The sequence below is a fragment of the Salarias fasciatus genome, chromosome 18 (assembly GCF_902148845.1).
Source record: "Salarias fasciatus chromosome 18, fSalaFa1.1, whole genome shotgun sequence".
NCBI lineage: Eukaryota > Metazoa > Chordata > Actinopteri > Blenniiformes > Blenniidae > Salarias > Salarias fasciatus.
This window is the reverse complement of record NC_043762.1, coordinates 20679329-20792138: the sequence shown is the minus strand read 5'-3', so window position 1 is coordinate 20792138 and position 112810 is coordinate 20679329. Positions and strand designations below refer to the sequence as shown.

General features: G+C 44.6%; 7 protein-coding genes across 16 annotated transcripts; 3 read left to right on the top strand and 4 right to left on the bottom strand.

Moving 5' to 3' along the window:
• The first annotated feature begins 1684 nt into the window (after positions 1–1684).
• dmbx1a (diencephalon/mesencephalon homeobox 1a) lies at positions 1685–3899 on the top strand. Its single transcript, XM_030115216.1, has 4 exons — positions 1685–1850; positions 2111–2289; positions 2931–3330; positions 3456–3899. The coding sequence occupies exons 1-4, from the start codon at positions 1697–1699 to the stop codon at positions 3890–3892; spliced, it is 1170 nt and encodes a 389-aa protein (XP_029971076.1). The 5' UTR covers positions 1685–1696; the 3' UTR covers positions 3893–3899.
• Positions 3900–9651: 5752 nt separating this feature from the next.
• Positions 9652–14955, bottom strand: nsun4 (NOP2/Sun RNA methyltransferase 4). Of its 2 annotated transcripts, XR_003933456.1 has the most exons (9): positions 14860–14955; positions 13119–13338; positions 12825–12984; positions 12585–12739; positions 12306–12466; positions 12082–12206; positions 11838–11970; positions 10692–11143; positions 9652–10582 (listed from the first exon to the last, which is right to left on the bottom strand). XR_003933456.1 is itself a non-coding variant. In XM_030115402.1 (8 exons), exons 1-8 carry the CDS (start codon positions 14950–14952, stop codon positions 11000–11002), a joined length of 1191 nt encoding a protein of 396 aa, XP_029971262.1. In that variant the 5' UTR covers positions 14953–14955; the 3' UTR covers positions 10520–10999. The 2 variants fall into 2 exon arrangements, 1 of the variants encoding a protein (XP_029971262.1); XM_030115402.1 differs by having other exon boundaries at positions 10520–11143.
• Positions 14956–15129: 174 nt separating this feature from the next.
• Positions 15130–17263, top strand: LOC115405722 (cytochrome b-c1 complex subunit 6, mitochondrial-like). The gene is made up of 4 exons (XM_030115403.1): positions 15130–15294; positions 16271–16339; positions 16644–16805; positions 16932–17263. Exons 1-4 carry the CDS (start codon positions 15247–15249, stop codon positions 16962–16964), a joined length of 312 nt encoding a protein of 103 aa, XP_029971263.1. The 5' UTR covers positions 15130–15246; the 3' UTR covers positions 16965–17263.
• A 1295-nt stretch (positions 17264–18558) lies between these two features.
• pif1 (PIF1 5'-to-3' DNA helicase homolog (S. cerevisiae)) lies at positions 18559–24751 on the bottom strand. The gene is made up of 13 exons (XM_030115401.1): positions 24680–24751; positions 23898–24459; positions 23589–23712; positions 23374–23499; positions 22820–22973; positions 21792–21906; positions 21258–21364; positions 20802–20941; positions 20383–20489; positions 20211–20298; positions 19932–20077; positions 18898–19089; positions 18559–18742 (listed from the first exon to the last, which is right to left on the bottom strand). Exons 2-13 carry the CDS (start codon positions 24447–24449, stop codon positions 18692–18694), a joined length of 1902 nt encoding a protein of 633 aa, XP_029971261.1. The 5' UTR covers positions 24450–24459; positions 24680–24751; the 3' UTR covers positions 18559–18691.
• A 17379-nt stretch (positions 24752–42130) lies between these two features.
• On the top strand, positions 42131–43764 carry ptger4c (prostaglandin E receptor 4 (subtype EP4) c). The gene is made up of 2 exons (XM_030114885.1): positions 42131–42982; positions 43110–43764. The coding sequence occupies exons 1-2, from the start codon at positions 42131–42133 to the stop codon at positions 43722–43724; spliced, it is 1467 nt and encodes a 488-aa protein (XP_029970745.1). The 3' UTR covers positions 43725–43764.
• Positions 43765–45179: 1415 nt separating this feature from the next.
• Positions 45180–63518, bottom strand: LOC115405499 (artemin-like). Of its 3 annotated transcripts, XM_030115092.1 has the most exons (5): positions 62959–63518; positions 62100–62410; positions 48782–48852; positions 47157–47370; positions 45180–46940 (listed from the first exon to the last, which is right to left on the bottom strand). In XM_030115092.1, the coding sequence occupies exons 2-5, from the start codon at positions 62212–62214 to the stop codon at positions 46429–46431; spliced, it is 912 nt and encodes a 303-aa protein (XP_029970952.1). In that variant the 5' UTR covers positions 62215–62410; positions 62959–63518; the 3' UTR covers positions 45180–46428. The 3 variants fall into 3 exon arrangements, with proteins under 3 accessions (XP_029970952.1, XP_029970953.1, XP_029970954.1); XM_030115093.1 differs by lacking the exon at positions 62100–62410; XM_030115094.1 differs by lacking the exons at positions 62100–62410; positions 62959–63518 and adding an exon at positions 55641–55773.
• A 3834-nt stretch (positions 63519–67352) lies between these two features.
• On the bottom strand, positions 67353–112008 carry st3gal3b (ST3 beta-galactoside alpha-2,3-sialyltransferase 3b). Of its 7 annotated transcripts, none has more exons than XM_030114523.1 (13): positions 111894–112008; positions 102602–102749; positions 96821–96883; positions 96282–96323; positions 95049–95091; positions 93101–93193; positions 89533–89627; positions 85078–85141; positions 84891–84986; positions 83447–83633; positions 73449–73595; positions 71374–71520; positions 67353–70168 (listed from the first exon to the last, which is right to left on the bottom strand). In XM_030114523.1, exons 2-13 carry the CDS (start codon positions 102708–102710, stop codon positions 70079–70081), a joined length of 1176 nt encoding a protein of 391 aa, XP_029970383.1. In that variant the 5' UTR covers positions 102711–102749; positions 111894–112008; the 3' UTR covers positions 67353–70078. The 7 variants fall into 7 exon arrangements, with proteins under 7 accessions (XP_029970383.1, XP_029970382.1, XP_029970380.1 ...); XM_030114522.1 differs by lacking the exon at positions 111894–112008 and adding an exon at positions 110570–110591; XM_030114520.1 differs by lacking the exon at positions 111894–112008 and adding an exon at positions 105226–105539.
• Positions 112009–112810: the final 802 nt, after the last annotated feature.

Below are 112810 nucleotides of genomic sequence, written 5' to 3'. Positions count from 1 at the left end.
AGGGCTGGCCACCCGGTTTCACTGTACGTCCGTCCGTCCGTGTCAGCGGTGATGATAAATGGAGGGCCTCGCAGTCGAAACCTATTTGCACTTCCATTAGACGGGGAGCCAAATGGGGATCAACATGCATATTTTTACCCGCGGAGAAGCCATACATCTCAGCCAAAACGTTGCCCCGGGGCGATGGGATAAGAGGCCGCCAGAGAGAGGGGAAGGGGAGGAGGAGGAGGAGGGGGGAGGGAGGAGGGAGGAGGGGGGGGAGGGGGGCCCATTCAACTCAAATACTTGGGGGAGTAAAGTAAATGTTTAGCGAAGCACCTTCTGTCCCGGAGAATTAAACTATTCCCCACTGCCCTCTGATCACATTCATCAGCCGCCGCAGCCACTTAATAGGCTGGGAATGGGCACTGCGGGCACACACACACACACACACACACACACACACACACACACACACACACACACACACACACACAAAAATAAACAACAACCGACCACCCAGTGTATTCTGCTTTATAAAACAGGTTTAGTATATAATAGTTAATTATTATTATTATTATCGATAATAATAATAATATTAATAATAATAATAAATCAATTATATTCAGTAACCGTTTCCATTTGTAAATTTAAGCATATAAAATTTCACTATCGTTCAACATCATGACATGATTTTTAGGTGAAGAAGTGTAGTTTATCTTTATTTGAGCCATTTTTTTTTTTCTTACACTAAACGTCGCCAATTCATTTAAACAAACCCAGAAGAAAGAAGTAAAAGGACGACGTTTTGGCTCTTTCCAAAGTAGCTACTGTGTGAATTTTCTCTTCAAGTCCACGAACTTGCCCTTCTCCCAGGACACCTCCCTGTCACGCAGCAGGAAGATTTATATCTTTCCCCCGTGGTCCCGCTGTAATAGTTCTAATAACAGTTTGGGCCTCGGAGATATCCCTTCCTGTCAGCCTCCTTGCTACTAATACATATCTAATCGTGTCCTCCAGCGTTTCCTCTATGAAAATCTCGGTCGTGAAGGAGAAGTACTGAATCGACTTTTGGAAATTGGCACTTTGTGACAGACTGCCAAGAAATTAATGTATCCGTGTCTTAAAATATAAACGTGTTCACGCACATAGATTAATAGTAAATTATGCGAAATTACAATAAATGCATGATAAGTTTTGTTGTTATATGTTGCCAGAAGATCGGCGTCTAAAAATGCCTTGACGCATTTCCGCAATCAGGAATCTTCCATCCGGTTGCAGGTTTTCCCACCGAGACCCGGAACAAATCAGCTTATATTATATACTTTCCAACACGTTTCATCAGAGCCTTGATCTGTCAAAGCGACGTTTTCATCGGGGATTTGGTTTCTCCGGGAGCGCACACATTCATGAATAAGGCATCCGTCACGGTTCATTATAGGAACGAGTGATAATTACCCCAATTAAAAGTCTTTTGTATAATTAATGGATTGAGCAGAGCGATAATTGGATGTTAATGGATAACACTTTAGTCTGAGTGCCCACATTTAAATCTATTGGCCCTTGAGCGCGCGAGGACGCTGTCATTCACGAAAAATATATTAAAAAAAAAAAAAAAAAAGCGCGCGTGTCGCGGGATGTTTGAGATCACGTGCTTACCGTCTGTCTGTCTGTCTTTCTGTCTGTCGTCCCGGTCCGCAGGTAGCGGCCTCCCGCCATGCAGCACTACGGGGTGAACGGCTACTCCCTGCACGCCATGAACTCCCTGAGCGCCATGTACAACCTGCACCAGCAGGCCGCGCAGCAGGCGCAGCACGCGCCCGACTACCGGCCCTCCGTGCACGCGCTCACGCTGGCTGAAAGACTGGCTGGTAATTGAGTGCACGCTCACAAACACGCACACATTTTCTAGAACTTGTCTCAAATTAAAAAAAGGGAAAAAAAAAGGCGATTTCTTGCTGGAATTACTTTACATTTACACCATATTCTGTTGTATTATCGAATTTTTTGCGTATTAAAAATTCCTCATCATCGCATTACACTGCGGTGTGTGTGTGTGTGTGTGTGCGTGTGTGCTCAGTAAAATAAAACTTGCCGCTCGCCTTCTCTTCCAACGGCTGCGCATTTCAAGACATCATCCTGGAGGCTCGCTACGGCTCCCAGCACCGCAAGCAGCGCCGCAGCCGCACGGCCTTCACGGCGCAGCAGCTGGAGGCGCTGGAGAAGACCTTCCAGAAGACCCACTACCCGGACGTGGTGATGCGCGAGCGGCTGGCCATGTGCACCAACCTGCCCGAGGCCAGGGTGCAGGTAGGCCCGTCGTCCTCGTCACGTGACGCTGAAATATGACGCTCCAACACTGCAAAAATGGCCCAAGCTCAAAATCTTATCAAGTTCATCCATCTTGTCTCATCCTACTTGATTTAAATTTAAGATAGAGAGATTTATTTCTTGATTTTAAGTTCTCAACCTCTTTTTTTTTTTTTAAGAAACATTTACTTGCTGCATGGACAGATAATTTCACTAGTTTTAAGAGTAATTGTGTTACATTTAGTGTTGATATCTCATATTTGGGCTACCTTTTTTGCAGTGTAACGTGATTTTTAAGTAGAAGTCATCTTAATTCTATTTTTGCTAAATATGTTGGAATTTTTATGTGTGTGTTGAAATAGTTTAATTTCAAAATTCAATAAAACACATATTTTAAAGGAGAATATTGGCTGCTTAAAAACAGCTCAGGCAATATTGAAAATACTTCTTTGTCCTGCACTGAAATATATATTACACTGTATATCCAAATCAAATGAAAAGGTATAAATTCACATGCACATTTGCATGTTATACTTTTAATTCACTCTATGTATTTTTTAAAACACAGCTGAAATTCATTTGAAGAATTTATCACCGGTGTCGCTGCTGTTATTAAGTCAGTTCTTCTGTTTTTCTCTCAGGTTTGGTTCAAAAATCGCCGAGCAAAGTTCCGTAAGAAGCAGCGCAGCCTGCAGAAGGAGCAGCTCCAGAAGCAGAAGGAGGTGTCGGGAGAAGGAGGAGGAGAAAAGGAGGACACACCTCCCTCTGCCACTGTCCTCCCTGAGGCCCAGCTGCCCCCCCTGTCCGCCTCGTCCTCGTCCTCCTCCCTGGAGGCCGAGGGTCCGCTGGTCCGCCCCGTGCCGCTGGACATGGAGCTGAACGTCACGTCAGCGGAACATTCGGGCAGCGAGTCGGCGACGGAGGATAATGCCACGGATAAGGAGGACGAGGGCAAATCTCAGAGAGAGGAGCTGACGTGTGAGAGGGCAGTGACCCCGGGGGACGTGTCTCCTGGGTGCAAAAGACTCAGTCCTAAGCCCGGTAAGACCACAGAATACTCTGAACATTGAGCTAAATTCCTTTTTTTGCCTCTTAATTCACTGAGCAGCTGACTAATGAGAAATTTCCATGCTAACGACGACTCTCCTAATCCTCCTGCTGTCCAGATTCCCCTGCTGTGTCTCCGTCGGTGACGCCGTCCTCCTCCAGCAGCAGCCTGGCCGGCGCCCCGCTCTCCCAGAGCCACTCCTACTCCTCGTCCCCTCTCAGCCTCTTCCGCCTGCAGGAGCAGTTCCGGCAGCACATGGCCGCCACCAACAACCTGGTGCACTACCCCGCGTTCGACCTCGCCGCCCCGTCCACTCTCCCGTACCTGGGGATGAATGTTAACATGCCCCCGGCGCCGCTGGGCTCGCTGCCCTGCCAGTCCTACTACCAGTCCCTGTCCCACCACGCCCAGCAGGTGTGGAACAGCCCGCTGCTGCAGGCGTCCGCCGCCGGCGGCCTCGCCAGCCACAACAGCAAAACCACCAGCATCGAGAACCTGCGTCTGAGGGCCAAGCAGCACGCCGCCTCGCTGGGGCTGGACTCCATGTCTAACTGAGAGCCTCGGCCGGCGCGCCGCCCCACCCCACTGCATGTCCGTGTGACTGTGATAGCTCTTTAGGGATCAATATGCGCGCCTCTTCTGGGACAAACCGAGACGTCCCACAAGTAAAACAAGCCGCCGTGCGCCGGGACCGACGACACTTCACAGCTGTCCGTCTCGTCACGGCCTCTTCTGCAGCTCCACATCCAAAAGTGTATCAGCGGAAAAACAAAAAAACAAAATCCTCTCAAGACTCTGAACAGCGTGACGTTAAGATGCGACGATTCCAGTGAATGTTCAAAGGACAATGATGGTATTACTGAGACCTTGAATTAAGGTCGACGTATTCAGCCGACCTCGCCGGACCTTCTGAACGCCCTACATGTTCAAAAAATAGAAACAAAAAACAAATCACTGATAAAATGTGAACAGCTGATGATGGATGCACTCAGTTTAAAAGACAATGCAAATGATGTTTACAAGAATAATGTGAATAAATGAGGCACTTTGGAACGAATTAGGCTCGCTGGCCAGGAGGGAAAAAAAGGTATCACTCATGCAGTGAAGCAGTGTGGTGTTGTACATAGCATGTACTACATAACAGCGCATTAAAAAAAAAAAAAACAAGCCATGTTGTCCTCAACAGCATAATTAAAAGTGACTAATTTACCAGTTAAATGGCCAGTGATGTGCCACTTTGTACAGAGGCTGGCTCCATAATGAGAAAATGATTTCAGTGACTAAATTCTCGGAGCTTTTAATTACATTTTGCCCTGGGCTGAGGGAGCTGGGGCAAATGCAATTAAAAAACATGCATTACATATAAAATCAGAAGATCTGGACGGCGAAACAGCCAAGCAGCAAGATTCACACCACTTTGCATTGAATTGATTCCATTTCTGTCAGTACAAAGTGATGGGAAACGCACTGAGTCATCTGGTTAAGTATGGTCGACACATTTTCTGAATAATTACTCGAGCCTTAATTTTTTTTCTTGAGGAAACATGCTGCTTTTCATTGAAAGTCGCCGACTGTTAGCACTTGACAAGGAAAATCACACACATCTCTGAGGTTTTCTGTTAATGTGTTCTGGAAGATGATGTCTTCAAATGAAAAAAGCACATTATTTTAATATGTAAAATACAAAAAGACTATCTATTAATGTTTACTGGTAAGGTAATTGTAAAGTTCCTATTCTGTTGTATAGCTGATAATGGACTCGGAAGTTTCTCTGGCTGTCAGATTGTACCTGCTGAGCTCCTCGACAGCCCCGTCTGCCCCGTCCTCTCTCGCTCGATTGTCTGTTGCTCTCAGTTTCAATTACTATTTAAAATGTGCTTTTTATTTTATGGAATTAAAATGAAGAAGAAAAAAAAATCAATTACACAAATTTGGATTTGTAAAAAAACTAAACACTTCCATTTTTTTGCAACAATCCAGAGAGAAAAGAGGAAGAAAGTGAAGATATTACAGTGAATTATTGACCCGAGTCCTCTGTGTCCTGCTGTCTTGACTCTATTTGAGTTCTAGTGTTGTTTCCCATGCTGTTCCTGTCAGACGACCTGGTCCACTGGTAGATAGATTTATATCGGTGGTGGGAGGAGTGATTGGACCATTTTCAGTGTCTTTTCGTTTGCTCTTCCCAGTAATGTAGAGTTGAACTAGTGTTGTTGTAAAATAATTGCCAATAAAAAGAATTGCTTGAAGATGTTTATAATGAACACCTCTCTATCTGTGCTCACTGTTTACTAGAAAACATCTACGGCAAACAGTCCGAAATGGGTAAACGCAAGTTTTATTCTACACACAGGAGAAGTATTTAAGGTTTTCTCCATTTTAAATGAGGAAATATGGATATTGAGAAGAAAAGGAAATGGCAAAGTAAAGAGAAAGCATCCAAACACAGGATAAAGAAGGTTAAACGGAATGAGCAATTACAAATAAAATGTGTGAGAATTTGCCTCTTGACAGAGAGCACGAGACAAAAGAGAGAGAAAAAACACAACGTACACTAAAATATCTAAAAAAAAAAAAAAAAAAAAAAAAGAGACAAAAAACAAAAAGCGGCGTGGAGACATAAGGCATCCCCAATGAATAAGCAGGCCATTATCCTGAAGAATGGCAGCCCGGGGCCGTGATTATGCTGCTATTATATCTTTAACAGCATGGTTTGTCAAAACGCACAGACCCCCACCCAGCTCCCCTCACACACACTCACACACACAGACACACACACACACTCTCATGCAGGGCAGCGGGGCATCTCAGTTACATCCTCTGGAAATGTGCCCTTGCTCTTCCACACTAAACTTTACTTGCATTACAAGTACATCGCTCTGACTGTGTGACATTGTTCTGCTGTTAATTCAGTCGGCCTTGAATATATATTCCCACCTGTGTGTGTGTGTGTGTGTGTGTAAATAACTAACACTCCCTGGTTGCTCCATGGAGCGATTTCTCCACACGTTTATGAATGAACTGTCTCCAATAAGCAGATAGAGGATAATGATCCCAGCAGATCAGCAGAGTTAATGTGGGCCGAACGCCTCACCCTCACCTTGTTGTTTTTTATTACACCACATAAGAGTGTGTCCTCGACCAAGGGCGACTTGATCGTGTGACTGATAAGCCCGTGGTGTGGATATGCATCCAGACCGAATGTCCTTGTTATCCAGAGGAGGAATCTGTCCGGCGACATGGCAGGATTTCCTCCCGTGGGGCGCCGGTTGCGCAGAACATAACGACACTCTTGTTCCAAATGTTCTCTCTTTTCCTAACACCCATCCCCCGAACACACGCGCACACTCACCCTGGGGGGGTGAACGGGGAATGCTAGATTGTACCGCTGCAGGGTCAAGTGTGCTGAGCCCTCGATGCTGGATCAGGTGCTTCCGTCTCTTAACACTCAGGGCTGCACGTTCACCACCAGCAGCATCACCATCTGTTTGTAGGCACACACTGATCTCCATCGACTTCCCCTTAAGCAGGTGATCGTGTGTGTGTGTGTGTGTGTGTGTGTCAGTCTTGAAAATCCATCACCTGACTGGTAGTGGACACAGTCTGAAGCTATAAATCTAATATTCAGTCATTTTCACCCTGGAAGAAAAGATGCAGTCGATGCTGCTGAATGTTCTTATACATATTTCTAAAAACTATCAGAATGAGGAAATGGATGTGAGCTGAATTGAAGAAAACAGATAACTGAGAAAGTGGATTTTGGTATTACGTTTTTTTTACGGTTTGCAGCGAGTTTGTCATTTTATACATATTATAACTGCAATTTCTGATACATTTGAGTGTGAAGGTTTTACTTCAGCTCCATGAAACTAGCAAGGAATACATAAGTGCAGAAGAAGAGATAGTTAACATGCAGCAGGCCTAATATCCTGTGTTTATAATAGTAAAAAAAGATTAAGTGGCTCCATCTTAAATGTTCAATTTGCTGCTCCCATTAACATTTTTATCAGTTTCTCTTTGCCTCGATGGTTTCTGGCAAGTAGGTCTTACTTTAATTTCTCTCATAAAATGCATTTAAAAAGCTAATGATCACAATCAAACTGCACTAAAGAGGAGCCCTAAACATTTTCTACAAGAGTTGTTTTGTACCTGATCCACACAGGCCCACCAGCTTGCTCCTAGTGCTTTGACTCTCTTTCTCTGTTATGCACGCATGTGTGTGTGTGTGTGCACGCACACGCACTCGCACACACAGCCTTGGAGCAGGACCCCCACACAAAAATCACAGTGTACCATTCAATCAGTGCTTTTTCCCCCTCCTCTCCATGGTTCTCTTAAAGGTTTTAACCATGGCGAGAATGAAAAGTGCCAGCATTAGAAACCTTGGCCCATTGAGTAGGTGACAGGGTCTGCCAGAATATGATCCTAATCCTGTTTCCAGCATTCTTTTAGCCCAGTGGCATTGCCATTTCGCAGCATATTCTCTGAGCTGTCAGGCCCAGGGAAATCCCTCTAATAGTGCATTGCCCAGATACACATCAAAGCCCTCCTAGAAACCACCAGCATCAACTTGAAAGAGCAGGGATCACAAGTACAATCAGGCTCACACACATGCAAACAGCAGAACCCGGCCTCAAAGTCAGTGAGGTGGAAAAAAAAAAGAGAGAAAAGCAACTTGAACGTGTCCCAAAAACTTTACAGAAATAATTTAAATAGCTGCTATAACTGCAGATAACTTTCAGAATATGCATCTGAAGGAAATAAGTTACAGATCCAGAGAAACAAAGAAAAGAGTGATATGAAGAGGCAGACAACAGGTGGCTAAACTGTGTATCCAGGGCCACCCTCCTTTAGTTCCACTTCATCTTCCATTTTCTTCTTGTCCTTTTTCTCTTAAACACTCTGACTGCCATCTCGCCCCTCCCCGGGTAATCTTCTTAGAGAGAAGAAAACCCCCATTCTCTCTCTTCTTAATCTGGCTGCAGCCTAAACCTACGGCTGCATTTCCAATGTGGAGCGGCGGCGCTCTCAGCCGCTTCACGGAGCATCGGGGCTGTCTGAATGCTCAGATCACACACCCAAAACATGTCTGGTTTATGAAGCAATATGGAGGAGTGTGTGTGGACCGGGGGGGGGGGGTTAACACTTCCTGCTGTGAACCGCAACAGAAAAGTGCACGACTACATTACGTAACACCGTCAAAAGATATGAAAAAGGAAGTGAATGACAATATGAGATCAATAGTGTTATTTTCAGACCTGATAAAAAAAAAAAAGTCTAGACACACACACACACACACACACACAGGTACTCAAATGTTTAAATTACTTTTGAGACATTTTCTATTTAAGCTACCATCTTGAAAATTACTTTAAAAGCAAAGATATTGTCCCGGGGAAAAATCTGTCATATATTAAAGATTCAATGTGCTTTGTTAAGACTCATCCTAGTTTTCAAACAGTTCATTTGGTATATCCACCAGGTTTTTTTTTTTTCGTGTGTGTGTGTTACTCTCAATAATAAATCTCCCAAACTCTACGAGGAGTATTAGAGCTACTTGAAAAAAAGCTGAAAGACCCAACAGAAAAGTTCTTTAATACATGACTTGAACACAACATTCTGAGATCAGTGTATTTAACTTGAGGACCTGCTCGTATTTATTTGACCACTAATAAGTAAACTACAAAATCTTTACCTCCTGTGATTTTGATCAGTCTAGTTTGAAGCAGGTCGAACAGTGAAGCAGAGATTTCTCAAACCGATCACAACCCTCAAGAAATAAAGTGAAATGAAACAAACTTTTTACAACGAATTGTAAAAAAGTGTCACTGACTTTCATCTTGACATTGCAGTCCGTTGTAATAGAAATAAGTTTCAGAGCTGAACAGTGAAGACAGGAACAGCCTGTAATCTGAAGGAAGGCAGAAATCCTCCGGAGTGTTTCTCTGCTCGGCCTGTGGCTGCAGCATCCTGCTGGGCTCCGTCTGCACGGAGCATCGCTAACAAAGACCCCCACTGCTGAAATCTGCTCTCCCACCGCTTCTGGGGATCAGGTCTGATCTTCACCTCTGGGCTGGAAGCACCACAGCAGGAACGCCGGCGTCCGCTTTAAACACACAAAACCTCGGCGCTGCCCTCCACGTGAGGCTTGACAAAACACACAGACATCACCGTTCACCTCGAACAGCTGAAAACACACATTTCATACTGTGTTTTGATGTATGGAGCATAATACTGATGTGTACAGGGAGATTAATTCTCATGCTGCTGTGATTTGAGGTGAAAGAACCAGACTATTACAGTTTTTTGCATTTTTATTAACAAAAAAAATGTAACACAACAGAAGCTAGGTTGTGTTGTTAAATCCATAATATTCATCTTTCTAATACACAGCATGTCTCCCTAACACAGGCTTACACACAGGGACACAAATGCACAGCGCTTCATTGGATAATTCAATAATAAAGCAGGCAGCCATTCGCGTCTATAGACAGGAGGAATAGAGAGTAACTCATCTCTAACAGTCTGCCGTCTCCTGAGTGTTAAAACATGTAAATTTATGGAGGAGCCCATAGGAAACACATATTTACAATACGTTTAGGTAATCACAAGATATGCGGAGAGGCATTCAGGGCCCTGGGGACGAGCGCAGTCAATACAAAAATAGTTTTTATGTGTCATTAATTCCCTCTGCATTCCCCGATACATCCCCCTTTTACCGCAGTAATACAGTAATCACTCACAATCGCACAGGAAATTATCTGCACTCATCTGTGGAATAAAAAAGCGGAGGGGCAAAACGGGGCGAGCCATCCCATTTTAGTTCTCTGCTGCCTCTTTAATGTTCATCTGGGAGCCGCATGGCTGCCGTCCGTCCCCGTACGGGGATGGGAGTCGGCTCCAGCACTTGGAGCAGCTTAATGACAGTGGGATGTGGATGGAGGATTCGTTAGACACACACACACACACCTTTTTCACGCTACATTTCCTGGCCAGGACAACATAAAGGGTCATCGGCGGTGTGATGGAAAAAGAGGCACCTCTCGCTACATATTAGGCTGCGATAAGAGGAAACATTTGGACTCTGAGCGATGCCAATGCAAAACAGAGTCGATCCAGCTCCAGTAATGAAAGGTGCGCATATTCAGATGTGAGAAGCCAAATGGTCAAATCAGTCATTACCTGTCTGTTCATTATGTCATCCTTCCACAGAGACGCACGCCGCTTTATTAGGCAAAGCCATCAAACCTGATGAATACCCAAGGAAACAAGTCAAAGCCCATTTCCAGAGCTGAGTTAAAGAGAGCTGGTAATTCTGATGGAAATCTGTGTTTCACTCTGCAACATGAAATATCACCTCTATGCATGATTCACAGTGCAGGAGGACAGACATGCTGGAGCTCCCGCCATCTTCACCCACACAGGTTTAGTGTCCTCTAGTGGGCACAGAGGTTACAGGATAAATTCACTCTTTATCTGCTGTTGACACCTACGGGGCGAACGGGAAAGTGCAGCTCAGTGCTTTCCTGAAGCAACGCCCTCAAGGTCCCGTTACATCAACTGGACAGGTGATTCAAACTCTGTGCAGAACAGTTTAATGTCTCAGCAGAGACAATCCCAGCTCCAGAGTCTTTGTTTTCCCCCCGCAGCTCAGCAGTGCCCAGTCTAAGTCAGCCTCCTCAGCTTGCACATGTAAATAGGCCCAAAGTTTGAGGTTAAATGTGGGAGAACCATCTCACCCAGGCGCAGGTCGGGAGCGAAGTAAAAAGTGTTTTGGAACATTTGTGTGAGCGGTCGGAGACTGACAACCTGGAGGCGGACAGGATCGGGACAAAAACATCATTAATAATTTACTCTGATGTAAGTTTCTATAAAAGAACCTCTTCATGGTGAACAGCAAAAAGTTGTTTGTGTTTTTAAAGCTTAGGGGTCTTAAATAACTTCACATGACCAGTCACGTGATGCCCTCCATGTAAGACACAGCCACTGCTGGAGCTTCCAGGAGAACCTTGTCTGGTTGATGGACAGTCATGCTCCACTAAACCACCTGACGCAAAGGCTGTGAAATTTATTTTATATATGCTGATCTGGTTCTTTCAATGAAGTTTTCATTTCTTTAAACAGGTAATGTGTGTGGCCTGTGTTCTAGAGCCATAGACATTGCACTGTTTTTTTTCCTGTTTCATTTTTCTGTTATTGCCTACGTTTAACAGCACTGATATTTTGAGACAAAGCTCCCCGATGGAACGATGACTTGTGTTGTATTTTATCTTTTCTGATCAATCAGCTGTGTGGACTTCAAATTGCTCAAAAATGTCGAGCCATCGTTCTTCACAACTAATTTTGTTCTGACAAAATATTAAAAGTCAGAAAATGTAATTAAAATACACCAGGACAGAGAAACCTGTGGATTTGACCACCAAACAGAATCAGAAAGCCTGAATTCATTACCAGTACTACAATGAGTTTACATAGCGTGGGGCTCACTGGGCGTTTGACTCACCTGAAGTTGGATGTCGTGGTTCTCTCGAGCGACAAAAACAGCCTGTTCAACCACACTTTGGTTCTGGCTTTGAGAGAGTGTGCAGGTGGAGTAAAGGATCTCTCCACCTGGACACGCTGCTTGTATTCCGGCTCTGCAGGAAAAAAAAAAAAAAAAAAAAGAAAGAACCATTTTCATCATATTGTTTAGCTTTGAAGTGAAACTGCTCATAGCATAATGTTATCTTGGATTTATCGGCACTCACAGCAGCAGCTCCGCCTGCAGCTGAGGGAGCCTCCGTCTTTCACCGATCCGGTTCTTACTGAATATATTGTTGTCGTCCTCCATGAGCGAGTGTCTGTCTGTGGTGCAAGGGACGTCAACGAGTACCTGAGCCCAGATAAAAAGGCGGAGGAGGACACGGAGTCAGTGGACACACCTTTTCAACTAGCGCCAATCAGGAAATCTCAACAGGAGAGAGCAGCTTACTCTGTCAAAGGTGTTCCTTTCAATGTCACCCCATTGTGTGCCATCAAACGAGGTGATGCGCAGCTTCTCATTTGTTAAAAACTCCTTTGGAACATAGCTGTTGAGAACCTTCCGGAGTCGCATGGTCCGAGAAACAGATGCATCGTTTACACACAAAAAACCTTGAACACAAACAGTGGACGATTTACGGATGACGAAGATTTATCAACAGAGGAAGAAAGAAAGAATGGCTTTGCATGAAGTGAATGTGGACAGAAAGAGAGAAGAGCGTCCACTCACTGATGGACTGGGTCTGAAGCAAAGCCAGGGTCTTTCCTCCTGGAGCAGCGCAGAGGTCGAGCACGTTGTGGCCTTCCTGAACATCCAGTGCCAGACAGGGCAGCACAGACGCAGCGTCCATCAAGTAGTGACTCAACAGGCCGCACAGGTCTGGCCTAAAGAGTGAAACGCACACGACGATCAGATGACACCTTAGTGAGCGATCCCGTCATCAGGCAGGGAGGATGAGTTCTTCCTCACCGAGCAGGCTGGAATCGTGTCACGTCTCCTCGTGGAAACACGAAACACTGGATGTTGGGGCTCAGCTGAAGGCCAGATGGCTGCTGACCATCGGAGTCAGCAGTGGATTCCTCCACACACCCGACCTCAGGTTTTTCATTTGTGCACCGCAGCTCACCCGCTGAGGAAGATCAAACTGCAGTGAGTCCCTAACAAATGTTCTGAGCAACATTTAACACAGTTTCTCATTTTCCTGTTAAGTCATTTAGCTTATAGTGTCCTTACAAAAGAAACATGTTACACAGAAACATCTACCTTCTTCATCTCTGTAACTGATGAAGTCTGAGCATCCTTGGCTCTGGAGGTCTTCCAAAACATTGTGGTTTGAGAAATGGTTGAGCAGAGCTCCGTATTTTCTCTCTGACAGGAGAGCAACTCTGACCGACGGCCAGATCTTCCCCAGCTGGCCACTGTAGGTGGCATCAAAGTGCTGCAGCGCCAGGCGGGTCGGTGGGTGTTTGACTCGCGTGGCAGCCTGGAAGGAAAAGAAATATAAATGTATTTATATAGCATCATTCAGACACAAGGCTGACACAGTGCTTTACAATAAAAAATAAAGGAAATACATTAAACCAAGGTGAATGAAATTATGAAAAGGCATAAACAATAAATAAATAACTTTAAGATAAAGGTGGTAAAATATGTAAAAACCTATTTTATAATGGAGGGCCTGAGCAAATTGTTTTCAGGCCTAATTTAAAGGGATACTTCAACATTTTGGCAAATTGGCCCATTTAGCGCAATTCCTTAGTCATTTCGAACAGCATACTTACTTTTTTTGTGAGGGTGAGCTATTGTTTATTCAGAGGTGAGTTGGGGAAGGTTTTCGGGACGGACACAATGGAAGTGGATGGTATTTTTGGTTCCCCTCATCAAACTCATCAAATACACAATCCGACAACCCCAAAACACTTTGGTGGACACGTTATAATCCGCACATTCATCACTACACTGTGGAACACCAACAAATAATATTGTAGCGTTACGACACTGAAGCAAATACTGGGAACTACTTTTTCTTTTGAAATCACTACGCCCAGATGCCATGTTTAGTAAGTAGTTCCGTCTTAGCAATCTTCGCATAAACAACTCAATCTCATAATTTCGCATTAATATTTCACAGCGTAGTGAATGTGCAGATTATAACGTGTCCACCAAAGTGTTTTGGCGTTGTTGGATTGTGTATTTGATGAGTTTGACGAGGGGGAACAAAAATACCGTTCACCTCCATTGTGTCCGTCCCGAAAACCTTCCCCGACTCGCCTCTAAATAAACGCCTCACTCGCCCGCACGAAAAAAGTAAGTATGCTGTTCGAAATGACAAAGGAATTGCGCTAAATGGGCCAATTTGCCAAAATGTTGAAGTATCCCTCTAAAAGACACAGTGTAAGCAGTCCTCAGAGTTTGTTTGACTAAAAGCTGTTTCACTTGTCTGCATCAGAATCTGACAATACTAAACCTCTTCCTAAACATCTTAAGAGTCTCAGTGTTTCAAATTCTACAGGTAAATCTGATAAACATTAAAGCTCAAACCACTTTTAACTGTTTTAGACAAAAAGTAAGATTCTGAAGACAATCATTTGACACAAGTAGCTTGGGTGTGATGTGCTTCAGTCTCTTTGTGTCGCAAGGATAAACAATACAATGACTACCTTAAATTATTGTAATATTTATAATTTTAAGTGTCCTTTTGTAATTAAGAAGATTCTAAAATGGTGAAACATCATACATGTGTCATAACATTTTTAGCTAAGAATCTCTCATCTTAAACGCTGGAATTTAACAGTTACGAAATGCCAATTTATAGAGTCAACACTGAGTAAATTTAGCAAAATCCTGATCATTTATTTTCATGTCAGACACTTTTCCAAAAGGCACGTGCACATTTATTGTAGAGAAATTCAAGGGCTTTTAGACGATGCGTTCCCTATAATCTGTAAAATAACCTAAAATAATCTTTTCAAAAGCTTGGTTGGTTCGCGTCTCCGGTACGTACCCATTTCTCCTTCACCCGGTTTCTTCTGGGCGTTAAACTTCTTAAATCTTTGACTTTTCTCAGCAGCAGCCTGCAGTCCACCATCAGCGCCATCTCTACGTGTAACCTCTACTTCCCTCCGACTTCGCCTCGATGTCCAAAACAACAGTTCCGTACGTTGAACTCTAACAGCGGGTGGGCCTGCACGTGACATATTCGATGCTGATTGGCTAAAAGAGACTTCAGTCATATATTTAGCCAATAGAAAGCCACTTCCGGCGAGTTCTTGTCGTAGTTTCCGACGGATGACCGACCTCGAGTCCTCAGCCAACCTCTCCTATCGCAGCGCCGCCGCGGAGCCGTAGACACATTCTTCGGTGTTTTTGTGTCATTTCAAAGACATTAATCATGGTTTTCGAGAGGAAGATGCTCACGTACGGAGACCCCGATGACGAGGTACGGAAACGTGAGGATTATGTGGCTTTAAGCCGCTTTGCAGGGGCATGTGTGCGGTTACCTAACTGTGCGGCGAATCCTTACTAGTTCATTTTAAATTAGATTTATTTATAGCTAATATGACTGACAGATACATGTTTTACGAAGTGTTAGAAATCTGAGGTTTAAGAGTCTGTAGAATTGTTGTTCTGTCACTGACCTCCGATGTCACTCTCATCTCACCGGTAAGTTGCGCTGGCTGCCCTCCGACACAGAGACCCGGCTAATGTTTAGCTATCCTTGACACACCGAGGTAAAATCACCGCATCGCATTTTCATGTTAAACTTTACACCCTGGTCAACGCTTTGAGCTATCAGTGATCAAAGTTTATGATGATTAAAAAAAAATATTTTAAATTGACCCTAGTTCAGAAAAAAACAAACCCATGTTTTGGCTATGTGTATTAACTTTCATCGGTCTCTTGTTAGAGCTCGTTATGCCGAGTAATCCGTATGTGGATGGATGGAAAAGTATATTTCCCCCCGAATATATATGCATGAATCGAAAGTATTTGAGTTTGATCGTCACATAACGGAAGTGATAATTCAGATGCAGACTTCAAGATCTCCTCATTTTTAGGGGAAGTTACTTTCAACACTGATTTCCTTCTCATAAACTTCTTTTTTTGAGTCAAAGTTAAATTAGCTTTTTCAGACATGTCACTCTTGGAAGCCTTGGAAACCTTGTTATCAATGCTTCATTTCCAATATCAATCAAGCCTTTACTTCTCCTGAAGCAGTTCAGATATATCAGAAATGAAACATACGCATTAATAGCATAATTGTTCAGAAACTGCAAGTCTTTATTTTTGCATATATGGATACCGTTTTGTATCTGATTTCTTTATAAATGTATATTTTAAACTCGCTGATCTTCATATGGACTAGATTTAATGAGCGAAATCATCTTAATGTCACATATGTTGCTAATAACCAGGAGGAAGATGCACCTGGTGAGGAAGAAGAAGAGGAGGAGGAAGAGGAAGAAGAAGAAGAAGAGATGGTGGTAAGTTTCTCTATAGTAATTATGAATGAATATTCACTGCAGACAAAAATCACCTTGTACATCCATCCGAAGACATGTGCACTGGTTCCATGAAGCCCTGTCAGGACTCCAGGTGCTTTTTAATAAACCTGATGGCTTTCATAGTGTTACAGTGTCTTTTTTTTCCCCCCCAGTTTTGCATCCTAGATAAATGGAAAAAATACCTGCAATCATGTATACCTGCTCATGTATATGTATGCATGCTGATGCAAAAATTCATAGTCAAAAAATTTAATCCAACCAACTTCATTGTTTTGTCCTCCAGGACCCTTTAGAAACGATACGGGCGAAGTGTGAGCAGACCGAACACTGCGTGCACTACAAGGAGCGCCTGGAGGCCTGTGAAGCTCGGGTCGGCTCCAGATCCAGCACAGAAGAGGAATGCACAGAAGAACTCTTTGACTTCCTGCATGCACGAGACCATTGTGTAAGGAGGATTTATGAAATGCGTGGCATCATTCCCCTGTTGTATTTTCTCGCACAAGCCCACTACAGAAAATGGGCTGCCTTTTATGTGATGGTGTTAATTTTTTTTTGTCTTCTCTCTTTGCAGGTTTCACACAAGCTGTTCCACAATGTGAAATGATGTGCATGCCCTCACCTCCCCAGATTAGAGTCTATTTAACTGTTAAACAATGTAAAATACTCGGTTCCACCCTGAAATCCAGGAAAACCTTCAGTGTGTATTTGTCAAGGTTGTTGCTACGATGTGTTGTTGGCACTTAATTTCAACAGTTAATGCAAAGAAAGACTCAGACTGTCATGTTTTAATGTGGTTCTGATGTAACGGCAAGATCACTGCTCCAACAGGGCTTTACCTCAGGCTCCGTCGTGGATTTTTTTTTCTGGATGAGAAAATAAAGGTTTTCTTTGGTTTCCACTTGAGTTGTCTTCGTGTTAGATTTATTTAATGAAGAAAAGTTTCTAAAAAAACTTAAGTGCTCTTAGTTATGAGAACTCATATCGTGTATTCGTCATGTTTACTGGACACAATGATGAGCAGCTTCTGGGAATGTGTAGTAAAAGTAACTCAAGTCATTTTGTCTGCAACAGGTGAAATGGATTGAACCGTCTGCCGCAAAGTGTAATTTTTCAACTAAGATCTTCTGTAAAGTTCTTGGAGTCACTAGTTGCCTCCAGGTTGTATCATATATATTATTCTGCATATTTGCAGGCCAGTATGTGAACAACCATTATAATTCTGTTTTTATTATTGCATTGGAGCTTTAATGAAAAATGTTCAAACATTGTGACTTTCTCAAAAATCAGAGTAAGCCTGATTTTTAGTGTTTTAAGATGAAAATTTGGAGAGAATTATGAGCAAGTGACCCGACAGATTTGACAGCTGAATACTCGGTGTTAATGACACCTAAAGGGGTTCCTTGCTTCTCAATAACTGCCGAAGTGAAGAGTTTAATTGATATCGATTACCTTCAAAGAATAAAATGTGATATTTTACTGGACATCTTTCTACATCCACCTCTTGTGGTGTCCAAGCGTTTACATGGCCTCCTGATAAGAGCGTTAGGGTTAACACAGCAGGTTTAACTGTACACTTGTAGCGCTGCCAGTTCCTACATTCCCTTCTCAATTTGTCCGGTTGTCCTTTTACAGTTATCGCCACTCCTGCCTCATTAGGACGATTCCCCCAGTTTGAGTTTGGACCCTGGTGTGTGTGTGTGTGTGTCTGTGTGTCTGTCTGTATCTGTGTGTGTGTGTGTGTGTGTGTTCATCCTGCAGCTGCATGAGTTTTCTCCAGGTGCTCTGATCTCCTTCCACAGTCCAGTCATGGTGAGGTCATGTTGACTTCTTGTGGTTGTCTGCGCCTCTGTATTTGTCTTGTGAAGAACAGGTGACCTATCCAGGATACCCAGCCAATAGTCCAGTAGGACACCTCCCCCCCAAGATCCTGAATTTGATTGAGTGTTATAAAGATAACATCACATCAACAGAGGGCCACAGTAACGTGCACAGACAGAAAACTCCAGTGGTAATCCCATGTTGCACTAAGATGTGAAGCTTGGACCTTCATCTCCCATAACATTTAAATCAGCAGATGACAACATATTAGAGTTGTTTATGGACTCAAATTTTATTTGAATTCATGTGCATTCATGATTATAAATAAGCCTTTAAAAATAACTGAAAACAAAAGTTACAGTATTGACCAGATGGTGGCAGTGTGACTCCAGACACAACCAGTGTTAAAAAAAAAAAAAAAAAACAGATCTGTGAAGTAGATCATCACTGCACAGACAGCATTCCTCATGCACACAGTGCACACCTTCCCATCATTAACACACACTCTCATCCTCACCACACATTTTCTTTGTTGCGGTTGTCTAGAAAGTCGTCCATGGAGGCCTGCAGAGAGCCGCAGACAGGACAGTTTGTCAAGAAGTCTTTTCTAAAGCACCCTCGTGTAATTACTCGCCGTATATAATGAAGCTGAAAGCTGTAATTTAGTGCACTCAGCAGTAGTATGATGCATTTCAGGATATATTCATGGAGGCACTCACCTGCGTGAGCAGCCGCTCCTTTCTTAGTTTCTTGTAGAAGATCAGAACATCTGGATCTGCGCGGACAACATGGGGGTCGAAATCCATGACCCTCAGACCCTCTAGACTCCGAGCCCGGGACAGGGCTACGTACGCCTGGCCGCTCTCAAACACTCGAGCCAAAGAGATTTCCACACAGTCCAGTGTCATCCCCTGGCAGCAAAAAAAAAAAAAATACAGTCAGTACACCTGATCTTACAAAGGGGGGAAAGGCAGCTGAGTCAATTCACACATCTGAGCAGAAATAAAAGTCCGATTGTTGTGCATCTTCTGTGTATTTTTCCATACTTTTTATCCAAACACTGAAAACTGTATCAGACTGGAGAGAACGTACTGGCAGAGCTCTAATTTTACAGCTTTAAAGCCACCGGAGAAAGCCCCATTCACCTCCAACTTAGTTTTAACAATCACCGATTTCCTCCAGTGAGAGGGAGAATGATTTTTCTGCCGCTGCACTTCTGGAGATCAAACCCTGGCCTCATCCTGTCAATGAAATCCCCACCTATGACCCTCATTTCCCTTACCGAGCCAATTTCTGAGTCTAAGACCAGGAGTCTATTGTGACAACAGGAGAGAAGCTGCTGGCTATACAGAGTATAATAATGTATAATGTGTCATTATTCCTCTGAAGGATCCTAATTTTCCCACATTGGGTTATTTCTCAGATCTGCTCAACTTATGCAACAGTGACATTGAGCTCTCTTTCTGCTTGTGAAATCCCACAGCGAGGATGAGTTAGTGACAACATACAGAAGTCACACATGAAGAGGAGCTATAGACCCTTTAAAACAGACAGACTGCAGCACGAGGCATCAGACTTCTTTCAGTGTGTTTGTATTTGCAGTGGCTGACAAAAACTCTAAATCAAGTCATTCGTTACAATTTTGATGTATTTCACAAGAAAAGAGGTCAAAGCTATTTCTACCGATCCGTTCCACTCCAGATCAGACCGTCGCCCTTCGTCTGGCAGGACGGCTGTGAGTCTGCGCTCCTACCTGGCTCTTGTGGATGGAGATGGCCCAGGCCAGTTTGAGGGGCAGCTGCTGCCGGCTCAGGACGACCCCCCCGGCGGACTTGAACACCCAGCGCTCCAGCTTCAGCACCTCGGTGACGCCGCACAGGAACCGCACCCGTGGGAGTCCTGAGAAAACAAGTCATGAGTCACTATCTTTACATGTCAGAAAATAGCCTCACTGTTCGAACATGTAGGACATTTTGTAGAATTATTGGTGATTTTAGACAAAGACATGATGTGATAAAGTGAAAAAACCGACCCTGTTTTCCAGAGTCAAAAGCCACCACGACCCCTCGCGCTCCGTTGACCAAACCGCGGGCGACGTCCAGGTTCTTTGTTAGCATGACCTTTAAAACACGAGCATGACCCAAAGAATGAGATTGAAACTGCTCGAAACGCAGCAGGAATTACCTGTCAAAGTGCGGACGTACCTGAGCTCCCACTTTGAGCTGGATGAGCCGACTGACAGGACTGTGAGCGTCGATGGTCCGCACTAGTGCTGGATCGCTGTCCACTGCTTCAAAGACACGCACCGACCCTGCAGGACAAAGAGATGATCATTCCAGAGGCTAAACTGAACGATAAATGTCTGGAATATAAATTATATTCTCCGAGTCATGCGTGAGAACATGGAAGCTGACTACAGGTTTATTCTCGCTACTGCTGGGCTTCAAAAGCACATATCAGAGGAGGGAAAAACACAGATCACAACACAATCAGCCCCCTGCTGAGGCGGACTGGAGGAGAGGAAACAGGGCGCCATGACTGAGTGAAACTGCAGGTACTAAATTTGCCCGTTTTCACAGCAATTCACAGCAATTCACAGCCAGGCAAAAGACAGAAATGCGACCTGGCAGCTGCTGGAGCTTGTTCTGGTTGGTGAGCTCCACGTCGTCCTTGTGCGTGCACAGCCTGGTCGCCAGAATCCCGTCCCTCTCGATCTGATGGTAGGCGCTGTTGATCAGCCTGGCCGTGACTTCCTCCGTCACCCTGGATCGCGTTGATTGATAAAGAACATTTCCCTCAGAAAAACACTTCCTGAACGAAAACCTCGATAGACCTGGCATCCAAAAAACATCCAAAAGCAAAAGAACGTGTGTCTGAGTCAGGAAACCACACACACACACACAGGAAGAACATGCAAAGCCCACACTTCAAGGTTCCCAACAGACTGAATAAACAAAGACTTGCTGTGAGGCGAGAATACCGACACCCACGCTACTGGCTGACTGGAGGACAGCAGAACCAGTACACCTACTGTTGTGGGCATTAAACACAGATCCAAACGACATGCTGGTTATTTTACCTGCCCACTCTCACCGCCTGCAGGAGGGAGATGAAGGTCTGATCCGTCTGTCTTCGCACTTCCGTTAACTCCATGTTGACCTGGATGACCTTACGCCAACTCCTGGCCTGAAGGTTCCCAGAGCAGAGAAGGTGTGTGTTCGTTTTTAATTTTCCCAACAACAGCCGTAAACGCTCTCCAGGAAATGAGCCTGGGCTCTGCGCGCAGATTCTGACGCGTGAACGGCGGAAACCATTACAAGTGAATCCAAGCATCCGTGTGCAGTAATGACTCACATGCACTTTGAGCAACCTCTTCATATTGTGTTTTAACACGGCACAAAAAGAGACGCACTCACCACCTCAACGCACCTTTTACACCCAGTATGGCAAAAACTATGTTCATTCACAGATAAATAAAATGTCTTTTTGGTTTTGATCAAAGCACTAGCACCTTTTGCAGAGCAGCTGGATTCACCGAGGAGCTTCAAATGTCCTTCTTTTCCATTATTCAGGGACACAAACACACAGGGTGTGTGGAGACTGTTGTTCTGACCTGGAAGCAGAAACTGGCCTTTTCCTTTCCCCTGGAAACCGGAGGCAGCTGAAGGAAGTCGCCACACACGATGAGCTGGATGCCTCCAAACGGCTGGGTGGATCGCCTCACCGACCTGCGGGCGTGAAGCACAGTCTGTGAAAACGCCGAGGCTCCAACAGGCTTTTAATTCATTTCAAAATCATACTGCAGGAGTCGTCTTCCAAATGGTGAACTTTCTCAATAACAGTCAAGAGAAAAGTCTTTTGGAGGTCATGAGGTAGTTTGGAGCACTCACAATGCAGAGCATGAAGTGTCTTCAAACAGTAATGATTTCCTGGAGTTACTTTGAATTTGAGGTCAAATGCATATGAAAACATGTCCATAAAGCTCCACGCATCTTTATTAAAACAGATTAATCTTAAGTTTTTTTTTCCTAACCAGACTAATGAAAGACAGTTTTTCTCCATGAGTCACTCTCTGAATTATGCATCAGCTTCTTCCCTGCGGTGTCTGTGTGATTTTACCCAGTGTCGTCACACACACACAAAACCCTTTTTGAGCTCGGCCATATTGAAAACAGCAATCAAATCTGAGCCATCAAGCAAATAAGAGAAACCACCTTTGTTTGTTCAGCCAGAATTAAATTGGAGTGAACTGTTTTGTTATTGCTCAAGTACATGAAGAGTCCATTTAATCTGGTATCCCTGAAACAGCAGATCTGTGCAAGAAATTAAAATATTTAAATTAAATGTGTAAAACTCCAAATCTCAACACAAGGTGCCAGTTCTGAATGAGCTCAGGGTTCAGTTAAAAAAAAAAAATCATCCTTTTAGATAAACGCACATTAAAAATAAATAAATAAATAAATAAATCAGAGGAATTTTTATTTTTCCACACCTCGCTATGCCAATATGTCAAATGAGCAGAATCGTTATAACACAGGAAAATAATAAAGCAAAAATCCTAACTGTAGAAGATAGTTCTGAAGTAAGAAGCGTTTTGATTTCTGCTGATTTACACTGCCAAGCTGTGAATCATCTCCTCACCTGGCCACTGATTCCAGCTTGTCAAAAAACTGGGCCTCCACCATGGAAACCTCATCGATGATCAGGTGTCGGCAGCTGGTCCAGTGCTGCAGCACCCCGGGCCTCTGAGCCAGCTCAATACACTGCTCCAGAGGGGCAGAGCCGGAACCGATGCCTGGAAATGGCAAGGATACCATGATGGAGAGGCAGATGGCCGGAGGACACGGAAATGAATAAACACAGCCATTAAGTTTCTGCAGAATATTCAGATTTAATTAAAAACGTCACTTAATCTTTTTTTTTTTTTTTTAAGAAAAAGTTGGAATTAAGGACTCAAAATAAAAACTATCCAGACATACTGCCATTTAAATGCTGCAACTTCATGTTTTCTTGACATTTTCATTTCTGCTCATTTTACAAATATTTGATTCAAAATGAGAAATTGACATTAAATTCAGTAAACAATAGTGATGCTGGAGAGATCTTTCACACTATGATATTTTACATTAAAGACAAAGAAAAACAACAACTGTGATTTAGATTTGCCCTTTTCTGACACACAATGAATGATTTACCAGCAAAGCTGTGCAGCGTTGTTCCTCCAATGTGACAGGCAGCGACTCCTGTACTGGCTGTGGCAAAGGTGCTTTTTGGTGGGAGAGAACCAATAATTCTTTTGAGCAGGAAGGACTTGCCTGTACCTGAAAAACACAGAAGGTAAGAACAATTATGCCACAATACTGCTATAAAAAACAAGGTAAGCATTAAAGAAAGCATGTAAGTCTTTTACCTGCACTTCCAGTAAAGAAGACATTCCTGCCACTCAGCACAGCACTGAGAACAGCAGCCTGCTCTTTATTCAGCTTACGGATTGGCAGAGATAAGATGGGCTTTTTACTGGGGTTGCCCTTCACCTGAAATAATGAAGAAAAAAGCTGTGATATAATAAATGAAAGATCCTTACAGTGTGCATCATTGATCCATGAAGAAGCAGTATTAGGGCTATCATATTCATTATTGCATATAATACAGTTTCAAACTATAAACCCTAAAATGATGCATTGTAATGAGGAGAGCTCAGGTGCTGTGCAGAACTCACTGGGCTGAAGTTACAGTCACTCCTGGATCGTTTGACCTGCTGTCCAGGGCCTGCAGCGGGCTTCCTGTTAGAGCAGTCAGTCAGTACATTAGAGGCCGCTTTGCTCCGCAGCTCGTTGACCTTCTGGATGTCCTTCTGCTGCAGGGGGCTGATGGACTCGAAGCTGCGGGGCAGCCCCGCTTTGAGCTTCTCTCGGTCAGTCAGGGGCTTGACGCTCCTCCAGGCCTGGTGTTTGATGCTCAGGGTCTTCAGGAAGAGGCTCAGCCGGTCCGGTGGGCAGTTGGAGATGAGCACCTGCAGGTTTTCAGGCAGCAGTTTGATGGTGCATTTCCCATCTCTGGCGAATTTGTGGAAAAGCTTGAACTCCTTCAGATGGTAGCTTTGCGGGACTTTGCCGTCGTGCACGCGCAGGATGATCTCCTGGAACTCGTTTCGGCCCAGGATGACCGAGGCTTTGCGGATGACCTGCCTCCGGGTGGCCTGGCCGCAGCCGTCCAGCTGCTCCACCGCCACGCAGCACTGCAGCTCGGCCCCGTCAGCTCCAGACGACATCGCGTCAGCTCTGAGCCAAACACAAACACAAACACATCCAGAAACAGACTGGCTTCACTTGTGTGAATATTTATTAAATTCAGCAGGTTGACAAGAGAAACAACGAAAATCCACCGCTGCTGCTGCTGTTTCACTGATTGAACGCAAACTTTCAGATCGCGCTACTTTTAAACTTGACAACGCGATTATCAAACATAATTAATGTTGACATCGCTAAACTCAACACGTACCTTAATCTTCAATCGGTTGAAATCGTGATCTTTATCTTTTTGACCGGCTGAGCCGCTTCCTGCCTCCGCTGCTCAACACAAAACACACATTTTCAAATTCTCCGAGCTTGAAACCAGCCAATGGGAGAGCGGCTTTTCTGACCAATCAGAGCGCGGAGGTTTAAAATTTCAGCCAATCGACGGCGACAAAGTGACGCCTCTCGCGTGCAACAACCAATCGGTGAGCACATTGAAGATTGCGTCATATTTACGTGAAATACACATGGCTATCCGGAAATGACAAACAGTCAGGCTGTTTTTTGTAAGTAAAGGTACACAATTTAGTGTTTAGAGTGAGTTATAAAGGGTTTTCTTAATGTTCACACATTTCAATAAATTAGTACTAAAAGCAGAAATTTCACAAGCACTCATTTTGTACTCCTTTAATGAAAATTAAATGAACATAAAAAAAGGCAGCATTATGGTAATATTAATGAAATAATATGCAAAATATATTTGATTCTGTGCTATCTAAGATTTACCAGGTATTATAAATAAATCATTTTGAATATCGTCCTAATTTAATCGTCAATTGGAAAGTCCATCCATCCTCCTTCTGCGCCACTTCATCTAGTGCAGGAAGAACTGAATGCTATGATTTAAGAAACTGAACCAAGCACCCATGTGACTTTGATACTCTATAAAGCCGGCATGTATCCCACATGGGAGCAAAGCACATGTAAACAGACCATCACCGCCTCTAATGAGAAGAAGTAATGTCAAACATTCATTAGAAGAGGCTCACTAAACCCAGCTCCGAGTGACTCACACATTGATCCCTCTGCCTTGGAGCAATGTCCTCTGACAGGCAATTATGATAATTATAGTTAATGTGTCATCAAGAATTGTTGTGCTTACGGCAGCACAGGGCATTATGTTTTTATTCAAGTGAGTGTCAATATGAGAAAATGTGTCTTTTTATAGGTCACGAGCCACTATGGCATCCCATGATCTATATTTAACATCATTAAAGGTGATATTTCATTTATTGTGGTTCAGAATCTTTGATGCCTTCATCCAAACTCTGCTGGAATCTCATGAATGTGATGTGGATAGTGGTTATAGACAGTGGACAGATAGACGGATGGTGTGATTTGTTGTTGAAAATATGAAATTGTTGGCTCTGTCTTAAAAAAAAAAAATGTCTTTCCATTTTTGACACTGCAGAGGGGGGTTTGCTCTCAAGTGAAATTATAATCATCGGAGTGGAGCTGTGGTGACCTTCCCACAGGCAAAATGTTAAGTGGTGCTCTTAGGAGGCAGATGTGCTCGGCTGAAGGAAAGCTCGTTTTTAAAGCTCTGAAAACTTTCCATCTTGAAGGTTTGTTTTGAAAGGCAACATATACTGTGTCAAGTCGTTTTCACTATCTGTTCAGTTTATGTTTCATACGTAATCTTTTGGGTTCTTGCGGGCCGTGCACACCTGCATGAGGGTTTACAGCTGGCCACGCGTGTGTAATCCGCTCTGAGAGTACATTTATAGTAAACACAAGCTTCTGACTTGACAGCAGATGCAGTGGCTCTGGTGGTGACTATAATCTGCTTTCTGCAAACCAAACCAACTTCTAATGCTGCCTTTTCCAGATAAACAAACAAAAGGAGAAAAACGGCACCAACACTGATTTTCAAACATTATGCAAAAAACATACATGTAAGCTACACCACAGGACAGGACGGCTAAAAGCTCTGAGTAATGAGCAGAAAGTCACATTTTAAATTGTTTTCAGCCTGCAAATACAATTTCCCACTGTGGTATGCATTAGAATTCATTTTCATTAAACAGAGCTCGGTCTCTCATGGGTCCCTTTTGAGGCGGCACAGGAAGACATTATCTGCAATTTTCATCTGACCTTTAGCTCTCATTATTAGGTGGACAAACGGAGGATTTTTGTGCCTCTTATCTCCCAGTCCTGCAGTGACTTTAATGGGGATCTGTGGGAAATGCATTGATATCACATTACAAGCCAAATACAGTGAGTCACAAGACAAATGCAAGTTTTTATGCTTGTGGATGCAGATGTGCTCTTGACATTATTTTCACATGATGTTGTGATGAAACAAATTCTCTTTCCTATATTGTGTATTCAATCACCCTGCTGGCTCCCCTGGCCCAAGTCATTGCAGGTTTCAATCGAGTGTTCGTAAAAGCACTGAACAGATGCACTGAAACAGTGTTATTCAAAGATATCTGCCTATTTTCTTTTCTTTACTTCTATTCTTGAGTTTTCTTCGCACACAGTCTTGTCATAATGTCATTATGCATGTTAATTGCAGTAGAAAGTAAAAGGAAACCGTACTTGTAAGCTGTCGAAACAAAGGGCACATCTACTCAAACCTCCCAATCACCCACACACACATGCACACACACACACACACACACACACACACACACACACACACACACACACACACACACACACACACACACACACACACGCACGCACACACACACACACGTCTGCTGAGAAGTGAAGCAACTTCACACCAGAAGAGCTGATTGTGTGTCGTACCTTAACCTGCATGTATGTTTGGGAAGCAGTGGCTTGTTTTGAGTCCCACAGCTGACAGGTCACCTCTCCGGGTCCCTGGATGAGCTTCACTGCCATCAGGTGAGCCACTGCAGGTAGAGACAAAGGGCCCACCTACTAAATGTTTGCAAATAGGAACAACTGGGCAATTGTGCAGATACTGTGGACACATGTGTCTGACATACACACAAAATATCACACCAGTTTACCTTCACGGGTATGTAATACAGGTGTCTGTTTATTTTCCAAATTCATATTTATTCATTACTTCCATAGTGCTCAGCACTCTATCCGGTCAGTCAAACACGGACACTGCTGTTCCAGCAAATCACAGGCTCTGAAGTGTACAAAACCTGCAATTTTGTTTGCCCTTGTTCTTTAACATGGTTATTCTTAGTTGATCACACCCAAAACAAACACAAACCAAAAGCACAATCTATTTGAATGAGGGTGTGACTCAGCACTCCTAATAAATCAGGCCCTCCGTTGGGGAGGAGCTCTTGAAAACTGAACCGATGCTTTAACAGATGAAGAACTTGAAGCTGCCAAACAGCTGTTGCACATGTTTCAGGTTTCAGTGTCGTCTGTCTGACTGATTCTCTCCTCATGAAAACTGTGTTCCTCACTAATTTGTGTACAAGAAATGTATTTTTTTGGTCATCGCTTTACTGCTAGAAATGTGCACACATTCAAGAACTCCTCTACTGTAGATAGATGTGGACTTTCCAAGTAAAGATACAAGACCAACTGTTTGCTGACTCATTCAGCCAAACTAAAAAAAAAAACAAACACACACACACGTGCCATTCAGTACGAGTTGAATGTTTTGTTTAGCTATTTATTTACCGGTTTTGTTTACCTTCTTTTACATAATATGCTAACGAAAAAAAAAACATTCAGTTGTGAGAAGGCAGTTATCTCTTACCGCTTCATCACAGCTCTGGTCTGAATGTTGCGCTCTGGCAGCTCCTCTTACTGAAACAATACAAATCCACAGAACATTTTTAGCACTTATGCATTGGAAGAACCTCTGTAGCTTCTTTTAACTCCTCTCCTTTTGTTAAGTCACACAGCAAATCGGCTTTGCTCCTGAAATAATGAACACGACAGCATCAGCAGATATTACTGCAGAGTGATTTGTGCAGTGGTCCGGTCCACCGTCACCTTTGACACTTCGCTGGCTAAGAGGTCAGACAAACAAAATCCTCCCTTCTGACCCCTTTGGCTTTTAAATGAATGATGCAACAATTTCTCCAACACACACACACACACACACACACACACACACACACACACACACACACACAAGATGAATGACAATTGTAAAGAGGCTCTGCTGTAAAGGTGCTGTAAAGATTTATCTTTTGGAGTTTGGGCACAAACTTACTCACACTTGATGGACGTGCACAGAAATACAGAGACCTTTGGAAAAGAAAAGGCCTGATGAGTTGCCTTCAGTCAATTCCATCCACCTGTCTTCTTTCCCTCTTCTTGATGCCTCGGTGGCTGTAGAGAGGGCAGCGAACGTCAGACATCTCTGCTCCTGTAACTTCCTCAAGCTCTTTCAAAGGAAGTGAAGATCTTTAAAGCAGCTGCACCTTTTTTTATTGTAATGCTTGTGGAAGTCCACTGGTTTTTAGCCAAAACTCATTACTTCATAAATGGATAACGCTGCCTGATGGCTCGCCTGGTAGACGTGTGCAGGCTGTGGCTCGGAGTTCAGGGTAATTCTGCTTTCACCCTTTCCCCTCGTCTCAGACTGTCTCTTGCAATTACAGTCTTCTGTGGAAAGAATGTTTCAGGATGGGAGCCAGCGCAGATCATGTCGGCAATAAATTTTAGAATTTTCATTTTAATTAGAAGTTCAGCAGAGAGGGGACTGTCCAAAAGTAGCCGAAAGCACAAATGCTCATTGTATTTAGCGCACAGTTATAAACTTTTTGGAGATGTCTCAATTCACAGGTAAAGATAATTGAGGTAAACACAGAAAAAGAAAGAGAATTCTGTTGCCCCCGAGCAGGATCAGGAGGCTGGACAGTTAAGCTGAAATTCTTTTGTACTATTTCGTAAGTGCTAAGCCCGCCTACGGGCTTCGCTATTGGTACTCCTCTTGGCGCACAGCCAATCACTGAGACAGCAGAAAACTCGACGCACCAATCATATCCACGCGATGGAGCAGCACCACGCCCCTCGCCGAGGGTATATCCCGAGCCGACGGCCGTCGCTCTTACTTCTTCTTCCTCAGCCCTTGAGACATCAAGAAGCCTCAAAGACTCTCCGGATCAAGATTTTTCTCCGGATCAAGAAAAGAATGGATTCGCCGGCCGAGAAGCTTCGCCAACGGGCGCCGGGCCCCTCTCCTGCCGCTCCTGCGGCACCTTGCTCACCGAGTTTCCATGTTCTCCCTGTGCTTGAGTTGTTTCCTCCCTTGAGTCTGTGACGGGCTTGTTTGGTTTTATTGGTGAATCTAATTGTCTCTACATGTTTGTATCAATGCAGAAAGTGAAAACAACCACTGTATTTATTAAAGATGTGTTAATATAATCATTATTGTGAAGGGAAAATGTTACCCTTTGGAACACTGATAGCTGATCTTGTCAGCATGATGTTGAAGAAATGTAGTGTTGAGCACTCCTGCCTCTGGTTCACGGAGTTCAGCAGGGTCTTAGTATGTGCACGAGGTGTGCACAAATACAACTTGTTTATCTCACCTGATGATGTACATTACTAAAGAAACCTTCGTCAAACAGGGAGAACTCTGTGGACATTATCAGTAGTTAATATCACTGAGGTCAAGTGACGAGCTCGCCCTTTAAATTCTGACTATGTGACGAATAATTTCATTTATATATTCTGGTCCTCAAGGTCCGAGATGCGATCTCTTCCACTAAAGGCTTCCGACACAGCGACAGCTGAATACTGTGATAACCCTATTTCCTGGTGTCAGTATTGACTGCAGGTCTGGATCAACTTATTGACTTTTTTCACAGTTTTTTCGTAATAATTCCTGGACTGTCTTCTCTCCTGTCTTACTGGCACCAGGCTGTCCCTGAGAGAAACACCTGCAGGTCGTCATGCCTGACCTTTAGATGCACCTCAGTCTTGAGAGTCAGACGGAGCCGTTTAACATTCAGGAAGGCCCCTCATTAAAGCAAACACTGCTCTGAAATTATACGAGTCTCAGCTGGAAAGAAGATGGAAGGGAGAGAGAGAGAGAGAGAGAGAGAGAGAGCACTAAATGTACTCCATAAACTCGAAAAATGAATGAATGCCGTCAGTTGTTTCACTGCGTTTCTATAATTCAATAAATGATCAATATTCAGCCTCAAATGTTCCCCTGCTTTTATTCTAACAGCTCTTTTTGCTAAAATGAATCTTTGCTTCACAGCAATACACACCATGTTGACAGTTCTGGTTTTTCCGAGCTCACAGAGCAGTTGTTTGTTGTTGTGAAACCGTTGCTTAGATGGGAATAAATTAATTTTTGCAGCACGCCTGCAGCTGAACTCAGCGTATGACGATAACCGCCATTGTAATTTCAATACAACAGATTTTTTTCATTTCAGTTTGTTCCTTGGATTAGAAAACAAAACCCAGAATTGTGTTTTCACTGCTCTATTATTTTTCTTTGTTAATTTTGACCTTGTCTATTTTGATAAGGTGTTCTTCCCCTAAATATGCTTTTGTTGAGCTGAATGAGTTTATGAGCAAAATAAAAGCCTTGTAGCCTTTTTTTTTTCCATTTCTGCTTTCTAAACTTTAACAAAGAATCAGCTGTAATGAACAATAAACTTATCAGAGCAACCAGTTACTGCACATCAGAGAAATAGGACCGTTTTTTTGTCCACACATCGCTTGATTCAAGTGTTTTCTTTCATCTTTCCTCCTGATTCACACTGACAGCAGCGACATGACGCGTTCAAGAGTTAGACGTTCCAACAAGCTGTGGAAAGTAATGAGACTTCTGAGACGTCGGCTGTTAGAAATGGAAGCAGGAAACTTTGTGGAGACAAACAGAAGCGACCTGATGATGATGATGATGATGATTTAAGAGAAAGGAAACAAGGCTCCAGACACATCATCTCTCCGCAGACTCACATGTTTTCCACAGTTAAAATGATTTAATTAACAGACTAAATTGGCTCTTGGGTAGCTTTGGTGTGGAGATGATGAGGCGCCACTGGGACGAAGACAGATTAACTGTATTTTTTTCCATCAATTAATTAGTTTTCCCGTGGTAGCATATCTCCGTTTCTCTTTGGATACTCACTCTGCTCAAATAGCATCTCTCAGCTTTTAATTGCCGCTTATAGTCACTGAACTCTCTTTAGTCCTTCTTATTCACAGTGTGGGAGAAGAGCTCATCCTTTCATCGTGTATATGAAGGTATTCATCAGAGAGTTTGGGACAGATGATAAAATCATTTGACTGCTGGGTACAGGAGGTGACAGTTAATCAAATACGATTTGATGAATTTAAACAAAAATTTGTCTAATAACTGAAAGAATGCAAAGTTGCTACAGGTTTCTCCAATGCAAACATGGATAAAATAGTCTAATGAATATTGAGATAAATGGTGACACGATTTATATGAAGAAAAACACATCACACATAAATCAACCTTTCTTTTTTAGTGTCAGCTCTAAAAACAACAAAAGATCCATTCAGGAAACTCTTTCCAGGGAGAGAATAACCGTAATACTCTAAATGTTGCAACTAAACTCTCTGAATTCCTGTCAAGTCATGGAGAAACTCATATTTTCAGGATGAAGCTGTAACGAAACAAAATAGATGTGTTGTGGAGATGAAGATTGCATCAGTATTTTCAGCCATCAGCGAAATGAAAAGTGGTGTGATGCTTTGGGAATAAGATTAGGCAGCAGATCGACACCTTAAATCATCCAGTAATAAATCCAGTGGGGGTTTTTTTCCACTCCGTGAGAGAGGGCGGAACTGTGTATACCTGCTACACAACACCAATATGAAATCCAATACTAATTCCTCCTGAGGCAGATTTTTTTTTATTAAACTTTCATCTCGAACATGTCAAAATGTAGTGGCTGATGTGATTTCCTCCTCTCATTCTCTCAGCGTTAAGCTGATTTATCTAGTGTGAAAGAGACACTTTCCCACACCGTAATGACATTACCATTAAATGGTCCGGCGTCGCAGACTGCAGAGGCAGGGTTCCATATTGTTTGGGGAGTCCTCCGAAGGGAAGACAAGGTGGGATGTCTGCTAATGGCACTAACATTAATTATAGCCGCCTCCACCCTGTGTGCGAGAAAAACCTTCGGAAAAGGGGACGTCTAGTGAAGACAGGACTGCCCTACACTTTGTGAATGGTGAACGACGCCGGCCTGATTTCATCTTCGTGGACGAGAGTGCTTCATCTCACTGAGGGGGCGTGATTTAGAAACAGCTGCTGGAGGTACCTCATATGGAGTGACCTGAACTTTCTCCAGACCTCAGTCCCATAGAACACCTCTGAGACCAGCTGAGGCTCGCAACTGGTTTCAACATATGTCGCTGCAGCATGAACGCTTCACGTTTCCCTTAAATTTCACCCGAAATTAAACTGAAACAAAAACTGAATTTGATGAAAGAAAAATTTGCCTCTGAGGGGGTTACAGTGCGTTGTGTGTGGAGGCTAGTGGCATGAGGTGTTTCCCCCCCCCTTCATGTCCTGTGCCACCAGCCTGACAGCGGCAGGGAAGAAGCTGTTGTGGAAGCGGGCCCTGTGAGCGCCGATGCCCTCGGGCCTGTGGTGTCTCAGGTTGTAGCCCGAGTCTCTCCACTGGAACCGAGCGTCGGCTGGATGGTGTCCGTCCCCGAGGATGCTCTGTGCTTTGCCTTGGGAGGTGAGAGCCGATGATCCTCTCTGCTGTCTTTACGACCCGCTGCAGCTTCTTCCTCTCAGCCAGGGGGGGTGTTCCCATACCACACTGTGATGTCCAAGTGTTGCAGGGTGGAGTGAAGAGCCAGAGCCACCGCATCCTCCGCTGATCTGTTGGAGCGGTAGGCCAACTGATGGGGGTCCACTGAATCAGGAACCGTAGAGTCGATGTGGGTGAGGACCAGCTTCTCCAGACAATTCATGGCAGCCGCAGTGAGTGCCATGGGTCGCAGGTCGTTCATGGTGGTGGCGTTGGTTTTCTCGGGGACCGGCACAGTAACTGACGACTTAAAGGTGCGAGGGACAATTTCCAGCGAGAGGGAGGTGTTGAAGATGTCTGTATGCCACACGGTCAGGTCCGGCCGCCTTGCGTGGGTTCACCACACACACACACACACACACACACACACACACACACACACACACACACACACACACACACACACAGGAGTGACGAGACTCAGAGATTTTGTGGTGATTCTCTGATCTTCTGTTCTGCAGAGACTTTCTGTACAGGAAAGAAGAGAATGTTGTGACTGTGGATAGTGGACCGATAGTGAGTTAGATTATTGTTAAAATTCGAATGTATTTTGGCTCTGATTCACCAAAAACTCCACATCAAGGTGTAGGTTTGTGCACCACACAATCAGACACACAATCTTACGCAGACTTACATTCACACTTCAAAACATTTCAGAATCACCAGAGACCCTGAAATGAAAGTGTCTGCACTGTGGGGGAACACAAAGCTCAGAGAAAACCCTGAGAAAACATGGAAACACAGATAGGAGCCAGCCTGGCCGAGCCTTAATGCTGTTAGATAAGAACACAGACCTGGTAGAAATTTCCCCATTGTGGGACAAATAGAGGATTATTTGATGTTACCTTATTACTGCAGCACATTTCCAAGAAGCAATACAAAGCATCTGTTACGTCTGATAAAGCTGTCAGTCTGCTCAACTCATTCCAGAAACAAAAGGTTTCAGCCTGTATATCAAATCAACGCTACTCTAGAAGTCTACTTTTTTTTCCCATAACATACTGATACTTACTGGCCTTTTTTTCCCCAAAATACCAGTGAAACATCACAGTACTCAGCTGCACTGACATTTCTTAGCCGTCGTCCTTGTTTCCACCATTTAACGCGTCATTTAACATTTTCATGTGCAGCAGCAGACAGGATGGAGATTTAGTCCAACATCTCAGCTGTTAATGTCACCCTGCTTCCAGGTAATAGCTGCTCTTTCTGTCTGCCTGATTAAAACAATCTGCTGCTAGATGAACATGATTATTCATTCCCAGCATTAAGAAAGCTCACAGATACCAAACAATCAAACACAGTCACAATCTATAATTGAAGTCATAATTTAAATATTTAACATTCCAAAAAGCAGTTTTTAGTGTTGTGGTGCTTTATTCCAACCAGTACTGACAACTGCAACACCAAGCAATTTGTCGCATTCCCAAACCAGAAATAAAGAGAATCATTAGACTTGTAATTGCACCAACATGATCAACACTGCATCTGCTGCTTGGGAGTTTGGCACGTTTGTGTTAGAAGTGAGCAGTTTGTTCATCTGGGGGGTTTTTTTGTTAGTAATGGCTCGCATGATGAAAATGTGCAATATCCTGCAGCCACCTGACGCTTGACGTGAAGCTGCAGCGTTAGGTCAGGCTCACACACTCATCTCCTCCACTGGGGAGGAAATGAGCGGAGCCGGCTTGTGGACGATTCTTCTTGATATCGATGTGTGAGCGCCGAGAGACAGAAGCATTCCAGTTCTTACAGAAATGTCTGCTTCAGCGTCAACAGATTCTCCAAATATTCCCCAAAATATTAGCACTGCTGTGCACATAAACAGTTTTGCAATTGTTTATATTTTTCAGGCTGTGTTTCTCGAGGCATCGGAACAATTTGCACAGATGTGACTGAAGCTCGTCTGAGACGAGGCGGCTGATGCAGGAAACCACATGGGAGGAATCAGGAGCTGCAGGCTTCCCCAGCATGAGAAAACCTTCCAGATGAAGATGTGTGGGAACGTTCAGCCGCCTCAGACGTTTAATGAGACCTGTGTGGGATGTCAGTGTACTAATAAACAATAAACGTGTGAATTTTGGATGAACGTGTGCTTTATTATTATTTACTATCCACTGGTAAAGACTGAATATATTTTGTTTTACTATCTTATGATGCTTTAGGAGAACAAACACTGACTGTATGAACAAAGTCCACATATATTCCCGAAATGCTTGCTTAGCAGACGTATTAAGACAAAGGAGAGGAAAGGAGAGGCCTGAAGCCAGAGACTTCATTAGTGTATCAAAATGCAGGGGAGGAGAGTAGGCTGGAGAGAAGAAATGAGCCTGCGCCTCCCCAGTGTAATGAGCCTGCAGGCAGCAGCCTGAGCATCAGTGCGATTGGACGTCTGTGAGTGGAAGCAGCAGTCGTGGGAGAGGAAAAAAATCCAATAGAGCGGCCTGAAGTCATCACAGAACCACAGCACAGCTCTGAGCTCTGAAATACCGCCATCACATTACAGCAGACGTCACGAACACAGTGACGCCATCTCAACTCTTCACTTTACTCCATACGCAAAGGGGGCCGTCACCGAAGGGCGACAAGAGCCCTGCCTTTTGTTTCTGGAGCCGTATTTTCCTTTTTGGATTTGCTGCAGGGCTGAAAGACTCTCTGGGGCTGATTTATTGAGTCATTACTTCTCCAGACACTCATGTACGTAACGGGAAAAGCAACAACTGCGCGTTAGTCCTCCCTCCAGCTATTTGTGTTTGTTTTTAAGTGAATATGGCTGCTGCCTGTAAAGGAGGTCAGTCTCAGCTGTGACAAACTGCAGTTGCTTCTTTCAAAATCAACAATAACACAAAACCAAATTTTTTTAATTAAACGATGAGACAATAAAGCAAAGAATAAAAGCAAACCTGATGTTATTTTCCGTCTTATTGTCCCTGTTAAAGCACAGGTGAAGAGTCTTTCTGAGCATGGAGCTTTTTGTTGCGCTGTCAGTCATAGTGATGGCGAATAACCTTGATACAAGCCTCATGACTACAACACTTCAGCGGCTTTGTCATCTGACACACACTTACTCAACATTTTGAAAAACACGGTACCTTCTTGTAGAAAGTAAGAGAAAATTAATGCTGCTTTTTCTTTTTTCTTTTTTTTTTTGCAAAAACAAGACCCTTAAATCTTGATTTAGATAGCTCAATAGATTTTTGACTAAACTATCCATCAGCTGCTCGCTGCTTTTCCCCTGCAGATGATAAATTTTTGGTTTTATTCAATATAGGTCTCATTTCCTTTCCTGCAGTGACGCAGATTTCCCGTTTGTTTGATACGAAGGGAGAACTTGAAAACTACAAAACAATGAACGTAAGAATGGCTGGCTTCACCCATATACTTACAGCGTTGACACAAGTGTGGTATCATGCTTCATATCTAACATGAAGCATGAAATGTATTTAACCTACATCCTCATAATTTATAAAAGCAGACTCGGGTTTGCTGGAAGACTGTGCGCCAGAAACAAAAGCTATATGTGTTTGTGCAAACAGCTTTGTCATTCCGTTTCCTTCAGGTTTTGCCATAAATGTCCCACAGGTAAAGTATTTGCATGAACAGATGATATAACATCATACTGGCTTATGAGTCCAGAAACAGAGCTTTTGGCTTCTTGACAGAAGAATGTTGATCAATACCCACTTTGCCTATTGATTACCCCGTAGACAGACTATTGACTGGAGTTTTTTCTGAGCAATAAGCTGTGGGGATTTCCTAATCACTTTAGTCGTATTGCTCAGTGGGGACGGAGGTCCATTATCAACACCATTACACACCCTACTGTTATTTCCTGTTTGAATGTGTGTCACCTTCACACCGCTGCAACCCTTTAAAGCAATGCAAACTGACGCTGAAAATAAAGTCCTGCAATTAAAAGTGGTCATATGTGTGAAAGAGAGTGTCACACTCATGCTCACTCAAGGGAAGCCCTTGTTAAACCCTGAGTATGTCTGCTCAGTGTGTAAGTTCCTCAGGAAAATAACCCCACACACTCTTCTTTTTTTTTATTTTTGTGTGGGCTTCACCATTATTGACGTCTGACCACTTAAGGCTATTGCAGTGCGGAGGGCCGACTCAAACCCACAATCACATAGACCCAAGAGGCATCACTGCACTGAGGAGGAGAGGAATCCACTTACCCAGACAGAGACGGAGAGCTGCAGCCTACCAGCAGACTCACTCTCTGCTGCAGCCTGTATGATGAATTCTTTCATTTCCACCCATTAGATTACTCTGCTGCTCATGCTGCATGTGTGTGTGTGTGTGTGTGTGTGTGCGTGTGTTTTCTTGGTTTATTGTGTTTGTGGGAACTGACTGAGTGGGCCAAACAGGTGGATGTAAAAATGTTGAGATGCGTACTGGTTCGATTTATGCTTTTAGGGCTCAGAATAAAAACAGATTACAGTCTGGTGTCGGCTCTTTGTTACGGGGTCGAGGCTGAGCTGGAAGAGAGAAAAGAAAAGAAGATTTTGTTCAACATAAAAATTAGATCTGTTTATGCAACTGACTTTGTTCATTTCATAAGTAATCTAGTGGTTGTACTTTAGGGAAAATGGCTGCCTCTGACTTTTTTTTTTTTTTTTGCCAAAGAGTGAAACTTTATATAATGAAAAATCTTCACACAACATTGCATAGATCATAATAATTGTGTGTGTGTGTGTGTGTGTGTGCGCGCGTGTGTTCTACAATAACACTCTGAACCCCGGTACCACTTTTCTTAGTAAATCAGCACAAGTATTAAAACAAATCCGTTTCCCATATATTTTTTATTTTTTTGCACTCCCACCCATATTTACCCATCTGATTAAATAGGAAGCCTCCCATATCACACACTCTATTACCAGTACTGCCCACCAGGTGCTGAAAGCTCACATTGTTAGTTGGATTTGTCTGCACTAAAACTAATTTTCATCTAAATTGAGTCTCAAAATTAATAAATAATTAAGTAAGATCACTTCTGGAGTGAAGAGGCTGCCCACAATCCATGGAAATATTTTTAATGGGAATTTGTGAACTGAGGAAAAATAGATGAGAGGGATTAAACTTACAAAAGTGGGACTATAGAGTTTATAAAATATGTATAGCGGAGAAAAAAAGCAAAAAAAATGAAGCAGTAGGATCTCTTCAGTGCAGGTGGTGATAAGGGTGATCGCAATTTCATAGTTCAGTGACCATCAGCCTCAATTTAATTTGATGAAACAGACGCCCTGCCTTTTCTTTATCTGCTGTCTGTCATCGTCAAACACTCAGTAAAAGAATAGAGAATGACCTGATGCTCCTAAAAAGAGATGAGATTCCACAAAACATGACTGAAGATGCAAAGCATGCTCTGTTTTAGATGACGCAGCTTTTTTGTGAAGTCCTTGATGGATGAAATGGAAGTAGGTGATCCTGTCTATAGATCACATCTTGTATGTCTTCTGAGCTTTAACAGAAAGCGTCAGGGCGAGCACAGACACACAAAACCCCTTTAATATGACCTGTAGGGTCATAAAAATACATGGATTGATGTAGTTTCCATTTATGAACTGGCTTATAACTTGAGACATGCTTATCTACTAAAAACAGTGCAACATAATGTGATCAGCGTATGAGCAGCTACTCGTCAGAACAAACACTCTCACACACGCTAAGTTTATTTTAAATACACAGGCTGAGTTTGTAGAAATTTTCCAAAATCAACATGAGTGTGAACAACTGGATAATTGTAGATAAAAAGGGATTGTTGTCCTGCAAAATGATTGTTGTGACAAGCAGATGTGAAGACTGTCCCTTGGACATTTTGTTATATCTTATGTTTGTGTCTGAGGTTGCCATGGAAACCGCAGTGGACAGGCGACACCAAGTTCACAGACGGAAGAAGTCCAGCAGACATCGTGACTCACCTTTCACAAACTTCAAACAACTCAGTAAAATCCTGCTTCAACTGGTTTGATGGACAAAGAAAAGAAACAGAACAAAAACACGTGAGTTTGGAGAAGTGGAGTTCTGAAGCGAGGGAGACAGTGAGACAATTAAATAAGTAATTCTAACAATCAATCATTGTATCTGGGAATAAAACTATTTTAATTGCACCAATGATATAAATGCTATTGCATGGCAGCCATCTGAGGAAATAAAAGAGATTGAGTGGCTAAATGTTCTGTTATTGTTCAGGAAACACGAGGGATCATGAACATTAACACTGATAATACAATTCTGTCTTTTCCAAAGCCTCTAATGGTTCCAGGTAGATTCAAATCCTCAAGCTTCAGATCAAAATCATGAAGTTGTGTGATGTCCTGGTGCTTTGGGCAGAGAGCATGGCACACTGGAAAGACTTGATCTCATTGCAAATGTGCAGCAGAGGTCAAATCTAAACGATGACAACCAAACATGTTCCCACTGCTATTGCCTCTTCATTTTCATTACTTCTGCCACTCAAATAAATGTTTCCAGAGAAAAGTAACATCACTTCAGTGCTTGCAATTTAAACAACATGACTTTCATCCAGAATCCTTTGACTGCATTTTTGTTTGCAGTTCCCCAGATTTGCTCATCACACAGCAAACATGTCAATATGATAAATTATGAGATTTTAGCTACTTCTGAAAACAAACAACATTCACCTTCTTTCAGAGTCAAAGAGTCACTAAAATGGAAGCTCGCTTTTTCTGTAACTCCAAACCATCATCACGGAGGCTGAAACTAGATACCAATACCAACAAATACTGAAGAGCTTTCTGGAGTGAGACTGGATTAGTCTAATTTTTGACACAAACTGATGTGGAATGGGGAGACAGACTGCTGATCATATGCAGATGTGACGGATGGTCAAGCTTTTATAGTAAAAGTCAGGCACAACATTGCTTTTTTGGAACAAACTGAAGATTTCACATGCTGGATGTGCCAGAGGGGCGTCTTTAACAGTGAGTTAGACATGTTGTCTCAGACTGACGGGCAGATTAGTGGAACTCTTCCTGAAAATCAATCTGCACATTCCGTCATGATTTGTTTGATGTTTTTCATCGCAATTAATTAAACTTCATATAAATATCTTTTTCTACAGGCATTTTTGTCTGAGTATCGGTCCTCTTGGTGATTCTCTGTTCTCTCTTGATGAATGTTCAGCCTTCTCTGCTTCTCTGGTTAAAATACACTGAGCGTCTATCTCAGAAACCTGGGTCTATTTGTTTGATTGTGGAGCCTGAAGTTCTGGCCTTTGGATGAAAGGAAGGATATAAATTGCTCTCCAGTGTGCTGCAGGTGAACGGCATCTGGGAGGCTGAGATCTGTGGAACCTGGAAGGATGATCTGTGTAATGAAAATGGAGTTCTGCAGGTTTTTCTGCTACCAACAGAAAATCTCCAGGGATTCAACATGTGGTTATTTATGAGCTCAACATTTACCGGAGATTAATGTAAAACGACTTCTTTTCCTGAGCACAATACCACTTGTCAATATCCACTACAGTCTGTCAACACAGACACTGGCAGTGTGCATGTGCGTGTGTTTCTGCATGTGTGTATCTATGAGCATAAGATCCCTCCCGACCACACCACCACTAAGAAAGGGTTTGAGATGCCTAGAAATGTCATCCTGCATATCGATGAAATAAAAAAAAAATCTGTTGAATTTAAATTAATTCCAAAACCTGTACCTTTTCCACTTTAACTCAAGTAAAACACTAGAACTCTGACATCTATGCTTAGTTTTAATAGCGTAATTCTTCATGCAAACCGCTGTATTTGCAGAATGTGAACACTCACAACGCTCTGCTCGACTGACACCTTTTTATTGCTCTGGTTTTCATTACTCAGTGTTAACTGTCTGTACTGTCAGAAAGGTTTTGTTTAGAGAATAAATATAAATACCCATAAGACACCGCAATATGAATTGAAAACAATGCCTCATGCCAATTTTCTTTTCAGATTTGTTTGAGAGAACCCAGACATGTGACAACAGCAATTCCCATTTGTTTTCATTTTTGAAAAAATGTGCAATGTCTTGTGCGGGGTGTGGGCGTCTTGAATCTGTCAGTGGAGGGTCGTGACAGATAAAGATGAATGGCTCTAAAGCCATAAACGTCCAGGCATCTAATAAGAACAGTTTTTCGCTCTGTGGTGATTGATGGTGTTCACACTTGACTTGAATTTGCTCAAACAACACTGGAGCGTTTCTCCCCAAAAAAATCAGATGAGAGCAGATGAAAGATAGAGGGAATTCCTTTTGTTTGTTCTGGATGAAAGATTGTCTCTAAATCACCACATCATCGGCTGAAATGAAGGCGTGAACTGCACCTGCAGCCTGGTCGTTGCGTGCAGCCGGTCATCCAGTCGCTGTCCGTGGTGCTGAAGTTTATTATTTATTGCCGTGATCTTCATGCGAACATAAATGAAGCATTTCAGTCCCGTTACCATATGCAATCTCCACACATGGTTAAAATAAAGATATTTTAGATTTCGAACTAAACTTTTATCTAAGATTCTAGCGGTGTAAAGACTTGTTTTCACTGACTTCGTGAAAAGAGCGTCTTCCTGATGAGATTTCGGTGATTGTTGACTCTGTTGACATTTAAAGTCTATTCTTAATCGTGGGAGAAAAACGTCGATTCCCCGGTCCCGGCTCTTGTGTGGCTGCAGAAACGTGGTCCGCGTGAAACGTGGCTCCACGCGCGTCACACCTCTGACATCAGCGCACAGTTTAAATGCCCGCAGCTCGCGGCGGCGGAAAACACAAACAGCCGCACCTCCATGTGGGCACGCGGAACAAAACACCACTTCAAACTGCTGTAACCTGCTTCACGTTCTGTTCAGAGACATGATGCTCGTTTCTGTATCTATTCGCACGTTCTGAGCTGCTCTTTTGTTTCTGTTCTGGGGAAAGTTTCTTTTTTTTTTTTTTTGAGCGTCTGTATGATGATGATGATGGTGATGATGATCAACGACTCTCTGGCATTCGGAGAAATAGACTCCAACGTTTCAGAGCCTCCTCCTCTCGGCCACAACAGCCCGTTCCCCGCTCTCCGCCTGGAGTCCAAGTCTCTGGTCACATCTGCGACCATGTTCGCCGTGGGGGTCCTGGGGAACCTCATCGCTATTGTCGTGCTGTGCATCTCCAAGAAGGAACAGAAGGAAACCACTTTCTACACTCTGGTCTGCGGGATGGCCATCACAGATCTGCTGGGAACGTGCTTTACCAGTCCTGTAGTAATCGCCACGTACGTGGCCAACCGGTGGCCCGGAGGAGCGCTGCTCTGCCACTTCTTCTCTTTCTCCATGCTTTTCTTCGGCTCCGCAGGTATGTCGATCCTGTGCGCAATGGCAGTGGAGCGATACCTGGCCATAAACCAGGCGTATTTCTACTCTCAGTACATAGACAGGACGATGGCGCGCTTTGCGCTCCTGCTCGCCTACCTCGTTAACGTCGTCCTGTGCATTATGCCCAGTTTTGGGTTCGGGCAGCACGTGAGACACTTTCCCGGGACTTGGTGCTTTCTAGACTGGAGGGCGACGGATCCAGTCGGGGCGTGTTATTCCTTTCTGTACGGCGGTGTGATGCTGGTGCTGATCGCAGCTACGGTTCTGTGTAATCTGGCGGTGTGCAGGTCGCTGGTGGGGATGAACCAGAGGACCGGGATTGTCAGGACTGAGCTGTGTGAGCAGGGAGGCTCGCGGAGACGCTTCCCCCGGCTGCCCTCCGTCACCTCTGCAGCGGAGATTCAAATGTTCTGGCTTCTGGTCTTCATGACCATCGTGTTCCTGGTCTGTTCCATCCCTTTAGTGGTAAGAACAACTGTTGATGTTTTACCAGTCCGTGTAGTTTTTGTGCGCCATACTTGCTCATGAAACACATTGCTGCCATCAGCTCTGTTCTTTTAACATGCATCTTTTTCTGTTTTCTACCTGACAGGTGCGAATCTTTGTCAACCAGCTTTACGACCCTGCCTACATCTCTGCCGGGGGGAAACCTGATTACCGGAGCGACTTGTTGGCAATCCGATTTGCCTCTTTCAACCCCATATTAGACCCCTGGGTATACATATTGTGCCGGAAGAACCTGCTGCTGAAGGGCTGTGAGAAGTTAAAGAGGACGGTAGCTCGGGTTAAGGATGGCAGTGGCGATAACCCGGGCTGGGTGGAGGGTCAAAACTCCCCCCAGTCTTCAAACAGCAATGACACCAGCTACGCGTCATTACGCACGGCCAGTTACAGGAACGACGCTGAACACCGGGTTCCAGTCCAAGAGAAATCCTTCACCGACTTTGCCATGAGACACGCGTGGGAGTACGACACGGCCCGGGCCAACTTCCACCCGTTCAGCGTGGAATCGACCGCGATCCTGGGCTGTGAGGAGGAGGAGGAGGAAGAGGAGGAGGCCCCTCGGTCCAAACGGGAGGCGGCGGCGAAGATTTCTCCAGGACGCAGAGGCGCGCCGCCGCTGCGCTCCGTGCACGTCAGGAGAGCAGACATTGTTACGTGCACCTTCAGCACACCGAGCTCCTGTCAGTCAACCAAATGTCTTTGATGAATGTTTTTATGTTCCAACATATTTAACTTTTTTTATGTTTCTGGGAAGTAGTTACTTTATCTTAACAGAAAACAGGAGAGAGCAGGATTACTCTTCTCAAATCACCACAGTGTCCAAAATAACCGAGAATTTAAACCCTCCGAAATTATGGCAATTCACTTGATATCCCAGCATGAACTAAATTAACCATGGAATGTAATTTATTTACGAAGTTTAATGTAATTCCTGCAGACAAACACAAACCAGGTCAAACTGCTTTTGATTACCTGTGCAACAGTTAGAAATACATTAAGGAGTGTTTCAGAGGGGTTCACACCACAATCTCGATTTAAAAAAAAACCTTCATGACGATATATGATTGCATGTAGAATGTAATCCAAACATTTGTTTCAAAAACACTTGACCCTTCTGCCAACATTATTCTTTTATGTTGTGACCCACATTATATATTCATCCATAATGTGCAGCTAAATATGTAAAAATCCTCCAAGTCTTCATCATGCCTGATTGCATGTGCTGAAGGTTGGTTTTAAAGGAGCTGGATGGCAGTGGCGCTGATCATTTTGGGTTTAATATATTCAGTGTGAGTGCTGGAACAAAATAATGACCCCTGTTAAATTGGCCAGTGGATGCAGCTGCCTGTATGATAGGTTTTCAGCATAAAGGGCGTAGACAGGCCATTAGAAGGACTATTATTATTTCCAAATTTGGAAAGTTCAGCAAAATATTGTCATACCCCATGGGTACAAATAAAAATAGTTACAAATAGTTACTATTTGTAGACGCATAGGTACCTGCATTACACGTGTATCTGCTGGGTGTTGTTGTCACACTGTGTGTTGTGTTTTTCATTCTACATGCTGTGATTCTGCTCTGTGCCATTAACTATGTTGCGTGATGCAGGGGAAATTTAATGGAGACATTCTGAATGTTTAAATATTTATATGGCACATTTGCATTTGAAGTGAACAGCAAATCTTGTCAACTTTCAAAAAGTGAAGGAAAAAAAAACAGAGCTGAGGATAGATGTGACGGCTGGGCTTTGCAGAGAAATAAAGTAACAGATGACAGAAAACTGGTGAATTTCGACTGCTGTGTTGATTAAAAGACATGATATGCTGCTTTTACCCACAGTCCAGCACCCTGCAGTCCAGAACCGGATGGATGGATGAAGGGATGAATGGATGGATCAATAGATGGATGGATGGATGGATGGATGGACAGTATCTGGACATGTTCTCCATATATGAGGAGAGCAGTGATTCAGTTCAGTTCATGTGGAAACAATAGGCTGAAACTGCAGTGTCGTTTTTACACCAGCAGATGGCGCCACAATACAAGTCAGGATAAACTGAGGCAGGGGGCAGAGGTGTTAGTGGCAAAAACATTAACATGATGGAGGTAACGCCACAAAGAGTATTTATGTTTAAAAACTTTATTCCCTTACAGGATAATGCCATACAAAAATAAAGGAAATTTTATAATAATAATAACAATAATAACATCATCATTATAATGACTGAGTGACATAATGACAGAGTGTAACGTATTGAATTGCAGAACCACTTTAAAGTGAATAATTGTTGAGGTCTTGTTGTGTAAAGGTGTCCTTTGATCAAACAGTACGTTGTCGACTGGCTTCCCATCTCCGAAACCAAACACTTGACAGCAATGATACAGATTTGCTGTAAAACTCAAGCGTGAGGTGCATTTGAAAAAAAAAAAAAAAAAGACTGTATGAACTTTTCCACATCGTTTAAATGCAGGTCATTTTGTTTATCATATCTGCTTCTCAGTGATAAAATGTAAGCCAGAGTTTGATCTCTTAAATACTGTTTTGTTTCATAGAATTAAGCCACCAATCTCAGAAATCCAGTCTATTTTTACTCTGAACCAGGTGCTCAGTTCAACTTTGAGTTTCTGCACTGGGCAAAGGTTGAAATATATCCGTCAAGAACAAAATGTATGGATACTGTAAGCCAACAGAAGCTGCTGTCCACAGGAAATGTGAATCCTGGCAATAAATAGATATAGATCTTCATTATAGAGTTCATAAAAACAGCTCTCATATGAAGCCATAATAAATAAATAATTTATCTGAAATAAATATATCTTACTTTTGTACAGTAATACATGAAGATGCATGGCATCCATTTGGCTGAGTTCACCTGAACATAGAAAAGCTACAATGCAATGTTTGTGTGGAGAGAAAACATCATGGAGCTTCTGGAAGGACTGGGCTTCACTGTAGGCAGCGAACATTGTGTCCATATGTTTGGTCTTAACCCGAATACGATTGCAGTCCTCTGACTCTGTTTTCTTTGTATCTCTGGAGCTTCAGCTTTCAGGTCTCGCCCATATTAAATCAAAACACGTCCACATAATAGAGGCTTGCCCAGCCTGGAGTATCACGCATTAGTTACCAGCTGCTTGGGCAAAAAAACAATTCACTCTTTGATGAGGCAACAATAAATCCAGACGGAGGCTCCCTGACGGCCTCCCCCTCAGTCTCTGATTGTGACCTTGGCCCTGAATTGTCCAGCTGCACCCGGCCCTCTTCCTCCTCAACAGGAAACCACCTCAGGAGGAAAACAAGTGGCCTCAATCCATGGATGCTCTCTCTGTGTAACAGCGCCCCCTCCTGGTCCGTGCTGCGCCGCCTCTGTTCAGGATGGGTGAAAACTCTGGGCTGAGCATCCCCTCAGCCCATGCACATGCAGCTGGCAGCAGACAGGGACTGGATGGTCCTCCACGTGGTTTGGGCGTCCATGAAGGAGACCGGCTCGTACCGGTCGGGCCGGCAGCAGGGGTGGTTGCTGACCTTGCGCGCGGTGCGGCGAGGCAGCGAGCCGTTCTCCAGCAGGGCCTTCAGCGCCAGGTCGTAGTTCGTCCTGGAGGACTGGCAGGAGCCCACGCAGAACTTAAACAGGACGATCTCGTCGGAATCGAACCCCAGTCCCAGGTCCCGGACCTTCATCTCTCGCTTCTCCACCCTGCAGTCCCTGCTGCTCTGTTTGGGGTGTCTGCCTTTACCTCTACCCTTCCTGTCTCCTCTTCCCGTCTCTTCCTCTTCCTCCTTTTCTTTCTTCTTCCTCTTCTTCTTTTTCTTAGGCGCTCCTTTGGGCTGAGGTTCTGTGGGGTCAGAGGAGCGCGGCGAGCGCCCCGCCCAGCGGTTCCTGGGATGATCATCCATCTCATCCACTACAAAAGGGTCTGCAAGCGAAAGGAAAGACAGGAAGTCAACAGAATATTAAGTTAAGTGCTCTTCAGTTCAGGTTAAAACTTCGCCTCTACGTTTAGATTTAAAACAACTTGGAAAGACATGACGGAGACGGAAAGCAGATGTCTAGACTCAAGTCTCTTTCCACTCCGGCTCTGGCAGGAGGAGCGGCGGTGCTATAAATTCTCCTCTCATAAGAGCCTCAGTACCGTAGAGAGTGTGCCAAGTGGAGTCGGGGTCGCCATCGTCGTCCTGCTCTTTGTCCTCCGCCACCTCTGGCAGCGTCACAGGAAGCTCTCGCTCCTCCTGGCCTCCCAGCAGCCCCACGGCGCGGCCCGAGTCTGATCCCGCACCGGCGGCGCCGGCCTTCATGTGAGCTCCTTCCACGAGAGGCAGCAGAGACACGAGCACCCACAGCAGCACCTGAGGACAGGGAGGACACGAGAGGCGGAATTTAGCAATATGTTTGATATGTGGAGAGGAATTAGCAAATAAAACAATATTAAAATTAAGCTGATCATTATAAAACAATGTTCCTTCAGATGCAGCTGCACAGCTTCATAAATGCAACTAATATAGTTTGTTTAGCAAAACTAAGTTGTCCGTAAATCGTGTCAAGCTACATTATTTGGCTTCAGGCAAATTTTATTTGGTGAAAAATGGAACCAAAACATCCCTTCTGCAGACATCTACTGTAAAGACTGACATTCAACAGATATACTTTTTTACATTACAACTTTGAGTTTACCTGGCAGATATATCCAAAATCCACACTTACTCTTTATTTATTTTATTCTGCTCTAGCAAAAAAGACAACCCTTTACTTTACTACAGCGAAGTGTTTCATCAGCGATCAAAAAGATTCAAAGCAGAAACTGAGAAGAACAAACCATTCCAAATAGGTCTAAGACCAGGCTGAAAGCAGTCCAACAGTGGGCCAAAGCCCCAGCTGAACACAGAACAAAAACAGTCAAAAACGAGGCCACAAACCAACCCATAAATAGTCCAGAAATTAGTCCAAAAATAGTCCAGAAACCTGCCCAAGACGCGCTCAGAACCAGCTGGAACCGGTTCTAAACCCATCCAAAACTAAAACAAACACTAAACCAAAAATACACCAAAAATATGCCAGAAAAATAAATGAATAAATCAATTAAACTAGAGTGAAAACAAGACGAAATCACTCAAACATCAGGCCTAAAGGAATTCCCATCAGATCTCCTGATGTAAAGTCTCAGACAGATGCATCCTATTACCTGCTCGTTCTCTACATTTGCTGTTAAATACAGTGGCCTGCAGCCTATTCTATTCTATTCTATTCTATTCTATTCTATATATGCATAATGAGAAACTGAAGCTGGAAAGATGTTTTTAGAACAGAGAAAACTGATAAAGAAGTCGTGATAACATCAAGAGGAGCTCATGAAGCTCATTACTGTTCGAAACAGCATCGCCGGCTCTTCGTCTTCAGCCCACTTCATCAAACGTGATCTCACTTGCTTTTCAGTAACACATAAGTCAAATCAGCCGCCGCTTTCTTCTGCAGGAAATCAAGCTCTGTCCAGTGGCTCATAATTTAGCAATGAGAGCTCAGCTCAGAGCCTTACAGGGACGGATTTCATTAACGATTTATATCCACACATATCTCATCATCCGCCTCACTGTGGGTTAAACTGAAAACCTATCGGGATAAGTTATTTGCAGAGAAGACGATTTCCTGTGGAGGGAGGGGTGAGACACAGAGACGGAGGACAGAGGATGAAAAGGCCCGAAGATAAACGACAGGAAAGTGTTGAGGGTGCTCCTGTTGCTGTGATGGGTGTTTCTGACAAACCTTGGCCTTTGCTGACATTACTGAAGTAATCTCCTGTCTATCCTTCCTCCGAACCCTCCATCTGGTCCCACCTGGAAAGAAAGAGAAAAGAGAGGAATGTGAGAGCAGGAACAAGGCTCGAGTCTGTCGGCTCTCCTCCTCCCAGAACTCCCTTTGAAAAGGGTAACATAAACTAAAGGCGCAACATGCGGGTGATATGATGTCTATACATTCACAATTGTCCAGATACTGTAAGAGAAAAAAACACCCTGAGGGCCCCCGGGCAACCCCACATCACATAAATCACGTCCTCACGGTGTTTTTGTTTCTGTTTCGGTAAAGGGCCAGTGTTTGCCGGCTAGTGTCGGCTTGTCCCTGCAAACAGCCGCAGTCCGGCAACAAAAGGCCGCCCCGGCGATGTACCTGTCAAAGGCATTCTTCAGGGTTACTGCTGCGGCGGAGGCACAAGCGGGGGGAACCAGGCATGGCGAGAGCACTTCACGGAGGTCCCAGACAAAAAAGCCGCAGAGATGCCGGACAGGTGATAAGAGACGTCACGGTGCAGATGTTTATATACAGTCATGTGTGGTACGTGCAGCGTGGAGGGCCGCGCTCGCTCCGCTGCCGCCCCCCTCAAAACGGCAGGCTCAGCGGAGGTCAGAGCATCACGTAGTCCTGAAGCAGAGGCAGGCCGACGTGACCAGGTTGTGTAAGTGTTCCTGTTTTGTTTTGTTTTTTTTTGTTTTGTTTTTTTGTTTCCCATCTGATGTGGGGATGCGGAGCAGAAAAGTGAAAAGGCAGCTGGTGAAGAACAGGAACAGGAAGAGCAGATTCTCACTGGGACGGGTCCCTGAGTGGCCACTCCAGGGAAAAGGAGAAGCTGATATGATTCATCCACTGGGAAGCATAGGTGTAATATTTATGAAAAAATACGGCGCTCATTCATTTATGTCAGTCTTCAGGAGGAAATGTTGTTATAATAACTGAAAATTATAAATATGCTGAATGTTAAGTTACTTCCTCGGCTTGCATGAGGACAGAAGGCGCTCTTTTAGGATATTGTTATCACATCTGGAGGGAAAAAAACATGGGAGTAATAGGAAAAGTCTGTATTTGAAGGCTGGTTGGAGAAAAGTGGACAAACTCTTAACTTTTTCAATAAAGATTACATTCAAACAGTGACATTATAGTTATATGATGGTGCCTAGAAATATATAGTATAATCTTATATTCTAGAATATTAGGAGATTCACTGGGTTAAGAAATGTAGAATTTAACAACTTCATGAAGAGAAAAACTTGGTAGGAATTATTACTTCATGGCATTTTGAGGGTCACGTTTTTATCGGAAATACTGGACAAAAACCCAGACGAAGAAGTTTAATTGTTGTTCAGGAAGAGAAAAACATGCGAGCATGAAGTCTGTTCAGAAGTGTTCGTGAGCTGTGCTCATTTTACAGGATCTCTTCAGCAGGTGAACTGCAATCTCAGAGTTTATGCTCAGTTCTGAAAAACAGGAAAGTAGCAGCCAGCAAATGATTTGTGTTTATAGGCTATAGGTTAAATCATGGCTGTTGCTAATCCGTTGACAATAAAACGGACTGCAGTGTCCTCTGCACCGTTAATGACGATTGTTCTGGTGTTTGACTGAACTGAAATGACACTTGCTCAACTCTTTGACTACTAAAGTGACTGGATTTCAGGCTTCTGAGCATGTTTCTAAAGTCACTTTCACTTTTTATACCAGGATGTTTTTCAATATTACAGTGTTTGCGTCATGTTTCTGAAGGTTTTCGGTTTTACTGAAGTATTGAAGGATCTTCCAGTTACAGGCATGCGGAGTACACCTGCCAAATCCTGTCAGCAGACTGTTGTTTTCCCTTTTAGGCACGTCACAATATGCTTTTTAAAAATGTTTCTCCACCTAGATGTGAATAAATTCACCGCTAAGTGTGATAATACGCGAGTAATTAGTCGAACAAGACATTTTTCTGGCCGCAGTTGCCTCCAGCATCCTTGAAACCACATCTTTCATCTGTGAGATGCTTTGTATGTATCGCCTCGGCACTGAACTGGAGAAACGCTATACACACTCGCTGTAACACACTCCGGCACGTACCGTTCATGTGTTTTCAGATCACAGCGATATGAAGCGTTCTCTGTTTATTTAACGTTCAAAAACCACCACGGCGGTTCTGCCTGTGCAGCCAGATGAAAGACTGAGTGAAGGTTCTGGATCACAGGCTGTGACGAGGCCCAGCGGCGCAATTTATGCCATTCTGCACTTTCCAGGCACGCTGAGAGGTGAGGCAGGGAGGAGGAGGATGAAAGATGGCGAAGAGGGCACGACTTCGACTGACACGCCAGCTGGAAACCAAACTGCCCTGACTGACTCGGCGGCCCTCCATCTCCTCCTCCGAGCTGGACGGGCGGCTGCAGATCCTGGCTGAGGTCTCAGGAGAGGAGCCGCTTTAACTCCCTGATGCCACAGCTGGGAGCGTTTATCCGCCGCGCCGGGAGCCTACACGGGCCCGTCTGCTGGTTGGTTTCACGGCGGCGCTCTGGAGCTGTTTACAGCCCCGCGCCTGCGGCCTTCTGGGAGATGAGGCGGGGTGGGAGGAGCAGAGGGGCTGAGGAGAGGAAGACGGGAAGGCGCTGAGGAGCTGCAGACTGACACAAGCCCGCCGATGATGTGTGTGTTTGCGCGTGTCCAGTTTCACATTCAACGCCGCATGCTTCCTCCGTGTGTTTAGAAAACCCAACATGTGTTCCTCCCTGTTTGTTTGCTGATTAAAGCGTCGGGTTCGTCCAGTGACCTGCCCGGCTGCAGCGGTGTGAGCGGAGAACTTGTCACCTCACGTTTACGTCGTTGGTCCTCCGCTCGAAAGTGGATGTTCACAGTTAGTTAAGTGGATAAGCTCTGCAGGAGCAGCAGCGGCCCATAAAGCAGAGTCAGATAATATTACAGGAGCTGGTTGTCTATTCCAAATAGTGCTTAAGTGCTTGGCGAGCACGCACATAGATTTTTCTGTCAGGGACTTTTTATGGGGTAAAGGTTCAAGGTACTACTTTAAAGAAGTTCCCAGAATAAAAGCAACGTTGGCGAAGTGAACGTGAGAACAAAACTGAATTCAGGCCTCCAGCCTCCAAAAACACACCCAGTCTCAACTGTGTGAGGACACACAGCACACTGCCCCATAAAAAAAAGGGTGATTTCGGGGTGTAAACAGCACCTACACTTTGCTAGAACCACAAAGCAGAGGTCAGAACCAAACAGCTCATTACAGCTACCTGGAAGTCATCATTCACAGTTTCTATTTTCCTGCAAATGAAAATTGCAAGCATGTGTAGAAAAAAAAAATCTGAATATTGTTAACATACACTGCATACTTGAATACAATTATAATCACAGTTTAAGATGGAGCCGTTAAACCAGGCCATTATTCCAAAGGCACTGGAGCGCAGGAAGATACTCCATGTTTTTGTTGTTTCACCAAACTGAACTTGTTGTGCAGCTGCTGCCATCCTGCCTTGTGCGATTAATAATCACATCTGATGTAAAATTAGTAAAATTAGGGTTTTACAACTTATGCTCTTCATAAATAATAGTCTTTTTTTCCAGAACTACAGTTTGCTGTTAAATGTTTTAATTAAAAAGTATAAATAAAATATTTTCCTTGATATTTCAATCATAAAAATGTATTATCTCAACTATTTTAAAGCAGCAAATTTTTGTAAAAGAAAAAAAAAAGGCATGACCTTTAGCCACACAAGATCCATAAACCTCACACACTGTAAAAAGACAGAAAGAGCAAACTCTGGGGATAATGGCCTCCTATTAGAGACGCGCCGCGCTCGGCCTCGTGCACCGGCCGCCCTGACCCGCAGCTTTAACCTGTCGCTGCCGAGCTGCCTGATTGCAGCAGCGGGGAGAAAAACAAGAGAGCGGTAAATCACTGCCGGCTCAATAAAAGACACCTGCGGTGTAAGAGGAGCTGCAGGAGAGGGAGGCTGAACACCGGGAGAGCCGCCTGATCACTACCAGACACTCAGAAATCTGGGGAGGTCCCGGTGTGATGATATCTGCCCTGCAGCGCTGCATACATGCACTCACCGGCAGAGGAAACTGGTTTGGTAACTCGCATGTATCCCTGAGCCCGATATGTGTTCATGGCGGCGTCACACAGGAGCTTTCTCTTCAGTTTGACTGTAAAAGACTCCAACAGTTTCTGTTTGTGCTTTACTTTCTCCGTCCCTCATTCTTATGCTCCGGCTTTACAACGTCCCCCACTTTAAATGTGAAGCCAATTTCACTCTTCAGCAGTTAACAACATCACGTCCGAGCCTCGCGAGGCAGAGGAAGAAAAGCCAAAGGGAGGAGCAATAAGGGGAATGATATTGAGAGGGAAAAAAAAAAAAAAGGAGTGATAAGAGTCAGGAGAATTAAAAAGAGGAAATAGGTTCGTATTGAAGGGACGGACAAATAAGAAAAAGAATAACTGAAGCATTAAATGGCAGAAGTGTAAAAGCAGAGATAAGGGTGAGCACGGGGAAGTGGGAGAGAGTGCAGAAAGGGAGCGCAGACCGGAGCAGGTCACTCTGTAATCCCATAATCCCTGGCAGGCAGGCAGGATGTAATTGCTCGTTAGTGCCAGTTTCTACTCCGAGGCCTGTCACTGCTGGAAAACCACAGAGCGCCGCTCAAATGAGAACCAGATAGAAGGTCCCATGCCTGGGTTAAGATAGGCAGGGAGGGCCTCAACCCAGGCCAGACACCCCCAAAAACACACACACATGTGCCCACACACACTCCTTTTTTTAAGCCGGAGAAATCCTGCCTCAGCAAGAAAAATACATGAAAATTATTTTACTTCTGATAATTTATTAAACATTTCCCCCACACACACACACACACGCAGTGGAGCCCACACACAAGGGGGCAGAGGTAACAGAGGTAATCAGAGGTGTGGACGCCGCAGCGCCTGGAGGAGGACGGCGAGGAGAGGAGTGAATCCCTGAAGCTCGGCGTTTCTCTCACCAGGTGGTTTCGTTAACTGAGAGTCTTTCAGGACAGTGAAGCTGGACGGAGGGAAGAGGTGGGGGGGGGGCTGGATGGATTCAGCGTAAGGTGCTGCTCAAACGGAGAGATGAAAACATTTCTTCATCCACTCTGTGACTGCCGTTCCTCGGATGCCTTCGTTAAACTCCGTTGACTGTATTCAGATGTGGACTGTTTGGTTCCAGTTAACGTCTCACTGGCATTAATTTTACAGGATGTTTCACTCTATTCTTACATTTTATAGACAAACCTAATCAAAAACACCACAGTAAAGTATTTAGACATGCAATCAAGAAGCGCAGCGTCATAAATCTTTTGCATAATCCCACATTAATGGAGGAGTAAAGCCACAGAGGCAACGACCGCATAAACCCACTGTCCTGCATCCGACTGTGTGGAGAACATTCTGATATATATATATATATATCAGTCCACTGTCAGCTCTTCAGCCTTGTTTTCACACGAGTTTGGTGAAAAATAGAGAACAAACCAACAAGCATGGATATTAAATCAGCGAAGCACCAAACAGTCAGGAGGGAACTGGGGACGAATGAGTCCCAGTGGACAGATACCGCCTCTTCAACAGGCAGAAACCAGTGAGAGGGAGAGATGGCAGCCGATGTCATGACTGCTGGATCAATCGATGGAAGAGACGCCGACACTGCATCAAAACAATGGCTGGCACAGTTCAGAGGAGGGAAGATGCTGGACCACAAACACTCCGTCAGTCCAAGAGAGATGCTTCAGGAAGTGGATTTATTGAGTTCCTGAAGATAACAGAGGTGAGCAGGAATAAGGCTGAGCGCCGTCTGGGTCAGACCGTCAAACTTAACGTCGTCCCAACAACATTTAATAAACGTGTGACTGCTCTGTAGGATCCTTCAGTCATTCTGTGATTGTTTTTTTTTTGTCATTTTTCTTTAAAACTGTCGGTGTTTATGAGATCATTTTAACTCATATAATATTGTTTTGCATTTTTACATGTCTGTATGGACTCTGTAATAATTTAGAGTATGTTCATGTTTGTTTTGAGACTCTTCAGAGTATTTTTGCATCAAGATTCATTTGTATATTTTAGCAAATTTGTCTGTTTGAGTCACAAAGAGCTTAACATCAGTCTCATGGGGTTTTTTGTGTCTCTGACAGGTATTTTTGCATGACAATACATTTTCTAGAGTAATTGCTATTTGTAGATATTAATTCCTGACTTTTTTTTAGTAAACACCGAACAGTGATGTTTTTACAGCTTGTTGCTTCACAGATAGAAAAAATAAGGGGCAAAAATGTAAATAATTTGAAATGACGTCCTCAATAATCAGCATGTGCTGAGCCAACCGGCCACATGTTCAGCGGAACAATACTTCCTTTAAGCCTTACCTGCGAGGTTAAACGCTGCTGCCTGGGCCTCGTTAGAAGCCCCTATTAGAGGTAGACTTATTGGTTGCCCGATGGTAAACCTGGATTTTCTGTGATTTACTCCTCTGACCCTGCAGCTTCCTCTCTGGATACAAAGAGAGGAGCTCTGCAGAAACGTGTCTAATGGTTGGTGGGATAGAACGAAGCACTTACGGTGGGGAATAATGCGTTTGAAGTGTTACAGTACCGGATTGACGGCCTCACACGTTTACGGCGCAGGTTGCCAGAAAAGAGTTACTGCGGGTCGAGGAGGCGCGGGGATCAGCGGGTCGCAACAACCACCGTAAAACCTATTTTTCCATGGGTCATAAAAGCTTCACGCGCGACCAGAGCGTTAACCCGGAGCTGCGACCCTGATGGCATCATTACGCCGGACGGAGGGGAAGAAAGCTGTCATTATACAAACCCAACTGATGGAAGCGTGTTCTCACCGAGGAGCACGGCTCAAGCTGGACGAGACGGAAGTCGGCTCTATTCTGTCACCCAACGGTCTGAAAACACACTCTATACCCGCTGGCTGGCCGCTCCTGCTGCGTCGGGGTGTCAGACGGCGCCGTAACGTTTCCCGCTAGCAGAACCAAACGGCCCCCTGCCTCCTGTTTTCACCTCTCTGTTCTTTTCATGGCGTATAACCGCTGCATGCTCAGTAAACCGTTCATGTAATTGCTGTAACTGTTGCTGGCAGGCTGACGGACAATCTCCCGAACAGATCTGCCGGCCTCCTTCGCATTGTGCGCGCCTGCATCAATCTGCCAGTGCGGCGTTCTGTTAGCGGATATATTTCACCAAATATAAACTCTCAGAAATACACCCTTATATCACCGATGCTCGTAATAGACGCCGCCAGCAAACATGGCCCACATGTTCTGGTCCTGTTCCCACCTTCAAGGCCGCTGGACGGCTATTTTCAAACACCTCTCTGAGGCATTAAACACGGCGTTGACACCGTGTGCAGACGGGGCCATCTGGAATATGTCCAGGCCATCAAATAACCATGAGAACAACCAAACCAGCACCGAGTGGAAATCACTATTCAGCTCCAAAGCATCTCTCTGACCCAGAGATCTCATGCTTCTACTGAACCTGGAGGAGATTAGCTACTTTGAAGGGAACATCTGTAAAATCTGATATTGCCTGGAACGCAGTGATTGACGAGATATTGAAACTGAAGACTTTACGAGACAGAGAACGAGCTGATGCACACTTTGTCAATAGACCTGAACATGTTGTCCGTCCATGTTGCCGCAGATCCAGAGAAGGGACCTTGGTCAATCTAACATAAATTTTAAATATATATTCAAGTTCTTCTGCAACTGTGGGAATTTCAGGCAGAACCAGAACAGTTTGATGGAGAAGATAAGTGGGGAAAATGCTGCCTATGCTCAAAATTTTACTGTACTGTATCTGAAAAACAGTATTTTAGAAAACGGCTTGGAATGACTAAATTATAATCTGCCACAATTTAAAGATTTGGAATGAAAAACCGATGCATGTGGCGATCAGCAGGAGTTTTGTGGGCAATAATTCTCCACCTTTTTATTTGCAACACCTCTAAATGAGTATCTACCAGGTACAGAAAGCTTAGAAATACATTTATTTAATCTCATAAATGAGGAAACCTGCCGCCCTTTGTGATTTGGTTTGACGCTCTGCTCATATTTTCAGTCTGTAACGTGAATGAAGTTTGTTGATTCGCTCACAGGACGACGACTCCCCTCAGCAACGCCGAGGAATTTATTTGCCTTTTCAAGAGTTCACGACTTTGCAGATTTAGCTTCCTCTTCTACTTTCCTGGTGCTTTCAAAACGCAGCTGATTTACCACCAAATCTCTGATGAGCGCGCTGCAGTATCGGTTAGCCGCTCGCTCGTGAACTCACCGGAGCTGAACAGCTCGACTTTTCTGTCAGGAGAGAGCAGGAAAACTAAAACCGAACAAAGTGCAGGTTGAGGACATATTTTCCACTTGGACACACAAAAAAAAAACAAGTGAATAAATGCCTTCGGCCTCATCTGCAGGACTTTCGTGTTTAAAGAAAACCTGAGTGAGTATCTACATGGAGAAAAAAAAGGACTTGAGTTTTCCACCTCGGCTGTAGTTTCACATCCTTCAACAGCTTCAAGACAAGATTAAGCCTGCAGGGTCATTGGAAAGTTTAACTGATGTGTAGTTACAACTAATTACCTGCACAGAACCCACAATGCAACAGGCTGGGAAGCGTCTTGTGACCCGATCAGGTAAATTAGAAGGGACAACGTGGTCGGCGGCGCTGGGCCGGTTTTCCCATGAGCTCCCGGACAGAGACGGCCTCCTGACGCGACACATCTGTGTCCTCACCGTCTCGCTCCCCTTCACTTCGCTCCTCGCCGAGGCCGTTTCGCAGCGTCCCTGACCCTAACAACCCGAATTCCTGCCTGATTAAGTTGGTTTTAAAAGGAAGCCACACAGAGAGCGGTTGGGTGAGCCTCACCTTAAATGGGAACACATTTTAGCCGTGATCAGAGGGTAGGATTTCACTTTCCGGCGTTTGTGAGGACGGCGGCGCTTTAAAGGCCGCCGGGAGGACAAAGGGGAGAATCAAGAGGAACGAAGACGGAGAGACGGAGCACGGCTGATGTGTGAAACTTTCGTTTCTATCAAGAAATGCACACATAACTCTGTTTTGCACAACATTAAGTGCTCCCATCTTGTGCTTTTTGTGTTTTTTTTTCTCCTGCAGATTAAGGCCTGCATGAACCATCAATGACAACACACACACACACACACACAGAAACACACACAGGTCATTACTGCCGTGTCTTGTGTGTGGGTGAGGCAGCGCTCTCCAAAGTGTTTCCGTGTCGCCCGCTCGCGCCCCAGACAGGCTGCGCCTAATGACCCGGCCTGATGGTTCAAAGCGGCCCGCAGACGCCATGATTAATGAACGTGACCTGCTAATTTCACAAGAATACAGCTTATTGTATCAAAACGCTGCTTCACAGGCACAAACACGGCACCGGGCTAGTTAACATTCTTCTGCATTTGGAGGAAAAACCAGTTGTTTTAAGGAGAGAGATCTTCAGATAAAGACAGGAGTTTTGCTTTATGTTTCATCAGCGGCTCTGAAAGTATTAACCGCCGCTTTGTTCTAAATAATTTAAGCTGTTTGAACTTGAAGAAGCCTGAGTGCTCGACAACAACAACAACAAGAGTTCAAGATCAGAGGCAGAAATAATGCCCTCTGCAACGCCGCACGAGAACGTCCGACAGAGAGGGCCCAGAAAACAGAAGGAGCATGGGAAGCATTTGTCTGAAAGAATACATCTAACAAATTGAAATTCCTTTTTGTCAGATCATGCCTCCTTCAATTTGCCCCGGAGGAATCACTGTGGTTCGCTGCGTACTCTAAGCACTTCCAGATTGGAGTTGCCCTGTGGCTCTTCAGGTTGCATAATCAATCTCTCTCTCTGCGCTCTCTCCATTAGAGCCGGGACAAAACAACCAGGGCAGCGTCACACGCCGGTGCCGGGACCCGGGACCAGGACTGGGACACAGCCGAGGACCCGGGACCCGGGATTATTTCATTTTGTAAACAATAATGGGGAAAACATGGGGTTTCATTTGTGACCCCACCCGCAGCAACAGGAGGTAACTGTCGTTGTTCCCAGAGAGCTGAGCAGCGTCACGCCTGCAGTTCAGGCTCAGTCTGTGGTTTTGCCCCATTTATCCAACATCATTGTGTTTTACAGTCAGTGACAGGTAAAGAAAAAGCTGCTCCCACATTGGAAAGGAAGAAGCATTTGCGGGATGAGCAGCAGTTTTCAGATTTCTAAGCCATTCTCTGCCCATTCTAAACCATCTGCTACTTGGTAAAGCTATGTGATATTATATATATACGTTCTTCAGGAATAATGAAGATATCCTGCTTTTTTTCATCCCTGTAAATGCAAAAGCTTTCCTCAGCTGATTCCTCCTCGTTCTGCAGCAGATGACGACTGGACAAAGCCTTCCGCATGTCATAATAGTCACTTTGTTTTGAGCGATCAAAGCTTTTCTTTGAGAGGGAATGATTCTGAAAAACCCATCGCTGTGAAGTTCAGGACTTTGGTGACCGGGGAAAGATACAGCCTGAGTGTCTGATTACTTGTTTCACATCTATTGATCATGGCGGACGACCACGACCTCCAGTGTGAACGACGGGACGAAGGCCGCCACTTTTACTGCGTTTGAGTCCCGTTCAAAGCAAATGCTGAATTTTTCGGGCTTCATAATGAAACAGCACATCATCCACAGCTGCTCTTGTTGTGTGGCAGACGGGACATCTGCTGCAAAGCCAGTGAAACCACTAAACATGTGACTGAAAACACGACACTGGCTTTGAGTTTTAGTAAAAACCAACATCATTTGTAGCATGATTTCATCTTCAGATGTGGCTGATAAAAGTCCGCTGAGGCTCGATGTCTGCATACCAGTGAGACTTAAAGGAATCAGAAACCACCTTGTAGTGGGTCGTTATAGTAGTTTTATAAGTGATTAGTGTAAAATCCATCACTTTTCAGAGCCACTAATACACTGAAAGAACTGTTTATTTCACCTTTTTTTAAAAACAGGAGACACATTTGATCTGAGGAAGCAATTAAACACTTATAAGTGGATCTTTTGTTGATCCCCTGAGGGAATTGATTTATCTGGATTTGACCAACAGGGTCTTGTTCAGGGATCTACTGAGAAATCCTGTTTTCACCGAGGTTCAAAGTTCAAATCCTCAAACACAAGCTCGCTTCTTCTGACATCACACCACCGCCTTGAGGAAAAAGACATTAATCAGGGTAATTTTTATTGCAGCACTAAGAATTCATCCCCACAAGCAGCATTGGGGAGAAACTGAAGAACATTTTTCTAGAGGTCGAGTCTCAAAAAACATTCACTGAACTCATCTGGATAGAGCTGAAGAGTTTTTAGTCTATATATAGACTACTGTGTGATAAAAGAGGCCTGGTTTTAAATATGGTTAAATATGAAATAAAGATAAAATTCAAAGAAGGAAAATGTGTGTTTTCAGCCACACACACTTTCTTTTGACTTTCCGCTGAGTGAATTTATTCTTCAGCTGTACTCCACAAGGTCCTCTTTTATTTGTCAGGCTGTGTAGATGTTATGTTTTATTTGGCAAATCTGATGAGAAAAAAGTAATCCGGCTTCATTAAAATAAGAACCTTTAATCCCTAACATGGCTGAGAGTATTTCATTGAAGACATAAAAATAATAGTATAAATAACAGCTGGAGGCTCAGTGAGTGATGAAGACCACAGGGAGAGGAAAACAGTGTCCTCCACGGAGACGTTCAAGGAATTTATGATGACATTTATATAGAAATTAATGGTGATAAGGATAACTTATTTTGGAGTCTGAGTGCTGGACTTCCTGTGAGTCTGACACAGAGCAAAGAGTTAAACCTGAAACGGCAACAAAACGGCAGGCCGGTCCTTGTAAAGCCGCATGCCAGTTAAAACAAACCAGACCACACATCGGCGGGCCGCCGGACCCGCCGTACCTGACCCTCGACGGGGCCGCTGACCCCGTGACCTTTGACTGGAGGAAGTGAAAGCCGTGGCGGCGTGACGGGGGAGTGCGACATGCCTGGAGCGCGGTCCACACTCCTGAGAGCAAACCGGGGAATTTGAAAAGCCTCCAGGAAAGAAAAACGAGGCCGATTCACGACATGTTTTCGCACATTTTAAAGACATTTGGTGAGGGACGCCTGCTGGGGACGTGCGGCATGTCTCGGACGACGCCAAAGCTCCAAGACACTCGGAGATTCAGCAGATCCTCTGGGAAGAAGCAGGGATGTTGAAAAACACCAGAGCGAGGCCGGCCTGTGTGTGAGTGACATTGTACGGACTCGGCTGTGTGAGTCAGACGGCCATTGAGTCACTGAGCAAGTATGAAAGTCCATCTACAGACGTGTGAGTCAGGGACGCCGCCGACTTTCTTTTCTATCTCTAAGCGGACTTATTCTGACAGCTTCAGTTAGTACAACAGGCTGTTGGTGAGATGAAGGGAACTCAACCGCAGATTCATGCCTGAAAACATCAGAGAAACATCTGCGTCTGCGCCACATGCAGCGAAGGCCATCCGCAGAGTTTCAGCCGAGAGAAGAACTGAGCTCCACTTCCAGCTCCTCAAAACACCTGAAGCTTTCAGAGACTTGATCTGAGCCAGGGAAGGGGAAAACACATGCAGCTGTGTGTGTGTGAGTGTGTGTAATATCTACATTTGCAGCACATGAGAAGAGGGTCACTTTGAAAACTTCCTGACTGTCACATTTCCCTCTGCAGCCACCACAACACACACACATACACACACACCCCAAAATATCACAGTCGTCCTGATTTATATTGTTACTCCAGTCATAGCCCCCCCCCCCCCCCCCCCCTCCCCCCTCCCTCTAGCAACACCTTGTAAACAGTCCAGACCATAAATTAGAAGAAGCTGACTTCACACAGAACAAACACCTCCAGCGTCCTCCCCCCCGGACAGCGTTTCACAAACACCCCCCCACAATAAACAGTAAATCAGGTCCCGCAGCGGGTCCGGGCCGCCCTGACCCGGTGTCGGAGCGGCCTGACGCAGCTGGCAGGTGCGCGCCGGGAGGCTCGGAGCTCCGCAGAAAAGCCACCGAAGTGAAAGGAAACCAAACATCAAACGGCCGTGTCGGTGTTGTCTCAGCAAACACGAGGACAAGAGCGCGGAGCCGCTTTCACGAGATCATCACGCATGAGAACTCCCCGCACCGCTTGGACAGAACCAACACCCCCCCACCCCCCACCCCCCAAAATGGTTTTCACGCACAACTTTGTTTCGGATGTGAGCGGTGCCTTCCTTACCCGCCGGCCCGTGCGCGTCCTGCTCCGGGAGCGCGCCTCGGAGGGAGGGAGAGGCGCTTGTTCCACGCTGGGTGCAGCTCATGTCTGGGACTATCCACACGCCGCGGCGCGTCATGTTTTACAGCGCGCTGTCACGGCTCGCGAGCGTTCAGAGCTGCTGGCTGTCTCCTCTGGCGCTGAGGCGAACTTGAAGGATCCATCTAAAAGCGGCTCGGCTCCAACGCGAAAAGGCGCCTCCTCCTTCGTGCGCGGCCAAAATGCCTTCTCGCTGGCCAGTGTCCTGTCGCGGCTCCTGTCCAAACCCCGGCAGCCTGAACAAGAACAGAGAGAGAACTGAGGACTGACTCACGCCCCGAGGCTCTCATTCATCTTCCAAATCAATTCTAACTTTGATGAAACGTTTGCGTAAAGTCCTTCTGAACTGTAATTTCCATAGTGATTTTTGGAAAGCAGCCCTGTTTATGTCCAGTTCATTTTCATTAGTGATCATACGCATCCTCTAGAAATAAATCATTTCATCTGAAATGTATTTTTATTCAACGAAAAGGGGCAGCACAGAAGAGCAAATGACTTGTTAAGATGAACGTTTCGCAGGCGCTCTCGACTCTCCAGGACGAGGAAAATAAACTTTACAGCGGAGCGGCGCGGCCAAGCTGCAGTCTATATAAAGTCTAATTAGGTAGGAGTTTGTTTGCGGCGACATAAACAATCTACACTGAGAGAGAGCGAGAAAAGGGAAAGACAGTCAAACATTCAGAAGTGTTAAAAATGTTTGCCCTCAATCTGCCGCCGCTCCTGACTCGCAGCCAACCATCGTTTCATGAAATGAAGCCAGTTTTTCAGGCATGACTCTCCTTACCTCCAGTAACCTGTTCGGTCTTGCCTCCAAACAGCTCGTGAGGTTAATGAGTAAATAGCACCACGAGAAAATTTCTCCTCACACGCTTCGCGTGTCTTCTCTCTGAAGTCAAGGTCGACGCAGAACCAAAACGTCCGTGGAAAATCTGCGCGGTCACATAGTTTTTTTTTTTTTTGTAGAAAACCACAGGCAAATCTCGTCTTCTTCTTGTTCTTCTTCTTGCCTTGCGTGTCAACTGGATCAGAAATGATGTGAATTTCACAGCGAGGAAGGAAAAATGTTTCCCTGTCGGCCAAAATATTTGAGCCAAAAATGAAAAGTCCGCACGTCGCGCCTTTACGCAGATCGCATCTCCAAGAAGCGCGTCTCTTCTTCAGTTCTTTGTTTTATTAAAATACAAGTCTCTTACTTTGGACTCCTGTATCCAGTTATCAGGGACGGTGCCGCTCCCGGGTCTTCTTCAGCTCTCTGTCTACTCAGCTACTAAACAATGTCTTCATACCCCGCAGGACTGGAGGCTGTGCGTAAAGACAGCGCGCCGCTCCGCCTGTCAGAGGCTGTGTGAAACCGGAGCGTGGTGGCGGCTGCACAAAGTGCTGCGAGTTTTTTAGACCATCCACATGGCTCATATGTCTTTTTGTTCTTGCCCTGGGAGCATCGAGGGAGGAGGGGGAGCCATTGTCACTAAATGATTTTGAAGAGTTTCCCAATGGAGGAATCCGGCAAGAGAAGTGATCCGTCCTTCAGTATTTACCTCCCAGACTGGTAAATATCACTGGATGCAGTAGATTCCTCTTGAAGACGATCACTGAATGAGCAGACAGACATATGTGTGGACAGATTGTGGGTCTTTGGGTGTATTGGGGGGGAAACCCCTCCTGCAGAGAAACAAGACACTTGGACTGAACAGGATATTTTGCGTCTCCTCTGACCTTTCAGGCCTCCCACTCTGTCCAGTCGGCCAGTATTCTATTTTTTTTGTTGTTGTTGTTGTTGATGATTGAAGGCATTCACCTGTTGGATGTCATTCTACACACACAGGTGTTTGCACTCTTGTTGCGAGTGTGTATCCCCCGGTGGCCTCCACCTGCTGACGTTCGGCCAAAGAGAGCCGGAGAGAAAGCGCCTGGGGCCGCGCACCTCTTCACCTTGGAGGTTCGTCCATTCCTCTCCGCCACTCTCGCTCGACAGCATCCATCCACCCACCTCTCCGGCACGGCGAAGGGCCCTGAAGTGGAGGCACTCCCTGCAGGGCAAACACTGAGGCCGCCGGCACAAAGGGCTGGGTAAACAGCTCCTCAGCTTTCCTCTGCAGGCCGGCTCGCCTCGCCGAGGCAGAGGCGAATGCAGGGAGGATCCCTGCTCGCTGCCACGGCTCTATTAATAGCAGGGACCAACAAGGCAACAATGCACACAGCTGAGGTGCCTGACACGGAGGAATGCTCCTTCAGATGATAAGGATGAGTTCGGCAACAACCACGGGAAGCAAAGGCCTCCGAATGTTTCTGCAATGGTGTTGAAAATGAAACAACATCTCGAAGCAAATGCCTGTCAAGATACTCTAACACGTCAAATTCACACCGTTCCCCTCAAAACTGCTCAAAAATCTCAGCGATGCAAAGCAAACCCATCACCCCCGTTGAAGTTCATGACTTGGTAAACGGAGACGTCAGGCAGGTGGCAGAGTTTCAGCAGAGAGCTCCACAAATATCAGAAGCATGTGTGTTTGTTTTCAAGTGTGTTTACATCATCCATCACTAAGCGCAATGGCGATGAACTTGTTCGCCATTGTCAGAGGGATTTGCAGCATGACACTGTTTGTACACCCACAGTTAAACCTCGTGCAAGCAAAACACACAAGTATCCAGAGTGCGCGCACACACACACACGGATTAGTTCAGACTCTCTTTCTGGCAGGCAGCGCTACATGACAGCTGTGGCGGAATTTTTCATTTCCTCGAAAGAATATAAAACTGAATTTATGAGGAACACAAACATGAAATAGGAGATTTTTGTGTTTTCCTTTGGTAATTTGTCAGGTGAAGGCGAAAATCTCGACGACCCACAAAAGCGAACCGCTCTTCTGGGATGTGCCGAGTGGTTTTCATGAGGCCTGGGCGCAGGTTGTGGCCTCTGGCTCTCAGTCCAGCACCGGATGGGAGAGGGAGGGCGGGTGGGTGGTTTGGATCGAGGGTGGTGATGCTGGAGGGAGACGGGGAGGAGAGCGGCTGTGCTCCTCCAGATGTGATGTGAAGGAGAGCTAAAGGTTATTTCTTTATTTCCTCCAAGGGTTTCTCTGGTTTCTTCTGAAGCCACAGGTCGGCGCTCTCCCGGCCCGCTCTTCCTCTCGTGTCTTCTTTGTGCTCGCTCCATCTAAAGGTGACATTCTTCTCCTGGGCCCCTTCAAACACGCTGAGTTTTTCCCCTTTTGAGTCGGAGCTCAACTCCAACCAGCACACAGCACTGAGCTGCGTAATGACATGTTTCCACATTAGCTGGGCAGCCAAACACGGTGCGGAGGAACGGGAGGTGATTACTGCTTCGTTAGAGTCTGTCGAGGCGGCGACTCCGGAGCCGTCCAGCAGGCCTGTCGGCTCATTGTGCAAACAAACAAATCATAAAGCAGAGCATCAACACGTGACTTCAGGATGGAGGGGGAGCAGAACAAAACCGCCCCGGGGATGTGAGCAGCCACTGAGTTTTTAAGGATTTGCACATTCTTCCTGTGCATGGAAGGAAAAGCATCCTGGTGGAATTTTCCATCACAGAACACGCTCAAAGACCTCGGCTTTGCTTGTGTTTCCAGCTGATGTGATAAAGTCCTGCAGAGAGTAGAACCGGCCATCGGGCCAGTGAAAGAAGCAATATCCATGCAGCGCTGCATTTTAAAGCTCAGCAGCTGAATCATCCATCCTGCTGACCGAACCGAGCACAAACAAGCTGGATTACTGGGGCTCGGAGGAAAAACCCCTCATCTCAGGACGGAGTGACGCGTCTTTGACTTTCTGCTGAACCCTGCGGCGGATATTTCCCCTCAGAAGATCCAGGACAGGAGCTGCTCTTGTATCGGCCTCTTCACCAAAGAAGCATTTACCGGAAAAACTCTTATGATAAAACTTCTGTTTCATTGCATGTTGACTCAGAGGATGAGTGAAGCTGAGGCAGCAGCAGCAGCAGCAGCAGGTCAGGCCTGAAGGTGCGTCACACCCAGAGACAGAGGTGAGCTGACAGACTGGGGGACGCGCTCTCGTCCCAGCTGACCTGATGTCTGAATGGGTGTTTTCTCTCCAGCTTTTTTTTTTTTTTTCTTCTTTACGGGGAGTTTAAATTTCAGGCCCGGAGGTCGTGGCCTCTCCGTTCCAACACTTCAGGGAGGATGTGGGGCGGGGGAACCTGTCGCTGGGAATAAAAGGCCCGTCGGCTGAGGAGGTGCAGGCATGCTCGTACCTCCGTCTGCGGGACGGACAGGGAGCAACCGCCTCCGGCCGGCCGGACGGCCAGCTGCCTCGGGGCGAATCCCAGGTGGCGAATAATCTCCTATTGCCTGGGAGCGAGCAACCGATCCCGCCCCGCAGGTCGGTGGACTCCGGGCCGACGGGGCTCAGCGGTTTTGGTGACCGGTGAGGCGTGACTCCAACATTTCTGGCACCCCATTATTAACAGCAGGACGGGACCCCGGCGCCTCGTCCCCCCCCACGTCCAGCTCGCACCGGCACCGGCTCTCAGCAGCTGGACGGGTCAGCAGCGCCGCGACGCCGCGGGGCGCTGAGTGTTGGGAGACTGTGGAGTCCCGCCGGTCCCCCGAGGCGCCAGGCGAAAGGAGATCCACGTCAGCGCCGAGCAGGCGGACAGAAAGAAACGCCCGGCTGGACGAGGCAGAGGGGAAAGCAGCGACGTTTGGTAGAAAAGTGAGAAATTTAGAGCCGGAAAGACATAAACACACAGAACGAGCGGAGCGCTTCAGCGAGGAAGTCCGGTGGATGGAGGGGTGAAAAATGATTTCCCCCCCGGCTCTGCAGGTCGGAGACACACAGTGCAGAGAGGAAATCCCCTTATCCAAGCTGCTCCGTCCCATCCCTCCTTCATCTCTACAGTTTCCTGCAGTGTGTAACATCTGAAACGCCTGCACACGAACACGCACACACACACACACACACACTGCAGGGCCGCACCGTCTGAACAAACAGTCGCCCGCTGTCACATTAACATAAGCACGGACGAGGCGTAAAGTACGACTGTTAGCATGAAACAACAGGTAGACTAAATACATCAAACATATTTACTGCACACACTGAAAAGTCACACTGCAAAGAATTATGGGTATACAATAAGACAAACACAGGAGGACTAAAAACTCCTAATGTTCCACAGAATCAAACATGCACAGGCGAATATCCATTACAAATGTATTTATTGAGTTGCAGAAAGCCATTTATAACTGGATACAAAAAAGAAAAACATTAACACTTCTGATCACTTTGATTTCCTGCTGATATTGAAATGTTAAAGATAAAGGTTCATGATTACGATGAATGAGAAAAGCGGATACATTCTGCTCCAACATGAACAGGTTAGTAAAAGAGGCGATTTGGGTTCAATCTCAAGTCATCCAGCATTTGAATAATAATAAAAAAAAAATAAACAAAAAAACAAAATCAAAATTAAATTAAAAAAAGTGAAATGGCATCCTGAAAACTGAAGCTGAAGACGGCAGTTTCTCATGCTTTAGTACACAAACTACAAACTGAAACGTTTGCAGTGTTTAACCCTGTGGCTTCTGCTCGACGGCTGAACTCTCTGCAAATCTAGTTCCAATTTGTAGTTCGTGTTCTACAACATAAAAAAAAATCCACCAGTACAACGTTTCAGCGCCGTCCACACTGTACAGGAAGCATACAGTACACGACAGAAACGGACTGGTGACAACTGAAAGGTGTGAGCCGCGAGCCGTCCTGAGCTGGCGCCGAGCCGACACGAAGCATCAGCTGCTGTGTGAACGCCACACTCCTCACCGCCGGGCGCGAGGCACGGGCAGCGCCTCCGCAAAGTGCAACGGTCGGCCGTCCCTGTACCTGTGCTCTCAGCAAAGAAAAGAAGAAAAAAAAACCCAACAGGGTTTCATTTTTTCATATTTAAAAAAAAGAGATTGATTCTTTCCAACCCAGTGGGGGCTGCTCTGACAGATGAAATGACAGAAAAAGAAAAAAAAAAAAAAAATCTAAATGTGTGACAGAAGTAGTGTGGAAGTTTCAATAAGAGCAGCTTACTGAGAACAGAGGTGAATGTGTGAACATGTCTGTGAACAAACAGTGAATAAGCACTTCTCAGGAAGTAAACAAGAACAAAAACAAAGCAACAGGTGAAACCACTGTTCAAAGAAAACAAGGAAACATCCTGCTTTGGTGAAGCAGACCAGAGATGCACCGTCACTAAATAAAGCTGATTGATCATTCATATGATTATGACAGGCGGTGACATTTTGACATTCTCATTTTGATTCGAAGAAGAAGAAGAAGAAAAAAAGAGCAAAAATGATTGTGAACACTTGGTAAGTTGAGAACACTGAGTAGTGTGTGGCAGAGCCTCTGCCCGATCGGCACGTCACATCCGTCTGAGACTGGCGGTCGTCGCCCGCGGACCCTCCAAACCAAAACCAGAATTAAATGAAGTCCTACTCTGAGTTGCACAGAGCGCACGCACGTCTCATCAACAAACGTCACGTAAAGCTGGGAAATAAAAAGCTGCAGACGTTTACTACAACGGTAAGCCAATTTAAAACAGGCCGAGTCACAAAACAAGACGCAGCCTCAGAGGAAGCACATGGCGGCGAACGGCACACTCCCACACTGAGCTGCTATTGGAACAGAGAGAAGGCCCGCCTGCGACCGAAAGGTTGGGACTTTTGTAACAAAATAAATAATTAAAATAACCTTAAGAACAAAAATATATATTTATATCCTACAATCCGAGATTTGACCATTTACTGAAGAAAACAAACAAAAACTCTGCAGCAGCGGGAAACAGGCGGGAGGAGGAGGGTCGGACATGCAGAGCAGAGCGTCGCTGCACCGCGTCTGAAGAGATGGAGGCAAAGTACCGTGACACGAGTGAAACTGAGGAGGGGGAGAGCAGGGCTGGAGGCGGCACAGTCTCTTCTCTCAGGGTGGAGGTGGAAATAAAAACCTACTATAAAAAATAATTCAGCCCGATCAGAAGAATTAACTTAGATTTATCCGATTCCTGCTGCCGGTATTTTTCTTAGTGTACACTCGAACTAAAAATCTAATTTTGGAATCAAACTCGCAGCACTGAGAACATCTGAAAAGGTATTTGGCCGAATCGCCGTGAGCTCTGGGATGTCTGCTCCTGCTCCCGGCTGGGCGGTGGGGGCTCAGGAGTTATCTCTGAACCTCGGACAAACAAACAAACAAAACAGCTATGAATGGCTGGACAGAGACGGGGGCGGTGGGGGTGGGGGGGTGGAGGCTGCTGCAGCTTCTTAAAAAGCACAGTAAAAATCTTTGATATTTACACTGAGGAAAGTGAATACATTCAGGCAGCAAAAAGAGAGCGGGGACGCCCTCTCCCCGGTACGAGGTACGTTTGGCACTGCTTATACACAACCCATCTGCACACACTCCGTCCCGTCCCTCTGTCCTCTGTCCTCTGTCCCTTCAGCGGGGGTCGCCGGTCCAGTCACGGTGAACCGGCTTCTGCAGGTCGACGCGGCGTCTCGGCGCTCGCTATTCATTGGTGTGGCGCTCGGGTCTGAAGTGGTAAACGTTGAAGCCTGGGGGCCGGCGGGGCTTTCTGGCCGCCGTCTGTGTGAAAGGAGACGGGAACCAGGCAGATCCAGTCCTCCTCGTTCCCACCCCCCCCCCCCTCCCTGCTTCCACCAGCAGGAGTCTTTGGTTCAGAAGGCACATTTGTGCATCTCTCCACAGAAACCCTCCTGTGTTATATCTCATTTATTTATAATCTCCTTTGATATCAAAACCCCGGCAGTGTGCGGGCCGCCCGGACTCTGAGGGATTCTTCCTTCTCAAGTCGGTCCATTCCTCAGTTTCCTGTCCTGTAGTCCTTTGGGAATGGCGCAGGGAGACTGTGGATCGCTGTAAACTCAGATACCGTTGGTCAGGTCTGTGATGACGTTGGCCTTCACCAGCTTGCGGAGGAACTCCTTCTCCTTGGATATGTTGTGTGTCCACGACTGCGGGGAGAATCAGAGGAAAGAACACATTTCAGTGACAAACTGTCGGCTGAAACAAGACGGTCACTGTGGGCCCAACTCTGCGGTCCTGTTCTGCACTGACACGGCTCTATATATAGTTCCTGCAGCACTTTCAGATTCCCAGCTTGCAGACATGTGGGTGTTTTCAGATGTACAAATGTGTGTGTTAAGCCACGCTGGGTCGGTTTTCCTCCCTGCTGTGCTATGAAGAGTCCGCCCGGCGGGGCGCGACGTAACCAGAGCCGGCGGTTCCTGTGTGGTGCTGTGGGATGAGGGGATGAAGGAGCGGCCAGGCGGCGCAGAAAGAAGGCAAAGGGGACTGAGAAAAACGCCATGGAAGACGGCGGGAGCGGACGGACTGTAACGCAGCCTGAGCCTACACACTGCTACCAGTATATGGAGCCACAAAATCCTCCATGAAAACTGGAAAGAGTTAGTCTCTCTCAAACAGAGGAAGAAGAGGTGGACGTCTAGCGGCTGTGTGGCTCCAGAAAGCCGAATCGCCCCGGGGACTGGCAGCGCTTCAGGGCTCCAAACAAAAAGGCCCGAGGCACTGCCATTAATCTCATGTGTGTGGCCGACGATGACAAGGCTGATGAAGATGATAATAAATGTCATCGGGTTCACTGGAAGTTTAGACAAAGGTTATCGTCATACTGCGCTCACAGTTTACACACTTCAGCACACGGCACACTTGTCTGATTCCACCGGGTTTCAGTATAAACACTGGAGACCAAGACTTAACCGATACCATTATACCATTTTTCTTTTTAAATTATTCATAAAAAAACATACAACACATGAAAAATAATTCAGTTTCTCTCAACGGAGCTCAAACTTGTTTCAATATGATGCACTGAGCTGAAAACTTCCCCGACTCTGGGTCTCAGAAGGATCTGGCAGTGAAAAATTGAACCTCGGCAAAATTACTGGACTAATATTGCCATAAGCACAAATAGTGAACGCTTTGTAGTAAATGCAGTTTGGCCTGACGCCAGGTTAAACCACCCGTGAGGCTTCACAGGAGCGGTGGTCCCTCCTCATCAAAGACCGCATTTCCCCGTTTCTTCAAGTCTTTTAATTCTTCAGCGAGCAAGAAAAGGAAGCAAAATACCTCTTAGCCAAAGCTACGTCTATGATTTCTTTGAATAATCCGGTGACCTCACGGTGCCTCGGGCGCTCACCTCTTTGATGGCGGACATCTTGACGGTCTCGTAGTAGTGCAGAGGCGCGTGGGGAGTGTTCATATCGTAGCCGAAACCAGCCACCGCCACCTCGTCACAGTTATGCAGAGCCATCGTAATTGCCACTGTTCCCAAAGTTGGAATGTTCTGAAGCAAGAAACAAAGATTTCAGGTGCAAAAAAAAACATATTTGTGAAACCAATGATGACTACAAACATCAAGTATTTGTACTGATGGTGGCCTCTGACTCTGCCCTAGACAGATTTTCTTTGCCACTCATATATCTGCCCCCCCTCGCTGTTTCGTGCCGAGCTCTTTGTTCTGCTGCGCTTGTTTCTAACTGACTTTGAGAACCTGGTGATTAACTATTACCTCTAAGACATGACCTCTGCAGACCCCGTGCAACGACGCGGTGATCTAGAGGGTTGAACTGTGCTTCCTAAACGCCGCGGGCTGCCGCAGATCTGGGGGGGGGGGGGGGGGGGGGGGGGGGGGGGTTTGTGCGTGCGTACGTGCGTGCGTGCATGTGTGGAGAAACGGAGTTGGATAAATGTGGGTGCAGAAAAAAAAAAAAAAAGAGTGGATGGAGGCCCCATTTAAATCATTACCCTGATTTGCAGCCCTGAGGGTAGGTGGAGCTCAACAAGCAGCTGGCTGCCCCCCCCCCCCCCCCCCCACTGCGCTTTCTAATACAGATTATTTTACACAACTGCACTTACACACACACACTCAACATAAACACGGGTATAACTGATAGACCTGCTCATTAATTTCCATGTACATAAACACTCGACCGCGATCAGCAGAGGAGCAGCGGCGTGTTCTGGGGTTGAGAAGGTGCCAAGTCACACAACGCGTTGTGCGAGACAGCACCGCGAACGGCCAGACGCACACACGGGTGCACGCACACGCACGCACACAACACACACACACAGAGCCAGATGCCCACATGTTGAACACATGTTTCGGAGTGGAGTTCATGCAGGGGTGCAGCGGCGGGCCCAGAGGGGAGAGTCGGCCTGATACACTCCCCGCATGTCCCCTCCAATTCCCCAGCTATATCCCTCCTTTACTCACCAGCAGCGCACACACTGTGTCCATGTATGGAACTACATCCACATGCACATTAGGGTTCAATTTCAAACGCCGCAGGACGTTTCATTTGCCATGTTTCTGCCCTGTGCTCTAATTAATGGCCACTAACTGAAAGTCTCGTAGAAAACGGGGAATGTCGTGTTTGAGAAGCGAAGAATCCACACAGCAGATGTGATTCTGAGCTAAAAGTGCAAACACCTTGGTCTAGGAATAGACTGAAACATGATGCAGTGCTGGAGGATTGAGGCCGAGGCCGAGCGCGCCTTACAGAAACTACTCCGCTTTGAGGCAGCGCCAACAATGAGGAATTGTTTGGCGTTTCCCGTCGTGTGGTTTCTCTTTCCCTCTTTCTGTTCGCACTGTAGCGGTGTTACACACGTGTCACGAGGTAAAAGAAACAAAGATGGATGTACATATTGATGTACACATATTTAAGTTAAACACACACACACACACACACACACACACACACACAGTTACAAGAACATAATTAGTACTGGCTTTGAACAACTCTCCTAATCAGATTTTAGAATCATACTTCTAAAATCATCCTGAAAAGACTCCAGGAACAGTAGATTACATAACACCGTTTATCTTTGGTGATTACTGATTTTTTTTTAATCCACTGCGCGAGCCGGATGAGTCTGTTTCTGTTATGTTTCCCATTTAGGAAACAATTAAAATTGGCGGGCGGCTGGGTTGATTAAAACATCTGTTTCTGTGATCTATTATTATACAAATATTTAACTTTCACTCAGATTTTAATTATTGCTCTGTTCAGAGGAAATGGCAGCAAAAAAAAAAAATACCAGGAATCATTATTAGTTTTCTTTTTTAAGTCATCCCTGCATCACTGCAGCAAGTCATTGCATTTTGCACCATTGACTCAGTTGGAAAGTGAGCAAGAGTGTGTGTGTGTGTGTGTGTGTGTGTGTGTGTGTGTGTGTGTGTGTGTGTGTGTGAGAGAGAGAGACTCTTACCCCTTTACCCATGAGGCCGTTGTTGAAGGGCAGGCCTATGAACTGGAAGGCTGCCTCCTGGATGAAGTACGGGTTGAGGATTCTCATCTCTGTTGGATCGCGGGGAACGTGGTGAGCCACCGACTTCCAGAAGCCCTCAGTGCCCCTCTGAGAGGGGAACAGGCAGAGAGAAAAAGAAAAAAAACACATTGGTTTTTTATTCATATATGCTTTTTTTCTTAATAAATCCAAGAGTCCACAGCAAATGACACATGACACATCCGGTGGGGATACCTTAATGAATTTTATCAGGCAGACATGAAAGTGAGATTAGCCTCTGCAACACTGACATTAAACACAGGAGCGTTCTGGAAGCCAGAGCCTCCCTACCTCTGATTAGGTAAATGGCTTTTGGGACCTTTAATGGATGAAGTCAGGGCGAGGGGCTTGCAGGACATCAGTAATTACGACCCACCAGAAGGAAGGTCTGAGGCCGTCTGTGAGGCCTGCAGCTGCCACCAGTGAAGTGCTGCCGAGCTTCTAACGGTTCTTTTCTTTTGAGGCTTTCCGATGAGATGCACCTCGAATCAGCAAGTTGACTTTGAAAGCAAACACGTTTCTCAGCAGTGGTTACTACACCGATGAGCAGTGCACATTTTGGACAGGAAGAATTGCGGTTTCTACATTTATCAGTTGCTGAGATAGACGGGCGGGAAGCAGCATGCAGAGCTTTATCCACAGACAACATCTGTGCTTAAATATGTCATTAGAAAGGAAATGGCTCCAATCACACCTTGACCTGAGGGTGCCAGGTTCCTTTTACACCAGCCAATCATCATCAGTCGCCAGGGCAACCTGTCAGACCAGCCAGCAACACTGTCTGAATGAAATTACATAAGAATAATGAAACACATTTGGCCCGGCTGGATCCCGCCGAAACACTGACTGGATGTAAGGAGGCTCAGACACAAAGATATATTCTCCAAAAAGCTGACACACCATGTGAGTGAGAGTGAAGCGACCTTCATCACAACTTCAAATGAAGAACTGCGGTAAATGAACGAACGGGGCGTGCGAGACCGACACGCCTGACGGTGTGACTTCCTAAAAGGCACCGAGCCAACAGGGTCAGCAGATGGAAATGGGAATCACCTGTTCAAATATTCCAGCAGCCGCCTGGCCGCTTTTCATACAGCAATGCATGACTCTGTGTGTTTTTGTGTGTGTGTGTGTGCTGGCAGAGGCAGTAGCAACAAGTCTGCTGGCTTTGTGGCTCCAACGGTGGCGGCTCTTTTTGAACACGGGCCTGACTCTGCGCCTTCGGCAAGCTGCAACAGGAACCGCGGCTCATCTCTCCTGTCAACACAGCTTGTGTTTGCCAGGAATCTATTTAGCGGCGCTGTTTGGATGTGTGCACGTCTGTGTACGCTGAATAAAGACGCTGGTGCATTTTTTCTTTATTCTGGGAAGAGAGAGAGAGAGAGGCTAATGACACACAACACACACCCCTCGCTTTACACAGCAATGACCCGACGTGCACACACACACACAAATGTCACGGGGTGGGGATCTCTTTGAAGATCTTCTGACAAGCACAGGTGGCTTTGAGAAATGAGCAATTAGCATGTGAGGATTCAACCCGTAGAAAGGAGGGTGCCGTTGTGTGGAAGAATGTGGGAAGCTGCTGAGGTTAAAAGGACTCCTACTCCAACGAGTGCTGGTTTCGTGGAACAGGAACGGGGGAAAGTGAACGCTCCACCCTCCTTTAACAGCATCCACCAGGTGTCGTGAGCCAAGCAGAGCATTCAGCTTCCCAATAATTTCCAGAAGGACAATAAAACAGCAGCCATGAAACGTGTGTTTATAGCCTGCTACTGGGAGTGAATATTAAAATGAGGATCAGCAACATGAGGCAGTTTCTAATAAGATTTCACTAAGTCTCATCCAAAGGGGGGCACTCCTGCTGTGGCAGATAATGCGTACCAGGGAGTTCTCTGGCAAACGGCATTCGGGGGGAACAGGATACGCTCTCCCCTCTGGACCGGCTGCTCACGGCAGTGTGACTGCATGTTAGTTTGTCCAGACTGACCGCTGCAACAGTGGCATATGAACGCCATCAGAACAGGAAGCTGGAGAGTGGCCCAGGACCGCTTACTCACTGAAAACTGACACACACACACACGCGCGCGCTCAAAGGTGAGCAGATTTGGCTGGTCGGGCTGTTGCTGGGCTGTGCTCGGAGAGGAAATGACTGTTTCCCTTCTCCTGCGACAGCTTTATGGGTAAATTGGTCTGTATTATTAGATTTAAGTGTGTGCACAAGGCAGTGGGCTTCAATAAAACACCTGTTAAAACGATCCTGAACTCGGATCGTCAATTATTCCCACTGCAATAACAGAGTGTAGAGCAGTCAACATTACTCAGTCAGAAGGCCTCAAAAGTCAGGGGGGGGTTTACACTTCTCAGTGTTTTTTGGGCTCATGTAAGTAACTGTCACATTAAACATTGACTTTTGTTACTGGGCGAGGTTAAAAGTTCAGAGGGCATACATTTTTTTTAACTGAGACTTTTTGGGCAGAAATGGAAGGAAAGACTTTTTGCATCATCATTTTAAAAAACAACACTTCAGCACATCAGTAACACATCTCTCTTAATGCTCACCGTGTTTCTTCAGCAAACATACTGCATAAACCGAGCGCTGTCTGATGGGAGCATTTCACCCTTTTCTAAAAGTTTTGCAGTCACTGGAAGATGATTCCAATCCATCATCGATACTGCATTTATCCTATTTACGATGCCATACCTGTGCTTCTGCATGTTTTAAACAAGGTAGGAACATCCTAAACACTGGAAAATGTTTTAAAAAGCGGCTTAGAACACACAAATGATCCACTTAATCTCACGTGGTAATGGTCCTGTGAGTGTGAAAGTAGTCTTAACATGTCTGTCGAGGCGAATTCAAGGAAATATGACCAAAGCATCATGGAGCATATAAAAGCAGGCTGTGTTGTGTTGACTGCAGTGAAAGCCCGACAAAGACTAAGTATTTGTCTAACAATTTCAAAGCTGTAGGAAGACGAGTCAAACACAAAACCATCAAAGAAAGCTTAAAGCGGCGGATCAGGTGGGGACAATATCGCGGGGTGAAGGGAAGACCTACTGTAAGCCACAAGGAGCGAGGGATCACTCCGGTGGAAAAAGTGAGGTGGAGGTTTCAGCTATTGACAAAAAACAAGCGTAAAATGGAAAAATGGTGATGAACAAAGATGAAAGTTACCATAGGATACAGTTGGTCAAACGCTTAAATCATACGACATGACAGCATGCATCTTTTTCCACAAAGCTGTGCTTCACTGCTCAAATGGAAAAACCCCAAAAATAAACAGCTTGGGCTACATTTATAGTTTTTAAGAGTGGTTCGGTTTCACTGCGGCCTCAAACACAGGCCAATGAAATTCACCTCACCTTTAAACCAAAACGTCTCTGCTGGTTGAATGAAGCAGATATCTCAGTTTACAACTCCTGCGGGACGGAGCGAGAAGTGTAGACGTGCTGAGTGGGGCTGAAATATGAGGGGTGAGGGAAGCACAACACGTTTCACATATGCTGGCGGACTGCAGGTGGTTTTACAGCTCTGCAGTGCAAAATGCACACAAACAAACTTCAGGTGTCCGACGGTCACAAGCAGCGAGGCCAGACCAGCTTCTCGCCAGATCCAGAATATGTCTGTTTTCCAAGTTCTGACCTACTTTTGACCATTGAATAAAAATACTCTGAATGCGTGGATGAACTTGTACAGTTGTGCAAGCCTTTCTTGATGGATCAAACAACCCGTCTCTGCCCGGATACTTCAGTCGTCTAAACTACTGTGCGAAGGAGTGGGCAACTCAGACTCGGTGGACCGGATTCTGGAGGGCAGACTCAGAGCAATTTAGAAACAAAAAGGCCGCCCCTGAACTGTGAATAATCTCAATTAAAGTGGTCTGGATGTCATTAGCACTGTGTACATGTTGGGTCTGCTGGTTTACAAACTGAAGTGTCTCACCTCGTGACTGCGCCGCTGAAGAGGAACGCTTGAAAAGGTGATTACCGTCCGGAAGATTTGGGAGGCAGCATATTTGCTCTGCTTTGGAAATTTTATTCTCTTTTGTTAGGAAGGAATCTGAAGCATTTGCCAATTTGTCTTTTACTTCTCTTGACACATACCACGACCTTTGCCCCCATTGAGGTCAATGGTTTCTCAGTTACTGGCCTCTCCGAGGTTATCCCGTGTGTGAAACCCTCGTCTCCACAATCCCATGACGGAAAACGGGAAAACAGTGTCAGCGGTCGGCAACAATGTGACCCTAAAGACTTGTACGTGCAGCAAGGTCTCTGGGAAATAACAGGTGACATTTTAGAAGGAAAAACCCCGAAAGGCCAATCGGCTCCAGCTGAAAACAAATTACTCATTACAGCGACAAGTCAAAACTGTACTCGGATAAATAAACTTGTGTGAATATTCCCTTAGCATCCAATGCTTTGCTGAGAGAAACGGCCGAGGGTACAGATCGGAGCGTTCATTAAAGCAGGGTAGGTAGATGAGTCACCTTTGAAACCCAAAACTCCGGGTAATCAGTGACATCCGGACATCACGTTAGTCACTCGGTTCACGCTCAGATCCATGTTTATGAGTATGTAAATGTTTATGGGTGCATGTATGCCTGCAAATCGGGGCTTCTCCACAGATGTTTGGGCTTTAAAAGGGGGGCATACAGCAGCCCGGGGAGCATCCTGGGTGATCGGGTTTCAATAAACTTTTTGGGAAATAAAGACAAACCACTGAGGTGAAACATTTCAGAATTACACCCAACTGTTGTGAACACAGTCGTCTGGCTGGTTTAGTCACTTTTGCTCTCTATATTTCTGGCATCAGCAACGCAATACATAATGTTTGTTAAAAACTGTCTCCGTGACATTTTGATGAATTTGAATAACAAACCTCTGGCTGTATTTCTTCTAAGGGACAAGTGCTCTCTTCCTGAAATTGTCTGCATCCATCATTTATCTCTGCCTTGCGGCGAGCACAGAATGCTCCTGTAAACAAACAGCAGGGACAGAACACCGACACTGCACCTTCAAACCCCCGTGTTTACCACCGGCTGTATATCCTGCGCCGGCTCTGTTTAAAAATACGTCCAACATATACAAACAAGCGCGGCGGCGTAAGCATGGAGCGTGTGCGCTGTGCACGGGGGCAAAATTAAATTGCACACAACAGAGAAAGAAAATTAGCAACGATGGGGGAAATCATGTTTGAGCACATTTGTAAACAGCGCATGAAGCAGCAATCAGGTAGACGGCTGCGTTTGTGGGGTCAGAATTTGAAGCAGAGTGACAAAGTTGGGCGGTAATCATGTAGCCCGGCGGTGATGAGGGATCAGGGGCGATGTTCCGGTGTTGTGATACTGCGGATGAGGAAACCGTTTAAGAGGACGAGCTTGCAAATCTGGATTCCTCCCGTAAGTTTATGAGTGAGCCGTGCTCGCCGGAGTCTACAAAACATTTAATAGCAGATTGGGAAATTAGCCTCGCTAATTTGCATTGTGCTCAGATTTCCACGACAGCAAAAAGCCACAATATCGCAAGATAGTACGCCGACCGCGAGCTTGGAGGAGTCTTTTGTGCGACAGTGGTGAACCACCCTCTGACCTTTAAGAGGAAGGGGGGAAAAAAAAAAAAAAAGAACTCTGCTTGCTTTCATAACCACAGCACGAGAGTGAAAAGGTTTTGCATCCCTCCTGGCTGTAAGTGTGCAGGTTACACAAAGAGGTCGCCGGCCGGGCCGGCAGACGTAAAAGCTCCCAAAGGACAAGTGTCCAGAGTCCTATTAAGGTTCCCTCCGCGATGCACAAGAAGAATAGAGTAACGGAGCACGAGGAACTCCGGCTGCACATCCAGTGCTGGGCATCGCTTTCTAGACTCAACCTGACGGCTTAAATAGCTTCGGTCTGGTAATAAGTGAAAACAGTAGAACATAAAATATTTACGAGTCACTGTTTGGGGAATGTTTTTTTCCCCTGTGGACTTCACAGGAGGCACGTTTACATGCACTCATAAATACCTCTTTATGTTTATGTTTCCACTGCATTTGTCTTTGTTGGGTGTGAGTCAGAAACAATGAAGGCCGGGTAACAGTCTCTTAACAGGGACAACAATGTCTTTCATGTTGTTGCTAAGACACATAATTTACAGGTAAACAGATTTTGTTGCCACAGAACAGTCATTTTTAGTCATCTTCAGTCTACCTGCACATGTGTGGGTTTTCTCCAGGTACTGAAATTTCATTTCAACACTCATAAAACATCCAAGTGAGTTTAATCAGTGGACTCTAAACTGTCTGTAGGTGTAAATGTCTCTCTGTGTTTTTCCTGTGATGGACTGTCATCTAGAATTTGCTCCAGCACTCCTGCAGCCCCACGCTGGATGACACAGTTCAGAAGATGGAATAGATGGATGGAAGGTGGATGCTGTAGGTCAGGGGTGTCAAACTCATTTTACTTGACGGGCCGCATGCAGCACTGTTCTGTCTCAAGGGGACCAGATCAGTAACATGACCGCACAGCAACCTTTAAAAAAATCATTTTTGGTCAAATCCAAATGTTTTCCTTTGGAGCAAAGAGAAAAAAAAGTTCACATTTAATATAACATTGTTACATAAAATCTGAAAAAGTTGGAATTTTTAAGAAAATCACGAAGGAGCATGCGCAGAACAACCAGAATGAAGTCGCCCAATTAGCATATAATTCGGCTTCCAAAGGAGAATAAAGCCACCGGCCTTTTTGGATTCAAACTCAATTCTGAATCAAGTTTTCAGGCGTTTACACGGTCATTTTAGAGCGGAATTTTAGAGCGGAATTAGGCTTTATTCGGATTTATAGAGGAAGAAAAAGTTCCATGTAAACACACGCACTGAAAAATTTAAGCCAACATTTTCTTTGTCAATTGTACACCTAACAAAAGCAGTGAGCAGGATTACACCTTATGGCAGCCCGGTTTTAGCCCCCGAGCCATAGGTTTGACCCCTCCAGTACAGAGGAAGAACTATTCAGTTTTTTTTTTCATAAGTGCTTTATTTCAGTATGTTGAAGCAAATTAAATTACTGCTGCTGACTCGACCTCTCATGTGTAAATGCATGCTAAATGTCCCTGCCTCACAATGGAAGAAAAAACGGTTTTGCACTTAAATGCAATTGGAATTTCCCAAATATTTCAAACAGTGTTTAATAAAGACCGAAAATAGTCACAGGCTTAAATGCTGTGCTCTTGATACCTGGTGCCGGAAGGCTGCAGCCCTGTCTGTTTAATTTGTCTCCTTGATGAAGCACATGTGATAAATCAGGCTTGTGCAACGTTTAATGACGAAACACTCATGTGAATCAGGTGTGTCGGAGCTAAAAGAAATCAGGACACTGAGTCCAAATAAGCACGTCTGGAAAACACTAGTTAAAAGGAACAATAGCAGACACTGATGAGCAAAAGCAGCAGATTAAACATCTGGGCCACACGGGCTACAGCCAACTGAGCAACTGACCAACGTTTCCTTTGTGGTGATGTGAAACTGCAAGGCTAAATGGTTCTGGGGTTTTTCTCTAACATAGTTTCAAAAACCAGCTTTATGACTTAAAATTAACCACTGATGTCAGTTTATGTACCATTTCACAAACACTATAAATCAGGTTCTAATGATGCAAAAGTCGTAAACGCTTCGAAAACGATATTCATATGAGAATAAATCAAATTCTGCAGATGCATTGTACCTATCTGGAGGTCAAGCAGGGGTCTTTACACATCTGTCTATTCTCCTGATCCGCACTATCGTCAAGGCTCAAACCAGAAGACACTGATGATTTTTTTTTTTTTTTTTTGCGTGTGTGTTCACTGATTATTAACCCATGAGAAACATTCTTCCTTCTTCAGCAGATCAAAGCGGGCTGAGTCGGACGCCAGGGGCCAGATCAATTATCCCAGGCAGCCATTTCCACTGTCCTCTCCCTCTGACACAACCAGAAAAATCTGGGCCCTATCAAAGGCTGAAGGGGCCATCAGCCAGCCAAGCAAAGCTATTTTCTCCCATTTTACTTTACTTTTACCTTCCACCGCTGCTCATTTTCTTTTCCCCAGCTATTATCCCTTTACCCTATTTCACTTTATCGATTCCATCTATCCCTTCCTCTTGTACTTTAATCCAAATTCACACCATTACTTAGTTACAGCTCGCCATTCTTTGCCCTTTCCATCCCCCTCTATATCTGTGCAGCCCTTTTTTTTCTTTTGTTTTTTTAATCCCTACTTTCTCACTCACGACTCACTACTTTGACAAATGTCACCTTGTAAAAATTCCAGCTGGCAGCTGGTCCCTGAATGTCACACAGCTGTGTGGGAAAGCGAAGCAGATCTCCCCAGCCCCGTGCTTCCCCGTTTAGACAGAAGTATCCAACGCATTGGAGTCGCAGGAGAGTTAACTCAGTGTTCAACTTCTGGCACAATTACAAATCTACAATTAAATAAAGTTACAGCGACAGTACAAGCGAGCAGTCTGCTGCTTTTACAGTTCAAGACAGACGTGGTTTGGTTTCATTATAATAATGCAGGCAAGACCTAAAACGTGTTAACACACTATCTCTATGAAGTATTGATTAAACTAGTAGATTTCCAACACCTTCACACGATGTAGATAGCTTCTAAGACTGTTTAAGCTTCTGAATGAATCACTTTGTAAACTATTACAAATATCATGCGAGGAAAGTGACTTTTTCCAAAGAATTAAGGAAATTTATTTCTGACTTTCTATATAACATAACAAAAAAATTTGCTTTTCATTCAGCAAATCACCGCAGTAGACGTCCTTCTTGCTAAAGTTTCCTCAGGTAAGGTGTTGTTTTTACCCCAGGAAGGCCAACTGTGTCCTGGACATGTGAAAATATGTCAGCGTTGGTAAAACCACTGCTCCTGAACACACCGGTTCTCACTCCTGTAAAATTTCATCGTCTGCTCTGGACAGCATTGAATCCATCATGTCTACCAGAGGAATGAGCTGGCACCAATACACGCAGGCCTTTCAATGATCATTTTTCACATTTGCTACTCAAACAGTTGTGATTCCAAATATTTTACTGCAGCTTTTTTTGCATGTTTGTGCCAAACATTACCCGTGTCCCTGGAGAACGAAGACAAAATATGTTAAAATACATAACTACCACTGAGTGGATACAAAATAAATGTTTAATGAAAGAAACTGTACATGGACAACAGTGAAAGTGCTTATGAGAGAAATTTTGCGACCATGATAATGAAGGATGTAGAGGACGTCAAAAATAGCATCTTCTGTACTACATAAAAAGATAACTTTGAGATAATTCTCTCATTCAGTCTGACGGTTGAGATACTGTGGCGATCATAAATGTGTTCCTTTTGCCACATTAAGACATGTGCAACTAACTGTGAAGTACAAATTGGCTTTAAACCTCACTGACGTTTCCTCCAAGAGGAATGTTCAGAATGTGATCAGAGGTGTTTCACAGTTACGTTATGCTAAAAAAAGGCTGCATAACTCAGCTATTCATACATGTTTAGACACAAAGAGATTTAAATTCTCGACGCTCGGGAGCTGGATAAAGTCTGCGTGGAAGAAAAATGAAAGAAATGAAATGAATGAGAAGCATGCGAGCGAGTCTCCAGCTGAACCGGGTTCTGCACTGACTCAGGTAACACACACTCAGATGTGTCTGCATTGACCAGCAGCTCCTTCTGTGTTGCTCACGGTTGTGTGTATTTTCTAATATTAACACTGATTCCTTTACTGATGACTTAACTGTTGAAAAAAATACAGCTTTCGCCATTTCGGGAACTTTCTAAAGTTAGTGAAAATGCAAATGATGCACACCAAGATCTGATTTAGAAAGAAAAATGACACTCAGTTTGGAAGTAATGTGAAGATGTGACTCGATGATAAATATGCTCGATGAAGACTCCCTTACCAGTTTCTCTTTGAAGACCATCTGTCTGAGCCACTTGAAGTCGAGCGGTTTGAAAGCCGAGAAAACGAAGAGCGAGTGCTTCTCGTAGTTGTCGGGCTTCTGGATGGCTCCCTCTGGGTAGGTGATCCTCAAGGTGGTCTTGGTCCCGACGTCTTTGCTGTAGCCAGCTACGGGGGCTTCGTTCAACCTGCCATGCGGACAGAAGACGTCACCGAGGAGAATGTGGGCCTGAAAACGGCCTGTGACTCAAACGCCAAGGATCTGGCAATGTTTGCTATTCACGCTTCATAAACTACAACTGTCTGCAAAAAGGTTAAGTACATAACCTTTGGTTGACCTTTAAAGTTAAAACAAATAAATGGAATCCTTCAGCAAATAAATTGTAAAAACAAGCCTTCTTCAAACGATGGCGCAGTGGTTAGCACATTTGGGTCCTTTTTAGTGTGGAGTTTGTATGTTGTGCCAACACAGGGTGAACATATGAAGAATACAACGTACAGTTAAGCGAGAGCCTTTCTGGAAACGGGAGCAGCAGACAGATGAAGTGATCATGAGCTTTTCTTTTTCTTTCTTTTTTTTTTTTTTTTTGCAAAAGGCATGTTTGGAGAGCAGCAAGAGTGACAGCTGGTGAAAAGAACACCTTGCAGACTGGACACACGGGAATGAAAGCATCTTGATTAGGAGAGGTTTCCATAGAGAAATGTCAGAATCGGTATGAAAAGGCACAAAAGAGACGCTGGTTTTTATTTCATGACGATGATCCAAAACACTGAGTGGCATCCACTGAAATTTCGCTTATATATGGAGGTCATTAAAAACCTTTGGGGAGGTCGAAAATGTCTGCGCAAGACAGAGGAGATGGATTGCAGAACCTGAGGTAATATGGGGGACAAGTGGGTTCGAAATGTCAACGTTTAAAACGTGTTTGCAAACTGTGAAATCTGAAATCCGGCACACTGCAAAGAACTGACTAAACGACATTCAAAAGCCTTCTTCACAACAGTAAGCGCACATATTCAGACAATATAATCAGTCACACTGCACCATCATCTGAAGAAAGGCTCATTTTAAAGCATTTGGAGCCGATGTTGGATTTACGTTTTCTATCAACTCTTTAAAGTAGTTTAGCACTTAAAATGTTGACAAAACATTTCAAAAATACTCTGTTGTCTCTAATATGACATATGAATACATTTATCATTGACAACAAAATACTTTTACAAAGCATTTATATCCATTTCCTAGGATGTGTGTATATACTTCACATATGTATATACTTTTTATGGATATATTTTAATGGGGAGCATGTTGCTCTTATACGTCTTGTTGGTCTTTTTTTCTCTTGTGTTTTTATACCTTCATAATCTGCAGCTCCACGGAGTCCAGAAAAAAAAATTTCCCCACGGGGACAATAAAGTACATCTCATGCTATGAAGGAGCTTACCTCACTACAACGTCGTAGTCGTCTATCCGGGAGCCCAGAGACTTGTTGGACAAGATTCCACCATTTCCCACGATGATGCATCTTTTACAGCTGAGACTGAAAGGTGGAGGACCAAAAGTTATTGGAAATGAGAATTGGCAGGCACACAGGAGGACTTTGTTTTTACGAGAGTGAGTAGTGCGAGTACCTGTCGAGCTCCTCTCCAAGCCCGTAATACTTTGTCATTGTTAAAATGCTGTCTATTATTCTCTCTGCAGACGAAAAGACACAAATGACAACAATGAGAAGCACACAAAAAAAAGCTTTTAAGATGATCAACTCTTAATTGTCACAATGACTTGTACTGCTGATCTACAAATATTCATACAGTGGCAGCATATTCTCCACAGTTATTGATCGACTTGTGTGCAGTTCTTTAATACTAAAACAACTTCCCATTATCTCATCCTAAAAAGATATCGCTCTGTCATTCGGGTCTGTCCGCCCGAGCTTTTATCTCTGATGGGGCAATATAACCCGTGATAGAACAGGCTGTGAAGGATCTGAGCATATCATTACAGATGTGGCAGTCTTGGTGGTCTGAAGACAGGAGGAGAGCGAGATCGCCTTTCTCCGTTTATTCGGTTCCAGATAAGGAGTGACCAATCAAACCTCCAGAAATAGCGGCGATGGAATCGCGGAGAGAAAAAAGCTGTTGTACTGTGGCGAGGACTGACTCCAGGAGAAGCAGACATACGGAGTTCGGGATGGTATGCGTGTGTATGTAGCTCTCCCATAAAAGCACTCAGAGAGGAATGCTGTTTTCAAACAAGCACATTCTCCTGGTGAAGTGGGCGATGTTGAGCTCGTCTCTTTGCGTGGTTTAGCACCCTTCTGATCGCGGGGTGAAAAACTGCGATGTTTACCCATAGTGTGCATTCCTGCCATGTTCTCCGGTGCATTCTGCAGGAGCGATATGTCCAGCTTTAGATGCTTCATACATATCTGTGTCCTCACTGATCACCTTTAAGACCTTTGATCATTTATCTTCTATAATTGCCCAGCTTTGATCACAACTGCAACTATATTTGATCCACTCATATTATTGATGTACTGCCAAAATGTAAGTAAATTTCCTTTATTAGCACCGAATCGGACAGTCAGCCTGCAGCACACTGTTAAAAAACGTCAGGCAATTTCATCACCCTCCACGACAGCACGCTCACATGCAGCTCATTGTCTACAAAGAAGGGTCAAAAGCAACGGCAAAAAGTGAGAGCGAAGGGCTCCTGAGAAGGAGAGTTTAGACTGGGTGTCAGAGCGGTTCGGGAGACGTATTAGAGCCCATTCGCACTGGCTAACGATCCTAATGATTAACCTGCCGGGGAGAGGCGAGTCCAGCCGCCACCCACTGTTTGGATGTGGTGTCGATGTCTGGCGTCAAGCATCACCCCGAGCGGCATAAACACAGAGGACCACACCTGGCTCCAACCGGGCCGGGAGTGAAAAATCACAATGGGCAGAGCGCTCGTCTTCAGGATGACATGGACGCTAATTGTTATAAGTACCCGAGGTAAACATTTCAGCAAAGTATGTCTCGTGGCAGAGCCGATGACGGATGGCTGTAGGTTCAGACATTCGTCCGCGAGGAACTCTTGAAATGCCAAAAATCTTTCCTGGGAAACACGACGGAAACATTTGATGACACATCGACAAAGACTCACTGTTGGGAAGAGAGCAGTCTAAACAATAACACGTCTCGTACAATAAGAAAACGCGGTACGACGGTATTCCTTCAACAGGCTTTTGACTTTACATGAAGAGACAATGATTAATAAACAATTTACAATTGCCGACAATATGATGATGACGGATGTATCCAACATTTAGATTTGAAGCCAGACTTCGATATGACGAAAGCTTTGGCATCGTTTCACCATTTCTTCCTGGCTGAGTCATGTGTCCTCTGAACTATGCGTAAAATTACACAGTAGTTTATCGGGCGGGCACGCCTGGAATGAAAACAGCACCTGGTTGTAGAGCGTTACCATTCATCTGTTTGTGAAAGTGCGTAGAGTGATATAGAGCAGAAATGCTCAGTGCCGCTGTGATCGCATTGAACTACATTAACAAGAACGTTAATTTCTCTGTGGCCGAGACGGAAACAGAACTACATCAGTCCAGCGATCGTTACGATGTTAAATACAAGTCATTTCAACGCTCGGAGAAAACAACGCAGTTCATCACTTTGCAACATATTTCTTCCATTTGACTTTGATGAAGGGAAAAACTTCAGGACATTAAAGACATTAAATATATCCAAAAAACTCTGCATTTAAGGAGATTCAACGAAAGGATTTGCCAGACTATGTTAACCTCCAAAATATTTGGATTACAATACATAAATGTAAAAGAAATAATAAAATACATAAGAAGAAAGAAGACAAACAGTTTGTTGAGCAGTAAAAGTTCTGGCTGGAGACTGGAGCCCCATAAAAGAAATGCAGATGTCTGACATCGAATGAAAGACCGAACTGCAACACCGGTCAGCCGAATGAAAGCCGTGGTTTTAAACTGAAAGCCCTTAAGCATTTCAAATATGGTCCGTGTTTTGATCTGGTCTTCAAAACAACATCAGCGTTGCTTAACCGTTCTCAGGTCACGCTGATATGTGGGGAAGATATGTCTTGGCAAAGTGAAAAGTAAAAATAAAACTTCCACCGCCGTCACTCCGTGTTCTCAATTTGGAATCCTTTGTGGCTTTCTATTCAAGATCCACACGTATCATCTCTCCACATGAGTACCACTAAAAGGGAACCCCACAGCCATCACAGTCCACAGAGAAAACAGAAACCAGGTGTAACACTCACACAGGGAGTGCTCGCTTGATATCCACTCTGATCGTGTGTGTGTGTGTGTGTGTGTGTGTGTGTGTGGGGTGTGTGTGTGTCTGTGTGTTAAAGTGACAGCAGAGATCTTGCCAAAGCACAAAGGTAACATTAACGCTGCCTTCTGCTCATAAGTATTGGAAAATATGTGACAGAGCATGTCAATGAAGGCAGATTGCTGTTATCTCTCCAGTTCCCATGGTGCTGTGTACACGCTGGGATATCTGAAGTGCTGGAGTGTGTTAAGATCCAAGAACAAGTACAAGCAGTGTGTTTGGACGCACTACTGTTAGAGTGCTGGCAGACATCACGTTCCCTCATCCAAGGATAAGAGTTCAACCTACAAAGATATTTATAATATGAGCATTAAAAACATTTCACAGAGGTTCTTACGATAAATCAGTTGTAACCCGTGAGCCTTTAGCATTAATGAGTAAAAATTAGTTCTTTTAGTGTGAAATGAAAACATGTGGGAGTATTTTTCTGAAGATTGGTGACTTTCAATTGTATATGCAGACAAAGTGAAACATGATTACATGTTTTGAATGGAATAACATTGTTTCAGTTGTGCTTGACAAGTGGAAAAACCTCCAAAGCCACACAAGAAGGAGGAGGACACTCATCACCACGATGTTTTCTCAATTAGAAACTCGATCTTAACTGGAACTCACACCGAAGTCAACAAACAATGACAGCCCAATGTGACTCATTCAAGATAAAAACACATTAAAAGAAATAACTGATGGTTTCTTCTGACAAACACGGACGCACTCGCTGCTTGCACTATCAGTTGCTGAGCTTTGAAATTCAGCTACAAGTAAAGGTGAAGAAAAGCAGAATGTGGGAGTCACCTATCTGACACTGACATGCAAACAGCAAGCCTAAAAAACAGCATTCTGCCAAAAACATAAGCCTTGTAACAATAGTAGAAGTACCAAAAAAACAACTGCTCAATGTGGAAATTACAAGCTTTTATTCATATTTAGAAACTACTCCCTCCATTCTTTTGGTCTGCAGACTGTCAAAAAATCTGATATCCTGTTGACCTGCAACACGAGGAGCCATCTGTGGACCAATGGAGGCAAAGCAGTTAATCATGAAACATGCAAGGTTTGTCTGCTTCTATCGACACCAGCCGCTTGCAGGATCATGTATCGGCGAACAACCTGCCACACTGCATCTTATTCCACATTCACGCTGCGGGGAAGGAGAAACGGCCGGATCGGATTTCAGCCGACTTTCAAGTGATTGTAGTGAGAAGAGAGGGACACGGCAAGATCTCCTTTACACAACACACCCGACTCCGCACCCGCCCAAAGCTCTGAAAAGAGGTAGCAGCCAGGCTTTGTTAAAATGTGTGCTCTCTTTTCTTCTGGTTATTGGCGCTTGTTGTAGGGCAATTTCACAAAATGACACACAGACATGCTGACATGTGTAAGCGCAATTAAATGGTCAACAAAAAAAACAGTAGCTCAAGCTTTTAATAACCGGCCACCAAAATTTTCTCCAGAGGTTCTTCGGGCTAACCTTATTCTCAACTATACCTTAAAGAAAAATGTTCACCACAAAACTGCGCGATGGCAACGACGAGTTGAAAGAGAAAACACATTTATGAAGCAAGCGTCTAAGAACAGGTAGCAATACTAGAAATGTAAAAAGAGCAGACAATCAGGTAATCAGGAATGAATTTTGACTTAAATTCTCTTTTTTCTCCAATAGATCAATGTCACACACACACACACACACACACACACAGCAGTGATGAGAATTCTTACCTTGTGTTTTGAAGCCAAATGGAGGTAAGTAATTGCTGACTTTCCCGAGCTGTTTGAAGTTCCGATCAAGAAACATGGGCGCTGGTTTCATGAACCTGAACAAATAAGAGAGAGAAAAGGAAGTTAAATTTACAGAAACATCATGGCTGCTTATGTGAAGAACTGTTCTATTTTTGATTTTTTTCTCGGCAGCGTCACACACTCTCTGCTACACCTGGTCAAGTATTATTACTACTCTGGGAAAATTTTACACAATAAACAGGTGATAATTGATATTATTGTTAAACAGTCCACTTGAGTGAATAACAAGTCCCCCTCGGGCACCCAGTCAAAGCCGCCCAAAACAAGGAATGCATGCACACACACACACACAAACCAGAAGCTGGAGGCAGCTTCGGTGCCAGCCCCATCAGGAGAACTTGTCGTCCCGGGCCTGAATTACAACTGACAGGCAGTGTTGAAGAACCTGCTGTGACGATATAATTGTGCCAAAATACATTTCAAATGAGCTTTAATAAGATTGTTTTCACGAAGCTGAATTAGAGAGGAAGAAGGCGTTCCTGAGTTTCTACATGTTCAAACTACTCTCGTGGAGCGCCGGTTAAATTTGAATAAGAGCTCGATATTGTAAGCAAACGCCTGTAACCAGTTTTTTTTTTTTTTAATTCGCTGTGAACTGCTACTTCCAGTATCATCTCTTCCTTTTCCTGTGTGTCTATATAAGTAAGTGTGTGTCCTCCTTTGATTAATAGCAGCTCCAAAAATCAAAAGACTCCATTTCCTCTAAGTCATGCCTGTGACCCGAATGCTGGGCTATGTGCCACTTCTGCAAGTCTGGCTGCAGGATAGATGAGTGTTTTTATGACCTGCTGTCAAGCGAGAGGGATGCGGGCGACAAGAAGATAGCTACTCTTTGTTTTAATGTTTACATGCATGAAACTCTATGGATATGCTTGTATAAGACATTGTGAACATTCTCATGTCGGATCTGAATAATAATCAGAACCAACCCAAAGAGAAGACCAGAGGAGATCTATTTAGCTGGCGAGTATTGTTTTATTTATGATTGAAGAGACACAGAGATTACATTACATGGACTGCTGAACTATTCTTTAAGCCAGAACCAGACCACCAACAACATAGCTGTTGCATCCTCCCGCGGGGCTGATGATTGGTGTTGTGTTAAACGCACGCATACACACGTTCTCCTTTCTCAGCAGACATAAATTACGGCGAACACGGCCAGCAGACCACCGCTAACCGGCGGAGGCGTTTTAAACTGGGAGATCAGGAGCACGGCTGCCTCCACCCGCTTCTCGGCAGGAATCCTGGGAAGCCCGTAACTGTAACACCGCCATGCGTCCGCAGGAAATATGAAGCTCGGCGAGCCACGATGACCAAACATGGCCGACATTGTTGAGAGATCTTCCGGTTAGCTTCAGTCTTTCTGAAGTACCATAATCGGTCTCTGATGCCCTTGTTTTCCCCCCCAGCTTTAACGCATGCCGATAGAGGGAGACTTGGCCCAAGATGGTGTGAATGACTTTTCTCCCCTCCTCATGATACCTGACAGGAGCACACACACACTCACACACACACACACACACGCTTAGAGACTTCTGTCCGGCCAAAACAAATGGGAATTCGTTAAACTACAGACTTTTGGGGCCATGCGGCGCCATAAATAACGCGGGACCATTACAAGTCACCGAGCCTTGACCGACAGTCAGTCACTGACATCCTGACAGGGCAGAGAGGCAGGGAGGCTGCTCGTTGTTAAATAAAAGCCAGGGTTCCCTGCGACATCCAAGCAGGCAGGGATGCATTGTGCTCATTTCCTTTGCTGGGTCCATCCTTCACTGGCAATATTTTCATAAGCAAGCACCACTTCAAGTTCACTGACAACACTTGATTTAGGGCTCCAATACAAACAGTTTTGGGTAAGACAGAGGGGAGGGGAGTCGCGTAAAATAAATTGGATTCTGCAGGGCAACGGGCTTCACAGAAGACAAACATGAAGGCAGGAGATGATTAGAAGGGGAGCCGAGAGACCGCAGTGCTCGAGGTTAAGTAGCCTTACTCCAAGAGCTGAACTGCAGGATACACCTATTTAGGGAAAAATGTTACCAACAATATTCCAGCTGTTCATTCTTTCACTGTTTGACATATGCAGCAGGCAGCAATGAAGTCAGGCAAAAAAAAAAAAAAAAAAATTAACTGCTTGTCTACCTTCCATAGTGAACACAATCAATCACAAAGCGGCGTACACGACTGTGTACATTCAACCATACGTTCACACTCCTGTATACAAACACACACGAGAATACACTACATGCAGCATTAATTGTGCTCATTGACCCGGGTGCGAGTGGACTGAAGGTGGTAGTAATCAGTGGGCTCCCAGGGGTGTTCTGTGTTGCACAGAACTTTGATCCGACACGTGCGGCTGATTAGAGGAAGTCATTACGAGGGAGGACGTTGTTAACACCAACCTCTCTTATAGGTGGAGGGCAGCTCCAGAAAAGTGCTGCTCCAAGCCATTTGAGCACAACGCACTCTACAGCCAACAGGGGGGCCAAGGGTGCAGCTTGGAGCTGTTCTTGTACCAAATAACCCCTAAATTATGTAATTCAGCAAATTTGAAGTGTATCTGAATGCAGTGTTATGCCTTTTATTATTGTGCAGTTTCAGGCAATTGAGAAAATAAGTTCGAAGTCTAATGTTGGAAAATCCAGTTGGCAAAACTGTTCCATAACTGGGTCAAGAGCTCAGTGAAGTGCCACTAGCCATTGTTCAGCAATGCAGAAAATTGCCTTCGCTGAGCTTCAAGAACGCTAATAGGACAATGCCTCATAGATCAAGTGGAGATGGGCAGCAAATAGAAGGCCGGAGGATTATCAAACGAGCAAATGACATAAAGAGAACCGCGGAGGACTGTGTGGGCTGAGCAACAGGAAGCCCACAGTGAGTCAAACAGGAAGCTGGTGGTGTGGCCCGGAGAGAAAGCCTCTGAGGCTCTGTGATATGACAGCGGGGACAGAGGCGCTTTTGTGCCGCTCGAGGATCACAGGGACACAGTTGAGTTTTTGTGACAGAAAAGATGACAGAAGCATGAGTGAGGCTGGGGAAGACTGGATAGGAATGTGGAGGCTTTTCTGTTTTAGCCTCAAACCCCTCGAGGCGCAGTCGGCTCGACGGCTGACATCATGCATCCTGGTATGCTTGAGTAACACCACTTCAACGACCGGCACGCAATTGAATTTGTTTGCGAAGCTTCTGATGTTTACATCAATGGTCCTAATTGAATCGAATCTCTTAGGAATCCAAACTTCAAATCTTCTCACAGGCAAACATGAACACACTGCGGTGATGAGCTCATGTAAATTATACTGCAGACGAAGGTGCAATGAGACAGAAGAGGGGGGTAAAAAAAACAAAAAACACATGGTGCATCATTGGCGGCGTTAGTGAAGTGTTTGTGAGGCGTTCAGTCTGAAAGGAGTTGGCGTGCATCGACACACCTATAGGGAAGCATGAATCTGATTTTTGACAGAACGGCTCCTCTTACTTGGGATAGATGGTGGTCATCTTAGCTGCTGCATATCCTGGCTTGCACACTCCTTCGCTGAGGTTGCCATACTTGTACGCCAACTCCAGTGGTCTGTGCAATTCAAATAGAGGAAGACATCCATCAGGCACAGCGCGATAAGTGATTCTCTAACATCGTGACACATTCAAAGCATTAAAAACCGAGCTTGTCAAACAATCACTTGAGACATGGCGACTGCAAATTGCTTAAGAAGTTGCAGAACTCAGCAACAAGTCAGCACATCACCTGTGAGCAGCAAGACAAAGCAGAGAGGCCTTGTTTAAATAATCACACTGGCAGCGCTGAAGCTCCAGCCTCCCAATTACTACCACAGTCATTAATAACCTGATGTATGGTGTGATTCCACTTCAAATAAACATGGAAAAGGGAGAGAAGGGGCCAGGTCTTCACGCTATATGTGAGGTCCGAGATCTCAGTTGGTAGGAGAAGCAGCCTGACTGCGGCCTGTCTGCGTCTAACGTAAAGCTCTTCTAAGATAATATACATCTCAGTACTTTAATGTATGCGCCTGTGGCCTGGACTTAGCTGCTCTCCAAATGGTGATTTGGTGGAAACCTAACAAATCATTTTTCCATCTGTCAAACGAGAAACAGTTATAAATGACCCAAGTTACTAAACTAATGACTTTGCTTTAAAATGAATTGCAAGACGGTATGTTTGGGCTCTAATGGTGTAACTAATGGCACTGAAGACATACAGCAAGAAGCTTGACTGCATAAACTGAACCCATGTGAAATCCACCTAGAAGCATGTGCTGACGCAGTGCTTGCAGTATGTGAACAGACACACCACACACACGCAGTGAAAGCCGGGGTGGTGACGGCAACATGACTATTGACTGCATGGTAATGCGGAGGCATGGAAAGGGCCTTACTACGGCAGTTGAGTGGAAAAGCGTCAAACCAATTCGGGTAATTATACACAATAACAGCTGTGGACAAGATTTATGGCAACATGCCTCACTGACAAACCACAGTTACTGTAGAATAAACAGAAAATGTTTCATTTACACACATTTCTAAAATCATCACTCAAACCATCGGTCGTATTGGTGTATGTGTGTTTGTGTTTGAGTGTTTCAGTTTATTTTTAAACCATCACGTTAGATTAAATGTTAACATTTTTAGATGTGGCTGTTTTCCATTGATCAACAGCAACCAGGGTGACTGTTTTATTAGAGGCTTCTAACAGTAGAACAGGAGGCAGAGCTTTCGCCTATTAGAGTTCTCTTCTGTATAACAGGATCAGCCTCAGTTGTGCGACATTTCTGTTTGATAAAGCTAGTGGTTGGAACCGACTCACATCACCCTGGTCCATTTCCTATTTAAGATGCCAATAGATTAGACTGCAGGGACACCTTCTACTTCTTTACTGCAACTTGAACGTTGCATTTCTCTTTTTTCCCTCACTCTCCATAAACTCCCCTCTCCATTGCATGCCACTAACATTATGTACATTCCCCCAGCGGTCTGTGCTCTTTTCACTTTCCTGCAGGATCACTGACTGTGGAACTGGGAATACTTTCTCCCTCCATCGTCTCTGCAGTTAGTTTGTTGGCTGATATTGACTGTTTTTGCTCAATATGTCTTAGTTTTTCCTCCTTACATCGCCCAACTGCAACCTGTACACAAGGTTTCTGCAGTTTTCTTCCTCTTCACTGTCACCTATATATTTGCAAAAGTGGGATTGTTTATTTCTTGTAAAAGTGCCACAAGACAGCCGTTATAAATGGTGCAACACAAATAAACTGAATTGAACTTTGTGAAAGCTGATGTAAATCATATCTAAAGGGATAGAGTATGACAGGACAACAGTATTAAACTAGGAATATTAAACTCCGAACACGATGCAGAATCACTGAATGTGACATTAATCGTTTTCTTGGTAGAAGACGAGTTATACTCACAGTTTTGTGTCGAGCTGCAGAAGAAAGCCCTGCTTATCATACACTGGAAAATAAAGAGAGAAGCAGAAGTGGAAACGACCCATTAAAACATAAGTCCACAAAGTGCGTGAAGAAAAAGCATGGCACCTTAGGTGGCGACCACACACATGTATCCAGCCTACAGTGTTTCAACTAGCAGCTCAGCAGCTGTAGTTGTGAACGACCTGTGTGGTTCGCACAGGGAAAACAATATGGCAAATGTGAAATTAAAAGCATCAGGATAAAGGTTTTGTGACACAAAGCAAGGTTAAGGAGAAGCCAGCCAAAACAATCTGTTGAGTTTAAAATAAAGTTAGAAAATAAGTTAGAGACCACCTATGGACAATCGGAGGGACAGTCGATAGGTGCCTGGTGAAGCGCCGAGGTAGAAGACAGAGAAGCACAGAAAACAAGGAAAAAGTTGAAGGTGAAATGAAAACTTTATTGTGAAAAATATGTCCTTCAGAGATTCTACTGCAGATTCACAAACGCTAACAGGCTCTTCAGAAAGACTATATTAATTAAGTTCTGCAAAATTACATTAGCATGACAGCAGACTAGGTTTAAGACAGGCATTAGTTAAAAGTAGGAATATTGTGGTATTACTCCTGTAGATGCGGATCTCGTCTTCACAGAGAAGCTGGAGAATAAAGATAAAGAAAAGGACAATGGGAATGTGTGACAACTGGTTAGGGAGGAATCCAAGCACTGCCCTAGGAGGATGAACTTTGCTTCAGCAGCCAGGATGAGTCAGTGCGAGTGTGTGCGTGCGTGCGTGTGTGTACATTAACTTCTCATTGAGCATAAGCGTAAAGCAGCCAAAGGGCCAAAGTGAAAGAAGCTTCGGAGAAATTAAAGTTGCAGGTTGGTACCCGCCGGAAAAATGTTCATCTTACAGGAATGACAGTAAAATACAGCAAAACCCCTGAACACTGCCGTGTGTTACCAAGCCATGACAACAGAGGGCAGTGTTGCACAACACTATGAATGATGACTGAGCAGATGAAAAGTTACAATACTTTTTTTTTTTTTTTTTTAATCTGAAAGAGGGTGAAATACAAAAAAGCTGACGGGCTTTTTTTGTATGCTGTCTGCTTCCCCATCCGAACGAAGCAACTGGAATGCTTCAGGGTTTTAAACAGCTCTGTGATCGTCTCTCAAATGGAGGAGGGACAAGGATGGGCAAGGGTTTGGCTGATGGGGCTGCTGATGTACCTGAGCCTACTATTCGTCCCGCGGTGATGTCCGTTTCCATCTCTGAAAAACAAAAGGGTCAGTTAGCTCCGAGCGTGGTCAGTCTGTCGTGACAGACTGTTACGGACTTGAAAATAAAGTCAAGTGCGAATTACAAATATTAGCGAGTGAGGAGGAGGAGGAGGGGGGAAGGATAAGGTTAGTTGGCTTTAATCCCAGTTGGCTGAATTCTAATTGTCAATCTTTATTCAAAGACAGGAAGCCCAATGAAGTGGAAAATTAACTGCAAGAAGCCATCATTGTGTGATTATTATGACAGAGGTACCCATGAAAACTTAATAGGCAAATAATCGCAAACATCTCCAGTGACCAAACAAAAAAAATGGTGGGTAAATGACGAGTCAGTCGAACAGTCAATATGAAAAGCTCTCAATCTTGAGTTAGCAGGGGTTTTTTTATTCCATGAGGGGAAGAAAACAAAACAAAATCGCGAGAACCCAATCTACAAACTCCCGCTTCACAAAAGTCACCCAGAACGGGCAGAGTGCCGGAGCCTCTACCTGGAATTCCTTTCACTTCAGCACCTTTAGTCAGGGCTACGGTTGTCTCTTCTGCATCACTCTCTGTAAACAAAAGGGGGTTAAACACACTGAAGTAAGATCAGGGGTGTCAGTGCAGAGTTGTGGAGCAACTATTAACCACCACTCAAGTGCGAAGGGTATAATTTTGTAAAACATCGGCTTCAGTAACGCACAGACACCGACTGAACATGGAAACAGATGCACATAAACGAGAGGCGGACACAGATACCAAAACTATAGCTTTATGCACCGTCCTGCAACGTGTGTCTGCAAACAGCAGCAGCAGCAAACAGCGATAAAAGCGCAGCTCACACCTCAGAGCTTCAAGGAATAAAGACTTTGGCACAATGTAATGTAATCTTATTTCACTTTTCAAATCTTGCACTAAAACTACTGACGGTAAACTGCAGCTTAAAAATATGACGGTTATACTTTTAACATACTTTTAGTGTCGGATGCCTGATGAATCGGATGCCGGATGCCTGATGAATCGTTACAACCCGCTTCAATAAGGTTATCCTCGACTCAACGAAAGGGTCTCTACTGCAGTAACAGGAAGGTCAGTACATTTTACATGTGTGGTTCAGTCAACCCAGTTCGTCCTGGTCTTCAAACACTGAACTCACATCGCCTCAGATCACAAAAATAATAAACCACGAGCCCGCTACCACCTCCATATTCATCCAAATACAAACTTCACCGCTTTCAGCCATGTTCAGTCAGTGGTCCATCAGCCTCTCCAGTTTCAGATCCTCTTTCTGCATCTGAATTGGCTCGGCATGACCAGAACAACTCGCCCCGTTCCGGCCCGTGGCATGCAAGAGTAATTCAACTTTCAGTCACTTTATCTGTCTGAAAACATCGACTTCAGCCAAGCTAATGTGTTTACATGTACACTTAATGTCCAGTTTTACTCAGCCTAATGCAATAATACATCTGAGGTTCTTTTTTTAGCTGTCATGTAAACGCAGTGAGCGAATAAATGAGTGATGTACTTGGTTTCATGAAGTGAAAACAGGAAAAAATGTTACAGTGACTCTTCTTAGATTACCATCTTCTCCAAATGAAGGAAAACGCCAGATCAAAGTCCTTAATTAGTAAAGCTCACACTTCTTCACAGCTGAAACAGTATCTGTAGCACTAACCTTAACCCTAACCCTGTGTAACGCCACAACTCCAAGACACAAGAAGCCAATCCATGATTGATGATCCAACAGTCCAAATTCATCGTCTCAAAGCTCAGATCGAAGGGATCAAAATTAACGAACAGCGCCGTTATGGGCTAATTTAAGCTTTCTCTTAAAGTTAGCTGAGGCTTGAAGTGAAGTGGGTTAAATGCGTGGCTCGTTGGCTACCGCAAATAGAGCAAAGGAAGTCTTAGCAGCACAGCTGGTGGCGCACATTCTTTTCTCGCCCCGCAGGCGTTAATTTCAAGCACGATTTAACACCCTGAGGTGCTGTTCCTGTTACTAGCAAAAGAAAACCAATTATAAGTGACCCTGCTGCTGGTTGTAAGCAGTGACTTCAGATAGGCAGTTCAGAGAATCTAAGTGACGTTCCACAACTTTACCAAAGCTTTAGGATGACACATCTCAAACAGGTACCGCTTAAAAGCATCGTTAATACGGCGTTAAATCAGAATCCCGTAAGCAAAGAGGTTCAACAGCACACATTAGGCCACAACTTCACAGTAGTTGAGGGGAAAAAATGTTGACCCTTAATTGTTTTTGCTGATGTTTGTAATATTCAATTAAATAAAGAAAGAATAACACACACACAATATGTGGCCATAACCAATGTTTAAATAACCGACTCTCAGATTTTGTCTCACAGTGGAGATCAAAATCAATATCGCAACAACAAATCTCCATTTTGTATTTCCACTTAAAAAGTAAGATACCTTCAAAAATACATGTTTAAAACAAAAAGTGAAGGAGAGTCCCGGCTCTGCAGTGCTGGAGGGAGAATCAGTGACAACAGCTGCATTGTAAAAGGCAATATTGACACTGAAAACAAACCAGAGAGGAGCAGACGGCCAAAAGAGCGTCCGCCTGATGAACAGCGTGAGCACCCTCTCATGTCTGCACGGCCACACATCAATACATTAGCTGTTCCACACACAAACAAGCCTGTCGAGGTTTTAGCGCAGCAGTACAGCAGGCAGGGCGGATTTGTTTCACAATAACGGTAAATATTTTGATGGCAGTTTCCACACTTAAAGACTGCCAGATGAGCTAAAGAAAACAAAAAAAAAAAAAAAAAAGCACCCAACCGCAATGTGACTCTTTCTTGTGTGGTAATCGTGGTCACTAACGACATGGTTTAAATATCTGCTTTAATAGCATCTGAAAGGTTAACTACAAGCAGGGCAGCAAAGAAAACCGCATCGCTGAGAGTCAACAGGTGAAGTGAAGGAAGCCGTTTTATCACTCCGACATTAAACGCTTCAAATATTCAGTCCTGCTGACACTGGAATGACAACGACTGGATAAACCTGCTTCAAAACAAACATTCCAAGGCAGAAACACATGATGGCAGTGTTAAAGATGAGGTCAAACAAATGGCACCAGAAAAATCTGCCTTTGGCTGTGGACCAACCGCTTTAGATTTGAGAAGTAAACCAGAAAGACTCATGTCTAGATACAAATATATTGAAAGGCATTATACTGACAACTAGTCACAGATATTTCATATTTCCAGCTGAAAAAGTCTCTAAATTGGAAACATTTCTGACTTGATTTGTGTAAGAATGAGCACCACTATCTAATATATAATGGATAATTTGTTATATACTAAAAGCATTTGGCATGTCTGAAATCCCCGCAGTAGTTTGACATGAACAATACTTTACTCACTTTCAATTCAAATGCATTAATTAGGTAAACTTATTCAAAATGCATCTCCTTTTGAAAAATTTAGCATAACAATTGAATCGTGCACTGAGATCAAACTGAGATCAATGTAAAAACAGTTGTTAGAAGTAAATTTACCAGTGTGGTCGCATGCTCGAAAAAGGGCTGCAAACTCCTCACATATCCATGCTCTTTTCTCTAAAAGACTGCTTATCTGAATTACTGGCTACAAAAAATCCTAAAAAGATGTGATGATATACGAGGAGACGACAACGTCAAATCAAAGTGTTTTTTTTTTTTTTTTTTTTGTGGAACTGCACATTTTTCCATGCATGCGCACCATTTCTATTAGATGAAAGTGATACAGGACAACTACCAAGTTGCTTTTAAAAGACACATAAGCCTCTGCATGTTTGTCCGTGGAGCAAAGAGTCTTTGGCCGTCGAGGTTAACAATGAGAAAGAGAGATTATTTGGACGTGATCCTCTCAGTGAGACAGCACAGCTTAGCTGACCAGGACAGAGGGCCGGAGAGACTGTCCACATGTTCCTCTTTTTCCTTTGACCTCCTTTAAGCCAAACATCTGGCACTGGAGTGCAGCAGACAGCCAATATTTTGCACTGCTATCAAAGCTCCTTTCATTGTGCGGTGCGGCGCTACAGCCCTGTGTTTGGGGGGGGGGGGCATTGCGGATCGCATATTAACCCTTAAAATGCTTCCAAAAACACACAAAAAGAGAAAAATAGCCCCAGGAAAACATTCTCCATTATAGCTTCACAGTAGGAAGTGCTAACACTGCACTGTAAGAAAATATGGCACATTGTAACAGAACACTGGAGTCCTCTCCCTGAGTCACTGCTGGGGAGTGCAACAAGATGTTGAAAGAGTGAGGCAACACACAAACACGCTTTACCAAATAACAAGGAAATACTGGTGATATTCCCATATTGTGCAACTTGCTTATTCACTATTGAACTGGCAGTTGCCTCAGTCAGTACATCACATATTACAAGGCAGAGGAGCAGCGAGGGTCAGGAGTAAAGACGCTTCGAATAACAAATCCAACCGTGATTCATTAACAATGGATGTAACAATGCTTGACAATGTAAGATAATGAAAAGCTAAGAGAGAAGAAAGTGTAGAAAAAGCAAGTGTTTTCAGAGAAACTGAAGGAAAAGGTGTAACGTGAAGATCCCCCATTAAATGTCTTTACAGGGTTACAAGACGGTCGTGGCGTGACAGTTTTAGACGTCAACTAAAGTATCGCTAACAGAAACATTCAATACCAGACACAGAGCAATTGGGCACATCTTTGTGTAAACGGATATTATGAATCAGTTATAAATATCATTGTCCGTAAATTCTGCCTTGAAAACGGTCATGCTGCGTTTTCCTTGATAGAGCCATCAGGACTAATAACATGTCAGTTCAGACCGACCTAATGCCATGGTGCCACAAGACTGGACTATTGTAAATCCCTATCATCAGGGTCTTCAAACAGCTCTTTAAAAAGTGTCTCATTGCTTTAAAATGCTGCAGGAAAGGCGCTAACATGTAGCGATTAAAGTGGCGTGTCAGTATGTGACACCGAGGACGGCACTCTGACCATGAGATCAGAAATATGGGAGGAACAATTTTGAGAAGTGCTGGAGAAGAGTGACGAGCTGAAAGACTGCAGTGGAACAGAAGAAGAGGAGCGCTTCAGTTTCAATGGCTGAAGCGTTTTAAAAGGTGAGGTAAATGGTTGGAATGGAAGGAACTTGAGAAAATAGTGAAAGCAGAAGATTAAGTTTCTAACAACTGGCACCGAGAATGAGGAGCCGGGAAGCGATCGGGCCCACACAGGCGGCAGTGGAGGGAAAAAATAGGTATGATGGAAATAGGCAGACTGCTCTGTCAACCTCACCCATGCTGGTGAGATCTGCGATTATAATTTCCTCCATTTTCCATGGTAAAATTCCTTAATGGTGCAAACACAGCTCTGACAAAGGCAAACAGTTTTCCAAAGCTCGACTTGAATCATTCAGTTCTAGTTTCGCTCTTGATCTTCTTGTAAACACTGAAATGTTTATTCTGCACACAAATACCTGCTCAGTAAGAGAATATCACTTCACAACATTGTGTGTTGGGTGAAGGCGAAAGAACATTTTTCTATTTTAAAGAAATCCTTGAGCCCCCTCTGCTGGACCTCAGCAGTTGTTTCAGCTGTGGTTACAAAGTGTGACATAATTCTATTACCAGCTCAGTAATGCAAGGTCTGAATGAAGGACACCCGGCAGACAAGCGAAACGTGCCACATCGTGAGTAACATGCACACACAGGGTTGTTTTTTTAGCTGAAAATGAGAGCCGTGCCATCCTGGCGTGCTACGCCAGCAGAGAGAAACTCATTTTCACTCTGTCTGCTCAGAGTTTCATCATCACAGCATGGGAATCTCAAAATGTCAGTTCCTCACAGCTTCAAACGCAGATGAAAAAAACAAGTAGTTCGCTGAACAGAAACAGGAAAAGCTTCATTCTTCTCAGTTGACATGAACGTTGCAAACTACAGTTTGAAACGGTTGAGGTCTGTCAGATTTCTATCTGCGAGAAAGCCACAGCCTGGATGACACAATCTGATTAAACCGTCCCCACAACATCCGCTGCTCCGGTGGCACCCGTGGAAAAACTCATCTTAAACTACAGACATGCAGGTTTTGGGATACCAACACAGTTTACCTTTAACGCTTCAGCAAACGTGCTTACAAGCTAGAAAAACTGAGACAGGCGAGCAACTGACAGGACGCACAGAGAAGCAAGCAGGGGAAGCTTTCCAACAGAATCAATAACAGATACAACACAGCGCGTTCCAAGGAGACAATGATACATGGAAGACAGAGCAGTGGGTGAGCCGGCCAGACTGCACTTACGAGGTTTCTGGCCCCACACGTGTAGATGTAGCTTCCCGGAAGAGTAGTAAATGAAGCCCAGGACCAGCATGGGGCACAGGACGAACAGCAGCTTGTGTGTGGGCTTCATGGTCTTCAGTCATTCACATGGCACCATCCAGGTCATCACCTGGAAGGACAAAAGCGGTTGAGGGAGGTTTTATGGGCGTTACGCACAACTCAACCACTTCCTGAACTTCAGGAGGCTCCTTTGCTTTCTGCCTTTCATGATAGGTCGATCTGATTACTGCAGGTGTGCCTGAGCAATGACCATTACTATTGTTAAAGAGGTCAGGGACACCTGGATTAATCAGTTCATCCTATCATAAAAGACAAGACACAAGGAGCCTCCTGGAGTTCAGGAAGTGGTGAAGTTGTGCATCGAGTCCATTCACAAAGAGAAATTCATCTGTCAGCAGCTGAAAGAAAACTGACCAAAACAACAAAGCGATGAGGCAGTGGGGAAAGACCGAATCCTAAACTGAAGGCAGTTCGAAGGCCAAAGAACTATTGAGATAAGTGTCTGAAAAGAAGAAAAGATAATGTAGGTTAAATAGCGGAGATGGAAAATAAATTCCCTCCCCGAGGACTGTACTATAGAAGACAGCTTCAAAAAGATGAATGAATAAATATCATAAACTATTATCTTCTCAGTAACTGCATCTGACTTTGTGAGACAATGTTTGCCTCGCTGTGCTTGCCATGTGACTGACTGTGGCCAAAAGCAGAGCACAAACTGGACAGGTCTCCAGTCAGCTGGGATCAGCAGACGACCCTAAATTAGATAAAGCGGCGCAGGAGGGGGAGGTCTCTAATATCTTTGCGTGAACTCTTCTAATCAGTTCAAATAGGGGAAGCAAAACAGAAACACAAAAAAAGTCAAGGCCATGCATTTTGTTAAGTTAAAGAAAGCACCAAACATGTCACTGAGTGGCGATAACTGTAATATATTGCCACTCATCTGATGTGAAAGCATCCGGTTGACGTCCGTCTCCAAATACAGTCATATTCGCGGTTTACAGGAAGCCGCACCCTAACTGAAACCATGACAACCGCACGATAAAAGGGTTCCACTCCACCAAAGTAATCCTTACTTCATTTAATTAGCAGTGGACCTGGATTACTGCTAGATCTAATAAATCTTGCATCTCAAGCCTAACTGACCTGGATCTAAACTGCATGAGTCATGCCTCGTGACATGCCATCAATCATTCCACCAGAAAACAGAACCTATTCATATATGCTTTAAAAAAACATTGATATCTACTTCTATCTGCAACACCCTGAGAACCTCTCAGGACAACTTCAAATGAGGTAGTACAAACCTTTAGCACAGGAAGCTCAGATAACAATATAACACTGTTGCAGAAACCCTGCATTTCAAAAAATTCTCATCCCCGTGAGGCAACAGATGCACCGAGAAGGCAAACAGCAACCTTCACAAGGTGTGTGTTACAGTATGGACTATGTCAACATCCACCTTCACCCTGGAGGGGTCACCACACCAGCACATCAAGAGGGACGGAAAACACACAAACACACACAACTCAAAGTCACAAATCAAGCCCCAGATGATTAGTCATTGAACTGTGGCCACGGAATCCACCACAGAAACCCCCAAAACCCAAAGCTGAACCCAAAACTGAGAAATTGTTATGCGTGCAAACTTTACAGCTATTCACACTGAAGGTGGCTGCGGCGGGTTTTAAAGAGGTTATCTGAGAAGGGCCGTCATGAAACACACCTGTACGGCCAGCAGTGTATCGTGTCTCCAGGAAAACTTGTCCAAACACAACGGCTGTTTTCAGATTCAACAATAACAGTTGGCAACACATAGGGACATTGGCCGTGTCCGAGACCAGCAGCGATACGAGCCGCGTTATCTGAAGGAAACATGAAGCCATGGTGGTCGGTGGTCGTTAGCATCAACGGCACCGCATCACCCCGTTATCCGACGCGCACTTACCAAAACGCCGTCTTTCGGGAGACATCCGAGGCTGTGCGGCCAGGTTATTCCACCCAGGCTGCGTTATTCAGCCCTCCGGTTCAGCGCGAGCAGGACAGAAATAACGGAACTTTGCGCTCCGATAATTCGCCGCTGACTTATCGCACAGAACATGACTCCAGGCTTACCTGGCTTTGTCGCCGTTTTTTCAGCTCTGCTGCCGCTTTCAAATGACAGTATTTGCATCGCAAAATCTGTGCCACATATTAACACATAGATGTGGGGGTAAATAAAACGACAGGGAGGAACATTTATCAGCTAAAAAGCTGCCGTTAGCCCGTGCTAGCCAGCCGCCATGCTAGCAACGCTACGTTGGCACGGTGGGAAATTCGCCTCGATCCGGTCGGCAGGCCTGCAGCACAACAACACAACACCGGGAATAATGTGGCCGGACGATGGCTCCAGCACGACGGCAGGCGCGGCAGACAGCCGCCAGACCCGTCCACACACCAGGGATGGCCGTCTGACGAAGCGGCGAGCGTCGCAGAGGTCCAGACAAACAACACCGAGGTGGTCCCGGCTGCTGTTCCGAGAGCCCGGGACCACCGGTTCACTTCCAGTCACCCACTGCCATCACGGCGACACAAACCCCGCACGTTACCTTTTCTCTTCCCCTCCGAGTCCCCGAGTCAGACGCAGGACCAGCTCTACAGAGAACACTGGATGGGTCGATAAGACGACCGCTTTCTCCCTCCTCTCCACGCCATCTCGGTGCGGTGATGTGTGATCGTCGGCGGCTCGGTGACTGCGCTCTTTCCGCTCCTTCTCCCGGCAGCTCCGGTTCGCATCAAGGCTGGCACGGGGAGAAAACACCCGCCTCCGACTGGTCCACAACAACACGGGTTTCTAGTCGCCGCCGGTCACATGAGGGACGTGGGAGAAGCAGGATGCCCCCTCCTCAGCGGGTAACATGGCATTATCTGCATGTTTCAGCGGCCTGCCATTAACTCGATTCTGCTGGGAAACATCAGCAGTTTCCAGAGTCTGGGGCGAGTTAGTTGGGATTTGCTCCAGATGGATGGACTCTGGGGGTCAGGGGAACACCTTTTCCCAAAAAAATGAATGCACCCTTCTTATCCATTACTTGACCCTGTTCAGGGTTGCAGGGTGTGGGGCCTCAGTTGTTCCTAGGGTTAACCCAGAGACTGACTGTCATGTGAAGGCTTTTTGGGCTGTGGGGGGAAACCCACTCTGGTACAGTCACAACATGCAGAGTAAAACAGAAATGCCCAGTCTCCAAGCTGTGACCTCTTCAGTACATCCACAAAGGAACATAATGTCTCAACTTTCTCCCTGCTTAATGTTTAAAGCTGTTTCTTTCTGTAGTATTTGTACTTTTTGCAAGGTCATCCTGCAGGCTGGAGGTGGATCTTTTGATGGACTGGTTATATCAGCCATGCATAAGGGTATTGACATACCAAATATCTGAAACTAAAAGCATTTAGGTGACACAAAAAGATTTACACTATGTTTAGGTGTTTTATCCTATAGAACAGATCTTAACTGTAACTAATTGCAAGCTAGAATATGCAGAAGCGTTCACTCTCTAAATGAAAAAAACACTTTGTTTCACTATATGAAGCATTGCACACACTGATGAACTTGTGGTCATTCACACTTCTCTAAAATGCTCTATTTATATAAGTTCAATCTGTTATTCTGCATTCCATTTCAATGAGCTGCCAAACTGAAAATCCGCTCATGTTTTCCTGTGCCCAAATGGCTAATTTATTACATCAAATATCTTGTGTTTTGTGATTTTAGATGTGTGTTCTTTTGTTAAACATAATTTTCCGTCATGTAAAATGGTTCCTTCTGTATTTATTTTTCTAAAACTCTCGTAAATCTGATGAGCATGTCTCTGTTGTGCCCCATCCCTACCTTCAAACAGTCGCACACGTGCACACAAGAGAGCTCAAAATAGTTTTATGTGCGAGTGGCTATTTACATCTCCAACGTCATGCAGTCTGAGATCAACATGAGAACAAGCATTTAAAACAACCTGTTGTTTTGTTTTTGTTTGTTTTGTTTTGGGTGTAAAACAAAAAAAAATATCTGTTTTCAAAATCCGCCTACTTTTCTCTTACTGACATTTTATTAATGACTCATGAGGAAGTTTGATTCCACAGAAAGGAGTACATGCTTCTGAGCACGGTTTCAAACTTGTCCTCTGGCTTACTTGCTCAAGAGGAGAACATTTTGAGGTGTTTGCCTTTTGCCCGTCTACTAAAAAATGAAATGGCATTGCATCATCTCATCTGGATAATCTTTTAAACCCTTATGTGCTCACTCATGCTTTGCACTCTCAGGATACTGGCCTTTTAAATGTCCCAGAGGTCAGCAGAAAAGACAGTAGGTCAATGGGAGTTTGAATTTAGAGCCCCGTTGTTATGAAACAGTCTGCCCACAGATATCAGACAGGTCTGAGGCGGAAGGCTTTTTTAAAGTCAAGCTGAAAACCCACTGGTCCAAACTGTGTTTACTCTCTAATTGCACTTTGTACTTGATCTTACTTGACGCAGTAAGAGATCACTTCCTGATGTCTGTGTATCAGATGACTTGGTCAGGAGAAAATAGAAGAGGTAGTGATGCAGCGGTGGAATAAGTTAAACTCCATGACTGAAATCACCCCAGCACAGGTACCTAATAGATTCAATACCTGCGGAGTTTGTGTTTCAGCCTCAATCCCAGTTGGGCTTTCACACTATCATGTGTCTGCTTGCAGCAGATTGCTGTGTGGCATCAGATCCATAGTTCCGTCCTCCACACCTGCTCGGGTTACACTGTTTATTCAGTCTCCTCACACGAATCTCCCCTTTTATTTGTACCCCGACGTTCTCAAGGCCTTGTATCCTGCATAAGCAGCGACTGGGCTGACGGCCAACTTCAGAGCGAGGGTGGGATGCAGGCAGTCTTCCGTTTTTTTTTTTTTTTTGTTTTTTTTTCTTCCCCAGCACAGAGTGTGGCCGAGTAGCATGCCGATCTATTAATATTGAATCAAGCAGGAAATAGAATCTGCTCACCCACTGTTCTCCATCTGGGGTCAGGAGATTAGTGGGAGCCAGGAGAATAAAATGCATACACAAGCAAACACTGAAACACACGTACGTTTGCACACGCGCATGTGCACACACACACACACACACACACACACACACACACACACACACACACACACACACAGTCTCGTATTCTATCCTTGTGGGGACCGTCCATTGACTCCCATTCATGTCTAGCCCCTAACCCTGACCCTTACCCTAACCCTAACCCACACCACAACAAAGCCTAACCCTAAAGAAATGTTTTTGCACTTTTACTTTTTTCAGTAACAACAACATGGTCAAGAAAACACTGTTTCTCCTACTTAGGACCGGAAAAAGGTCCCCACAAGGCACGTCGTTCCACGTTTTGCAATCCTTGTGGGGACATTTGGCCCCGACAAGGATAGAAATACAAGAACACACACACACACACACACACACACACACACACACACAAACATCCCATTGAAGCACTCAAGGATCACAGAGCAGACAACGGCTTCCCTGGTGATTTGGCAGTACTTCATGCTCTTTGACACCAACATCATAATACCACTTATTAGAGGGAAAGATCAATGGTCCTAAAAAAAATAAGGCAAGGAGACGTAACGTTCCAGTTTATGGCTGTCTGAGAAGTGCACTGTCAGCCTTGTTTGTCTGATAGCACTGTTTTTTTGACGGTACCTGCACCTCTGGATTCTCTCTTTTGCCCGACCTAGCCCCGCTCCAGCTGTCATGATACCACAGTGAATTAACTAAAGGTTTTCTTGCTTCGATTACCCTATATATTTTTTTTTAATTATTATTGTGAAATAAATTAGTAACCCGTGAAGCTGACAGGTTCGTGAAATAGAGGCGTATGTGACGGCATATATCATACATGCATCGCCGAGTCACTGATATCAGGTCAGTGAAATTAACCTTTTATCTGTTGGCAAGAACTTTTCTAGGAACCTTCATTTAAGTCCACTCCGAGAGCTCAGGTAACTTTTTATATGCTCGTACGGCTGGATGACTTTCAGGCTGTCATAACATCGCAGAGTACAAAAGGTCAGTAGAGAATGTATAACATAGTAGAAACTAATTTACAGTAACCAGCAATATCTGTGAAGACAAGACTGATTTCACTCAGTTCTTGTAGTTTGTGTTCGTCACACACTAAAACAAATGATCTAACTACAAGTCCAACAACATTAACAAGTGTAACCCCAATATTTCATTGTACTCACCACTGAGAAGAGTCAGTCACAGCAGCCTGTCAGTGTTTGTTGGCGTCAGCTCGCCGAACAAAGTTCCAACACGAGTACAGCCAGAATTAACTGTGGCTATATGAATAATTCAATGTGGTAACGTCTGAATCATAGATGAAGTGTTTACTCAATGGTGTGTCTTGCTCTGTCGGGAAAGAAGTGAGAAATAATCGTGGTACAGAGATCCGGTTTGATAGATGCGGAGGCTGAGGTTAATGTCTCTCCAAAACACACTCTCACGCTCCCCAAAATTAAGCAATATATCTTGTTTGGATTCTGAGAAAATTTAGGTCCCAGTCTGAAAATAAACAATAACTATCAGGGTCTGAATCCACGCAGCCACTGTAAGTGATGTAAATCAGGAAAAAACACATCTTTACATGACTGATACTGTGCAACCAAAATAGTTCCTTCAGTAAGATTTCTAATCATCTGTCATTAATCGAGCAGATTTTGGTGGTTAAGGGTAATAAAACAGTCTAAACTGGGATTGTACTGGATGTGCTGGGATTATAGCATCACATCGCTATGCTTTTCTTCCCGAAAAGCAGTAGCCTCACATTTCTGTGATGATGGATAATAATCCGACATGCAAAGTAGAGTATTCTCATCAGTTGAAAAACTGCATCCCCATCAAGCCACTGTGCATCCATGGATATAAGTGATCAGTCCTCTTCTACGCTGCTTTAATTAACCTAGAGTCACTGGAAGCTGGAACTGATCGAGGAAACAAAGGGGGAAATACAGGATGACGAGAGAAAACACTGTTTAACACGATTGAAAGTCACGTTTCATTCTGCACAGGTTTTCTAGTTTTGAGACTGGCTGGGTTGAGCCTTGTGGCTTTCTTGATAGAATCTGAACCAAAAAATGTTGTTGTTTTTTTATGAAATGCATACATATACTTTTCGTTTGCCTTCCTTTAAACAAACAAGCTATTCACCTTCATCAAGACACCGGAGAGGTTATTTTAAGCTCCACTGCACCAAGGTCATGAATTCATTCTTGGCCGACAAATAACTCTGGTTTTTTGTTTCTTCCCTCTATCTGTGGCGCTGCAGATTATGTGGGGAAAACATCCTCATGCAAGCAGGGAAACAATGTGAAGAATATCTCTGGGATAAAACACTGATATAATGTGTATTATTTAGGCTTTTAAAACGCTTTCATCTGTGGGACTCTTAAGATATCAGCAGCCGAGGAGAGCCGCCAAGCTAAGCTGATGATGTGGCTTTTATGTAGCTTTCTGCGAGACATTCCTCTATTTTACATTTTTTAGATTTAAGACGAGCTGAAAGCTTGACCCGTGCACTGAGCAGATTAGGTGGCTGTGGTATGCTTTGGGGGAATTTTCTGTTATGGTTATAGGTCAACTGGCTTCCATTGAAGGATGTGTGACTATAAAACAATATATTTCAATACAATTCATTGCTATGCATTCCAAAGACTGCCGATCTCAACTGGAGGGGCCTCTTGTATGGAACTCTCTGAAACTATCATCAAATCACCACATGTTAAATGAGACCATCCTCATGTTTTCAGCAGAATTCCAGAGAATTTGCAAGAAAATGGTAATCGTTATTCATCCTCTAATTTGTCACTTTTCCGGATGTCTGTTTCATGATGTGAATTTAAAGTAGAAAGCAAACCTTACCTTTTCATTTGCCTCGATCCAGACTTTAGTAAGTACAGAACAGCTAAAAGAAAAAAAGTCCTGTCAGGCTCAGAAAGAGGGTTGGACAAACAAGAGATCCGATCAACTCACTGTCCTTCAGCGGCTCTGCAAACATTAGTTAATCAATAATAGGTAATGATCTATTCCACATAAATGACCCAAACAACATGTTGAAAAAAGTCATTTGTAGAACAATTACTCCATCAAATTTATGTCTGAGGTTGTAATAAATCTCCAGGTGAGCGCTTTGTGCCAGAATAAGCAGGTTTGAATCAGGACATATTGTAATATTTTGCAAAGTAACCCACAAACTACTTAGAGCAAGAGCGCTTTGTGGCTGAATTGAATTCCAGGTTATCCAAACCTCTTGGCTCAGTTGATGTTAGGAGTGTATTAATTCAACTGATGACTTCTACTCTAATAAACTTTTGCTCTCAGCCCTGTGATCTGAGCTGCGACTAGTGAAATAAAACTCTGTTAAGAAGCTGAAAAAAAAATCCATCTGTTACGATCTCTTATGTGCTATAAGAGTTCAAATATGAAACCATATCTCCATGAGTTGATCAAGTTGTTTTTATTCTCAGGTATATAACTATACAACTCATACGACTAACTCATAAACCATGCAGCACATTAGAACAAAGGTTACTGCAGAAAGAAACAGGAAATGCTCAAAACTGGTCAACATTCACTGACAGAGTTTCAATTCCTGAAGCACAGCAGCACTGGGATATGCAGACCACATTTTAACCACATCTCACACATTTGGTCACCCATTCAGTAGTCCCGAATGAAAACCCCGCTGAATTCTGCTTCAAACAAGCAATTCTGAAGATCTGCCTTTTGTTTTTAGCTGTGATAACAGCGCCACACGTTGCCGTTATACAGCCATACTTAAGCTGGCAGCTTTGCAAATGAGGAATATTGCACACATGCAAACAGGATTGCTCAGGCGGTTATCTGCTGCTACTGTGCACCATTCAGTTTCAATAGATAGATAGATAGATAGATAGATAGATAGATAGATAGATAGATAGATACTAGATAGATAGATAGATAGATAGATAGATAGACAGGTATTTGATCTGCACTCTGTGAAACGATGTGCTGGCAGGTTTATGTGCAGTGCAAAAGAAGGGTTAATCCATTTGTCAAATTGCACTTTCACACCTTCAAGCAGTCAGACTTTCTGTCTCTGTCACCCACAAAAACATGCTGTATTTTACATTTTACACGTGTGTGTGTGTGTCTCTCTCTCTCTGTGTGTGTGTGTGTGTGTGTGTGTGTGTGTAGATGCGTATACTTGCTGTCTGATGTATCCAGACCGGGGCGGCTCTGCTTGACTGCAGGTCAGAATGTGCCGCCGAGCTCTCTGACTGAGGCTGAGGGGGATTTGCAAGAGGCAGGAAACGGCTCTTCATGCGCCGGCAGGTCGAGACATGTACTGTACATACAACACGCATGAAGACAGGTGATGAGCCCAGGGTCAGTCTAACATCTCAGGCAGCTATCACTCGGATCACACATGAATTTACATTTATGTTCTGCCGGTTTGCTCATTTGAATATTTCTGTTTTGACATTCTGGAATATCTGTTGCAGCGGGCGAATACGGCAGTAAAACAGGCAGAGGACGAAATGACGCCCCTCAGGAATGACATGCTGTAAAGAAGAAAATGGGCCGTAGCAGTAAATAGTTGCTACTCAGGTAACCAGGCAAGAAAAAAACCGACAGTGAGAGGAGGACACACAGACGAAGGAGACACCTGAAGGAAGGCCATGTTTGTGCCTCAAGAAACAGCGCAGTGAAAAATAGCAGCAGAAGGGGGAGTAACACAGTAGCTGGTCCTCAAAATGTTTGGTGAATGATTTACACCACTGCCAGTAATATATTTGATAAATTGACTGACTCAGAGCCACAGATGCTGCTTCTGCTCGCTCCCGAGAAGACTTCAATGATCCCGCACTGGATTGTTCCACTGACTCCTACTTGGAAATATCTTAACCCAGAAAAATAAGATTATCTATGTTCCTTGAAAACATTCAGAACAAACTTCAGAATAGATCATTTGTTATTTTCCAATAATTTACTGTATCACATATTGACAGATGCTGGTATTCAGGATATTTTTGTATCATCATCTCTTCATCTCCACTTTGCTTTCAGTGCAGCTTCAATCGTCGAGGCTAAAACCAGTCTTGATAAGACCTTCCGTATTAA

What these genes read in the sequence shown, in the direction of transcription:
- pif1 (XM_030115401.1), bottom strand. Translation starts at nt 24,449, where the DNA reads ATGTCGTCTGGAGCTGACGGGGCCGAGCTGCAGTGCTGCGTGGCGGTG. An exon ending in CTTCTTTACTGGAAGTGCAG is followed by an intron (nt 23,500 to 23,588) that starts GTAAAAGACTTA and finishes TGTGTTTTTCAG; the next exon opens with GTACAGGCAAGTCCTTCCTG. An exon ending in CAGGCGGTGAGAGTGGGCAG is followed by an intron (nt 20,942 to 21,257) that starts GTAAAATAACCA and finishes AACGCGATCCAG; the next exon opens with GGTGACGGAGGAAGTCACGG.
- LOC115405722 (XM_030115403.1), top strand. Translation starts at nt 15,247, where the DNA reads ATGGTTTTCGAGAGGAAGATGCTCACGTACGGAGACCCCGATGACGAG. An exon ending in ACGGAGACCCCGATGACGAG is followed by an intron (nt 15,295 to 16,270) that starts GTACGGAAACGT and finishes GCTAATAACCAG; the next exon opens with GAGGAAGATGCACCTGGTGA. An exon ending in AAGAAGAAGAAGAGATGGTG is followed by an intron (nt 16,340 to 16,643) that starts GTAAGTTTCTCT and finishes TTTGTCCTCCAG; the next exon opens with GACCCTTTAGAAACGATACG.
- LOC115405499 (XM_030115092.1), bottom strand. Translation starts at nt 62,214, where the DNA reads ATGACGCGCCGCGGCGTGTGGATAGTCCCAGACATGAGCTGCACCCAG. An exon ending in GGACGCGCACGGGCCGGCGG is followed by an intron (nt 48,853 to 62,099) that starts GTAAGGAAGGCA and finishes CTTTCTTTCCAG; the next exon opens with GTGGGACCAGATGGAGGGTT. An exon ending in TAATGTCAGCAAAGGCCAAG is followed by an intron (nt 47,371 to 48,781) that starts GTTTGTCAGAAA and finishes CCCTGTCCTCAG; the next exon opens with GTGCTGCTGTGGGTGCTCGT.
- ptger4c (XM_030114885.1), top strand. Translation starts at nt 42,131, where the DNA reads ATGATGATCAACGACTCTCTGGCATTCGGAGAAATAGACTCCAACGTT. An exon ending in TCTGTTCCATCCCTTTAGTG is followed by an intron (nt 42,983 to 43,109) that starts GTAAGAACAACT and finishes TCTACCTGACAG; the next exon opens with GTGCGAATCTTTGTCAACCA.
- st3gal3b (XM_030114523.1), bottom strand. Translation starts at nt 102,710, where the DNA reads ATGAAGCCCACACACAAGCTGCTGTTCGTCCTGTGCCCCATGCTGGTC. An exon ending in ATTTGGCTTCAAAACACAAG is followed by an intron (nt 85,142 to 89,532) that starts GTAAGAATTCTC and finishes TTTCGTCTGCAG; the next exon opens with AGAGAATAATAGACAGCATT. An exon ending in ACGGCCTCATGGGTAAAGGG is followed by an intron (nt 71,521 to 73,448) that starts GTAAGAGTCTCT and finishes TTCTTGCTTCAG; the next exon opens with AACATTCCAACTTTGGGAAC.
- nsun4 (XM_030115402.1), bottom strand. Translation starts at nt 14,952, where the DNA reads ATGGCGCTGATGGTGGACTGCAGGCTGCTGCTGAGAAAAGTCAAAGAT. An exon ending in GCTTCAGACCCAGTCCATCA is followed by an intron (nt 12,467 to 12,584) that starts GTGAGTGGACGC and finishes TTTGTGTTCAAG; the next exon opens with GTTTTTTGTGTGTAAACGAT. An exon ending in ACCACGACATCCAACTTCAG is followed by an intron (nt 11,144 to 11,837) that starts GTGAGTCAAACG and finishes GTCCGCCTCCAG; the next exon opens with GTTGTCAGTCTCCGACCGCT.
- dmbx1a (XM_030115216.1), top strand. Translation starts at nt 1,697, where the DNA reads ATGCAGCACTACGGGGTGAACGGCTACTCCCTGCACGCCATGAACTCC. An exon ending in GCTGGCTGAAAGACTGGCTG is followed by an intron (nt 1,851 to 2,110) that starts GTAATTGAGTGC and finishes GCGCATTTCAAG; the next exon opens with ACATCATCCTGGAGGCTCGC. An exon ending in TGCCCGAGGCCAGGGTGCAG is followed by an intron (nt 2,290 to 2,930) that starts GTAGGCCCGTCG and finishes TTTTTCTCTCAG; the next exon opens with GTTTGGTTCAAAAATCGCCG.